Source organism: Salvelinus fontinalis, chromosome 18 (genome assembly GCF_029448725.1).
Source record: "Salvelinus fontinalis isolate EN_2023a chromosome 18, ASM2944872v1, whole genome shotgun sequence".
NCBI classification, from domain to species: domain Eukaryota; kingdom Metazoa; phylum Chordata; class Actinopteri; order Salmoniformes; family Salmonidae; genus Salvelinus; species Salvelinus fontinalis.
The window spans coordinates 8,551,734-8,679,372 of NC_074682.1; the positions used below are offsets into that span (position 1 = coordinate 8,551,734).

At 42.6% G+C, this 127,639-nt stretch overlaps 6 protein-coding genes across 10 annotated transcripts; 4 read left to right on the forward strand and 2 right to left on the reverse strand.

The window, feature by feature from the left end:
• The first annotated feature begins 28,310 nt into the window (after positions 1-28,310).
• ngfb (nerve growth factor b (beta polypeptide)) lies at positions 28,311-29,182 on the forward strand. The gene has a single exon (XM_055870156.1). The coding sequence runs from the start codon at positions 28,311-28,313 to the stop codon at positions 28,923-28,925; it is 615 nt and encodes a 204-aa protein (XP_055726131.1). The 3' UTR covers positions 28,926-29,182.
• Positions 29,183-48,962: 19,780 nt separating this feature from the next.
• LOC129814906 (CD9 antigen-like) lies at positions 48,963-63,498 on the forward strand. 2 transcript variants are annotated; one of them, XM_055868054.1, is made up of 8 exons: positions 48,963-49,206; positions 55,265-55,367; positions 58,401-58,498; positions 59,447-59,521; positions 59,650-59,745; positions 59,875-59,937; positions 61,624-61,707; positions 61,851-63,498. In XM_055868054.1, exons 1-8 carry the CDS (start codon positions 49,138-49,140, stop codon positions 61,914-61,916), a joined length of 654 nt encoding a protein of 217 aa, XP_055724029.1. In that variant the 5' UTR covers positions 48,963-49,137; the 3' UTR covers positions 61,917-63,498. The 2 variants fall into 2 exon arrangements, with proteins under 2 accessions (XP_055724029.1, XP_055724030.1); XM_055868055.1 differs by lacking the exon at positions 55,265-55,367.
• Positions 63,499-64,015: 517 nt separating this feature from the next.
• Positions 64,016-76,833, reverse strand: LOC129814907 (mitochondrial glutamate carrier 1-like). Its single transcript, XM_055868056.1, has 10 exons — positions 76,711-76,833; positions 72,993-73,124; positions 72,676-72,801; positions 70,610-70,665; positions 69,405-69,495; positions 69,138-69,256; positions 68,859-69,048; positions 65,502-65,656; positions 65,309-65,384; positions 64,016-65,157 (listed from the first exon to the last, which is right to left on the reverse strand). Exons 2-10 carry the CDS (start codon positions 73,010-73,012, stop codon positions 65,010-65,012), a joined length of 981 nt encoding a protein of 326 aa, XP_055724031.1. The 5' UTR covers positions 73,013-73,124; positions 76,711-76,833; the 3' UTR covers positions 64,016-65,009.
• Positions 76,834-82,530: 5,697 nt separating this feature from the next.
• Positions 82,531-84,528, reverse strand: LOC129815947 (thyrotropin subunit beta). Of its 2 annotated transcripts, none has more exons than XM_055870159.1 (3): positions 84,504-84,528; positions 84,112-84,313; positions 82,531-83,190 (listed from the first exon to the last, which is right to left on the reverse strand). In XM_055870159.1, exons 2-3 carry the CDS (start codon positions 84,271-84,273, stop codon positions 82,909-82,911), a joined length of 444 nt encoding a protein of 147 aa, XP_055726134.1. In that variant the 5' UTR covers positions 84,274-84,313; positions 84,504-84,528; the 3' UTR covers positions 82,531-82,908. The 2 variants fall into 2 exon arrangements, with proteins under 2 accessions (XP_055726134.1, XP_055726132.1); XM_055870157.1 differs by having other exon boundaries at positions 84,470-84,527.
• A 7,975-nt stretch (positions 84,529-92,503) lies between these two features.
• Positions 92,504-102,463, forward strand: LOC129814908 (sodium-coupled monocarboxylate transporter 1-like). The gene is made up of 15 exons (XM_055868058.1): positions 92,504-93,637; positions 94,959-95,024; positions 95,258-95,309; positions 95,619-95,686; positions 95,947-96,101; positions 96,232-96,372; positions 96,485-96,614; positions 99,319-99,407; positions 99,667-99,779; positions 100,014-100,081; positions 100,175-100,261; positions 100,473-100,666; positions 100,905-101,020; positions 101,213-101,298; positions 101,429-102,463. The coding sequence occupies exons 1-15, from the start codon at positions 93,281-93,283 to the stop codon at positions 101,540-101,542; spliced, it is 1,836 nt and encodes a 611-aa protein (XP_055724033.1). The 5' UTR covers positions 92,504-93,280; the 3' UTR covers positions 101,543-102,463.
• A 540-nt stretch (positions 102,464-103,003) lies between these two features.
• Positions 103,004-110,749, forward strand: si:ch211-105j21.9 (sialomucin core protein 24-like). 3 transcript variants are annotated; one of them, XM_055868059.1, is made up of 4 exons: positions 103,004-103,103; positions 105,956-106,530; positions 106,638-106,793; positions 107,029-110,749. In XM_055868059.1, the coding sequence occupies exons 1-4, from the start codon at positions 103,084-103,086 to the stop codon at positions 107,274-107,276; spliced, it is 999 nt and encodes a 332-aa protein (XP_055724034.1). In that variant the 5' UTR covers positions 103,004-103,083; the 3' UTR covers positions 107,277-110,749. The 3 variants fall into 3 exon arrangements, with proteins under 3 accessions (XP_055724034.1, XP_055724035.1, XP_055724036.1); XM_055868060.1 differs by lacking the exon at positions 103,004-103,103 and adding an exon at positions 104,609-104,691; XM_055868061.1 differs by lacking the exon at positions 103,004-103,103 and adding an exon at positions 104,628-105,179.
• The last annotated feature ends 16,890 nt before the right edge of the window (positions 110,750-127,639 follow it).

Sequence of the window (127,639 nt, forward strand, 5' to 3'; positions counted from 1 at the left end):
GAGGTTGGACTTTAACACGTATAGCTTGTTAGCGCGTAGGGCTCACCGATTGGTGTCACCTCGTTAGTCAGTATGCGTTACACCTTGGCAAATGTAGTGGGCACTCATGGTGGGTGTCTTTTAGGTCTCAGTTGTTGTTTTGCTAAGAAACTTTCAGTGGACACCCCCATGACCAACCCCTCCTTAAACCCCACCTGTTTGGTTCAGCTTATTGTCAGTGACTCTTTGTTAGTTCCGCCTTCTCTTTGAGCGACAATTTTAGAATTCCTTGCTGGGGAACGTAACAGTAATATCATTTTCCATACAGTATTTGACTATAACTGGACATGCATTTTATTTTATTTTATCCAATGGCAGGTTGCGAGCATGTTGAGAAATATGTCAGTCCTACAGTTTCATTATCCTTATACAGTACATACTGTAAAGCAGTTGTTGTATGCCATTTCTGCCCCCCCCCCCCCCCCCCCCCCCCGCCCGCCCATGCAACATTGTACAAGATGACCTTTTTGTGTGACTTGTCCAATGATACAGTATCATCAAGGGCTGGGAATTGCCAGGGACCTCACAATACCATATTATCAGAATACTTTGGTGCCTATACGATATGTATTTGGGATTCTCACGATTCTCTGTATTGCGTTTTGATACTGTGATTTTAATTGTGATTTGATGTTCCAAAAATATTGCTCACCATATGTCTACTGCAGAAGGGCTTGGCGGGCTCCCGAGTGGCGCAGCGGTCTAAGCCACCGCATCTCATTGCATGAGGCATCACTACTGACCCCGGTTTGATTCCACGCTGTATCACAACTGGCTGTGATTGGGAGTCCCATAGGGCGGCGCACAATTGGCCCAGCGTCATCCGGGTTAGGGTTTGGCCGGGGTAGGTCGTCATGTACACATTTAGAAGGCTGCACACGGGACTGTCAAATTAATGTACACTGTGTATTTGGTTTTCAATGGAGCTTATACAATTCTGCCTTTGGTGCTGATGAATGGATAAGAGTAATCCTTGACTGATCTGGGGAGTTAGTGGTTGCTGTCGGAGAAATCAACTGTTGATGAATGAGTCTACTGCATAGACCCAAATAGAACTGAATGAGTGATGACATCCGTGCAGGAAATCCCAACCCGACAGAGAACAGAAGAAAGAATAGCATGTTAGGTTTCATGCGGACTAAATGTCAGATGCTAGAGCTTGGCGCTAGCAACGCCAGGATAGTGGGTTCGATTCCTGGGACAACCCATATGGAAATGTCGCACACATGACTGTCAGGTTTGGATGAAAGTGTTTGCTAAATGGCATATTATTACTACATATGATTGTTTTCAGTAAGTGTCGAAGAAAGCATAGACAAATTAACTTTTGAGTTGTATAAACATCTGAACTTGGCCAAGTCTAGTGCATGCTAGCAGGTCAAACATTTATCTTTTGCTGCTTTTTTTGACACTTACTGGAAACAGCCATATGTATTATATGCCATTTAGCAGACAGTTACATATGGGTGGTCCCAGGAATCGAGTCCAGTATCCAGGCATTGCAGGTTCCATGCTCTACCAACTAAGCTACAAATGACCACATACCGTCCATTTGGAAAGTATTCATACCCTTGGACTCTTCCACATTTTGTTACGTTACAGCCTTATTCTAAAATTGAATACATCGATCTACACACAATACCCCATAATGACAAAGCAAAAACAGGTTTTTAGAAATGTTTGTAAATGTATAAAAAAAATAATAATAATGAAATATCACATTTAAATAAGTGTTCAGACCCTTTACTCAGTACTTTGTTGACGCACCTTTGGCATCGATTACAGCCTTGAGTCTTCTTGGGTATGACGCTACAAGCTTGGCACACCTGTATTTGGGAAGTTTCTCAGATTCTTCTCTGCAGATCCTCTCAAGCTCTGTCAGGTTGGATGGGGAGTGTCACTGCACAGCTATTTTCAGGTCTTTCCAGAGATACTCGAGTCTGATGGGCCACTCAAGGATATTCAGACACTTGTCCAGAAGCCACTCCTGCGTTGTCTTGGCTGTGTGCTTGGGGTCATTGTCCTGATGGAAGGTGAACCTTCGCCCCCATCTGAGGTCCTGAGTACTCTGGACCAGGATATCTCTGTACCTTGCTGTACCTTGCTGTACCATGCTGCCATACTTCACCGTAGGGATGGTGACAGGTTTCCTCCAAGTGTGACGCTTGGCATTAAGGCCAAATAGATGAATCTTGGTTTAATCAGACCAGAGAATCTTGTTTCTCATGGTCTGAGAGTCCTTTAGGTGCCTTTTGGCAAACTCCAAGCGGGCTGTCATGTGCCTTTTACTGAGGAGTGGCTTCCGTCTAGCCACTCTACCATAAAGGCCTGATTGGTGGAGTGCTGCATAGATGGTTGTCTTTCTGGAAGGTTTTCCCTTCTCACTGAGGAACTTTGGAGCTCTGTCAGATTGACCATCGGATTCTTGGTCACCTCCCTGACCAAGACCCCTCTCCCCCGATTGCTCAGTTTGGCTGAATCAATGTTTTGGTACGCTTCCCCAGCTCTGTGCCTCTACACAATCCTGTCTCTGAGCTTAACGGACATTTCCTTAGACCTCATGGTTTGGTTTTTGCTCTGACATGCACTGTCAACTGTGGGAACTTATATGGACAGGTGTGCGCCTTTCCAGATCATCTCCAATCAATTCAATTCACCACAGGTGGACTCCAATCAACTTGAAGAAACATCTCAAGGCTGATCAATGGAAACAGGATGCACCTGATCTCAATTTCGAGTCTAATAGCAAAGAGCCTGAATACTTATGTAAATAAGCTATTTCTGTGTTTTATTTTCTATAAACATTTTTAAAAAATACTGTTTTTGCTTTGTTAATATGGGGTAGTGTCTCTAGATTGATGAGGGAAAAAGTTTTTTAATACATTTTAGAATAAGGCTGTATCGTAACAAAATGTGGGAAGTCAAGGGGTCTGAATACTTTCCGAATGCACTCTAAGTATACCACTACGTCTGGAAACCATCCAATGTAAATAGTTTGTCACATTTCTGGGTCGGAGTTAATTGCACTTACCGCTTCAATTAAATGACAAACATGAAAGATGATTCCTTCCTAAGAAACCTATACTTTCAATGTAAGGTGTCCTTGAGTATCCTGAAAGGTGTCCTGCAAATGAAATGTATTATCATTAACATTATCCTAGAGGGTTTGGACAGACATATGCCTAAGCCTTCTGCTGCATAGCTTTTCTGGCTGGCTAGTGGAGTCATGTGTGGAATGCCAGTAAGTGATGTTGTCCCCGTTTCTTTCCCCCATTAACTTATATCATTTTTTACACGTGCAGTGTGCATGGTTATGCTGAAGCAAACTCTGGTCGCTAAAGGGGACTGGGCATCCTGGCAATTCAACAAGTATTTATATTTAACTAGACAAGTCAGTTAAGAACAAATTCTTATTTAAAATGACGGTCTAGGAACAGTGGGTTAACTGCCTTGTTCGGGGGCAGAACGACAGATTTTTACCTTGTCAATTCAGGGGTTCGATCTAGCAACCTTTCACTTACTGGCCCAACACTCTAGCCAATAGGCTACATACATTTACATTACATTTAAGTCATTTAGCAGACGCTCTTATCCAGAGCGACTTACAAGTACATACATCCATACTTTTTTTTCGTACTGGCCCCCCGTGGGAATCGAACCCACAACCCTGGCGTTGCAAGCGCCATGCTCTACCAACTGAGCCACACGGGGCTACATACTGCCGACTTAACCCAAATACATGACTATTGTCAACTGGTCACTTTTCAATCCCAGCCTGTTTTACCTCTAGGAGTGTACTGTGAGGTAACCCAGGGAAATTAGCATTGTACACACACACACACTGATATTAACATTGTCTGCAAAGCATTGTATTGTTCTGGTCAGTGAATGCTGTGTTGTAAGAGACTTGTTACTTTTCCCCCCCAATAAGATCATGTTTTGGCATCACATAAAAGTGTGTGCTTCATAATCAGATACTATAAACTGCAGATTACAGGGGATTGTCTACAGCATTGATCATGAAAGTGATATCGTGTCAGGGCCAGGCAGCCAGGCACTAGGACCTGCAGCACTCCTCAGCTAAAAGGAGGCACTGGCACTGGGACTCTTCTGACTCTAACTTTTCAGAACGGTCAATTTCCAAACAAGTACAAGAAGCTGAGTGGATTGTCTTCCCTCAATGAGAAGGAACTGGGCATTTTGAGACCTGACTTGTGGAGATAAACCTGTGGAATAACACACGCACACTGGAATATAGCTCAGTATTGGTTGGGACATCCACTTGTGAAGAGGTAGGAGACTTTACACAAGTTCAGCCACTCTGCTGCTGTGTTGTGAAGCCACATTGGGAAACCTACTTACTCATACATTGTGTCAAAAGAAAAGGTCGAAAATGATTTGACCTGAGCTTTTCATAGAAAAAAAAACATTGCTATAGAACATACAAGTATGCTGTTCAACTAATTATAACAAGATAAAGCTCTTGCAATTAGTCAAATACCTTCATCTTCTGTGTACCAAATCAAAATTATTACGTCTTTATGATTGTACTTGCTTGCATGCCAAAACTTTCTCTGTCAGTGGTCTGGTCTCCCTGAAGTGACTGGGAGAGGGTACCATTTTTTTAAATAGCCACCTAGCTCATTCATAGACCGTCTATTCACGAGTCTGTTTGCTGGCTGAGAACAGCTGTCCAACTCTCTGACAGAGCCCTGAAGCTCTTTCTAAATGCAAATACGCCTCACATGCAATATAGTTTTGGAAGCGTATGGAACTTAACTTTTATATCAGCGAGTAATCGTAAAAAAACCCCGAAAGGTTTAATTACCACACAACTTTGTAGGGTTAGGGTTCCCACGCGGCCATATTTCCATGTTACGGCGCTTGTTTACGGAAGACAGAGACAGAGGTGATTACCTGTGCTAATTAGCTATCTGCATCCCCGAACACCTGTGTTTAACGGAAGAAAGGACGCCACAAACGTAGTGTAACTGTAAAAAACTGTCGGCTGCAACTGTGTTAAAACTGGTTAAAACAGTGTACAGTAAGTACAGTTTTGTATTTGTGAAACTGTTGATGTGATAGGAAGATAGAGGGCTTCATGCTTTTAGAACCGGAAAACAATTGAGAATCGATTCACGTTTCGATGGAGTATTTGGCTGTTTTGGCAACCAGAGCCAAATGCCTCTGAACATAACATGTAAGGACCTTGGCTCTTATAGTCAATTCTTACCTAGGTGTTTCAGCCCCGTACTGGCCTTCCCCAGGCTGCCTGGTTGAGGGCTCAGCAGAGAGGTGGTAGAGGTAGAGATCGAAGCCCATGGTTGAATGGGATGCTACCATCTCATCTTTTCCCTCAGGGAGAGTTGTCACTCAAAGCCCAGCCTCGAAACCCAGCCTCAGGCTCCTCAGGTTACAGCAGTACTCAGATACCCACTGCTCTCTCTCTCTCCTCTATGGACTGCTAGGCACTACTCCCAAAGCTAGTCATTTTCTGCTTTGTTTTCTTTCTATTAAATTAAATGAATTCAGTTAGCAATTCGAATTTTATAGACTTTAACATTTCTGTTCAGACATTCATTTCATGTGTTATCGCCACTCAAAGGAATTGTTGAGATACACTGAGGTATCCCCCCAAGGCCTATGTTCACTCCCCTTCAAAGAGCTGTCACTCAAATGGCACTTACATAGAGATCACAGAGTTAGTTGTTTTGGAGTGAGAGGAGGGAATGGAGGGTGCCAAACGACAAATGGAACTGACCCCTATTGTGGAAGTCTGAGAGGCTGCCGGAAACAAGAGAGCAGCTGTACTAAATGTTTACCTCTCTGCAGTGCTCAAATGTCCTGCACTTCAAGGAACGCTGGGTTAAAAACAACCCAATTTGGGTAAATATTGGACAGAACACACGTTGGGTTATTTTGACCCTGCCAGTTGGGTAACAAACAACCCGTTGTTTTCTTTAAGTTAGGTTGTTGATGCTGGGTTATTGAGCTTTATACAACGAGTGGATCTAATCCTGAATGCTGATTGGTTAAAACCGCATTCCAGCCGGTGTCTAGTCCACAAGTTGCCACCGGCTAAATCTATGATGTTAAAATGCGTATTTACTCTGTTCCATCAGACTGCGCATTCCACTGTCTCATCAGCCCAGCCACACACTTTATCTCCACTATAAAAAGCATCAAGACATTATCTCACATTTCTTTTATACTAACATTTAGTTTTCAACAGCAGAGATTTGTATAAACCGTGATGTCTGTCTCTCCAAAATTTGCAACATTGTTTCAATATTCAAATCTCCAGCTGTCCCATAGTAATGAACGTGCCGGGACGAGACAGACAGACGGGCAGGCAGCGTTTCTCAGTCAGTCGAAATCATTTATTTTATTTATTTTTATTTTACCGTTATTTTACCAGGTAAGTTGACTGAGAACACGTTCTCATTTGCAGCAACGACCTGGGGAATAGTTACAGGGGAGAGGAGGGGGATGAATGAGCCAATTGTAAAGTGGGGATTATTAGGTGACCATGATGGTTTGAGGGCCAGATTGGGAATTTAGCCAGGACACCGGGGTTAACACCCCTACTCTTACGATAAGTGCCATGGGATCTTTAATGACCTCAGAGAGTCAGGACACCCATTTAACATCCCATCCGAAAGACGGCACCCTACACAGGGCAGTGTCCCCAATCACTGCCCTGGGGCATTGGGATATTTTTTAGACCAGAGGAAAGAGTGCCTCCTACTGGCCCTCCAACACCACTTCCAGCAGCATCTGGTCTCCCATCCAGGGCCTGACCAGGACCAACCCTGCTTAGCTTCAGAAGCAAGCCAGTAGTGGTATGCAGGGTGGTATGCTGCTGGCAGTCGAAATCATGAATTAGCTAGCATAATTTGAACGGATATATACAAACAAGGTCAAACGAAACTCAGTGCAGCTAGTTTGCTGTCTTTCCAGCTTCAGTTTGAAGTGATTGTGTTAGCTGTGTTGGCTAGCTTCTCTGAGCAACAGCGTCCAGACAAGTGAGCACGTATGCCAGGCGAAATCACACCTCATTAGCTCATTGTTATGGATGTATCCAAATAAAAGCCACGAGAGAACAGCTTGAAGAAATACAAATGCGGCTACATTGCTGTTATTCTGGCTGCACTAGCAACCGAACCAATAGAACGAACGACCAGCCGGCTAATGCCCTCAAAGCCGGTGTTTGAAGGATATATATTGGCTTCGGCTTCGTCTCGGGCCTAACAGCACCCGTGCCAATATATCCTCCAAACACCGGCTTTTCAGACATCATCACTTTCCACCTGGTCATATCGGAAAGACTGGAGGCGTGGCTATCAGATAGGTATTGTTGGCCATCCGTGAGAGTAAATGTAATTCCTGTTCATCATGTTGTTTGTACAGCGCAAATTATTCTTGCACAATAGATATTTTAATATACAATTCCTAACGTTATTATTTAAATATCATAGCAACGTGGTAACCATCCCAGCATTGGGATACGCACAGGCACTTGTGGAAATAAACTTGTGTGCTTGCTGGATTCCAAATAAACACAGATACATTTCAGGATATTTGTAACGGGTGGGCCTCAACTATACAGCACACAACATACAGATGTTTCATTTCGCAAGAGCTAGACAGCACACAACTTACAGATGTTTCATTTCGCAAGAGCTAGACGAACTGTATGCCGTTCATCAGACCAGAGATGCTTTCCTTCTTATCACACTCATCATCACCCCTTCTCTCAGCAGAGGCTGTCAACATAGAAAATGTAACAATAGCAAATTCCATGCATCGTCTGAATGAGAGATGGGCCCTGTATTAGTGCTATTATCAGTGCTAACAAGGGAAAACACTCCCTAACCTTCCTGCATTTTCCTGCTCTTGGGGTCTGTGCAAATCGAACTTACTTCCAAATCTTACCTGTACACACAAGCAAGTTCTTTTGTGGCTTAAAATACAATACTTTTCCCGCCCAATCGCCATTCGGCCACTCCTTTTTGAGTCTCTTATCCTGAGGTATTACGTGAGGTGTTTGGTTTTAGGGAAGGTGTTTTACAGTGGTTAGTCTCACCTGATACAGTATGTCTCTCAGAGTTGACAGTGCGAAGGGCTTGAAAACAGGTCCCTAGGGACAGCTAATCCTTCCCTGCTTGCTGGAGGGGTTTCATGGTGCGAACCAAAGCCCCCAGGCTTTCCTCTGGCTGATCCCCAGGATTACTAGTAGAAGAACAAACAGGAGAGGGCACAGGGGAGAAATATTAGATTTATATTATATATTAGAGCATATTTGTACATGTGTGAAACGGGACAAATCTATTTGACTTCTGTCCTGATATCTTTACTCCTCTTTTGTCTTTCCTCATCTGGTATGAGCTGAGCTGCATTGCTGCGGTGTTGCAGTGCACTCAGGGAGTCTACAGCTATTTGACCCCAAGGTCCGGTTCATCTGCCAAACAATCTGTTCCACAGGTGGGTGGGTGGGTGGGTGGGTAGGTGGGTGGGCCTGGACTCCCAGACATGAGATCTCCCTACCTCATTAAAGTAATATGCTTCAGAGCATGAGGTGTTTTCAATCAAAAGTGAATATAAGATTGCATTTATGCTGCAAATCTATTCCGTCTATATCACAGATCGCAAATGTCACATTTGGTTCACTTTCTTTAAGTTTCAAAAAATGTCATTACTGCCGAACAAGAATGAACCGATTTTAAATCATATTATGAAAAACACATTGAAGTTAACCCTTCAAAAGACCATATTTTGAACACAAAAATCTACAGCACTAGAATGCCTGGCCACACTTTAGTCTACATAACACACATCTTCTACCTGAGTCTACCACTGTAGTAACTTACCCTGTATCAAGCCAGTAGGTGCAGTTGTGGGCAACAAAAACTGTAATTATGATTATGGCAATCGAAAGAGAAAGTCTAAGTAAAGCACAAAAGAGCAAAGAGATCTGTAGCAGACCCAGTATGTGTTGCATTGGGTTGAGGAGAACTATAGACAGACTACGTTAGTTTGCTTTCATACAGTCCACATCCCAATTTATTGGCCCTCTTGATAAAGATGAGATCAAATAAAGAAAGAATACAAATACTGAGCTATCGCATGCTCATAAAATTGTATTATGTTAAACTATACTGTTTAGAGAAAAAGATTTTGGTTAATAACGAGTGACACAAAAAAGTCTGTAAAATATAGGTCTCAAAATGATTGGCACCACTGTTTCAATACCAGCACGGCACTGAGCCTTTTTATAAAAGGTTTTATGAGATTATAGAACACATTGGGAGGAATCTTAGACCCTTCCTCCATACAGAATATTTCCAGAGCCTTGATATCCTTTGGTCTACGCTTATGGACTGCCCTGTTCAATTCAAACCACAGGTTTTCAATGGGGTTGAGGTGGCCATTGCAAAATGTTGATTTTGGGGTCAATTAACATTTTCTTTGTGGATTTTGTGCTTGGGGTTATTATCTTGCTGGACGATCCACTTGTGGCCAAGTTTCAGCCTCCTAGCAGAGGCAACCTAGTCTGGATAACACCTAATCTGAAGTCCTTCTGACTTCAGAGTCTGGAAAGGCTACTTTGATGTTGTTGGCACAATGCATCGATAATGAAGGGGGCTGTGCTTTTACTGGTTGGTTCTCCTACACGCACAGCCACACACAGCCCCCGGGCGCTGTCCGTACCCTGAACTGGAGGTGAGGAACGTCGAGGAGCATGGTTAAAAAAAATGCAGTACATATTCTGCTGTTCTATCACGCATGCAATGATGTCCAAGGGGGGAAAAAGTGTTTGCAATAACCTCTTTGTTGTTGTAATATCCCAAACGTACATGTCAGTTTCACCATTAAGTGTTCCAGCTTTAACAAGGGTCCCAGGACCAGTGGAAGAAAAATAGCCCCCATAACATCATATTTTATGGTAGGCATGAAGTTGTCTTCTGCATATGCATGCTTCTTCGACGCCAAACCCACCACTGATCTGTGGGGTCAAAGACCTCTATTTTCGTGTCATCTGACCATAGCATCGGTTCCAGTCCTAGTGCCAACGCCACTTAGCAAACTCCAGGCATTTTCTTCTGACAACCCTTCCAAACAGTCTATTCAGACGGAGGTGGTGTCTAATTGTAGATTTGGAGACCCGGAGATTTGTAATTTGCCAAGTTTGGCCCTTAGATTTGCCTTTGCCTCCCGAAACATCTTCCTCACTGTGCATGGGGACAAGACACACTTGCGTCCAATATCAGGCATGTTTACCACTGTTCCACTGGTTTAAAAAGTCTTAATTGTTGCACTAGTAGTGTTTTTTAAGCAATATTTTTGCACTCATTACCTGAGTCATGAACGTCACCATCCTTTGTCTCTTTTCATTTGTGATGGATGACAAAGGGATTTTACATGCGTGTTACCTAATTTATATCCCAGTGAAACAGGAAGCCATGGAAGGCCAAAATACAGTTCCTTAAAATGAGAATAACTTGAAAAAATATCCTGTTAATGCAGATAAAAAATATATATTCTTGTCCCCCACAATGACATCGGGGAGGGGACTGTGGATCTGTCTCTGTCCGTTAATACGTCAGTTCGTACATTAGTCACACGTGATATCTCAGACAGAACCGGCCCGATTTTGACTAAACTTGGGTGAATGATGCATCTTGCCATAGAGATCCGGCATTTACAAAATGACACTGATTGTTCAGATGGTGGCGCTATAATTAAGCAATAAGGACTGAGGGGGTGTTGTATATGGCCAATATACCACGGCTATGCATGTTCTTAAGCATGACTCAACGCGGAGTGCCTGGATACAGTTTTAGCTGTGGTATGTTGGCCATATACCACAAACCCCAGAGGTGCCTTATTGATATTATAAACTGGTTACCAATGTATTTATAAAAGTAAAAATACATGTTTTGTCATATCCGTGGTATACGGTCTGATATACCATGGTTTTCAACCAATCAACATTCAGAGCTCGAACCACCCAGTTTATAACAAATTTTGAAAGGTCATGCCCCACATAAGTCCCTCTCCTCACAAGGAACACATTTTCCTCAGGGACCTATAAGTTCCGCCATGATGGATTTTTGTATTTTTTGCCATTTTGTAAAAACGCTACTCTTCTGGGACCGAATGACCGATCTGCACAAAACTTGATATGTGCCATCTATGGACAAAGGTCTCTCATTTCAATATTTTCCAGACTGGTACCTAAAACAACATAGCCACGACTGATCAATAAACCTTCACATGGGAGTGGTCTTGCACATTAATACAAAAATCTGTCAAGGATATTCATATTGTAGAAAAATTTGGTACACATGTTGATGTAACGGCTCTCTTTCGGTGAGTGAGTTGACCAAGGCGCAGCGGGTTGTGAATACATAATGAACTTTATTTAACACGACGAAACTAAACACACGAAGAACACTTGAATAATTTTACAAAACAACAAAACGAACTAGACAGACCTAAACTATGAACTTACATGAAACGAGGAACACATAAACAGGAACGACCGAACGAGACAGTACCGTGTGGTGCAACAAACACAGACACAGTGACAATCACCCACAAACAAACAGTGAGAACACCCTACCTTAATATGACTCTCAATTAGAGGAAAACGCAAAACACCTGCCTCTAATCAAGAGCCATACCAGGCAACCCAAAACCAACATAGAAACGGAAAACATAGACTGCCCACCCAAAACTCACGCCCTGACCATCACACACATAAAAAACACCAGAAAACAGGTCAGGAACGTGACAGTTGCAAACACTGTCAAGACTCAACATATGCAAGAACATTCATATTGACCTCATGGTGGCGCTATAAAGGGCACATGTTTATTTCTCTTGATCTGTTTGACCCTATTGATTTGAGTGATTCAATTTGGCCCACATGCCCAGGGATACAGTGCATTTGGAAAGTATTCAGACCCCTTCACTTTTTCCACATTTTGTTACATTACAGCCTTATTCTTAAATGGATTTAAAAAAAATTGCCCATCATCAATCTACACACAATATCCCACAATGACAAAGCAAAAACTGTTTTTTAGACATTTTTGCAAATGTATAAAAACAAAATTAAATGTCCAAAAGCCACTTCTGCATTGTCTTGGCTGTGAGTTTAGGATTGTTGTCCTGTTGGAAGGTGAACCTTTGCCCCAGTCTAAGGTCCTGAGCGCTCTGGAGCAGGTTTTTATCAAAGATCTCTCTGTACTTTGCTCTGTTTATCTTTCCCTCAATCCTGACTAGTCTCCCAGTCCCTGCTGCTGAAAAACATCCCCACAGCATGATGCTGCCACTACCATGCTTCACCATAGGGATGGTGTCATGTTTTCTCCAGACGTAACGCTTGGCATTCAGGCCAAAGAGTTCAATCTTGGTTTCAGACCAAAGAATCTTGTTTCTCATGGTCTGAGAGTCTTTAAGTGCCTCCAAGAGGGTTGTCATGTGCCTTTTACTGAGGAGTGGCTTCCGTCTGGCCACTCTACCCAAAAAGGCCTGATTGGGGGAGTGCTGCTGTGATGGTTGTCCTTCTGGAAGGTTCGCCCATCTCCACAGAAGAACACTGGAGCTCTGTCAGAGTGACTATCGGGTTCTTGGTCACCTCCCTGACCAAGGCCCTTCTTCCTTGATTGCTCATTTAGGAAGAGTCTTGATGGTTCCAAACATCTTCCATTTAAGAATGATAGAAGGCACTGTGCTCTTGGGGACCTTCAATGCTGTCAAAATCTTTTCGTACCTTTCCCCAGATTTGTGCCGTTACACAATTCCTTCAACCTCATGGGTTGGTTTTTGCTCTGACATGCACTGTCAACTGTGGGACCTTATATAGACATGTGTGTGCCTTCCCAAATCATGTTCAATCAATTGGATTTATCACAGGTGAACTCCAACCAACTTGTAAAAAAATCTCAAGGATGATCAATGGAAACAGGTAGCACCTGAGCTCAGTTCCGAGTCTCGTGGCAAAGGGTCTGAATACTTATGTAAATAAGGTTTTCGTTTTTTTGAACATAATTTTAAATGAAATTTCATACATTTTAGAATAAGGCTGTAACGTAACAAAATGTGGAAAAAGTAAAGTTGTCTGAATACTTTCCAAATGCACTGTATGTATTTTTAGATATACAGTTGAAGTCGGAAGTTTACATACACTCAGTATGGAGTCAATAAAACTCGTTTTTCAACCACTCCACAAATTTCTTGTTAACAAACTGTAGTTTTGGCAAGTCGGTTAGGACATCTACTTTGTGCATGACACTTGTATTTTTTCCAACAATTGTTTACAGACAAATTATTTCACTTATAATTCACTGTATCACAATTCCAGTGGGTCAGACGTTTACATACACTAAGTTGATTGTGCCTTTAAACAGCTTGGAAAATTCCAGAAAATTATGTCATGGCTTTAGAAGCTTCTGATAGGCTAACTGACATCATTTGAGTCCATTGGAGGTGTACCTGTGGATGTATTTCAAGGCCTACGTACAAACTCATTGCCTCTTTGCTTGACATCATGGGAAAATCAAAAGAAATCAGCCAAGACCTCCGAAAGAAAAGTCTTGACCTCCACAAGTCTCATTAATCCTTGGGAGCAATTTCCAAACGTCTGAAGGTACCACGTTCATCTGTACAAACAAAAGTATGCAAGTATAAACACCATGGGACCACGCAGCCGTTATACCGTTGAAGAAGGAGACGCGTTCTGTCTCCTAGAGATGAACATACTTTGGTGCGAAAAGTGAAAATCGATCCCAGAATAACAGCAAAGGACCTTGTGAAGATACTGGAAGCAACAGGTACAAAAGTACCTATATCCACAGTAAAACAAGTCCTATATTGACATAACCTGAAAGGCCGCTCAGCAAGGAAGAAGCCACTGCTCCAAAACCGCCATAAAAAAGCCAGACTATGGCTTGCAACTGCACATGGGGACAAAGATCGTGGTTTTTGGAGAAATGTCCTCTGGTCTGATGAAACAAAAATATAAATGTTTGGCCATAATGACCATCGTTATGTTTGGAGGAAAAAGGGGGACGCTTGCAAACCGAAGAACACCATCCCAACAGTGAAGCACGGGGGTGGCAGCATCATGTTGTGAGGGTGCTTTGCTGCAGGAGGGACTGGTGCACTTCACAAAATATATTTCATCATGAGGGAGGAAAATTATGTGAATATATTGAAGCAACATATCAAGACATCAGTCAGGAAGTTAAAACTTGGTCGCAAATGGGTCTTCCAAATGGACAATGACCCCAAGCATACTTCCAAAGTTGTGGAGAAATTAAAGACAACAAAGTCAAGGTATTGGAGTGGCCATCACAAAGCCCTGACCTCAATCCCATAAAAAATTTGTGGGCAGAACTGAAAAAGCGTGTGTGAGCAAGGAGGCCTACAAACCTGACTCAGTTACACCAGCTCTGTCAGCAGGAATAGGCCAAAATTCAGCCAACTTATTGTGTGAAGCTTGTGGAAGGCTGCCCGAAACGTTTGACCCAAGTTAAACAATTTAAAGGCAATGCTACCAAATACGAATTGAGTGTATGTAAACTTCTGACCCACTGCAAATGTGATGAAAGAAATTAAAGCTGCAATAAATCTATATCTGCTATTATTCTGACATTTCACATTCTTAAAATAAAGTGGTGATCCTACCTGACCTAAGACAGGGAATCTTTACAAGGATTAAATGTCAGGAATTGTGAAAAACTGAGTTTAAATGTATTTGGCTAAGGTGCATGTAAACTTCCGACTTCAACTGTGCATGTAGATCTACTATGCAATTTGTTTAGACATTTGTCATTTTGGTTAATAAACCATACACTTTAAAGCTGGAATCCTTAATGGTGAAACTGTCATGTCTGTTTGGGATATTACAACATTGAGGAAGTTACTGGAAACAAGAAACATTGTTTTTTGTCCTTCAGACATCATTGCACGTGTGATAGAACAGCAGAATATGTACTGCTAATTGTTTTACCACACTGCTCAACGCCAACACCTCCGTTTCGTCCACAAAGACAATAACAAAGGTGCTGGGGCGGAGAGTTGCACGGTTTCCCCTAATGAAGAATCCATCTTTAATCCTCATGGAAAAACCAGTACAATAACATTGGACAAGACAAGAGGCAAAATGAAGGTTAGCGAGAGGATAAACAAGATCCAACTCTCCATTTGAAATGGAAGTGAAGCAATGAAGTCCTAATTGGATAATATTACTGTAAACAGTTTAGCCTCTTAAGGTAGTGCAGAACGATTTGAAGCGCAGACTCTGTACCTAACCTCTACATTCTCTGTAGGCAATAAGACACACTTGATGGAATATTTCATTTAATAATGATCAACAAGGGGTAGGTGGGAAGGCAATGAAGTGTTGAACCATGACTGGTTGCACATTAACTCCAAGCTGACTATGTCACAACGACGTGAGTCTCAATTATTACTCTAAATCGGAATTCAATGTCTCAGGTAGTCAGTTCTCTTGTTCCTTTGTCCAAAGGCAAACATTTGTCATTTGATTTTTGGATGACCCTTTCAAGATGATTGGCCATGTCCGGATACCCAGACTTGTATTCTAAATAGTAGGCTGTTTGGAAATGCGAAAATAGAACATTTTGTAGTATGTGAAACATCGAAAACTGAGCAGTGTTGGGAAAGCTACTCTGAAAATATAGTTTACCAAGCTACCAATTACTTCAAACTGGAAGAAGTTAAGCTACACTCAAGCTACCCTTAAGAAAAATATAGTTTACTTAACTAAATGTAATTTGAAAAAATAGTTCACTACTTACAAATGACTTGGTGAAAATGTGTAAATCTGAAATGTCATAGACTACAAATTGCAAGGACAGATCACTTTGGCGTCATATGTTAAAACTTCTTAGGGCTGCAATCCCGTTAACGGGATCGATATGACAACAGACAGTGAAAGTGCACGGCGCCAAATTCAAACAACAGAAATCTCATAATTAAAGTTCTCAAGCATACAAGTATTTCACACCATTTTAAAGATACACTTATTGTTAATTGTACCACAGTGTCCGATTTCAAAAAGCCTTTACAGCGAAAGCACCACAAATGATTATGTTAGGTCACCGCCAAATCACAGAAAAATACAGCCATTTTTCCAGCCAAAGACAGGAGTCACAGAAAGCAGAAATAGAGATAAAATGAATCACTAACCTTTGATGATCTTCATCAGATGACACTCATAGGATTTCTTGTTAGACAATACATATATGTTTTGCTCGATAAAGTTCATATTTATATCCAAAAACCTCAGTTTACATTGGCGCCATGTTCAGAAATGCCTCCAAAATATCCAGAGAAATTGCAGAGAGCCACATCAAATAACAAAAATAATCATCATAAACTTTGATGAAAGATAAATGTTTTACATAGAATTATAGATAAAATTGTTCTTAATGTGACCGTTGTGTCAGATTTCAAAAACGCTTTACGGCAAAAGCACAATATTCAATAATCTGAGAACAGCGTTCAGCCACAAAAGCAAGCCATACAGTTACCCGCCAAATTGTGGAGTCAACAAAAGTCAGAAATAGCATTATAAATCTTCACTTACCTTTGCTGATCTTCGTCGGAATGCACTCCCAGGACTCCCAGTTCCACAAGAAATGTTCGTTTTGTTCGGTAATGTCCATTATTTATGTCCAAATAGCTACTTTTGTTAGCGTGTTTGGTAAACAAATCCAAAGTCACGAAGCGCGTTCACTAAAAGCAGACGAAATGTCACAAAGTTCCATAACAGTCAGTAGAAACATGTCAAACGATGTATTGAATCAATCTTTAGGATGTTTTTAACATAAATCTTCAATAATGTTCCAACCGGAGAATTCCTTTGTCTTTTAGAAGTGCGATGGAACAGAGTTCGCTCTCACATGAACGCGCATGGTCAGCGCATGTTCAGCTCATGATAGATCTTACTCAATCCCCTCTCCTTCAGCCCCACTTCACAGTAGAAGCATCAGACAAGGTTCTAAAGACTGTTGACATCTAGTGGAAGCCGTAGGAAGTGAAAAATGACCCAGATCCCACTGTGTATTTGATAGGCGATGAGTTGAAAACCTCCAAACTTCAGATTTACCACTTCCTGGTTGGATTTTCTTCTCAGGTTTTTGCCTGCCAAATGAGTTCTGTTATACTCACAGACATCATTCAAACAGTTTTAGAAACTTCAGAGTGTTTTCTATCCAATACTAATAATATATATATGCATATATTAGCAACTGGGACAGAGGAGCAGGCAGTTTACTCTGGGCACCTCTGGGGCACCTTTTCATCCAAGCTACTCAATACTGCCCCTGCAGCCATAAGAAGTGAACATAATGTGTTATTTAGCCTATTAAACACACAAATTATGTTTCAAGGGAGAATTAGGCAGATCTGGTGCCTAAAAAGAAAGGAAATTATTGCCTACTTCACCCATAGTTTGTTTTCATTTTACAAAAAGAGTAGTGTGTAGTTCCGGTAGTTGGCTACACTGCTACATGGAAAAACAGTAATCAACTACTGAATACACTACCTAGATTTGAATTTAGTTCAACTACCACCAAGCTACTGCAAAAAGTATACTGAACCAAAATATGAATGCAAGAAGAAACAATGTCAATGATTTTACTGAGTTACAGTTCATATATGGAAATCAGTCAACTGAAATAAATGCATTAGGCCCAAGTCTATGGATATCACATGACTGGGAATACAGATATACATCTGTTGGTCACAGATTCCTTAAAAAAGGTTGGGGCGTAGATCAGAAAACCAGTCAGTATCTGGTGTGACCCCTATTAGCCTCATGCAGCGCCACACGTCTCCTCCGCATAGAGTTGATCAGGCTGTTGATTGAGGCCTGTGGAATGTTGTCCCGCTCCACTTCAATGACTGTCCGAAGATGCTAGATATTGGCGGGAACTGGAACACGCTGTCATACATGTCGATCCAGAGAATCCCAAACGTGCTCAATGGGTGACATGTCTGGTGAGTATGCAGACTGTGGAAGAACTGGGACATTTTCAGCTTTCAGGAATTGTTTACAGATCTTTGCAACATTATCATGCTGAAACATGATGTGAGGGTGGCAGATGAATGGCACGACAATGGGCCTCCAGGACCTCGTCACGGTATCTCTGTGCATTCAAATTCCCAATGATAAAATGCAATTGTGTTCATTGTCCGTAGCTTATGCCTTCCCATAGCATAACCCCACCGCCACAATGGGGCACTCTGTTCACAACTTTGTCATCAGCAAACCGCTCGCCCACACGACTTCATACACGTGGTCTGCGGTTGTGAGGCCGGTTTGACACACAGCCAAATTCTCTAAAATGACGTTGGAGACAGCTTATGGTAGAAAAACAGCTCTGGTGGACATTCCTGCAGTCAGTATGCCAATTGCATGCTCCCTCAAAACTTGAGACATCTGCAGCATCGTGTTGTGTGACAAACCTGAACATTTTAGAGTGGTCTTTTATTGTCCCCAGCACAAGGTGCACCTGTATAATGATCATGCTGTTTAATCAGCTTCTTGATATGCCACACCTGTCAGGTGGATGGATTATCTTGGCAAAGGAGTAATGCTCACTAACAGGGTGTAAACTAATTGGTGCAAACATTTGGAGAGAAATAAGCTTTTTGTGCATATGGAAACATTTTGGGATCTTTTATTTCAGATCATGAAACATGGGACCAACACTTTTCATGTTGCGTTCATATTTTTGTTCATTGTAGTTAAATTACTAGTTGATCTACATGTAGTTCACTACTCCCCAACACTGAAACTGAGTATGCCTTAAATGCAAGTATGTCATGCTCATTTAAATGTTTTATCTAGTATGAATTCGCTGCATGCTATTGAGAAGGAAAATCCTCTTTTCAGACCCACGTGTGTTTGGCAACAGCTGATATCCAGCTGTTGCGCCTTACCAAATGAACGATGGCGGGAAACAATTGCTCATTAGATGACGCATTCTCAGAATGGGTGAGCCTAGTATGTTGATATTTGTTACTTAGACTGTGGTATGATTAGTGCACAGTATGACTGTCACTGACAGTCACTGACAGTTGGAGGCTGGATAATAAAAAAAAAAAAGGGTAAGTCTTCTAGTCTGTTGACAGCTTTTCCTATACGAGTCAGATGGATGGATACACTACACAGCCTCTAACGCTGTTACATGGAGAGGTCCCTCTTAAGAACCCTGAGCCCAGACTGGTGAAGGAGGGTCAGTGCATGTGAAATAGCACACACCAGAGAAAATGTTGTATATCACAAGCGTTAAGTCAAGTTTATTTTACTTGCAGAGGGGCAATCATCTCTGATATTCTGCGTGACTAGATTTATGTATGCCATCTAAACTTGGGATCTAATTTCAATATTTAGAGGAACCGCAGACAGTTGTATACAGTGCCAAGGGACATAATGTAAATCTGAACATCTGCTCAGATGATCTGCCCTTTGCAAAGTTACAACAGGGCCACGATTGCTCGCTTCATTGCCCCCCACTAATGTGATCTCTACCCAAGAACCGGAAACGTGAGAGGGCCACACAGCATGAAGGTACTGAAACTCATGCGTTTTTTGGGGGGGGGGGCTCTTGGCTTACCTTTGAAATAGAGCAGTGCCATTTAACACATTCTGCAACTCTGGGGGCGAAAGACCATAACAAACATAATGCTTTCATCCTGACACGGCTAGCAGTCGTAAAGCAACATGCAATCTGAGGCAGAGGCTTTGAACCCCGTGGACTGACTGACAAGCAAAGCCACAGATACACACAAACCCATGAAACAAAGGTGTAAACAGACGGAGCCTCCATAATTTCACAGCAAAACATTGTGAGCTAGATGGACTTGAATGAGCCAAAAGTGGCCTCCTGGCTGCCATTGGTCCAAGCTAAACACTGTACAATGCATTATTGGCTGTGATACGCACTCAAATGCGTTCTCGTCAATGTTTTGTAGGGTATGCCAGATGTGAGGTCTGTATCAAAATAGTTTTTCATAGACACATTTATTCTCCAGCTACATCAAAGGATATGTTATTTCAGTGGCCAGGTGTGGATGCTTTGGGACAGACTACGATCAAGGTAAAATCATCTCCCAAGTCTTGATACATTGTTCACGCATAATGTTTAAGGCCTTGTGATAATTTGTCCTATAATAGCTGAATTGGTCCTTTGTGTCTGTGAACTGTAATGTTAACCCAGGAACACAATTTCATCCCATCCCTATTTGCCTTTTCTAGGCCTACTTCGTGGACATCACTTCATTGGAATGATATGAGATCAATGTTATTCCTGCTAAGACTCTTTCCATTAGGTTAAACTGGTTCACATCGACCAATGCAGGTCGACAAAATATTTGAGGCTCTTTGTTTAAGTGAGCAGAACAATGTGCTAGACAATTTCTACAATGTTGCTTACCAACACCTCTCCTACCCAGGGATCGGGATCGGACAGGAAGACATCATATTGAATGGAGAAATCAATTCTGATCTTTGAATCTTTACCATCTAGTTTTAATATTTAATTTACACCGGAAAAACAAAGCCTTTCATGCATTTTGCTCAGTATTATTTTGTGGTGGTTGTAGTTCACAGAAATGGCTGTCTTCTTTTTGATAGATGTGTTTAAGTGAGGCTAATGTGTATAAAGTGACAGTGTGTACAGAGACAAGGGTCCGCTGTGTTCCCTCCAGGCACAGAGACCAAACACAGCCATCAGTGACTAATGAAACTGTCCTAGTTAAACTCCAGCTCTATACAAGTTTATGGTACATTCCTGCTGGAACTTTTTTCTGTCTTGGTGAATTATGTTTTCAACACTGAAACATTTAAGGACGAATGGCGGAAGGAAAGATAAAAGTGTTTATTCTGATGTCTCTTTTTGAGGGGGGGGGGGAGTCTACCGGATTCTCAATATTTCATCAAACTTTTATTTTATTGCAGAAATCACAACAGCAGAATGCAGGCCTGTTTCACTGGCTGAGACATCTCTACATTCTCTTTCCAGACATTTCTAAACACCCTCTTTGCAGGAATTTCTAACACACGCTCTGCACATTATCTCCAGGTAGACACAACCCCTTTACAATCCCATTTGTTGATTTTGGGTTCTTGGTATTCTGAATGGAATAGTAAATGATGGCTCAATCTGTGAGATCAGGAGATGCACTGGACTACATCCCACTTCCACAAGACAACAGCCAGAGCCAGTGTGCTGGAACACAGAGCTGTCCTGCAGCTGATTACTACAGGTCCTCTTTGGCTTTCAGCAGGCCTAGACGCCAGCCTCCTTCCTCCACTCTCACACATCTGCAGTGAATCAAAACAACCTGCCAATTTCACTCTCTGGAATTGTCATATTTAAGATGATTTCCCACTAAGTTATCACGTGGTAACAGTAATACATCCTTTCCCCCCAACTAGCTCAAACAAGAACGTTGTTAAGAAAAGGGGAAACAGTATGCTTCAATTGCATGCTATTATACTTCTTAGAATATTCACGCTCAATAATTCCCAACTCCTGGACAAGCTGGAGCGGGTATAAATGCAGCCTTCCAAATCAGGGCTTCAGTTGAGCTAATGTGTTTTGCATCAACTCCTTAAAGGTGAAACCTTCTACTTTATGACAACATACCATTCTTGCTTGAAATTCATCCTTATCATCTCCCGCTAAATGCATTTTCTGAGCCGACCCAGGACCAAAACAGTCATATGATGATCGAATACCTACAGTGAGTATAATAAGTACTCATCCCTTTGGATTGTTTCACTATTTTCATTGTAGAATAATAGTGAAGACATCAAAACTAAGAAAAAAACACATAAGCAATCATGTAGTAACCAACTGGCAGCTTCAATAAATAGTACCCGCAAAACACCAGTCTCAACGTCAACTGTGAAGAGGCGACTCCGGGATGCTGGCCTTCTAAGCAGAGTTGCAAAGAAAAATCCATATCTCAGACTGGCCAATAAAAAGAAAAGATTAAGATGGGCAAAAGAACACAGACACTGGACAGAAGAACTCTGCCTAGAAGGCCAGCATCCCGGAGTCGCCTCTTCACAGTTGACGTTGAGACTGGTGTTTTGCGGGTACTATTTAATGAAGCTGCCGGTTGAGGACTTGTGAGGCATCTGTTTCTCAATCTAGACACTCTAATGTACTTGTCCTTTTGCTCAGTTGTGCACCGGGGCCTCCCACTCCTCTTTCTATTCTGGTTAGAGCCAGTTTGCGCTGTTCTGTGAAGGGAATAGTACACAGCATTGAAAGAGATCTTTAGTTTCTAGGCAATTTCTCACATGGAATAGCCTTAATTTCACAGAACAAGAATAGACTGACAAGTTTCAGAAGAAAGTTATTTGTTTCTGGCCATTTTGAGGCTGTAATTGAACCCACAAATGCTGATGCTCCAGATACTCAACTTGTCTAAAGGCCAGTTTTATTGTTTCTTTAATTAGCAAACAGTTTTCAGTTCTGCTAACATAAATGCCTAAGGGTTTTCTAATAATCAATTATCCTTTTAAAATGATAAACTTGATAAACTCAGCTAACACAACGTGCCATTGGAACACAGGAGTGATGGTTGTTGATAATTGGCCTCTGTACGCCTATGTAGATATTACATAAAAAATCTGCCGTTTCCAGCTATAATAGTCATTTACAACATTAACAATGTCTGCACTGTATTTCTGATCAATTTGATGTTATTTTAATGGACAAAAAATGTGCTTTTCTTTCAAAAACAAGGACATTTCTTAGTGACCCCAAACCTTTGAATGGTAGTGTAGATTGATTCATTGATTAGGATAACACATTTGGTCTAGCATCTGCTAAACCTTCATGAAGCATTGCAGTATCTCTCTATGAGTCTCTAGGAGTCACTTTGGCAGATAAAAAAAGTCTCACACAGCATAAAACTATCTACGATAACTACAGTTATTCTACAATATAAAGACCAAACTATTCCCAGTATCCATATCTCTCTCCTGTTCTTTGTGCTTGTCCCCCCCAGAGCCCTGCTATATCAGGCTCTAGGCCAGCACAATGCTATGCTTCATTCCTGCTGTGAGCAGTTTCGCAAGAATGCCCACGGCAACGCACTGAGCAGCATGTCATTCAAAGCCCAGAGGTGGCCCTCAGATAAAGTCACCGGGGCCACAGCTCCCTCTACGCCGGACGGCTTTGAATGGGGGCCTGGCAGACAGGCTCAGGTTACCAGAGGCACTGTGTGACTTTTACCATATAAATGAAGCCAACGTTTTCTGGGAGGGGGGAGGGGGGGGGGGTTGTTCCCGTGTGGCAGACGGTGGATTGTCTGTGTCGCCGGGGTCTGGTTGTCAGTCATGCCAGACGGAATTCATTAAATGGACTGACTCCATTAGAGCTAATGAGTTGTAGGTCAGTAGTTGTGGGTGGGCCGCGCTATTCTGAACCAACAGACCATATCGATTACTGGGTGTAATTGCACTTGACAGTGACGCTGCAATTTTTTTTTGTCATTGCATACATGTATATTCAATGTAAACTCGTTAAAAACCACAGTGCCTTCCACAGAGTCTTAAATAATATAGTGGTCATGGTACAAAGTAACTGGTCTCAAAGATTCTTGGAAGGTTATGTAACTGAAAACAAGCAGGATGTATCAGATTCTTTCATTTCGAGTTCCATATTAGTTTGGAAAGCGTGTCTTTCCCTGAGAGAAAGACAAACAGGGCTATTATATACAGTACACTACACTTGAAGAAAGAGTTCCAAAAGGGTTTTTTCGGCTGTTGGCTTCCGCGGAGAACCTTCTGTGGAAAGGGTTCTACCTGGAACCAAAAAGGGTTCTTCAAAGGGTGTCTCTTTTGTGGACAGCCTTTTAGGCTCTAGATAGCACCTTTTTTTCTAAGAGTGTTGATAGACATCTGGCAAGGTTCAAGGCAAATGAGCTGACAAACTACATCATTTCGTTCTCCCTTCTTCTTCTAGGCCTGTTGGCTGTGACTATGATGAGGAACTTACAGCTCAAAACTGTATTCTGTAGATATTCTCTGTGTGTCTACTACGAGCAGCTCTGCTAAGTTCTTTGCCTCTTCATCCATCCATACATTTGTCTAACCTCAGGAGAAATACTGTCTGGTGTGGTGTGTTCTCAATGATTATGTTGGGATGATTCTGTGGATGATACTGTGTGTTCTGTGTGGTTGATTTATAGTAGCAGTCAGACTGTGTGACAGTAACAAGGTGTTGTTGGAGAAGAGCTATTTGGTGAGGAGCGAACTCTTTCTCTTTGCCCAAATGGTTATCCACTGTCCTGACAATGCTGCCTCTGCGAGAGGGGGTAGAGGGATTACACTGGAATGTTTCGGAGATTCCTGGGAGAGCAATACCGAGAGAGGGTTTAGTGTTCTGTTCACAGATCTCTGAGAAAATTGGCTGTGGCAAAGTTATTGAGTTTAATACATTAAGACCCAAATCTAGTTTTTAGTTTTCATATGGGAAACCACACATGGGAACACTCATACAGAAAGTATATCACCTCAGCTGCATGTGAGGAATATGGGTTATTAAGTCTCCCTGTGGATTGATTAAATATATTTATTGAGCACTGTTTTGTTCAAACCTGTGGGTTCCATACTGTACAATGAATCCCACAGGTCCTGTGTATCACGTGTGTGTACTGGTATGTAACGAGTATATTAGACTGGCGCTCTTTGGCCATCCCTCTCCCATGTCAGTGTGTTTAGAGTGGCTTGATGAGCTGCTTTACAAACCCTGTGCATGACTCAACACAGCGCAGAGGGAAAATAATACTGTGGCTACCCCACTTTCCAACCAAGGCGCATGAACACTGAAAGAGTAAGCTGAAGATATTCAGCAACTTTTGGCAGGACCATTGAAGTTGGCTTTAGAAATAATTTGTTGGTAAAACTGTGCACTTTGGTTGCATGCCTTCCTCAGGTTATTTGTGTCTTTCTCTCTCGCCATAGGCAGGTGCCAGAGCCAAGCTGGGGGCCATAGAGAGCCAGACAGACAGTCCTGATGGCAGAAACCTGGAAGGCAGTCTTCTCTGAACACGTGCTCTAGGAGCCCGCCCCGCCAGGGGCCACACTTCACGCGGAAACACTGCACAGGTGAGCTGAACAAGATATTTGTTTTTATATTGAATCCAATTCAAATTTAAATAATTTTATTTTCATAAAGCTTTACGTGGGAGAAGTGACATGCAAAAATCAGTTAAGATTTCTGTGCGGGTCACAATCTCAAAAAGAGTCACCTGTTTACAGAGTTTTTCCTGGTCAGGTCACTATAAGAACTCCTGGTGTAAAGTTAGAATACAACACACTGTAATGCTGCTTTCATTTTTTTGGTGTAAAATGACGCCGGAGAAGGCTTACGTTATACGTGTTCATAGGCGATCGAATAAACCCCCACTTCCTTCCATTCTGCTAGCAAACGTGCAATCTTTGGAGTATAAAATCGATGACCTACGCAGAAGATTAAACTACCAACGGGACGTTCAAAACTGTAATATCTTATGCTTCACGGAGTCGGAGGTCGTGGCTGAACGACACTGAACGACACTGTCAACATACAGCTGGCTGGTTATACGCTGTTCTGGCAGGATAGAACAACGGCGGCTGGTAAGACAAGGGGCAGCGGACTATATATTTTTGTAAATAACAGCTGGTGCACGATATCTAAGGAAATCTCGAGCTATTGCTTGCCTGAAGTAGAGTATCTTATAATAAGCTGTAGACCACACTATCTACCTAGAGAGTTTTCATCTGTATTTTTAGTATCTGTTTACATACCACCACAGACTGAGGCTGGCACTAAGACAGCATTGAATGAGCTGTATTCCGCCATAAGCAAACATGAAAACGCTCACTCAGAGGCAACGCTCCTAGTAGCCGGGGATTTAATGCAGGGAAACTTAAATCTGTTTTACCAAATTTCTATCAGCATGTTAAATGTCCAAATAGAGGGAAAAAAACTCTAGACTACCTCTACTCCACACACAGCTCTCCCTCGCCCTCCATTTGGCAAATCTGACCATAATTCTATCCTCCTGATTCCTGCTTACAAGCAAAAATTAAAGCAGGAAGCACCAGTGACTAGATCAATAAAAAAGTGGTTAGATGAAGCAGATACTAAGCTACAGAACTGTTTTGCTAGCACAGACTAGAATATGTTCTGGGATTCCCCCGATGGTATTGAGGAGTACACCACATCAGTCATTGGCTTCATCAATAAGTGCATCGATGATGTCATCCCCACAGTGACCGTACGTACATACCCCAACCAGAAGCCATGGATTACAGGCAACATCCGCACTAAACTAAAGGTTAGAGCTGCCACTTTCAAGGAGCGGGACTCTAACCCAGAAGCTTATAAGAAATCCCGCTATGCCCTCCGACGAACCATCAAACAGGCAAAGCGTCAATACAGGACTTAGATCGAATCATACAACACGGGCTCTGACGCTCATCGGATGTGGCAGGGCTTGCAAACCATTACAGACAACAAAGGGAAGCACAGCCGAGAGCTGCCCAGTGACACAAGCCTACCAGACATGCTAAACTACTTCTATGCTCGCTTCGAGGCAAATAACACTGAAACATGCATGAGAGCACCAGCTGTTCCGGAAGACTGTGTGATCAAGCTCTCCGCAGCCAATGTGAGTAAGACCTTTAAACATGTCAACATTCACAAGGCTGCAGGGCCAGATAGATTACCTGGACGTGTACTGCGAGCATGTGCTGACCAACTGGTAAGTTTCTTCACTGGCATTTCAAACCTCTCCTTCTCCGAGTCTGTCATACCAACAGGTTTTAAGCAGACCACCATAGTGCCTGTGCCCAAGAACACTAAGGTAACATGCCTAAATGACTGCTGACCCGTAGCGCTCATGTCTGTAGCCATGAAGTGCTTTGAAAGGCTGGTCATGGCTCACATCAACACCTTTATCCCAGAAACCCTAGACCCACTCCATTTTGCATACCGCCCCAACAGATCCACAGAAGATGCAATCTCTATTGCACTCCACACTGCCCTTTCCCACCTGGACAAAAGAAACACCTATGTGAGAATGCTATTCATTGAATACAGCTCAGCGTTCAACACCATAGTGCCCTCAAAGCTCATCAATAAGCTAAGGAACCTGGGACTAAATACCACCTGATCACCGACAGCACTGTGGCCAAGCTTCTTTCCATCCGGGACCTCTATACAAGGCAGTGTCAGAGGAAGGCCCTAAAAATTGTCAAAGACTCCAGCCACCATAGTCATAGACTGTTCTCTCTGCTCCCGCACGACAAGCGGTAAGGGAGCGCCAAGTCTAGGTCCAAGAGGCTTCTAAACAGCTTCTACCCCCAAGCCATAATACTCCTGAACATCTAATCAAATGGCTACCCTGACTATTTGCATTGCTCCCCCCTCTTTTACACCGCTGCTACTCTCTGTTGTTATCATCTAAGCATAGTCACTTTAATAACTTTAAATACCTACATGTACATAATTAACTAACCGGTGCCCCCGCACATTGACTCTGTACCGGTATCCCCCTGTATATATTCTCACTATTGTTATTTTACTGCTGCTCTTTAATTACTAATTACTTTTATTTCTTATTCTTATCCATATTTTTTTAAACTGCATTGATTCTTTGGGGCTCGCATTTCACTGTTGTATTCGGCGCATGTGACTAATAAAAGGTTATTAGATTTTTTTCCAATGCCACCACAAGAGTAAACATGTTTTTCTAGCTGCACAGTATGTATTGTGTAAAGCATATTGTGCGAGCTGCCATTACCAGTAAGCTGACAACGACACAGCTGTTGTTGTATTTCTCAATCCCTGCACGGTACTGCCATCACACTGAGCCCACACTCTAACAACAGTGTCACACATTATAATCCTCAAACTACTTTCTCTATGGATGAATAGGACAAAGTTCCTCACCTATTTTGAAACCACCTGCCTGTATGCTCTATGATGGAAGAAGTGGAATCCAAAGTCAGTTTCTACAATTCTTGAACAGGATTTGATCCCTAATGTTGATGTCTGTGTGTGTATTTGATCCCTGATGTTGATGTCTGTGAGTGTATTTGATCCCTGATGTTGACGTCTATGTGTGTGTTTGATCCCTGATGTTGATGTCTGTGTGTGTATTTGATCCCTGATGTTGACGTCTATGTGTGTGTTTGATCCCGCCAGGTGTGTGTGTCCATGAGGTCGTCCATGCTGGTCCTGCTCCTCATGGTCAGTGCCCAGGCAGTGGCCACCATGGGAGGGGACTTCTGCCCCCCGGTCTCCGCTCAGCAGCAAGGCCCTGCCCCCAAAAGGACCCCTAACTCTGCCCCCACCGTGGATCCCAAACTGTTCACTAAGCGACGCTACCGCTCGCCCCGCGTTCTCTTCAGTGCCCAGCCGCCAGACACTGAGCCCACAGGACGCCAGGGGTCCGGGACCAGCAGGGCAAGGCGCAGGGTTGGTCAGCCGAAGCACCGGGGGGTGTACTCTGTGTGTGAGAGCATCAGCGTCTGGGTAGGCAACAAGACCAAGGCCACGGATATATCTGGCAACGAGGTGGAGGTGCTCCCGGACGTGAACATTAACAACGTGAAGAAGAAGCAGTACTTTTTTGAGACCACATGCCGTGGTGCGCGGGGAGGCAGCACTGGCTGCCTGGGCATCGATGGGCGACACTGGAACTCCTACTGCACCAACTCCCACACTTTTGTGCGGGCGCTGACTACCTTCAAAAACCTGGTGGCCTGGAGACTGATCCGCATCAACGTGGCCTGTGTCTGTGTGCTCAGCCGAAAGTCCTGGCGACAGTGACCGTACTCTCACTGGTCATGTGGTCACTTCAGTACTGACGACAGGACCACTTGGTACTATCATGTGGCCACTGCAGTACTGCAGTCCCAACCCCCAACCACCTACCCGCTGGAGTGCTCTGAGACTCTGCCCCACTACAGCCCTCCCCTAGCCGTCTGCACAAAGTAAATTATTGATTATGAGGACTGCAAGTATATAAACCAACCATTTCTTTATCACTTGTTGTTGTTGTTGTTGTTTTGTTGTTGATATTGTTATTTATTAAACACCTCAGTACATGCACTGCATGTTGTTTGCCGTTATTGTCTGGGTGGTGGCTGTCACAGGGACCAATGAACAACAGGCACACTCCTAATGTCAAAAGAAGTGGCTACACTTGAGAAATGTCTGCTCCATGAGAAAGTGGATGAATAGAAACATACAGCATCATTTTGAGGTCCTTTGGTCAGCATTTTGGCTCATGGCTTCTCTCAGATGTACTGTATCTCTTTTACATCAGAACAAATTCAGTTTTGTTTTTCCAATTGTCAATTTCAAGGAGGATGAACAAGCCATAGCTAAAATAAAAAAGTCCCCGTGGATAACATTTCTCTCCACGGGCTGACTTTCCTAAATGCCTCAATCCGTTTGCATCATGGAAAGAAATAACATGTAGAGAATAGCTAAGGTCCTTGTTAGCTACGAAGCCTTTAGGAAACTCACCCCAGGAAACATATTTTTGCCACTTTTTATTTATTCTTTATTTTTTTTAGAAGGTGTGTCATGTTCATCACCCTTGAAAGGTTTTGGTTTAGCTCCGTAGCTGAAGTAGCACTTTAATTTCTCCCATATTTAGCTTATTTCACCCATGACTAAACACAAATACAATACTGACACAGACCACTGCTTTCGGGGAAACTCCCCGCACACAGCGTCTCTCACACACTTTTAATGTGGTCCAGCAGTCCTGGCTAGGTGGTCTAAATCAAGGGATTGGAATCTTCTCCTGGCTGCGTAGAGCATTTCCATAGCCCAAACACTCAGCTGGATAGCCATCCATCCACCTCCTGGCTGTGACCCCAGGACCTGGGCAGGTCGGGTGTAAACACTAATAAAGGTCAGGTTAACCACAGGGCAATGAGGTCACATCTGTGAAGTGAGCTACGGCACTGGTCTTCAACCCCAAGCCTGAAAAGACCCACATGGTCTTACTTGTTGTAATGTATGCATTGTATATTATAAAAGTTTGCACAGATAATGATGTATGTATGTTGCATATGTATTTCATTTATTATGTGTGGCATATGCATTTATTCAGAACTTACTCATGGAAAATATTTTAAAAAAATCTTCAGCCCAGTGTTAACACAGCTGGTTCAATGTATTCAACTAACCATGATTACACTCTTAGAAAAAAAGGTGCTGTCTAGAACCTAAAACAGTTCTTCAGTTGTCCCCATAAAAGAACCCTTTGAAGAACTCTTGTTGGCTTCAGGTAGAACACATTTGGTTCCACGTAGAACCGTTATGGTTCTACGTGGATCCCAAAATGGTTCTACATTGAAACAAAAAAAAAATGGTTCTTTTAGAACCCTTTTGGAACCCTTTTTTCTAACAGTGTAGTTGAATCAAGTGCACTCCTTGGCTGGAACAAACACATGCATACGTGTGGGTTTCCTGGGACTAGGACTGAAGAACACGGATCTACAGTCTGAGAGTTTACAGAAGTCATAGTTAGACAGTATACTTTGATCCCAACCCCAGAAATATAAGAGCAGACCAGCATTAGTGGTTTTCAGAGCCCTTGTTCTGTTAACTCCAGAGGAAGTAGAGGTGATGTTTTTGTTTACATAACCTAAGTGACATTGCGGTGAAGAATGCAGACAAACAATCGACCAAGGACGTATAAATCTCGACAGGCTCTGTTCAAAAAAGCCAAATCACAAGGCCAGGCTGCTGTCAAGGCCAGTTTTATTTTGGCAGAAGAGATCGCTAAATCAGCCCGGCCATTTACGGAGGGGGATTTCATCAAAAACTGCATGATTAAAGTTTGTGACGAAGTTTGCCCAGAAAAAAGGCAACTCTTTTTAAATGTGAGTCTGAGCAGAAACACCATTGCCGAGAGAGTAGACCAGTTGTCCATCAATCTAAAAGAGCAGCTTGTGAAAAAGGGAAAAGATTTCATTGCATATTCCTTGGCTGTGGATGAGAGCACCGACATTTCTGACATTGCCCAGTTGTCAATTTTCATCCGCGGAGTGGACTCCAGCCTAAGCGTGACAGAGGAGTTTTTGGCTTTACGTCCTATGCATGGCACAACTACGGGGCATGATTTGTATGAAGAGGTGTCAAGATGTGTAAATGAGATGGAGCTGCCTTGGGAAAAACTCGTGGGTTTGACAACCGACGGAGCACCTGCGATGTGTGGACACAGGAGCGGACTGGTGGCGAAGATACGGGAAAAGATGCAAGAGGAAAACGCGACAGGTGAGCTGACAGCTTATCATTGTATCATACACCAGGAAGCGTTGTGCGGTAAAGCCTTGAAAATGGAGCATGTAATGAGCATCATCACGCGCACAGTTAACTTTATCAGAGCCAAAGGTTTGAATCACCGCCAGTTCAAGGCATTTCTGACGGAGTTAGAAACGGAGCATGGTGATTTGCCTTATCACACAGAGGTGCGATGGCTAAGCCAGGGAAAGGTGCTTCAAAGATGTTTCGAGCTTCGTGAGGAGATTTGTCTGTTCTTGGACAGCAAAGGGAAAGACACAACACAACTCCGAGACGAAATGTTTCTGTGTGAAATGGCTTTTCTGTGTGACATTACGAGTCATCTGAATGCAATGAACTTGCAGCTGCAGGGTCGGGATCATGTCATCTCTGATATGTACAGTACAGTGAAGGCATTTAAAACCAAACTGACTCTGTGGGAGACGCAGATGCGGAAAGAAAATTTGAGCCACTTTCCCAGCTGCCAGACCATGAAAGAGAAGCTCTCTACCAGTGCGTTCCCGAGCGCACAGTTGGCTGATAAAATAGGTATGCTTGCCGCTGACTTTCGACGCCGATTTGCTGACTTTGAAGCACAAAAAAGCAGGTTGGAACTGCTCGGTAACCCATTTGCTGTTGACGTGGAAAGCTCACCACCAAACCTCCAAATGGAGTTGATTGACCTCCAATGCAATGATGCACTGAGGGCAAAATATGCGGCAGTGGGTGCTGCGGAGTTCGCCCGTTTCCTCCCCGACACAATGCCCCAGCTGCGCATCCAGGCTGCTCAAACGTTGTCTATGTTTGGCAGCACATACCTGTGTGAACAACTGTTTTCTTTGATGAACCTGAACAAAACATCACACAGAAGTCGACTTACTGCTGAACACCTCCACTCAATTCTGAGGATTTCCTCAGCTCAGAGCCTTACCCCGAACATTGATGAACTTGTGGAAAAGATGGGACACCACCAAGTATCACCCTCAACCTCAAACAAGTGAACATTACTGTGCAATCACATATTTAGAGTTTTTACTCAGTTCAAGTTTAAAAGTTAAAGTTTAATATTTGTTTTCACTGCATGTTACTTCTCCTTATACAAAGTGTTGTTTTTGATTAATAGATTTTTGCACTTTATTTTATTGTATTTCAATCCAATTATATTTTAAAAATATTTCAGTTGAGTGGATGATAGAAAATTGCTATTATTGTTTTTTTCTTTGAAGTAAATTTAGCCCACTTTTGCTAAAATAGAAAATATAGGCTACTGATGGTGCCTTGAATACCGGTTTCTTTCATTTAATGTTCATGTTATGGGGATTTTTATATAAAGGAAATTTGTCTTTTGTGTCTGTTGAAAATTAAAGATTACTGACAGAGCCATAAGAAAATATTGCTTTATTTATCTGATCATATTGGAATATATTTGTTAGGTTTTCAGTAGGTTCAATTAGGTTCACTAGACTATATGCGTCATTTAAAAAATTTTCAATGAACATTCGAACAGTCCGGCCCTCGGCTTGTAGCTAAATTTTTTATTTGGCCCTCCGTCCATTTGACTTTGACACCCCTGATCTACAATCTCCCTACAGTTCAAAGGCTGCACTACACTGACCATCGCCCATCCCATTCATACTGTCATAGACAGCTGGTACACTTCTGGTCATGGAAAAAGGACAGGTAAAGACAACTACAAACTCCTCTCAGAGTAGTAATGTTAAACCAACAATCTCTATGCATGATTTCTTGACCGACTAGTTACATTTAATAACCACAAACTATTCCTAGTTGAAAGACAACAAACATTTTGCTTCAAAAACATTTGTCAAACAGGGATTTGACCCAGTATAAATGCTTCAGTTATTTGTCATGTCCTTCACCAGAGAGAAATACAATGTTGAAGTTGTTTGATCCACAGGCTAGTTGGAGAAAGCAGCCATTCTGACACAGATCCAGAAGGGGACACTGTTTACCTCCCTTCAGCCAATACAGAGTCAAAACAAAGTGAGCAGAGATACTGTAGCTTTGACCATCACTGCCACAACTGCGTGACCTCCTTCCTGCCCATGGACAAGAGGCCCAAAGAATACACGTTTAGAGGTCCTCTGCTAGTCTTACAATGAAAAGAAAACAAAAGATAACTTAACTGTAAAGATATTCTAATAAAACATCCTTTAATTTGGTTGAATGGAACAATGATATGGCAGTTCGGATCACGCAGACTGCGATATGCTCCAGGTTGCCTCTGAGAATAACATTGACTGAGTTCACCAGGACATGCATAGAGGACGTTTGTCCTACTGTGGAATCTTGGTGCATGTAAACATCGGTGGAACAAACTCCCCCCAATTTTTTTTAGATTGTCAACTTGATTCATGATGATTTATTTTATTTTTACATTTAACCTTTATTTAATTAGGCAAGTCAGTTAAGAACAAATTCTTATTTACAATGACGGGCCTACCCCATCCAAACCCAGACAACACTGGGCCAATTGTGCGCCGCCCTATGGGACTCACAATCACGACCGGATGTGATACAGGCTGGAATCAAACCAGGGACTGTTGTGGCGCCTCTTGCACTGAGATGCAGTACCTTAGACTGCTACGCCACTCGGGAGACTTTTTTTTTAATGATGACTCCTTGTCTAGCTTGTTAGCTAAGATTTTGAATGTACGACGTTGACATGATCAGTCCAATGCTATGGTAGATATAAAGTAATTTGACATCATTTTATATGTGGACAATGACCTTGAGCTTTCTTGGATGGGCACTTCTAATGTAAATCTATGGCAGCACCCAAGGGGCTTGAATATTCGAGCTCTCCCCGTAGATTTTGAGGTGACGTAGTGTCCCCATGAGTGACAGAACACTGAGCCAATCATTGCGCAACTAGAGAACATTACCAACCCCTACGGACCGTATTTTCCACTGGCTGCCCCACCACCACAGAAAGCACTGACCTAGGCTAAAACACCTGCATTTTGGAGCAGCCGTAGTCAAGAAAGCCAAATAAAATACATTTTTTTACATTGTATGCAAACTGATATGTGACATGTATTAATGCAAAACAGGCAACAACAAAAAAAGCATGATTTTTTTTATTGCTGAACAGGTGGGGCTCTGAATGACGGCTCGCCACTGGAAAGAAGGCAGCATTAGCACAAAACTAAAAGCACAAACCACCCCATTTAAACACGGCAAGGTGACTGTGAACATGGACGTGTACCAACAGCCCAGTTATGCCCTCTGAAAGACAATCAAACAGGCAAAATGTCAGTACAGACACAAAGTGGAATCGCAATTCAACGGCTCAGACACGAGATGTACAGTACCAGTCAAAGGTTTGGACAGTCCTACTCATTCAAGGGTTTTTCTTTATTTTTTATATTTTATAAATTGTAGAATAATAGTGAAGACATCAAAACTATGAAATAACACATATGGAATCCTGTCGTAACCAAAAAAGTGTTAAACAAATCAAAATATATATTACATTTGAGATTCTTCAAAGTAGCCACCCTTTGCCTTGATGAAGGGCATTCTCTCAACCAGCTTCATGAGGTAGTCACCTGGAAGGCATTCAATTAACAGGTGTGCCTTTTTACAAGTTAATTTGTTGAATGTATTTCCTTCTTAATGCGTTTGAGTCAATCATTTGTGTTGTGACAAGTAGGGGTGGTAAACAGAAGATAGCCCTATTTGGTAAAGGACCAAGTCCATATTATGGCAAGAACAACTCAAATAAGCAAAGAGAAATGACATGAAGACATGAAGGTCAGTCAATACGGAAAATGTCAAGACCTTTGAAAGTTTCTTCAAGTGCAGTCGCAAAAACCATTAAGCGCTATGGTGAAACTGGCTCTCATGAGGACCGCCACAGAAAGGAAGACCCCAGAGTTACCTCTCCTGCAGAGGATAAGTTCATTAGATTTACCAGCCTCAAAAATTGCAGCCTAAATAAATGCTTCACAGAGTTCAAGTAGCAGACACATCTCAACATCAACTGTTCAGAGGAGACTGCGTGAATTGCTGCAAAGAAACCACTACTAAAGGACACCAATATTAAGAAGAGACTTGATTAGGCCAAGAAACATGAGCAATGGACATTAGACCGGTGGAAATGTGTCCTTTGGTCTGATGAGTCCAAATTAGAGATTTTTGGTTCCAACCGCTGTGTCTTTGTGAGAAGCAGAGTAGGTGAACGGATGATCTCCGGGAACCACACATGCGGAGATCATCCGTTCACCTACTCTGCTTCTCACAAAGACACAGCGGTTTGGACTCATCAGACCAAAGGACACATTTCCACCGGTCATGTTTCTTGGCCTAATCAAGTCTCTTCTTAATATTGGTGTCCTTTAGTAGTGGTTTCTTTGAGTTAAAGTAAAGATAGCTTAATGGAAAATGACTCAAGTGAAATTGAAGGTCACCCAGTAAAATACTACTTGAGTGAAAGTCTAAAAGTATTTAGTTTTAAATATTCTTAAGTATTTAAAGTAAACATAATTGCTAAAATATACTTAAATATCAAAAGTAAAAATATGAATAATTTCAAATTCCTTATATTGTTAGGTTTTTTTTGTCACCAAAGCCCCATATACTACCCACCACTGCGACCTGTACGCTCTCGTTGGCTGGCCCTCGCTTCATACTCATCGCCAAACCCACTGGCTCCAGGTCATCTACAAGACCCTGCAGGCAGCGATCGGTTGAATAGCATGTATTTCGTTTTACTTGTATTTAAGAGCAGTTGGAGGCCACGGAAGGAGAGTTGTATGGCATTGAAGCTCGTCTGGAGGGTTGTTAACACAGTGTCCAAAGAAGGGCCAGAAGTATACAGAATGGTGTCGTCTGCGTAGAGGTGGATCAGAGACTCACCAGCGGCAAGAGCGACATCATTGATGTATACAGAGAAGAGAGTCGGCCCAAGAATTGAACCCTGTGGCACCCCCATAGAAACTGCCAAAGGCCCGGACAACAGGCCCTCCAATTTGACACACTGAACTCTGTCAGAGAAGTAGTTGGTGAACCAGGCGAGGCAATCATTTGAGAAACCAAGGCTATCGAGTCTGCCGATGAGGATGTGGTGATTGACAGAGTCGAAGCCTTGGCCAGGTCAATGAATACGGCTGCACAGTATTGTTTCTTATCGATGGCGGTTAAGATATCGTTTAGGACCTTGAGCGGGGCTGAGGTGCACCCATGACCAGCTCTGAAACCAGATAGCATAGCGGAGAAGGTGCGGTGGGATTCGAAATGGTCGGTAATCTGTTTGTTGACTTGGCTTTCGAAGACCTTAGATTGGCAGGGTAGGATAGATATAGGTCTGTAGCAGTTTGGGTGAAGAGTGTCTCCCGCTTTGAAAGGGGGATGACCACAGCTGGTTTCCAATCTTCGGGACTCAGACGACACGCAAGAGAGGTTGAACAGGCTAGTAATAGGGGTTGCAACAATTTCGGCAGCTAAATTTAGAAGGAAAGGGTCCAGATTGTCTAGCCCGGCTGATTTGTAGGGGTCCAGATTTTACAGCTCTTTCAGAACATCAGCTGACTGGATTTGGGAGAAGGAGAAATGGGGAAGGCTTGGGCGAGTTGCTATGGGGGGTGCAGTGCTGTTGACCGGGTTAGGGGTAGCCAGGTGGAAAGCATGGCCAGCCGTAGAAAAATGCTTACTGAAATTCTCAATTATAGTGGATTTATCAGTGGTGATAGTTTCCTATCCCCAGTGCAGTGGGCAGCTGGGAGGAGGTGTTCTTATTCTCCATGAACTTTTTTGAGTTTGTGTTGCAGGAAGCAATTTTCTGCTTGAAAAAGCTAGCCTTGGCTTTTCTAACTGAAAGTGCAAAGCTTTCATCAAGGCAAAGGGTGGCTACTTAGAAGTATCTAAAATGTTAAATATATTTAGATTTTTTTAACCCTTTCTTTGGTTTATACATAATTCCATATGTGTTATTTCATAGTGTTGATGTCTTCACTACTATTCTACAATGTAGAAAATTGTAAAATAAACAAAAACCCTTGAATGAGTAGGTGTGTCTAAACTTTTGACAGGTACTGTATGTGACAGGGACTCCAAACAATAATGGGTTATAAAGGGAAAACCACCCTCTTTGCCTGCTTCGAGGAAAACACAGTGCTGTCGAAGCAGGCCACCACTGCACATGAGGACGGTAACTGAACAAAATGACTATCGCCCCGTAGCACTCACTTCTGTCATCATGAAGGGCGTTGAGAGGTTAATTAAGGATCATATCACCTCCACCTTACCCGACACCCTAGACCAACTTGCATACCTCCCCAATAGATCCACCATGACGCAATCACCATCACACTGCCCTATCCCATCTGGACAAGAGGAATACTTATGTAAGAATGCTGTTCATTGACTACAACTCAGCCTTCAACATTATAGTACCCTCCAAGCTCATTAACAAGCTCAAGGCCCTGGGTCAGAACACCGCCCTGAGCAACAGGGTCCTGGACTTCCTGACGGGACGCCCCCAGGTGGTGAAGGTAGGCAACAACACCTCTGTTACGCTGATACTCAACACAGAGGTCCCACAAGGGTGCGTGCTCAGCCCTTTCCTGTACACCCTGTTCAACGATGACTGCGTGGCCATGCACATTTCCAACTCAATCATCAAGTTTGCAGAAGACACGACAGTGGTAGGCCTGATTACCAACAACGACTAGACAGCCTACAGGGAGGAGGTGAGAGCCCTGGAGTAGTGGTGCCAGGTAAATAACCTCTCCCTCAACATCAACAAAACAATGGAGCTGATCATGGACTTCAGGAGACAGTAGAGAGAGCACGCCCCCATCCACATCGACGGAGCCGCAGTGGAGAAGGTGAAAAAACTGTGGGGGGAAGTACCCAATTGTCATACTTGAGTTAAAGTAAAGATAGCTTAATGGAAAATGACTCAAGTGAAATTGAAGGTCACCCAGTAAAATACTACTTGAGTGAAAGTCTAAAAGTATTTAGTTTTAAATATTCTTAAGTATTGAAAGTAAACATAATTGCTAAAATATACTTAAATATCTGTCACGCCCTGGCCTTAGTATTCTTTGTTTTCTTTATTATTTTAGTTAGGTCAGGGTGTGACATGGGGAATGTTTGTGTTTTGTTGGTTTTGGGTGTTTCTATGGTAAAGGGGTTGTTGGGTGTAGTATATGGGTTTGTGTTGAGTACATGTGTCTAGCGTTGTCTATGTATGTTTAGTTGTCTAGGAGAGTCTATGGTTACCTGAATGAGTTCCCAATTAGAGACAGCTGATTTCGGTTGTCTCTGATTGGGAGCCTTATTTAGGGTAGCCATAGGCTTTCATTTGTTGTGAGTAGTTGTCTATGTGATATGTTTGTAGCCAGTGTGTGCACATCGTTGTTTAGCTTCACGATCGTTTTGTTTAGTGTTTAAGTGTTTTTGTTTCGTTTGCCTTCTTCGTTAATAAAAAGGAGATGGCTTATTTTCCTAAAACTGCGTTTTGGTCCGTCAATCCTCCACACGATCGTGACAGAACTACTCACCAATACAGGACCAAGCGGCATGGAAAGCGGCAACAGGACCCACCTACACAGGATTCGTGGACATGGGAGGAGATACTGGATGGTAAGGGGCCGTGGGCACAACCGGGAGAATATCGCCTTCCTCGTGAAGAGCTGGAGGCAGCTAAAGCCGAGAGGAGGCGATATGAGGAGGCAGCACGGAGACAAGGCTGGAAGCCCGTGAGTACAACCCAAAAATTTCTTGGGGGGGGCCTTAAAGGGAGTGTGGCGAAGTCAGGTAGGAAACCTGCGCCTACTCCCTGTACTTACCGTGGAGAGCGAGAGTACGGGCAGACACCGTGTTACGCAGTAGAGCGCACGGTGTCTCCTGTACGCGTGCATAGCCCGGTTCGGTACATTTCAGCTCCACGTATCGGCCGGGCTAGACTGAGCGTTGAGCCGTATGTCATGAAGCCGGCCCAACGCATCTGGTCACCAGTGCGTCTCCTCGGGCCGGCGTACATGGCACCAGCCTTACGCATGGTGTCCCCGGTTCGCCTACATAGGCCGGTGCGGGTTATTCCACCTCCCCGCACTGGTCAGGCGACGGGGAGCATACAACCAGGTAAGGTTGGGCAGGCTCGGCGCTCAAGGGAGCCAGTACGCCTGCACGGTCCGGTATTTCCGGCGCCACCTCCCCGCCCCAACCCAGTACCACCAGTGCCTCCTCCACGCACTAGCTATATGGTGCGTGTCTCCAGCCCTTTACCACCAGTGCCTAAACCACGCACCAAGCCTCCTGTGTGTCCCCAGAGTCCTGTGCGTCCTGTTGCTGCTCCCCGCACTAGCCCTGAGATGCGTGTCCCCAGCCCGGTGCCACCAGTCCCGGCACCACGCCCCAGGCCTACAGTGCGCCTCAGCCGGCAGGAGTCTGCCGTCTGCACAGCGATGCCTGAACTGCCCGTCTGCCAAGCGCCATCTGAGCCATCCGTCTCCCCAGCGCCATCTGAGCCATCCGTCTCCTCAGCGCCATCTGAGCCATCCGTCTCCCCAGCGCCGTCTGAGCCATCCGTCTGCCATGAGCCTGCAAAGCCGCCCGTCTGCCATGAGCCTGCAAAGCCGCCCGTCTGCCATGAGCCTACAGAGCCGTCCGCCAGACAGGAGCCGCTAGAGCCGCCCGCCAGACAGGAGCCGCTAGAGCCGCCCGCCAGACAGGATCTGCCAGAGCCGCCCGCCAGACAGGATCTGCCAGAGCCGCCCGCCAGACAGGATCTGCCAGAGCCGCCCGCCAGACAGGATCTGCCAGAGCCGCCCGCCAGACAGGATCTGCCAGAGCTGCCAACCAGACAGGATCTGCCAGAGCCGCCAACCAGACAGGATCTGCCAGAGCCGCCAACCAGACAGGATCTGCCAGAGCCGCCAACCAGACAGGATCTGCCAGAGCCGCCAACCAGACAGGATCTGCCAGAGCCGCCAACCAGACAGGATCTGCCAGAGCCGCCAACCAGACAGGATCTGCCAGAGCCGCCAGCTAGCCATGAGCAGCCAGATCCGTCAGCTAGCCATGAGCAGCCAGATCCGTCAGCTAGCCATGAGCAGCCAGATCCGTCAGCCAGCCATGAGCAGCCAGATCCGTCAGCCAGCCATGAGCAGCCAGATCCGTCAGCCAGCCATGAGCAGCCAGACCCGTCAGCCAGCCATGAGCAGCCAGATCCGTCAGCCAGCCATGAGCAGCCAGATCCGTCAGCCAGCCATGAGCAGCCAGATCCGTCAGCCAGCCATGAGCAGCCAGATCCGTCAGCCAGCCATGAGCAGCCAGATCCGTCAGCCAGCCATGAGCAGCCAGATCCGTCAGCCAGCCATGAGCAGCCAGATCCGTCAGCCAGCCATGAGCAGCCAGATCCGTCAGCCAGCCATGAGCAGCCAGATCCGTCAGCCAGCCATGAGCAGCCAGATCCGTCAGCCAGCCATGAGCAGCCAGATCCGTCAGCCAGCCATGAGCAGCCAGATCTGTCAGCCAGCCATGGGCCGTCCCTCAGTCCGGAGCTGCAGTCCCTCAGTCCGGAGCTGCCGTTCCTCAGTCCGGAGCTGCCGTTCCTCAGTCCGGAGCTGCCCCTTATCCTGGTGCTGCCCCTTATCCTGGTGCTGCCCCTTATCCTGGTGCTGTCCCTTACCCTGGTACTGCCCCTTAGTTCGGAGCTGCCCCTGACCCTGGTACTGCCCCTTACCCTGGTACTGCCCCTTAGTCCGGAGTTGCCCCTTAGTCCGGAACTGCCCCTTAATGCAGTGGGGTTAATGTGGAGGGGGGTCATTTGGAGGAAGCAAGGAGGCGGTTAGGGACTGTGGTGACGTGGGGACCACGACCAGAGCCGGAGCCGCCACCGTGGATGGAAGCCCACCCAGACCCTCCCCTAGACTGTGTAATGGTGCGCCCGGAGTTCGCACCTTAAGGGGGGGGTTATGTCACGCCCTGGCCTTAGTATTCTTTGTTTTCTTTATTATTTTAGTTAGGTCAGGGTGTGACATGGGGAATGTTTGTGTTTTGTTGGTTTTGGGTGTTTCTATGGTAAAGGGGTTGTTGGGTGTAGTATATGGGTTTGTGTTGAGTACATGTGTCTAGCGTTGTCTATGTATGTTTAGTTGTCTAGGAGAGTCTATGGTTACCTGAATGAGTTCCCAATTAGAGACAGCTGATTTCGGTTGTCTCTGATTGGGAGCCTTATTTAGGGTAGCCATAGGCTTTCATTTGTTGTGAGTAGTTGTCTATGTGATACGTTTGTAGCCAGTGTGTGCACATCGTTGTTTAGCTTCACGATCGTTTTGTTTAGTGTTTAAGTGTTTTTGTTTCGTTTGCCTTCTTCGTTAATAAAAAGGAGATGGCTTATTTTCCTAAAGCTGCGTTTTGGTCCGTCAATCCTCCACACGATCGTGACAATATCAAAAGTAAAAAATATGAATAATTTCAAATTCCTTATATTGTTAGTTTTTTTAATTTACGGATAGCCATTGGCACTCTCCAACACTCAGACATAATTTACAAAGGAAGCATGTGTTTAGTGAATCCACCAGATCAGAGACAATAGGGATGACCAGGGATTTTCTCTCGATAAGTGCATGAATTTGAGAATTTTCCTGTCTTTGTGTGTCAGGGAAAATGTATGGAGTAAAAAGTGTATTATTTTCATTATGAATGTAGTGAAGTAAAAGTAAAAGTAGTCAAAAATATAAATAGGAAAGTCAAGTACAAAAGACAACTAAGTAGTACACCACTGGTGAAAAGCTTCAAGTTCCTTGACGTACACATCACTGACAATCTGAAATGGTCCATCCACACATACAGTGTGGTGAAGAAGGCGCTACAGCGCCTCTTCAACCTCAGGAGGCTGAATACATTTGTCTTGGCCCCTAAGACCCTCACAAACTTTTACAGATGCACCATTGAGAGCATCCTGTAGGGCTGTATCACCGCCTGGTACAGTAACTGCACCTTCCGCAACCGCAGGGATCCCCAGAGGGTGTTGTGGTCTGCCCAACGTATCACCGTGGGAACACTGCCTGCCGTCCAGGACATCGACAGCACCCTGTGTCACAGAAAGGCCGAGAAGACCATCAAGTAACTCAGCCACCCGAGCTACGGCCTGTACACCCCGCTACCATCTACAAGGTGGGGTCAGTGCAGGTGCATCAAAGCTGGGACCGAGAGATTGAAAAACAGCAGCTATCTCAAGGCCATCAGACTATTAAATAGTCACCACTAGTCATCCTCTGCCCAGTACCCTTGCCTGAACTTTAGTCACTGTCACTAATTGGCTGCCACCCGGTACTCAACCCTGCAACTTAGAGACTGCTGCCCTATGTACATAGAGGCATTGAACACTGATCTTTTTAATAATGTTTACATACTGTTTTACCCATTTCATATGTACTGTATATACTGTATTCTAGTCAAGGCCTATCCTATTTAACTATTGCTGTACAAACAGTGGTGTAAAGTACTTTAAAATACATTAAAGTACTGCTTAAGAAGTGTTTTGGAGTATCTGTACTTTACTATTTATATTTTTGACAACATTTACTTTTGCTTCATTACATTCCTAAAGAAAATTCTTTCATTTTTACTCCGTACATTTTCCCTGACACCCAAAAGTACTCGTACTTAAGCAACTACATTGACTTTTGATACTTAAGTGTATTTAAAACCAAATACTTTTAGACTTTTAGTCAAGTAGTATTTAACTGGGTGACTTTCACTTTTACTTGAGTCATTTTCTATTAAGGTATCTTTACTTTTACTCAAGTACGAGAATTGAGTACTTTTTCCACCACTGTGTACATTTTCTATTCAAACTCACATATTCTACAGATATACTACATATTATATCCATATACCGTCCATAATGTCTACACATCCCATCATATACATATACATTTATATTCCGGACTCTGATATTGCCAGTTCTAATATTTCTCTATTTCTTAATTTGAAAAAATGTATTTGTAGATGTACGTGTATTGTTTTGTATTGTTAGATATTACTGCACTGTCAGAGCTAGGAGCATACGCATTTCCCTACACCCACAGTAACATCTGCTAAATATGTGTATGTGATGCGACCAATAAAATTTGATTTGATTTAGATTTTCACCCATTGTCTCTGAATCATTATGCTAGCACACTGTATTAATTTACAATAATATATTTGGTGGGAATTTAATACCACCAACATTTCTAATGTATCAAAACTTGTTTAACAAACTCTTTTGTCAATAGTGATTTTGATGCGCAAAATGTCTTGACAGTGGAATCCTGAGTGACCTACAAAGTCATGATGGTGTTTTTGGCATAACGAAGATTCCACAGGACTATTTCCATAATAAACATATTGATTCTAGATATAAGACCATTGGACACTGTGCTCATTTAATTATTTATTTCTAATTTAGGAACGAATATAATGGCCTACTTACACTCTTAGAAAAAAAGTTGCTAAGTAGAACCATGTAGGGTTCTTTGGTTTGTCCCCATATGAGATCCCTTTTTGGTGCTAGGTAGAAACCTTTGCAGAGAGTTCTACCTAGAACCATCTATGTAGGGTTCTTCATAGAACCCCCTGTAAATGGTTCCAGGACATCTACAGGGTTCTCATATGTGTTCTCATATGGTTCTACAGAGAACCACTTTATTATCTAAAGGTTCTTCCTAGAACCCTCTATGAAGGGATATACCGAGAACCCTTTTATCTTTGGAGGGTTCTTCCTAGAACCCTCCAAAGGTTCCACCAGCCTTATTATCCTTAAAAATTCAATTATTTATGACAAAACATTACATATATCATAAGGCCTTTCTTTGAAGGCCTAGTTATACCCTAACTCAGTGGTGTTGGGAAACTCCTGGTTTACAGGCCTGTAAGTCACATTGTGCTGGCTTGCAATGTGATTTTTAATTCCTATTGGAATCCAGACAGAGTTAGGTAGTGATGTTACGTTTGATACTGGAGCTCCAAGGCATGCATCGAAATTGCTAAGCAGCTAACTTCGAAACAGTGTGCCAATGCGTGTATCAATTTATCAGAAGTCCGTCATCAAGGACGTCTGAAGGTCAGTTTGATCACATGCTTTTTGAAACCGTGTGTTGCAAAATGCGACATCCCACTGATCTCGCCGTGGTTCCAGTGCTCTCTTCAATTAAGCTGCTTTCAAACACCAACCTCTACTGGATATCGTACCTATAAATATAGCTGGGATTTTGTACATGTCATATCACCTGACTGATAGCTTAGCAGGTTGAGTAGGGAACTATGGACAATTCAGGGATGTGAGGGTATTAAGTCGAATCATGTTGAAGGCACACTATTTTGAAAATAGTTTTATGTGGAACCGCACTTTCTGCACTGCTATAGATTCAATTTTTGAAAAATAGTCGATGTGAAGGCAAAACAGGGAAACATGATGTAAGATGGAATCCAACTGATTGTAGGCTATTAAAGCAAACGACTTTACGGACGCGCCATGAAGTTTTGATAAATCAGTGGAGAAAAAAGAAACTGATACTCACACTTTGTTTTTTACTGCTGATCAGCAGATGTCATTAATGTGCATTGTGAACTGATAATGAAGCTCTGAATGTACCTATTTTCTACACGATTGCCTGGAAAGCTTCATGCTTCAGGAAATGTAGTTTCCCATCAATAAAGTTATGATTTTCAAACAAGAGGAATGTTTTATTACCCACAGCCTGAATTCCAAATGACTGCCAGGGTTGAAACAGATAATTACTGAGACTGCCTCAATCATATAAACCGGGACAACCATCTCTGTAAGGGGTGCAATCAGTCCGCCTACTAACAGATTGGATTAGTTTAGAAACATTTACGCTATGTATCTTTGTGTAGCATAACATGAATCAACCAATCAATATACATGCAAAAAACACAGATATTAAAACAAACAATTATGAAAATCACCCTGAAATAGAGCATGCTGGGAAATATGATAAATGTTCAATGTAGAACCTGTTAATAATTCGTTTTACTTGAGACAGGAGACCAAGTGGAGACATAGGACGAGGTGGATAATTTTATAATAAGGCAGGTTTATTCAAGTGTAAAAATATTATGCAAAGCGTGCAGCACGGCTCCTTCTATCTGATCCGTATCGGGTCGTCAGGAAAAGAGAGCGTTTCCAGAATTGTTCAGTACTATACAGACAACAAGCAAAGTAGGTAGATCTGCGAGTCCGGCCTTCCGATTGGTCGATCTGGGTCTTGGGTAGTCCTGATCAGGCCTGGTGTCCACGTTCCATTGGTTCCTGAGAGTTCTTTGTCCTGAGGTCCAACCATGGGTTGGGTGTGTCTGTGGTTATTATGGGGGAGGGGAATTATGTGTGTCTATAGTTGGTGTCTTAAGTCCAGCATATGTCCAAGAGAAATGAGGAGTATGTGTGTTTTTGTATAATATATGGCTTATGTTGAAGTGTAGTTATTGCTAGTTTCCAGTCTCTATTTCAATTTCTTACAAACCCTTCTTGCCTTCCAAAGAATCATCAAAAAAAGACTTACTTCCAAAAACAGTCTTTATGATGTTATAGGTTCTGAGTAGAACCTTTTGCCTTACACATAATGTCACACCCTGATCTGTTTCACCTGTCTTGTGCTTGTTTCCACCCCCCACCAGGTGTCTCCTATTTTTCTACATTATCCCCTGTGTATTTATACCTACGTTTTCTGTTTATCTGTTGCCAGTTCGTCTTGTCTCGTCAAGTCGTCCCAGCGTGTTTTCCGTGTGTTAGCTTCTCTCTAGTTTTATTTTCTAGTCTTCCCGGTTCTGACCTTTCTGCCTGCCCTGAGCCTGCCTGCCGTTCTGTCCCTCGTTGACTCTGCCTTGGATTACGAACCTCTACTTGCCCACAACCTGCCCTTTTGCCTGACCCTTTGTGATAGTAAATATTCTGAGAACCGAAACATCTTTCTCCTGTGTCTGCATCTGGGTCAAATCTTGAGTTGTGATAGGACAAACTGGCCATGAGTGACCCAGAAGACTCAGACCAGCTCCACAATGCTGTCTCCCTGCAAGGAGCCACCATTGGAAGACACGAGGAGCTACTTCAGAACCTCATGGAGGGACTCCATACCTTGGAGGAATGCCATGACCATATAGTCAAGTACTGGAGCAAGCCACAACAGAAACCTCCCGGGCGCTCAGTAACCTTGCTACTAGTGATGCTTCTCCACAGCCTACCCCACTTCCCTGAGAACCCTGCTTACCTCCTCCGGAGCACTATGCAGGAGATCCTGGAACCTGCCAGGTGTTTCTCTCCTAGTGCTCCCTCATCTTTGAGCTGCAGCCCTCTTAATTTCCTTCGGATCAGTCGAAGATTGCGTATCTTATAACGCTGATGTCGGGAAGGACGCTCGCCTGGGCTATGGCGGTGTGGTATTAACAATCAGCCATTTTCCTTAGTCTGGATGATGTCGTGGCGAAGGTAAGGAAGTTGCTCAATTTCCCGGAGAGAGGCGGCTCAGAAGCCACTTCGTCAAGACTCCCGCAGTATGGCAGACTACATGCTAGACTTTTGCACGCTGGCCGCCGAGAGTGCCTGGAACCTGGAGTCCCTGTTTGACACCTTCCTTCGTGGATTATCGGAGGAAATCAAAGACGAACTCACAGCCCAGGAGTTACCCTTCAGTTACCCTTGAATATAAGGATTGATCAGTAGGTACGGGTACGCTGATGGGCCATACAGGGAGACTCCAATTACTCGTACTCCTGTCCACGCTATCCTGCTGTGGGGTGACCAGTCAGAATCTCTCAGAGTACTCTGGGTCTGACAAGAGCTTCATGGACGCTAGCCTGGTATCTGAGCTGGGTATCTCTCCTCAACTCCTCTTCATTCCCATGGACGCCAGAGCTTTGAACGGACGCTTCGTTGGCAGGGTCACTCACAGTATGGTTCCCATTAACCTGCAAGTGTCGGGTAATCACAGTGAGTCCATACAGTTTATACTAATTTAATCTCCTCATACACCTGTGCTTTTGGGATTTCCATGGCTCCAGAGGCACAACCCCCTGATCGATTGGGCTACTGGTTCTATCCTGGGTTGGAGCCAGTTCTGCCACGCACATCGCCTTAAGGCGGCGCAGCCTGCCCTGGGATGTCCTTTTGTGGGCTTGGGTAAAGCCTCGGATCTCTCCGCCGTTCTCGCAGAGTACCAGGACCTCCGGGAGGTTTTCAACAAGGCTCGCGCCACATCCCTTCCTCCGCATCGACACTACGATTGCGCTATTGACCTCCTCCTGGGCACCACACCAACTCGGGGGTGGCTTTATTCCCTGTCTGGTCAGGAGACCAAAACCATGGAGGTATACATTGAAGACTCTCTATTGGCCGGAATCATGCGTCCTTCAGTCTCCTCTGCCTAAGGGAGCTTTCTTTGTGGAAAAGAAGTACAAAACCCTGCGCCCATGTTTCAACTTCTGGGGCCACAATGATATCATTGTATAAAATTGTTACCCGCTACCACTTCTCTCCTTGGCTTTCGAGCCTATCTAGGGTGCGACCATCTTTTCGAAGTTGGACCTTCGGAACGCCTACCACCTGGTTTGGATACGGAAAGGAGACGAGTGGAAGACAGCCTTCAACACGGCTAGCGGATACTACAAGTACCTGGTTATGCAGTTTGGTCTGACCAAACGCAGTGTTCCAGGCTCTGTGACATGTTGAACCGGTTTGTGTTTGTCTATCTTGATGACATCCTTGTCTTTTCCCGGTTGACTCAAGAGCATGTTCTCCATGTCCGAGCCTGCCTGCCGTTCTGTCCCTCGTTGACTCTGTCTTGGATTACGAACCTCTGCTTGCCCTCGACCTGCCCTTTTGCCTGACCCTTTGTGATAATAAATGTTCTGAGAACCGAACCATCCGCCTCCTGTGTCTGCATCTGGGTCATATCGTGAGTCGCGATACAGAATCCATGTCTTCCAAAAAGGGTTCTTCAGATCAAAACGGTTCTTGGTATAACCCTATCCCTCCATAAAGAACCCTTTTGGAACCCTTTTTTCTAAGAGTGTATCATTACAGCCATGGCAATTTATCTTTTGTGTAAATGTCTTAGGCTTTCTTTTGGCATAATGCACTTCAACGGGTTGGGTAGAAAGTTATTGAATGTAAACATTTGCCCCCAACCAAGTTTCAGTTTTTGGAAATAAGATCTTAAAATATAATCTGTAGATAGAATATAGCCTATAGAATGCCATCTGATTGAGCATGAAATCAACTCACACATTTCTATTTAACGTAAGCATGTTTTTCTACATGCTATAATGTCTTTAGTGAAACATTACTGTTTAAATAATATAGCGTATAATAAACCTTTTATAGTTAATATTGCACGGTTGAAAGCATACATTTATAAATGCAGTCCTTCGATAAAGTGTTTCAGCCTAGGATAAAATAGGTTTGTTACAAGAAACAAATACAATCAAATTGAGTGGAAGTTTAAAATCCCAAAATATTGATATTGGCTTATTTAATGAGGGCACAGCATTTTTGCCATCTGATTAATTTGTACCACTCATAAACCAATGACGGAAATGGGCGGTCCAACAACGCGTGTAAAGCTTCTCCAATGTTGTCATTTTGAGATTGCAGCGCGGTTGTAGACTATTGTTGATGTCAAAGACGCATGTAGAACAAAGTATCGCTGTCTTTTCATTCTTTTATTGGTCGTATTAGAGACGGATTTACAGAATCTCTGGAATCATGAGTAAAGTGCAAGGTGTGATGAAATGCGTGAAATATCTCCTTTTTGTTTTCAACTTCATATTCTGGGTAAGTGTTGATCCTACTACCGATACATTTATTCGATCATAAACATGGTTGCATGTGTGCAGAATAGTTTGTGATTTATAGTGATTCCTCATAAATTGCAGATGCTTTTTGCAGCAAATCCATCTCTCACGCTGCTGTAGCTGATGCATTTATATTCTTCTGCCGGTCCGGAGGGAAAGTACATTTCCTCTGTTGTTGTCGGATTTTTATCAATGTAACTCATTTTCACGGAAGCATGTTGTTACCAAATATAATCATATTCTCTTATTTGATGGTTGAGATAGAAAGCGCGCGTGTACGCGCTCTCTCACACGCACACGTTATATGAAATGTTTACAGCAGTATTTCTTCAAAGACATGTTCTCATGGTAACTCCTTTAACCACGATTCACCTCCCTCCAGATACAGTTGAAGGATCTTAGTTTGTTCACTCTTTTGTTGTTGAGAATTTGCGCATGAGCTTCATGATTTACATACATTTACTGAAAACCCGCACTAACACTTGGTTAAAACAGTATTGCACTTCTCATGTAGCCCACTTTTGTTCAGTTTATAGTCTTACCACTGACCAAGCAACTGTACTAATGGACTAAATGTTCAAATCCCGTTGCAACAGCTCGGTATACTAGGTGGTGCCACACATCGACTAACCCCTACCCCCTTTATATAGCCTCGTTATTGGTATTTTATTGTGTTATATTTATTGTATGTTTTACTTTAAGTTTATTTGCTAAATATTTACTTAACCCAATTTCTTGAACTGCATTGATGGTTAAAGGCTTGTAAGTAGGCATTTCACCTTGTTGTATGCGGTGCATGTGACTAATACATTTGGATTTTATTTGTTTATTACATCTGGACCTGATCTTCTGAGGTCACAGTTCTTCACAGGACTGACTGAACTTCATGTTTAGTGCCAACTCAAGTGTGAATGAACCTCCACATAAAATGTTATTTAAATACTAATGAAATGGTTTATGTAATCGCACTATTACGACATCTATTACAGCAGTATGCATAGTTTGCTCTAGACTGTTGTGATTTACACTGTAAGACGTTTCTCTAATTTCAACAGTGAAACACTGTAGAATGCACAGCAAAATACTGCAAATGTGTTTTACAGCACTGTAATTTCAACACCAAGACACTGTAGAATGCACATTTTACAAAACATTTTACTGTTGAAATTGTATAAAAACTCGGTGGCACAGCGGTAAGTTTTTGGCTTTAATAGCCTACAATCAGTTGAATTGCATCTTACGTCATGCTTCCCTTTTTTGCCTTCAAGTTGACTATTTTTCAAAAACGGAATATATGGCATTATTTAGGATGCTTAACACAGAAGCTTATACTATACTAAATAAAAAGAATATTTGAACAACAGTGCAGAATGTGTGGTTTCACATAAAATTATTTTCAAACTAATGTGCTTTTAACAGGATTCAACCTCATACCCTGATGTCCCTGCATAGTTCCCTACTCAACCTTCTAATCTACCATTCAGGTGAAATGACATGTACAAAATCCTAACTATATGTTTTTAAGTACGTTATACAGTAAAGGTTGGTGTTTGAAAGCCGCTTAATCGAAGAAAGCACTGGAACCACAGAAACATGATTGTGATCTTGCGTTTTGCAACGCATGGTTTGAAAAAGCACGTGATCAAACGAAGCTGATGACTTACTTCTGATAAAGTGATACACACATCGGAACACTGCTTTGAAGTTACGCCTCGATCACACCAACAGTGATTTGAAATTGGGTACACCAGAAGTACATTCATTTCCAATGAAATGCTATGTGTGCCATGCAGCGTTGCAGAGGCAGTTGCAGTGCGTTCTGTTGTTGCACACATATCAAGATGATGCTGTGTAAGATTTTGCGGCAAGCTGTAAGTGTGTTCGAGGCGTTAGCAACTTCGATGCATATTTCAGAGCTCCAGTATTACACGTGACATCACTACTAGTGAGTGCATGGTATTGATGTTTCTGACCCGTTAACATATTTTGAGGTGTGTCTTGTAAGAGGCTATACTTGTTGCACCCGTTAGTAAGAATGCTGTATGAATTTAACTGATATATTGTAGTGGTTCCCTAACAGTTACATGTATATAGGGGACAGATCAGAGTAGCAGCAGGTCTTAAACTTTTAATGGTTGAATATTTAACCACGTCCATTTGATCTGTTTTACCCTGTAATCACAGCCAGTTTGGAAGCCTTTGTTTTGGCCTCTAAAATTGTAAGTGATTTAAAACACATAGTATTCATTAATATGCTGAACTTTACAAATGCCTAGCAGCCAACCTGCTTGCTCCAATCCCTTGTAAAATACTGTGAAAAAATTACGCTCTTACAGTTTACTAGTCACTTTTACAGTATTGTAGTGTGTTTCATTACTTTGGCATTATATTAACTTACAGCAAGCTGGCATCAAGTTCTCGTCGATATCTCAGTAATGTATTGGCACTATCCAGAGATCATAAGATATCTTGTAATTATAACTATTTTGAAGACCAGTGTATCCTCAACTACAACAACATTTTCAGTAACTGTTACAGAAACGTTTAACTTTCTATGACTATGATAGACCTGTTTTATTTTTATTTTATCAACCTTGGTTGAATGCACCAAATGTAAGTCGCTAAGGGACAAGAGTGCCCGCTAAATGACCAAAATCTACAAATTAAAACTTGTAAACAATACTGGATAATACAGTATAGCATAAGCCTACTGAACTTCTTGCAGAACTGCAGTTTGTTGGTACATTTCCAACATACTGTAGCTACGATGGCCAACCATATTTCCTATCCCCCTCCCTCATACAAGTTGGCACTGTGATGTGACTTTCTTTTTGCTGGGAAGAGTGATGTCACTTTGTCAGACGGCAACCATTTGTGCCCAGTTAAGAGACAAAAAGCAGTGGCGTTGTGAGACGAGCCAAAGAGGGCGGGTCATAGTGGACAGGAGAAAGCGTACAGCGTCAGTTTGGGGTACAGTGCCAACGGGCAGCCAATGCCAGTGTGTGTTACGTCACCCATCTATAGGCTGTAGGCCTGTGAGGCTGGGACACCATGGGCTGTCCAGCTCTGAGTTTTAGCTGTAGGCACAGGTCTAGGATCAGCTTACTCTCCGCCTATCCTTGCCATTATCATTAGGGGGTTCAAATGCAACACTGACCGTAAGGCAGTGTCTACTCTGGCTGCCCTGCTACATGGTACTCTGAAGGACAAAGTCCCCAGAGGTTAAAGACAGACTAGATATGTATTTTTTTTTATTACAACATAACACCATTAGATGTCTACTTGTAATACTTATGGGGGGTGGGGGGTTGTAGTAAGCTAACATATGGAATTGTCTGAAGATGGTTATATCAAGGATCACTTACTAATTTTTTGGGAATTTTAAGACCCCTTTAATCATAAAAAAAGTGTATACATTTTTTATTGATGAAACATTGAATTTGGCCTCACTTCTATTAGCCCATAGAAACACATTGAATACCAGATTCATACAGTTGAAGTCGGACGTTTAAGTACACCTTAGCCAAATACATTTAAACTCAGTTTTTCACAATTCCTGACATTTAATCCTAGTAAAAATTCCCTGTATTAGGTCAGTTAGGATTACCACTTTATTTTAAGAATGTGAAATGTCAGAATAATAGAAGAGAGTGATTTATTTCTACTTTTATTTCTTTCATCACATTCCCAGTGGGTCAGAAGTTTACATACACTCAATTAGTATTTGGTAGCATTGCCTTTAAATTGTTTTACTTGGGTCAAACGTTTCGGGTAGCCTTCCTTAAGCTTCCCACAATAAAAAGCACGATCAGTGTCAGTGTTTGTCGCACCATACGGGACTGTTCGGTTTATTTGTACATCGTTCTTTTGTGTAGTCTATTTTCCCTGTTCGTGCGTTCTTCGTGTTTTATGTAAGTTTGTATAATTCAGGTCTGTCTACACATTCGTTTTGTTATTTTGTTAGTTTATTCAAGTATAGTTCGTTTTCTGTCTTGGTTGTTTTGTCGTGTCTTTATTAAATTATGTATTCACAACCCGCTGCGCCTTGGTTCAATCACTACTCCTCCTTTTCGGTTGAAGAGGAGGAGGACTACCGTTACACGATCTTTGTCCCCATGTGCAGTTGCAAACCATAGTCTGGCTTTTTATGGCGGTTTTGGGGCAGTGGTTTCTTCCTTGCTGAGTGGCCTTTCAGGTTATGTCGATATAGGACTCGTTTTACTGTGGATATAGATACTTTTGTACCTGTTTCCTCCAGCATCTTCACAAGGTCCTTTGCTGTTGTTCTGGTATTGATTTGCACTTTTTGCACCAAAGTACATTCATCTCTAGGAGACAAAACATGTCTCCTTCCTGAGCAGTATGACGGCTGCGTGTTCCCATGGTGTTTATACTTGCGTACTATTGTTTGTTCAGATGAACGTGGTACCTTCAGGCGTTTGGAAATTGCTCCCAAGGATGAACCAGACTTGTGGAGGTCTACAATTTTTTGCTTCTGAGGTCTTAGCTGATTTCTTTTGATTTTCCCATGATGTCAAGCAAAGAGTCACTGAGTTTGAAGGTAGGCCTTGAAATGCATCCACAGGTACACCTCCAATTCACTCAAATGATGTCGCCTAACCTATCAGAAGCTTCTAACGCCATGACATCAATTTCTTTAATTGTATGTAAACTTCTGACCCACTGGAATTGTAATACTGTGAATTATAAATGAAATAATCTGTCTGTAAACAATTGTTGGAAAAATTACTTGCGTCATGCATAAAGTAGATGTCCTAACCGACTTGCCAAAACTATAGTTAACAAGAAATTTGTGGAGTGGTTGAAAAACGAGTTTTAATCACTCCAACTTAAGTGTGTGTAAACTTCCGACTTCAACTGTACATGGAAAACCAGATAATCAAAAGGAAGTTTGTTTTAAAGTACCTGTCTTATTTCTGAGAGATCAGGAAATTATTCATATATTTTTACCCATATTTAACTCCTTTTTTTTGGCACTAATCTATTTTCAATGATTGCTACTTCCAAGCATTATTTTAGCTGGTACCGAGCTATCTTCAGACGAGTCTTGTGAGGCTTGTGGGTGTCCTAGAGCAAAACAAAGAGAGGTCATATTAGTGTGTAGCCCAAACTGTTTGTATGCTACAGACAGAAGTTGCCAGATCGGCGGTCCCGTGCCGCTTGTGGGGGTCGTAGAGCATAACAGAGAATACCCTCGTGAGAGTCTCGTCTTTCCATATAGTGGTCATACTAGTTCGTTCGCATTGCTACAGACAGATTTTCGGGATGTATCATGGCCTGACAAACACCACTGTAGCTTAGCCACCTTCCACTGCAGATGCGGAAGGCCGCCATTGGCGGAAGCGGTGGATTGAGACGCAGCCCATGCAAAAAAAATGTTATCTCTAGCTTAAACTGACGGGTTTTGATGGGGATGTTTTTATTATGCTAATTAGGTTTCAGCATTGGCGCCGACATCGACACTAGGACACCTCGGACACAAGGGCTAGTTAGTTGTGAAGTCAATTATTTGGTACTGAATGTTCATTGAAACAGCCTTTTTGACAGTCATTGTTGTTTTCAGAGTAAAACGTTTTACTGAACAGTATCTGCCCAAGAGCATCTGCCCAGGCCTCTACAAGAGGCCAGATGGTACATGTGACGAAGTCACATGGAGTCATGGGTGACACCACCTTGTGTTACTGGGTTTCAATCAATGGGTTATTCTATTTAAGCTCAACATGGGGACCAATGCTGTGCTGTGTCCTGATCTGCTCTCAAGGTCAGGTCAAGACTAGACAACGTTCATAGACACTAGTCGGTCTGTACAGTATCTCACATCTATAGTATGCAACATGATGCTTTAAAAAAGGTCAAGGTTTATGGTGACAAAATACACATTTGTGTAAACTAAGCAATAGTGTGCAAGATGTGTTAATTGTTTACTGTGTTGCGTTGTTATTCAGTGAATACTCCCTGAATGTTGAGGATTTATTTATTTCAAGGTATGTGCATGCTTGATCTTTTCTGCTCCCCAGCTGTGTGGCTCGTTGGTGTTGGCAGTGGGGTTATGGCTGATGTTTGACCCAAAGACAGTCCAGCTCCTGAATGGAGAGGGAGCCCCCGAGACCTTCTTCATAGGTGAGTCCACAGTCAGACCAGGACCCTAGACCGGCTGAACACCTTCCCCACTGGTTCTATTGGAATGATTGTACTGTACTTAGTTACCATGGTCAGTATTTACACAACGTAGCCATAGCAAAGTGTTACATTCCTTCTGTTTCAAAAAGGTTTAGCACATATCCTAGTACTGAACATGGCCCAGCTACCTACAACGTTTACTTAGGTAGGAATATGTTTGAAGTACAGTATTTAATGGGTGGGTATCTCTGTGTTTGTTGGAGCATTTCCCATCAATCTAACCTGTTCTTGTTTCTGTCCCATAGGAACATATACGCTATGACAGGAACCTTGCATTTAAAAAAAAATGATTATTCTAAAATTAAAGTTACACTAAATCGCCTGCGGTCATACCCTTGTAGGACATAATAAAAGGTTGATTTCTGCAACAACAGACACACATTCCCCACAAAAGCTTGTTGAAGAGAAAGTGCATGGAGGGGCATTTTCCTGAGCATCCGGTTAAATGCAAACTACACTTGAAATAACATTTTATTCACACGTTGCCCCATGTCATGTCACAATCTATATTAGCCATTGTATACTGTATGTATTCAAAGACACTGTCTTGTGTTTCAAGTGGCCTCTCAACGTTCAGTTTTAAGTATCGTTGTTCCCTATAATATCCTCTCTCTCAATTGGTCTCATGAGTAGAATGCAGCCTATTCTTGTTACTTCCATTTAGAGCGTAACCTAAAATGGTGACTCACTTTATCAACTCTTCACCATGCCTTCACCCAGTTGGCTGCTGCCCTCAGGTTGCTGTAGCTCATTGGGTGGCCTCTGAGGCGACTGTCTCCTAGCGACCACCACTCCCATCAGCCAGAGAGTCATGATCTCATCAAAAATGGCATAATTCATTGCACACTGTGATACCGACATCTGATGCCAGCTTTTCTATTAAATCCTAGTTAAATGCAGTAAAAGAAGAGCTGGGTACATGCCCAAGCCTTTTGGGTTGGTGTGTCATCACTGATGGGACGATGTATGCAATGTAGCTGGCTATGATAACACTGTAAGTTCATTTTGGCTTTCAATGCAAATGCCATACCAGGTCTTGCCTGGGCATCCAAACCATGTGGTACAAAGAGAGCTACCCCCAACATAGGGATTTCTGAGTGTGGTAATGTCTAGGCAATGCATAACAATCACCTGTCCTGAACAGATGTGCTATATAAAACAAGGCTTGGGAATCGTGTTACATATAACTTGACACCTAGACTTTTCTGCAGAAAAGCGAGCAGTATGCAGATAGGAAGTGTTTCGACCAGCTCACAGTAAAAACCAAAGCACATAAAGCTTCAGATGACAGCTTTGATTAGTAATGAAATGGTAGCAATAGAACAGCAGCAACAGGAATCATAAACCAAACTCCAAATCGTATCCAATAAGGCTTTCTGTATTTGTTGTAGCCAACAATACATGCATAACCTCGTATTCGGATCCATTTGAGTTCACATTTAAATGTGGAGACGTTACAAATGTCTGGGAAAAAACATAGCACTAAGATTGATCATGTCTTGTCATAGTCCAAGGGAGCCTTGGATACAAGATAAATATTATATTGGGCAGCATGAGAACAATATGTGAGGGAAAGGTTACCTTTTTGCAGTTGTACTGAAGACGAGACTAATTAGACAGGGATATCATAGAGGGACAAGGAGGCAGCATTCCCTATGGATGATTCACTTTCCATTCTGTCACCTCTGTGCCTCTGTGTCTGTGTAAGCTGAGGCAAGCCAATGGGGAGCAGTGTACTTACAGTGCTAGTCAATTTGCACACTAAACACTCAAAGATTTGCGTTGCCTATTGATAACCTCCACCAATGTTGGGGCAGCACAGAAATGCAAATGCTTAGATATCGCAGACACTGAAAAGGAGCTGTACATGTGTTTGGACTGGAGGGCTGTCTTATCAACATCGCCGGCTTTGCTTGTGTAAAGCAAGGCGCCTGTCTCGCCTCATGATGTTTTCCATCGCTAAGCAGGAGATCAGCTATGAGCTTAGCCAGCCCTCTTCTTTCCAGTTTCCTCCCCCAGCCAGAGTGCAGCCACAGCGGACCGCTGCGCTTCACCTCCTGTCTATTGTTCTTGAACAACGAAAACAACCTCAGCGCACCACGGGCCCCCATGTGGTCCAATTAGGCAGCCGTAGCAGTTCCTGCCTGTGTCGTCGATTAAGCCAAACACTGAGCATGGGGACTTCCCAGGTGTACCATTACTCTACCGTATCATCGTCTAAGTGTCGCACTGTTTCACTGTCTCAGGGAAGGGCTGGTAGTGAGGGCTGGGCTGAGGGGGCATGGGGGAGCATCACAGGGGAGATGAGATGACACCATCCCAGCCGCAGTGCTGTGGTGACCGTGACACTAGTCTCAGAGCAGATGCTACCCCGGCAGAGTCTTTGTTAGGCCTGCCCTGCGATGATGGTCTCTCTTCCTGCTCCTTGTATGGAGAGGGTTATTGTTGCTCAGGCAGGGGTGGAGGAGCTAATGAGGACATCCACAGGCCTCTGAATATATGAGCGTTGTGTTGATGAGACAGATTACAGAGACATATACTGCTGCAAATTCAGCAAAGTGGAACATTGGATTACCTTAGCAACACATTGCTATCCAGGGTGTGCAAAATATATTCAAATCAACCGAGAGTAACTTTGAATAATGTGCAATGAGCACTTTGAAGTGGGAAAGTACTTTGTTTTAATGATGAGACTTTTCACCACTTTTCCCTCTGTGACTCACTTGAACTTACAGTTCATAAAGTCAGCATGAAGATAGTATTACATACTGGATACTCCAACACTTTACTTTGTAGTTAGATTGTGGTGCTGCATGGTAGAATCCATGTCTTACACTCTTTCCTAATGCTGCCACCCTCTGTTGATTCACTGCTCTCTCTCTCTCTCTCTCTCTCTCTCTCTCTCTCTCTCTCTCTCTCTCTCTCTCTCTCTCTCTCCTCTCTCTCTCTCTCTCTCTCTCTCTCTCTCCTCAGCCGTGTACATCCTGATTGGTGCAGGCGGGGTCATGATGCTGGTGGGATTCTTTGGTTGCTGTGGAGCTGTGAAGGAGTCACAGTGTCTCCTTGCGTCGGTGGGTAATTGGTGGGAGATTTACCTTAGGTGCCTAGCCTCAGGTTGTGTCTTTAGCCTCTTCATGGTCTTTCATGTACTGTACATGTTAGATCATAACCTGTTCCACCTGTTGTGCCATCATCATGATTTGTAATTACATAGTATGCATTTTGTAGTTCACTGTTAAGTGTTTTTTTTTATTTTTTATCCTACCGATCTACACAACCAACTCACTTTTTTTTTTAAGTGAATGGCAGCTATAGAACATTTAAAAAATGGAAATGTCTTGATATGTCTTCACACCCCAGAGGTAATACTTGGTGGAAGCACCTTTGGCAGCCATCACAGCTGTGAATTATTTTGAATAAGATTCTACCAACGTTGCACAACTCTTAGAGCAACAGTATCCATTGTTTTTGTCAAAATTGCTCAAGATCAGTACATTTGGTTGGGAATCATTGTCTCTGATTTTTAAGCAAATTTCAGTCAGAACTGAGACCAGACCACTCAAGAACAATCAACACCTATTGGAAAGCCATTCTGGTGTGTCTTTGGCCTTCACATTTTGTGTAATTGTTCTGCTGAAAAATACAACTTTATCCAGAGTTAGGTTTTTTGTTGTTGTACCTTTTACCTGGGCTTTGATCCTTTGATATTTCTTTTGACCCTGACACTCCCCAGTTCCTGCCAATAACATGATGCTGCCACCACAAGACTTTTATTTTGAATTCACTTTGAACATTTGGAGTCGGTTGTGGAGATCAGTTAAAATATATATATATTTTTTTTTATATTTAATTTTAAGGCAACAAAATGCTAGGGGTGTGTAGACTTTCACTAGCGACCTTATTAGCATACTGTAGGCCCTGAGTTTTAATTGACCATATGTCCTGACCAGGGAAATCTCCTGGCCAAATGTACAGGATACTCTGTGAATTAATATACCACTGCCCTCTCTGTTTTGCAGTTCTTTGCCTGCCTTCTTGTCATCTTTGGTGCAGAGGTTGCTGCAGGTGTGTTTGGATTCATGAGCAAAGACAAGGTATATCCACTTGAATCAATGTTCCGACATTTAATTAAACGTGAATTAAAGACAGCCACTTGTTTGTACTGCAATCTCGATCTCTTACTTATTTGATTTACTGATTTCATCCTTAATCTATGTTTTAGATCATCGAAGACATTCAACAATTCTATAGTGAATCTATTTCAGAGAATTCAGAAAATTCCAACCGCACTGCTGTAGCTGAAATGTACCACGATGTTGTGAGTTAAAGTACATTTTATTTTTTGCTCTCATATGTACATGAGCATGTCACACAATCAATGTTGTCCATTTCTATGTGTTGATATACAATATTTATTTTTGATATCCTATGTTTTTTTTTGCCGTAGTTGAATTGCTGTGGTGTCTACATGCCTTCGCCTTTGTGTCCTGATGCTGATGAAGACACAAAGGTACAACTCTGATAGAGGCCTCTAGTGGCCAAAAGGCCATATTAGTATGGGCAGCGACATTGAGGGCTGCCACCATTTTTAATTTAGTCAACTGGGTGGGATTTCCAACTTCATTGGCTAATCCCTCCTGGTGACCCTGTTGGAGTCGTGTCCAATCGGGTCATCAGGAGGGATCAGCCAATCGTGAAGAAAACTGACTACAGTACATCAAAATGGAGGTTGCCTCAATGGCGCTGCCGGGTCATTCATAATATGCAGTGGCTTTTGGACCTCATAACTTTAGGGGACTTTTTAAAATTATTCTATCAGAAAAGGGACATGTTTGACTTTCAGAAAAACATATTGGTCAAGCTCAGGCACTTCATTTTTATTTTTGTGGATTTTCCAACCTGTTAGATGCATACATTTGGATCCTAAATTAGCCAAAGCTCTGTCAGTGAGCAAGATTGAGCTAGCATAATGGAAATACCTAGTCAGTTGTACAACTGACTGCCTTCAACTGAAATGTGTCTTCCGCATTTAACCGAACCTCTGAATCGGAGAGGTGCGGGGGGCTGCCTTAATCGACATCCACGTCTTCGGCACCTGGGGAACAGTGGCTTAACTGCCTTGCTCAGGGGCAGAATGACAGATTTGTACCTTGTCAGCTCGGGGATTCAGTCCAGCAACCTTTTGGTTACTGGCCCAACGCTCTAACCACTAGGCTACCTGCTGAGCACTTGAACAGGATTTTAATTTCTCTACCAAACATACAGTGTTTTAGAAATTTGGTACATTTTCAAAAAAATGTAGCCTAATAGGGTGGAAATGTATGAGTGGGACATACAGACTAACAACATGAAACATGGAAAAATCGATGAAACAGAGTTTTATATTTAATTTAGCTTTTCACCATTGTTTTACCACCAAAGAAATTATGACACTTCCTGAATGTGGTGTCATTGTAGGTTGTTTTCTTAAACTGAGAATTTCAACAAATTAACAGGATAAAAAGTGATATCAGGAACACAAAGAAAATCTTAAATAAAATAATAATAAATACAATAATCATGAAAAAAAACGTTATCGATAAGAGAGAATTTAACTAGAACTATAAAATAATGAAGGATTTTACATTTCTTTTATTTATGGCTTATATGTCCCGTGGAAGTTGATGAATAACAACCGGGGACATGGCAAAAACGCCTACATCCATTGAATAAAAGTATACAAAGGTTATTAAATTCCCTTTCAAGATCCATATTTTTGTGTATTTAAAGTAAAGGACACTTGACCTTATATTTAAAGCCTTTTGGAATCCACATTTTACACTAAATAAGAAGTGATATTTCCTTAGGACAGTAAAGACACTGCATTTCCTGGGGACAGAAAAGGCACCCTTCCCACGCTGTCACGCTATAATGGCAGATGCAAAGATGAATCCTCTATGTTGAAAACGAAAATTGTTTTACCATAGGCCTACTGCTTGTCCCCTACTGAGCGCCATTACTGTAGATCTACAGTTGTGTTTGTCACATTACAAAATAAAAAAAATCTAGTTTTATAAGCTAGTTAAAGTACAGTGGTGCCGTTAACTGTGCTTAGAGCACAGGGTTAATTTACCCTTAATGTGCTCTTATTATTTTGTAAGAAATAGTGAATAAAGGTATTGTAAGTGACATTATCCTATATCTTTATGTTTTCCAGGACTGTCTGAATGCAATAATGGGCTTTTTCAATGAAAAGCTCTACATTATCGGATATGTTGGGATTGGTGTAGCGGGAGTAATGGTAAGGATCTTACTGACACTCGGGCACAAATTACATTATGTTACATATGATTATTTACAAAATGTTACACATCATACTGCAAAAAAAACTGTATTACAAGCTCATAGCCTACTAAAATAGATGTTTTTTTGCTCTTGCCTCAGGTCATTGGTATGATCTTCAGTATGGTCCTCTGCTGTGCAATTCGGAACAACAGGGAGGTGATATAGAAAGACCCAGTATCTCTACCCCTCCCACCCTGCAGACCCACCAGCCCTTTGTAATCGCCATGCCTGATGGAGGAGGTGACATCACATCTGGGCTGGATGACAGGGGAGCCCTTTTTTTTTTTTAAACACAAACATACAAGTCCATGGGGTCAATTTGGTGGTGTGGGTGTGATATCACACCCAAAATATCACCAGGATTTCCCCATCCCCTAGACAGAGGCCTGCACTGTGTGGAGCCAGTGGGACCAGGCCATCACTCTTTCCTCTGGCATCTCTGTTAACTAAATATCTGGTCCCTCTCGCGCTTCTCTCCAAGCACAACATGGCTCAGGATTTGGCAGTACACTGAGACATTCCCCATCTTTCGCAACCTCTTCTAACACTGATAGCATTCCATGTACGTGTAACGTCTCCCTTTTTTTGATGAAAGAATGTGATGGCGGAGGAGCATTGGCGTAAATACAAACTCCTTTTTTTGTGTGCTTTTTTAACATTATTGATTCAATGTCTTTGGTAACCTCAACTTAAAAGGGCAATCAGCAGTTGAAACAAAGTGTGTTACCAAACCGTTTTGGTAAAAATCTGAGGGATGGGGCTGTAACCACTCTCAAATGAATAGACAGAGCAATGGATGCAAGGACTGACCATCCATGATATAAAAATGAGTTTTAACCATGTCTTAAGGCCATATGTTTGTTTACATTTACTATGTTTACAAACATGGGAGTAAAACAAGCATATCTGGGGCTTCTGGTGGGGTACAACAGTTGAACTAAGCCCACAAGGCGCTAATACGTTATATTCTTCAAGAATCAATGGGTAGATATTAATTTATAAGTCCAAGAATGGATGTAGCAAATGCAGATTTCCCATTTAAGGGTTAATTGCATGTACAGGGATACTGTAGTCACCCATCATCTGCTTGTTAAAGTTGTATGTAGGTCAGTAACCTTAACTCCAGTCTTGGGAGTTTTACATAACTGTTGTTGGGACTTGCACCTTTGCAGCATACATTTCATTACTCACTACATGCCTACATTTTGCATTTTTGTACAGACAAGCCCAAGCGACCCACCCTCACGCAACTGCATATTTCACTTGAACAACCTGTATGGTTTTTGCCCTCACTTGCCTCCATTAGCAAAGTGGTGCTCTGCTAGAAGTATCCCCTGCATCTTTATGAGCTGGGAGTGTGGGCCTACAATCCAAAAAGAGCCTGTTTCAACTTGACTGATATTCTGAATAACTACTGTCATCAGTGTTCTGGGTCAGGGAAGCAGCTACATTTATGAAGTACTGTCATTCTGTAAATGTCTAACCTTCTGAAGTCTAGATGATAAATGTATTTTGCATTGTCCTGAGTGATCTCTATTAGAGCATGCAATGTGTGAACTGTTACAGTGAGTTAGTGTATTTTGTGTGAATTCTTGTTGGCGTTGTAGGCTATTCACAGTAAGCTCTTGGAGAATCCAGTTTATGCTAATAATGTCAAACAAAAAAAGGAAACCAATGAATGCTTTTATCACCATGTCCATTTAGTAGCGGTTTAATTGCCTGTAAAATAAAACAGTAATGGGAACAAGTTTCTATTCTTTTAAAATGTTTGGGATATCCTGAGAGAAAGCGCAAATAAATGAGACTATTCAACCCAGTTAAGAGCAGACAGCTGTTAGATGTTTATTTGATAAACATATATGCAAACAAAACTAGAAATACAACATACAAACCAATGTAACAGTCATTTCCTGTGTTAGATTACCTGGGTGCAGATCGTATCAGTGATGCCATTTGGCAGGCTCAGTCAGTCTGGATAAAGTATTGCTTCCTTACAGTGTGGAGAAATACCAATCCACTCATAAGGAAAATACAAAACTATTTGCATGAAATTTAGGGGCATGTTATTAATACAACCCCCCCCCCCTAAATAATGGCCATTAATGAATCTAAGTCCCGACCTATATATATATATATATATATATATATATATATATATATATATATATATATATATATATATATATATATATATATATATATATATATATATATATATATATATATATATATATATATATATATATATATATATATATATATATATATATATATATATATATATATATATATATATATATATATATATATATATATCCCTGAAGTAACATGGACAATAACAGAACACTCCACAACTCTAATGTATATACTACATTATATGAATTAATCTCACAAGTATATAGAATATAAAAACAATACAAAAAAAGATTAACAGTGCTGACAATTCATTAAACCATGATGGGGTCATCTGTCTGGCAACAAGCCATGAGTTGTTGCTGAGGAATAGCCATTAAGTGCTTGGTCCATCGATCTCAAACTAAACCTTGGTGAAATGGTGCCAGTTAAAAATGTGTTTCTTAAAACAAAAAAAATGATAAAAAGCTACTTCTAGAATATTTTGTGATTTTTGGCCTCAGTTGACCACAGTGAATTTAACAATTCAGACATGTAAATCAGATTAATTGAAGGCTTGAAGAAGTCACATGATTGCAAATACAGTACATGATTGAGGCTTTGAAATACCCACACAAAATCTCTTGACTCCACACTATTGCATTCAAGCAACAGCACAAAAGTGGAATCTTAAATTATCCCCCCAAAAAATTCAGACAAACAATGAATTACTAAAAAAAAAAAAAAGGTGTGAAATGGCCTTCAGTCATTGGTTGTGGTGAAGTGGTCCCCACGTCCTGTACCTCACAGAGAAAGAGGAATCAGAGGGGCTCCCCAGGCAGAGCCACTGCTGCAGTTCTCGGTCCCCAGTTCAGCAAACTGGCGAAAACATTGGTCACAGCCCATTAAATAAGCCAGGAAAACATTTGGAGGACGTGCAGTACAGCCATTAGACCATACAGGAGGTTTTCCTGTCTTTTCCAGGCTCCAAAGCTCTGACACCTCAACAATCTTACGTGGGTTTATTTTCTGTAATATATACTGAAGGTGTATAGCTGCCAGTCTTTTGCTGAGATACTTTTCAGCCGACGTGTGAGAGTCCCATGCACAGCCAGGCAGGGTTGCTCATCTCATGCAGACAGGTAGTTAGTTGAAAGGGGACAGGTCCAGGATGAACTCTCCGATGCCAATAAAGTACATGACCTGTGCGATGCCGAAGAGAGGAGCGATGACCAGCGCCCTGCAGCCTGCTCCCTTCAGGAAGGCAGAGGGACCCTCCTTACGCATGATCTTACTGCCATGAGACAGAGAGTAAATAAATCACTGCTTGAACTGCAGGAATGTGTGTAAATCAATTATTATAGACCTCACTGGTTGTGAAGTTGCAAAAAGATCAAAGGCAGGAAAATACAAGTATTAAAAGAGTGATAAGACTGACTCCGTACCTGACACAGTCAACCACACCGTTGTAGCTCTCCTCACTGGCGCCTTTGTTTAGAGATTGCAATCTCGTTTTCACAACTGGAATAAAGTGCGAGAACTTCTTATAGCAGGAACTACAGCAGTAAATCAAACCCACATTCCACTAGCTTAATAAAAAAGTGGGTCAACACACCGAGACAGAGATTACGAACTCACCATCACAAGGATTGACTGCCACAGCTGCGGTAGAGCCAGCCAGACAGCCAGAGAAGAAGGCCCAGTAGAAGGGTGCCGATTGATCTTGAGAGGGCTGGCCCAGCCGGTTGAGGTGGGCGAACAGTGGGAAGTAGACCATGGAGAAGGGAACATCTCTGAAACACAAAACAAGTATTTTACTGGTTGGTAAATAAACTCAGCAAAAAAAGGAAACGGTCCTCTCACTGTCAACTGCATGTGTTTTCAGCAAACTTAACGTGTAAATATTTGTATGAACATAAGATTCAACCACTGAGACAAACTGAACAAGTTCCACAGACATGTGAATAAAATACATTTGGGGGGGGGGGGGGGTCAAAATCAAAAGTCAGTCAGTATCTGGTGTGGCCACCAGCTGCATTAAGTACTGCAGTGCATTTCCTCCTCATGGACTTTGCCAGTGCTTGCTGTGAGATGTTATCCCACTCTTCCAAGACACCTGCAAGTTCCCAGACATTTCTGGGGGGGAATGGCGCTAGCCCTCACCCTCCGATCCAACAGGTCCCAGACGTGCTCAATGGGATTGAGAGCCGGGCTCTTCGCTGGCCATCCAGAACACTAACATTCCTGTCTTGCAGGAAATCATACACAGAATGAGCAGTATGACTGGTGGCATTGTCATGCTGGAGGGTCATGTCGGGATGAGCCTGCAGGAAGGGTACCACGAGGGAGGAGGATGTCTTCACTGTAACGCACAGTGTTGAGATTGCCTGCAATGACAACAAGCTCAGTCCGATGATGCTGCGACACACCGCCCCAGACCATGACGGACCCTCCACCTCCAAATCGATCCCGATCCAGAGTACAGGCCTCGGTGTAACGCTCATTCCTTCGACGATAAACGCGAATCCGACCATCACCCCTGGTGAGACACAACCACGACTCGTCAGTGAAGAGCACTTTTTACCAGTCCTGTCTGGTCCAGCGACGGTGGGATTGTGCCCATAGGCAACGTTGTTGCCGGTGATGTCTGGTGAGGCCCTGCCTTAAAACAAGCTTGCAAGCGCTCAGTCCAGCCTCTCTCAGCCTATTGCGGACAGTGTGAGCACTAATGGAGGGATTGTGCGTTCCTGGTGTAACTCGGGCAGTTGTTGCCATCCTGTACCTGTCCCGCAGGTGTGATGTTCCGATGTACCGATCCTATGCAGTTGTTGTTACACGTGATGTATCACTGCAGAATGCTGTGAAGGCTATGCTGGTTAAGTGTGCCTTGAATTCTAAATAAATCACAATGTGTCACCAGCAAAGCACCCCCACACTATAACACCACCTCCATGCTTTACGGTGGAAAATACACATGCAGAGATCATCCGTCCACCCACACCGTCTCACAAAGACACAGCGGTTGGAACCAAAAACCAAAATTGGACTCAGACGAAAGGACAAAATTTCCACTGGTCTAATGACCATTGCTCGTGTTTCTTTGCCCAAGCAAGTCTCTTCTTATTGGTGACCTTTCGTAGTCGTTTCTTTGCAGCAATTTAACCATGAAGGCTTGACTCACACAGTCTCTTCTGAAAAGTTGATGTTGAGATGTGTCTGTTACTTAAACACCCAACGCATTTATTTGGGCTGCAATTTCCGAGGCTGGTAACTAACGAACTTATCCTCTGAGGCAGAGGTAACTCTGGGTCTTCCATTCCTTTGGCGGTCCTCATGAGAGCCAGTTTTATCATAGCGCTTGAAAGGTTTTTGCTATTGCATTTGAGGAAACTTTCAAAGTTCTTGAAATCTTATTGATTGACTGACCTTCATGTCTTAAAACCGCTTTGGGCTAGGGGGCAGTATTTTGACGTCCGGATGAAAAGCGTGCCCAAAGTAAACTGCCTGTTACTCATGCCCAGAAGCTAGGATATGCATGGGTAGAAAACACAAAAGTTTCTAAAACTATTAAAATAATGTATGTGAGTATAACAGAACTGATATGGCAGGCGAAACCCCGAGGACAAACCATCCAACAAAAATAATAATTTCAGCCTACCACTGTTTCCAATGGCTGTCATGTTTATTATGACACGAAATCCTCTCAGATTGCCGTTCCCAGGGCTTCGACTAGACGTCAACAGTCTTTAGAAAGAGTTTTAGGCTTGTTTTTGGAAAAATTAGATAGAATTTGTAGTTTTTCTAAGTGGCTCCCATTTTGTCTATAGTGTTTTCATACGTGTGGATGAGAGCGCTTTTTGTTGTTTATCTCCGGTAAAGACAATAACGATTTTCAGTCTTACATTTTATTGTTTATTTACGTAGTAGGGTACCTGAGGTTTGATTATAAACATTGTTTGACTTGTTTGGATAAGTTTATCGGTAACGTTTGAGATTCATTTTGTATGCATTTTGAAGGAGGGAAACCAGTCGATTATTGAATGAAGCGCACCAGCTAAACTGAGTTTTTGGGGTTATAAAGAAGGACTTCAAACAAAAATACCATTTGTGATGTAGCTGGGACCTTTTGGAGTGCCAACAGAAGATCTTCAAAGGTAAGGGATTTATTATAATCGCTATTTCTGACTTTTGTGGCACACCTGCCTGGTTGAAAAATGTTTTTCATGCTTTTGTATGTGGGGCGCTGCCCTCAGATAATCGCATGGTGTGCCTTCGCCGTAAGGTCTTTTTGAAATCTGACACAGCGGCTGGATTAACAAGCTTTATTTTGATGTATGACACTTGTATTTTCATGAATGTTAAATATTTCTATTTCTGTAATTTGAATTTTGCGCTCTGGAATTTCACCGGATGCTGTCGAGGTGGGTCGCTAGCGGAACGCCTGTGCCAGAAAGGTTAAAGTAACGATGGACTGTTATTTCTCTTTGCTTATTTGAGTTGTTCTTGCCATAATATGGACATGGTCTTTTACCAAATAGGGCTATCTTCTGTTGACCACCCCTATCTTGTCACAACTGATTGGCTCAAACGCATTAAGGAGGAAAGAAATTCCACAAATTGACTTAAGGCACACCTGTTAATTGAAATGCATTCCAGGTGACTACCTCATGAAGCTAGTTGAGAGAATGCCAAGAGCGTGCAAAGCTATCAAGGCAAAGGGTGGCTATTTGAAGGATCTCAAATATATTTTGATTTGTTTAACACCATTTTGGTTACTACATGATTCCATGTGTTATTTCACAGTTTTGATGTCTTCACTATTATTCTACAATGTAGAAAATAGTAAAAATAAAGTAAAACCCTTGAATGAGTAGGTGTTCTTAAACTATATATATATATATATATATATATATATATATATATTGTTTTCTAGCCCAGCGCCCCATAAAACAAATTACTTCACATGAGTCACATTCATGTGTAACAATCCCTTACCTCATGAGGGTGGCCCAGAGGCCTTTGTAGAGGCCCTGGATGCCTTGTGTGCTGAGAAGTTCCCGGGCGATCTGGGTAGCAGACAACGCACTGGCTGCAGCGCTGGGCCCCGCGTTGTAGGACCTGCTCAGCACCCTGGTGGAAGCCAACTTAGTGGGTGACATCGAGGCTGTCTTTATCTGCTGAGGCGCTGGTATGAAAAACAACAAAAACACATTCATATATTTGCATAAACTTCCACCATCAATCAAATCAGGAAAATACCGTGACCTTGCTTACCTAGCCTTCCTGCATCCTGAAGTTGAATCTTGAGCATTTCCATAGGAGTAGTAATGACAACCTGGCACATGCCTGCACCACATCCTGCCAACATCTCCTTAAACACTGTCAAGCCCTTCCTGCAACAAAGAATCAGATTAGCAAGCATGCATGGGATTGGTCTCATCAATGACTAGTTGGACACGTTATTATACATCTATTACACTACATCAGTCTTCCTCTTAATCTACTGTCTTTAAAATGGCAGAAATGTAAACTGTCACGTACTCATTGTTGCTAAGATACTGCCGGAAGAAGTCATTTGCGGCTAGTTTGATGGCCTTCTCAGGAGTGACCAGGGTCAGATTCACAGCAGCACCTGAAGACAAAACAATTGACCATTAGTCAAACCTTAAAAATCACCACAAACAAGTCAAGACAATGAGTTACATTAAAACATGAGAAACATGATGAAAGCAGAACATGAATGAGAGAAGAGACCAGAAAAGGGCATGCAGAGAGGATGGGGAATGAAAATTGAGAATGTGAAAAGCTAGTCTAAAGTAAGAAAGACCAACATTTATTTAGAAAACTATGTGGGAAGAAGACTTTAGATTAAGGTGTAGGCTAGTCTACGTGCCAGTGGGGAATGGATAGACGAGAATGAAGGTAGCCTTAGCAACTACTACGATATACATTTTCCCAAGAACACTGAATGTCAATGATCACAAGTGTTGGTGAACGAACAGAGAGAGTCAAGAGAGTCGACAGGAGAGGTGAGAATAAGTTGTATAAAGACACGAAGGAGCAAATATTTCACAGATAGCACATAAAAAAACAACAATGTTTGCCTAGTTGAAATAGAGCAGTGTAGTAAGAACCATTAAATGATTTGCCTCCAGCGTGGCTGCGCCATATCGGCTAGCCTCTCAATATCCCAGGGGGATCCATGTCTGTAATATGAAAAACACAGATGCAAAAAAAACAAGCATTCCTCACACAAATGGAGCTCCAGAAAACGGGCTCCAACCTCCTCTCCACAATAGACACTGTTGCCCACCATAAATGTGCTACATACAATATTCAGTTTCAGTAAGGCTATAGTAATGCATTTCACTGAACACTGATCATGTGATCAATTGAAAATGTGGCAATTTCCTTTTATAAAGGACCGACGGAGAATATTCTACCATTTGTCATTCAATTAAAATTCTAATGAGCATGAAGTAACAAACAATTTGCACAATGAAGGATGCATGTAAACATCACTACATTGTGGTGACAATCAAAGGTCACATGTGAATATTGTTTTTTTTCTATCAGTAATGAGCAACTACTGCATTAATTATGAACAGCAACTTGACAGCTTATACTTTAAGTCAATATATCATTCAATTCTGATCAGTTTGTTGCAATTTCACTAATAACCCCCCTGTTGACTAGGTATAGAACCACTACTATAAAACATAGACTAGAAATGAAATTACTCTTACCTCTATACATGCCAAAGTATCCTTCTGATCTAACGGTTTTGACAAGGCAGTCCACCCTGAGAGAGAAAAGACATGTCAGAATGAGGGACATTTCTCATGTCAGAATGAGGGACATTTCTCATGTCAGAATGAGGGACATTTCTCACAACAACCAATTACTACTAATTATTTCATTAATAGCTGCATTCATGGCAAAGTTTTAAAGAAACATCATCCAACAAATAATATGTAAATACAAAAGTACAGCCATTTCTACCCATGTAGGTAAAACACAACTAAGGAACATCAAGGGGCTTAAGGCTTGGAGTGGAGATGACAGCTGAATGGGTGCACAGAGCAGAGGGAAATTTCATCTCCCCTCGCACATTCCTCAGGATTACTCAACGGGAAAGAATAGGACAATGGCGGGAGTCAGTCGTTACAGACACCGGATTCAAAACCTGGCATTAGTCTATGCTTTCACAATGGCAACCGGAGTCTTTGAAGTACTGACCAAGATACCCCATCCTATATATTTAGTGCAGACCTGCTAACCTTGAAGAATTTACCAGTTGAGCACCTTTTAAGCCTAATAATGATGTTGGCAAAAAGAATGCCTCAATAAGAATGGTGGGCTATAGACTTATGGGTACTTGGTAATTCCCTGCTCTTCAGTAGCCAACGAGAAATATGTTTAAATGTTCAAATCAGGGTTCTCCCTAGGATTTTCCGACAAGGTGGTGCTAATGTAGGCCTACGGTCAGGAAGGGAAAACTCCAACGGCCATTTCCTGAAACCTTGAGTCTGAAACTACATCAAACATTGTATCTAAGTCTTGTATGATCCTAAATAAAATTGTAGTCCAAATGACAATTTTTCTAGGTAAAATTTTGGGGTAGTGATTATTCTAAATAATAGGTGTCGATGTGGATAGCCTAGTGAAATTGTAAACTGGAAAATTCGGAATAATTTAATTACTGGATGCAATGTCGTACTCTAGTTTACTGTAAGCTATTTGGAATATGAAACAACTGAACTAGGCCTATATGAGCTTGTTGCAGATCTTTATCCCTGACCTCATCCATCAAGTTTGGTCGCCTAGTAATCAGACCTTTCATTCAGGATGCCTTGTTGTCATTGGTGAACTGACTATTATCACATCATTAGCAGCCTACTGTTGACATACAGCCATATCAAGAGGACAGATCAAGTACTGATTAATGAACATAGACTGTTCAGATTAGTAGGCCTAACAACTTTCTCTGAAGGACAGTATTAGCGGAACAGCTCTCTCTGCCTTGTCTTTTTCCACCCATGCAGCGACGCACACTAAACTACCGCAAACCTGCACGTTTCCTTGCTCGTCAATGCCCTCACACCCACTACCTTTGCGGAGATCAAAGCATGTGCGGGCAAGAAAGTATTCTCACTTAGTTAACTAAACTCTGTAGCTAACTACCTTCATCGTAATGGTTGTGCTTGACTAACACCAACATTTACATTTGAATAATTTAGCAGGCGCTCTTATCCAGCGCAACTTACAGGAGGCGCAATTAGGGTTAACTGTCTTGCTCAAGTGCAGATTTTTCACCTAGTTGGCTTGGGGATTCGAACCAGCAACCCGTTGGTTACTGGCTCAGCGCTCTTAACCGCTAAGCTACCTGCCGCCACCTGTACAAATGTTATATATTTGGTTAACAGTTCGTTCTCTATTTTTCCCCTCACACATAAGTGGTATCAATGGACGAAGTGGGGAGCTGCCATCCAGTTGGCGGAAGGACAATAGTACTACGACCACGGAACCGAGCGCTAGAGATTTTTCCAACTCGCCCAAGTCGTTTGACTGGCTCAGCTCCAACTTGAAGACGGTTGAGTACCAGCTACTTTGAACTGTAATTGTGTGCATGGAATGCAAAATGCATGCATGTTGGCAGGTATGTTAGTGTCATCCTTCCATGCCTTTGAGTTTAAAAAAAATGTATTATTATTATCATCATCATCATTATTATCATCCAATAAACGATCAAGATTTAGCTATGCAGTGACACGGGATGACATGAGAAGGGAGGACAGAGTAAAGGACTCACATGTTTTTGTAGGTCTGTTGGCCTTGCCTCTGGTTCTGTAGCCTGGTCTTTACCAGGTCGATGGGAAACACACAGGTAACCCCCACAATGCCAGCAATACCACCATTAATCAGTTTAGCGGGAAGGCTGGAAAAAAACAGTTTGAGTTTATGTTCAGATTGGCATATCACAGAACTTCAACGCACTTGAAATAGATAAAATATAATGGATGCATGCCCTTATGAAAACTGTACTGATGATTCATTTTCTGGGGTTAGTAACATCTAGACATCTATTGCACATACAGTATGAGATAGAGAAACCTACAGTGACAGTACCTGATCTGCTGCTTGGCCATGGTATATTTCAGATAGGTAGCAGATGTAGAACGGAGCTGTGAGATCTTAGCTAGTTGTAAGTAGATTGTAGTGGTCAGTAGATCAAGTGCTGATGAGCAGCTGAGTAGAGTTCTGGAGGGGAAGAGCCAGGGAGATTATATATAGATTTTTAGTCTAGAGGACGAGGTACACAAAAGCAACATTACCTCCTAAGAGAATTCTCTTCGGTTAGTCACAGTCGTGTATATTCCCCCTCAAGATGATACCACGACGGCCCTCAAAGAACTACACTGGAGTTGATGCAAACTGGAAACCACATATCCTGAGGCCACAATTATAGTAGCTGGGGATTTTAACAAAGCAAAACAAATTTTAGGAAAACACTACCAAAGTTCTACCAGCACATTGACTGCTGTACTCACGCTGGTAAAACATTGGATCACTGCTACTCAACTTTTCAAAATGCCTACAAGGCCCTCCCCCGCCCCCCATTTGGCAAATCTGATCACGACTCCATGTTGCTCCTCCCTTCCTATAGGCAGAAAATCAAACAGGAAGTACCCATGCTAAAGTCTATTCAATACTGGTCTGACCAATCGGAATCCATGCTTCAAGATTGTTTTGATCACGTGAACTGGGATATGTTCCAGGTAGCCTCAGAATAATATCGACAAATACAGATACGGTGACTGAGTTCATCAGGAAGTATATAGGAGATGCTGTACCCACTGTGACTATTAAAATGTACCCAAACCAGAAACCGTGGATAGATGGCAGCATTCGCGCAAAACTGAAAGCGCGAACACATGCATTTAACCATGGCAAGGTGATTGAGAATATGTCCGAATACAAATAGTGTAGTTATTCCCTCCGTAAGGTAATCAAACAGGCAAAATGTCCCAATAGCCCCAACAGATCCAGAGGATGCAATCACCCTATCCCATCTGGACAAGAGGAATACCTATGTAAGAATGCAGTTCATTGACTAAAACTCAGCATTCAACACCATAGTACCCTCTATTCTCATCATTAAGCTCAGGGCCCTGGGTCTGAACCCCGCCCTGTGCAACTGGGTCCTGGATATCCTGACGGGCCGTCCCCAGGTGGTGAAAGTAGGAAACAACACCTCCACTTCGCTGATCCTCAACACAGAAGCCAGAAGGAGGCATGGTCAACAACAACGACACAGCCTACAGGGAGGAGGTAGATGTCGTTTTCCCACAATATTTGGATTTTATTTTTTATCCTAAATCCAAGTGTCGAGTTTCTCTTTGGCATGTGATGAAACGACTGACGTAACAAATACTGCCCAATTTGCCATTTTTGTGTGTGGGATTACCACTGAGTTTGACACAAGGGAGGAATTGCTGTCTTTGGAAGCCATGCATGGCACCACCTGAGGTGAGGGCTTGTTTGAGAAACGTGTCTCGGCTATGAGCAAATTTGAGCTACAGTTAGAAAAATTAAGTGGCCTTACTATAGATGGAGGGCAAGCCATGGTTGGCTCGAAAAAGAGGTTAACCACATCAGTGAAAAAATTAGTTGTCTCAGTCTTAATCCAAGTGATTTAATTGTATGCAACAGCATCATACATCAAGGAAGTCTGTGTGCACAGTCCCTGAAGCCGAACAATGTAATGGCAACTGTAGTGTCGACCATCAATTTTTCAAAAGCAAAGGGCTGAATAACCGCCAATTTAAGGAGCTATTGAGTGATCTTGAATCGGAGTATGGTGATCTGGTTTACCGGTGTGATGGTTGAGCCGTGGAAATATGCTCGTGCGGTTTTACGGCCTGAAGGATGATGTAAATAATTCATGGAGATGAAGGAGAACCCTGTCGCGGAACTGAGTGATGACAAGTGGATGTTTGATTTGGCCTTCATGGTGGACATAACCAAGTATCTGTCTGACTTGAACGTCAAGTTCCAAAGGGCCGAACCAGCTTCTCAGCGATCTCCTGTAAAACGTGACATCGTACGAAATGAAAGCTGTGGCAAGTCCAACTAGAAAGGGGTAACACAGTGCATTTTCCTACTACGCAAGGACAAGAGCCTGAGATGATGTGGGAATATGCCGGTGAGTGTGGAAAGCTCGCAAAAGCATTTTGTGAGCAGTTTAGGGATGTGAAAAGTAAACAACTGGAGCTGAACATATTTGCAACCCCGTTTAACGTCGAACCAGCGGATGTGCCGGATGGCCTACAACACAAAAGTCATTGAGCTGCAAAGCAATGATGAGTTCAAAGCCAGGTAGAACAACCTCCCTCACCTTGAGTTATACAAAATGTACATTAGTGCTGAGCATTTTCCTGTTCTGAGGAGACATGCACCTAAATTTGCATCTGTGTTCGGGACGACCTACTGCCATGAGCAGTTCTTTTCCAAACTGACTCTTGCAAAGACTCGATTCCGCTCAAGACTGACTGACACAAACCTGGAAAACCAGCTGCGAGTAGCGTCATCTTCACTGCCAGCTGACATCAAACGCCACGTCAAAGATAAACTGTTTCAGCCATCGCATTAGAGGTGAATTTGAACAAGTAATCATAATAACATTATTTACAATACTAATATTTATTTAAATAGGACTAGCACTTTTCTAAATACTCAAGGAGAAATACTCAAAGAAACATAAGTCATATTTAAACAATGAAACCAATGTCAGTGATTAAAGTCACATTAACACATGAATAAAGTAGAAAATAGCCAATTGTAATAATATAGCCCCCAAATTATTTTATAAATATCCAAATGGCCCTTGATTGCAAAAAGGTTCCCCACCCCTGGGTTAGAGCGTTAGGCCAGTTACCGAAATTTGCTAGTTCGAATCCCTGAGTTGACAAGGAAAAAAATCTGTCGTTCTACCCCGGAACAAGGCAGTTAACCCACTGTTCCCCAGTAGGCCGTCATTGTAAATAAGAATTTGTTCTTATCTGACTTGCCCTGTTAAATAAAAATTTAATAAATAAAGAGCACAACACGTTGCTCCCAGTTCAAGTAGTACTGTCCACGTTTCCCACTTATTACGAACGCATTATTACAACCTGCTTGCTACTCTTGAGTAAAATGTGCGTGTAGCTAGTAACGTTAAAAGGTTAGTGCTAATCAGTGTCCTTTGGGTGTACCTACCTCAAAGGCATCCGTTTGCATGAATTGAAAGTGTTCTTGGCCCCGAGGCATCAGCTCAGTTGCTAAGTTAGCTAAGACACATTCCGTGTCAGCATGTGAACAAGATTCAACTCCAGTCCAACTTGCGTATTCATCTATGATATTTTTTATAAGCAACCTTATTCAATAACATTCATATGTGTTATTACCATTGCCTCATTTACTGACTTAGCTAATGTTAACATTACCAAGACCATGGTAACGTATAATGACTAACTTATAGCTTGCTAGCTACCGTTAGTTAGCTTGTATTTATCTGGAAATTGCCAATTTAATAACTTCGCTAGCTATAGCTAACGTTGCTGAAACATTAATCATCAAGTGTATCTATAGCAACAACTCGTACTCAAATCTCTGACATGTATTTTAGTTGCACTAGCGTGAGCTATTTGGTTACGGACGAGCTCGTTGGCTAACTTCTAACTAGCCGCTGCATTTCCTCTTCCAATAATGCATTGCTAGGAAAAAGATCACCGATGACATTGCAATTGTCAATACAATGGTGAGACATTAATATTGATATTTGCCAACGTTCGATAATGATACTCACCTAGAATAAATGTGAAATGAGATCTTTCGTTCCTGTACTTGAAAGTATCGTCAGTCTCGCAGTCGTGTAATTTACTGAACGCGAGATAATGGAAAATTCCATTCATTCATGTAAAGGAGGGGCCAAATCGTCAAACCTGGAGTTCCAATCCATCCAATTGTGGTTTGTTGATTTACATATTGACGGTTCATTGGTCCTTTTAGTTGTAGAAGAGCGTGTGGTGGGCGGTAGCATGCGCTCCACAGTAGAATATGGTCAAATCCAACCCAGTATCTCATTAATTAGTACGTAAAAACATTGTTCTTATTTGTACATAGTTAATGAGAGGCTGGGTTGCAACCAATAAACCGAATAAAAAGCATTTTAATTCGATATTTGATGGCGTAGCTAGTTTATTTATGGCCCGTGTGTGCCATAGAAATATGATTACATCGCTACACTGGTGGCTGCACATTTTAAACTAAACTGTAATTCTCATTTTGCTGTCTGTATACAAATTGTGTCAATGTCAATATACAAATCTAGTTAATAAAGTTGAGTTAAAGCAGATAAATAACAAAAACATGTTAACTGTGGAGGCTTGGCCTTTGGCTTTTACACAATATAAGGCAGTTCCCACGATAATGAAAATCAACCATGTATACCAATTTCCTTCTGTTGTGTGAATCTACTATGTATTTGACTGTGTCTCACAGTATATGATAACACATTTTAGTACTTGCTTTTCTATGTCAACATACAATAATGCTTATGTTCCACCAAATAGAGAAAAAAGCTTGAGCAAAGAGCGTGAGGCGGCAAAGGTGGCATTTGAGGAGGCACTACAAGAAAGCTAACACACAGCAATATCATTTCAACACGTAGCTAGCTGTAAGTGACATTTCTTCCCAATTCCACTGTATATTTTTAATGCAGTTGAATTCTGGGTACATACCGCACCGTTGAAATTTTAATCACACACAGATTCCCATTCTATGTTTGATTTTAATAAATACTTTAGGATCAGAAGGAGCGAGCTGCAAAGCGAGTCACCTGCTCCTTCCATTAGCCTTGCCCCTGTCCAATGGATAGAGTGGGACAGCCGCAGCAACATCATTCACCAAAGACCTGGACAAAAAAGGTTTAAGAAGGCCTCAAGACATGGTGAATGTTATGTACTTATTTAGTTTTGTTTCTAAATAGAGAGCATATTGTGACAGCCCTGAATTTGTCCGAAACCGTCTCAGTGCTTCTCCTTCCAATAGGGTGCTTCCCCTTTAATTCCCAATTAAATAGCCAGCATCAGCTGCACAAAAGTGAGGTTGTGATGGAGACGCGAATGAGGATGTGTTCAACCCTCAGTTACGAAGCGCTCTATTCCGTTTGTTTTGTTGCCTTTAAAAGTGTGCTTTTGTAGCCTAATAACAAGTTTTACCCAGGATCGGCTCCACTCTTTGCTTCTGTTGGACTACAACCTCACCAGTCCTGGCTGCCTCATGTTAATTGTATATTATTGTCATCAGAAGTCACAGCAGAGGACATAGACCTTACCGGAACAGGTGACCATATTGCAGCTAATGATGGGGGAGTATCTCCCTAAATAGAGCGTTACCCTGGGGCATCTGACCCTAACACAGCGTTTCTCCACCTGCCCTCCCAGAAGTTTCACATTTTGTTTTAACCCTAAACTGCCAAACCTGATTTAATTCATCAAAGGCTTGATGAATAGTTCACTAATTGAACCATGTGTGCCAGTTAAGGTTTAAAACAAAAATGTGAAACTTCTGGATGGGCCCAAGGAGAGGTTTGGGAAACCCTGCCCTAAGGGAACACCAAGGGAGATGCCAAGAGCGATATCTCCCTAGGGGGATTTCTTAACAGATTTATCAAAGCTAGGATCTTAATTAACACTACTCCCTCGGTTCAGAAAACACAACATGTGCTTCTTTATCACAAATCCCTCATGGCTTAACAGGACGTGCTTTTGATCCTCATACACTATCCTACTTCTGCCTATCAGAGCAGCAAATGGTAGAAGGGGGTATTGACCTGAGGTAGGCTTGAAGCCAGATTGCGTGACCCTAAGGAAATCACGCTACATACAACAACCACAAGAGAGTAAGGGCTTCATCAAGGCTAGCATTGTTCAACTTGTCAGGCAGCATGATTACCCTGTTAGGACATTTCTATCTAGTACTAAATACAGGTGTAATATACTGCCAAATTTTAGCTGTCTCATTGGCTTTCATTTCAATGTGGGATTAAATAAAAAGTAGGTCCTTAAAACTTTCAAACCCTCAGACCGATTGACTGTAACCTAAGCCTCTGTCTTGCAGGCATGAACTCTTAGGTTGCATGTATTGAAAATAGATCATGTTATATTACTCCCAAAATAAGAGGAACCACAGCTATTGTACATTAAAACCACATAGTTAAGCACATGTCATTTAATGACATACAGTACCAGTCAAAAGTTTGGACACACCTACTCATTCCATAGTTCTTTTTTTTACAATTTTTATCATTGCAGAATAATAGGGAAGATGTCACAAATATGAAAGAACACATATGGAATCATGTAGTAACCAAAAAAGTGTTGAACAGATCAACATTTTATATTTGAGATTCTTCAAAGTAGCCAGCCTTTACCTTGATGACAGCTTTGCACACTCTTGGCATTCTCTCAACCAGATTCATGAGGTAGTCACCTGGAATGCATTTCAATTTACAGGTGTGTTTTGTTAAAAGTACATTTGTGGAATTTCTTTCCTTCTTAAAATGCATTTGAGCCAATCAGTTGTGTTGTGACAAGGTAGGGGTGGTATACAGAATATAGCCCTATTTGATAAAAGACCAAGTCCATATTATGGCAAGAACAGCTCAAATAAGCAAAGACAAATGACAGTCCATCATTAGTTTAAGACATGAAGGTCAGTCAATCCGGAAAGTTCAAGAACTTTGAGAATTCCTTCAACTGCATTTCCAAAAGCCGTAAAGCACTATGTTGAAACTTGCTCTCACGCCACAGGAAAGGAAGACCCAGAGTTACCTCTGGTGCAGAGGATAAGTTCAATAGAGTTACTATCCTCAGAAATCGGCAATTAACTGCACCTAAGATTTTACCTCACAGAGTTCAAGTAACAGACATATTTCAACATCAACTGTTCAGACGAGACTACGTGAATCAGGCCTTCATGGTAAATTTTTTACAAAGAAACCACTACAAAAGGACACCGATAAGAAGTAGAGACTTTCTTGGGCCAAGAAACACGAGCAATGGACATTAGGCCGGTGGAAATCTGTCCTGTGGTCTGATAAGTGCAAATATGAGATTTTTGGTTCCAACCGCCACGTCTTTGTGAGGCGCAGAGTAGGTGAATGGATAATCTCCACATGTGTGGTTCCCACCGTGAAGCATGGAGGAAGATGGTGTGATGGTGTGGGGGTGTTATGCCTGTGACACTGTCTGTGATTGATTTAGAATTTGAGGCACACTTAACCAACATGGCTACCAGCTATTACAGCCAAGCTATTATTTTCATGTCACATTTGAGCAAATTAATACAAAAATAAGAAATATTACATTTACGTAAGTATTCAGACCCTTTAATCAGTACTTTGTTGAAGCACCTTTGGCAGTGATTACAGCCTTGAGTCTTTTCAGGTATGACACTATAGCCTTGGCACACGTGTATTTGGGGAGTTTCTCCCATTCTTCTCTGCAGATCCTCTGAAGCTCTGTCAGGTTGGATGGGGAGCATCGCTGTACAGCTTCTTTCAGGTCTTTTCAGAGATGTTCGATCAGGTTGAAGTCCGGGTTCTGCCTGGGCCACTCAAGAACATTCAGAGAGTTGTCCCGAAGTCACTCATGCATGGACTTGGTTGTGTGCTTAGGGTCGTTGTCTTGTTGGAAGGTGAACCTTCGCCTCAGTCTCAGGTTCTGAGCGCTCTGGAGCAGGTTTTCGTCAAGGACCTCTCTGTACTTTTCTCCGTTCATCTTTCCCTTGATTCTGACTGGTCTCCCAGTCCATGCCGCTGAAAACATGATTCATCATTCCCCACACCATGATTCTGCCACCACCATGCTTCACCGTACGGATGGTGTCAGGTTTTCTTCAGATGTAACGCTTGGCATTTAGGCCAAAGAGTTCAATATTGGTTTCATCAGACCAGAGAATCTTGTTTCTCATGGTCAGAGTCCTTTAGGTGCCTTTTGGCAAAATCCAAGCGGGCTGTCATGAGCCTTTTACGAAGGAGTGCCTTCGGTCTGGCCACTCTATCATAAAGGCCTGATTGTTGGAGTGCTGCAGAGATGTTTGTCCTTCTGTAAGATTCTCCCATCTCCACAGAGGACCTCTGGAGCTCTGTCAGAGTGACCATCAGGTTTTTGGTCACCTCCCTGACCAAGGCCCTTCTCCCCCCGATTGCTCAGTTTGGCCAGCTCTCGAAAGAGTCTTCGTGGTTCCTAACTTCTTCCATATGAAAATGAATGATGGTGGCCACTGTGTTCTTGGGGACCTTCATGAAGTCCGCGTTCCAATTCACCCTAATGGTGTTCAATGGAGTTGGCCAGTTAAGTTCTTCCCCACCAATCTCAAAAAGAAATGTGTACGGACCTCGCTTTGTAGACAGTGGCATTGTCATTCTGAAACAGGAAAGGGCCTTCCCCAAACTGTTGCCACAAAGTTGGAAGCACAGAATCGTCTAGAATGTCATTGTATGCTGTAACGTTAAGATTTCCCTTCACTGGAACTAAGGGGCCTAGCTCGAACCATGAAAAACAGCCCCAGACCATTATTCCTCCTGCACCAAACTTTACAGTTGGCACAATGCATTATGGGAAGGTAGCGTTCTCCTGGCATCCGCCAATCCCGGATTAGTCCGTCAGACTGCCAGATGGTGAAGCGTGATTCATCACTCCAGAGACCGCGTTTCCACTGCTCGTTTCCACTGCTCTGCACTAGTCCAATGGGGGCGAGCTTTACACCACTCCAGCCGACACTTGGCATTGAGCATGGTAATCATAGGCTTGTGTGTGGCTGCTCGGCCATGGAAACCCATTTCATGAAGCTCCCGACGAACAATTATTGCGATGACGTTGCTTCCAGAGGCAGTTTAGAACTCGATAGTGAGTGCTGCAATTGAGGATAGACGTGCTACTTGCTTTAGCACTCGACAGTCCAGTTCTGTGAGCTTGTGTGGCCTACCACTTCGTGGCTGAGCCATTGTTGCGCCTAAACATTTCCACTTCACAATTCAGCACTTACAGTTGACCAGGGCAGCTCTAGCAGGGTAGAAATTTGATGAACTGACTTGTTGGAAAGGTGGCATCCTGTGACAGTGCACATTGAAAGTCACTGAGCTCTTCGGGAAGGACATTCTTCTTCCAATGTTTCTCTATGGAGATTGCATGGCTGTGTGCTCGATTTTATACAACTGTCAACAACGGTGTTGCTGTAATAGCCGAATCCACTCATTTGAAGCGATGTTCACATATCTTTGTATTATACAGTGTATGTACATAGCTACCTCGATTACATAGCTACCTTGATTACCTCATACCCTTGAGTCAATACTGGTACTCCCTGTTATTTTTACTCATTATTGTTATCCACTGTGTAATTATTCTGCGTGTCACTATTTATATTTTATATTTTTTAAATCTTTATCTGTAACTCTGCATTGTTGGAAAAGGACCCATAAATAGTTATTACACTGTTAGTCTACAAGTGTTGTTTTACGAAGCATGAACAATTAGCATTTGATTTGTGATGTGTGAGGAGTGTGACAGCGTGCTGTGTTCCTACACAGGATGTGATGAATTCAGATGAGTTACAACTATTTACAGACTTCAGCTTTAATAACGTCCCGTTCATGATGTTGGTTCACCGTAAACAAAATAGCTCAGTGAGTCAGTGGACAGGAAAGACATGAGGCAGACAGAAATACCAGGATCAGCCTCCATGGCAAGCAAAGTGGCAAACAAAAAGGCATATTCACATACCAAACACAACAGCAACAATACATGTCACGATGAATAGGATACACCACCCTGTAGCTCACTGTATCCACCACAAACACATGAATACAACAATGCTGCTCTGTTATCATAATGATTATGGCTAGTGACCATAAACTTGAGTTGAACTGACCATTCTCCTTGCCTTATTGGTCATTATGGTCATTACAGCCAAACTATCCAGGGAAGGGAGAGCGTTATCAGTTGGGGGGGATGTAGTTGTTCAGGCCAGGGTATGGGTAGATTTGTCTGAGTGGCTTGGAACACCTGGCGCCGTCTCCACTGCTGGCCTTGTGGGCACACTCATCACTGTCTGTGTTGCAGGTGCCACAGTGGCAGCTGAGGGCCACGGGGTAGGTGAAGAGAGGGTTGGCATGGAGCGGGCAGCCAGGTAGCATGACTGTTCGGTACTCCACCTGGTCATAGGTACAGCCTCTCTGGATAAGGAAACGCGGTCCGGCCAACTCCTTCATGTTACTGTCCTGGTAATCACACGCACACAAACACACATGCTTAACATACACTAAGTGTACCAAACATTAGGAACACCTTCCTAATATTGAGTTGCACCTCATTTTTGCCTCAGAACAGCCATAATTCATTGGGGCATGGACTCTACAAAGTGTTGAAACTGTTCCACAGGAATGCTGGCCCATGTTAACTCCAATGCTTCCCACAGTTGTGTCCTTTGGGTGGTGGACCATTCTTTATACACACTGTTGAGCGTAGAAAACCCAGCAGCGTTGCAGTTCTTGACACACTCAAACCGGTGCGCCTGGCACCTGCTAACATACCCCGTTCTAAGGCACTTAAATCTTTTGTCTTGCCCATTCACCCTCTGAATGGCACACACACACAATCTCAATTGTCTCAAGGCTTAAAAGTCCATCTTTAACCTGTCTCCTCCCGATCATCTACACTGATTGAAGTGGATTTAACAAGTGACATCAATAAGGGATCATAACTTTCACCTGGATTCGTGGAAAGAGCAGGTGTTCTTAATGTTTTGTACACAGTGTACTGTATATACAGTACATTACATACTGTACATGCGATGTAGGTCAAATGTGCCTCACGATCGGCCTGCGATTGGAATTTGTTGTAGTTGAAGTTTCAAGTTATACTTATATTTTAGCGTCTCTTCTGCAATGCAAAACGTGTGACAGGATATATAATGTATACATTGTATTTTGTATATTGACCTTGTCTCTATCTACTAGTCTGCTGCTATCATGGCCAGGTCGGTCTTATAAAATATTATGCAAAATCTCGATGAGATTACTCTGATAAAATAAAGGTAAAACATAAAATGTTTTATGGGGGGATAAAAGTTTATAAGTGAGTGAATTTTACAGATCCATTAAAGAACTAAGAATGTCTGGTTGAGGTTATAGGCTACTTACCCTTGAGTAGCAGAAGCCCATGCAAATGGTCGTATTGATGGCCACGCAGAAGTCACATTCACGTCTCTCCTCATACAGAGTGTAGTCCGTGGGCACACACATGGGCACAGCTTGGCTGAAGAGCAGGCAAAGGAGACCACACATGGCCACGGACAATTCCATTTGGCAAACAGCGAAGATGTTCCGTCACACAATCAAGAACCTGCATAGAAGTAGAGCAAATGACAAGAATAAAATATGAACAAATCTAAAGTTTTTTAGTTGGAAATATGAAAAAATTAAGGTTGATGCATTTGAGAAGCCATTTTAATAAAACACAACTCAGTCATGCACCAATAGCATGACAAAGAAGCTGTACCAGTGTTCCTGTCAGGTCAGCTCTGCTCATTCACCTGGTAGAGCTGGGCACCTGCAGGTCTGATGATGCTGTCTGATGGAGCCTGATAGTCTTTATACAGTCATCCTAATCCACCTTGATCCTACTGGACCATTATCTCCCATCTCTGACAGTGTGGACGTAGGAATCTCCTGGCCCATTATGAGGATGACATGCATTAATAAAAGGCATCCTCTGTAACTACAAACTTCCATTACCAGTACAGCAATGTATGGTTAACCTGTAATAACCTCATAATAACCCTGCTCTTTGGCAGTATGTAATGCAGTATCTGGCAATTCCACTTGGTGGCACAATAGAAAACTAAGTGGTAAATTCAGAGATTGGTTCGGTCCAGTAACAACCCTGTGTCCAACTCCTAGATGAGCAACTCCTAGAAGTGTCTGCTAAATAACAAAAATGTAAATGTTCTTCAAATCTAGGAACAGGATCTGCTAAGCATATAGGGCCTACAACAGGTTTCGCCAACTGGCGGCCCGCGGGCCTAATTTGGCTCGTGGGTGGTTTTATTTGCCCCCCAAAGTTTACTGAGCCCCAAAAATATGTAATAATATATATATATATATAAAAAATGTGTTTAATTTTCATTGTTGAACATAAAAGCACCAGGAAATCAGTGTTTTTAATTTGGGAAATCTGTTCACAAGTATTTCCACGCATAATAGAGAGAAATGTGATCATATACAAATGAAAGCAAGGTTTGAAATGATAATTTTCGTCAAATATTATATATGTTTGGGCTTCTTGTGGTCAATTTGCAGTCTACAAATTATATATAATTATGTTCCGGGCCTTCCGACCATCGCGGAAGAAAAACCTGCCCGCGACTGAATCTACTTGCTGATCCCTGGCCTACAATATGGTTAATATCACAGGGCAAAATGGAGATGCAACCATAAGCTTACATATCCAATTCTTTCAGATCTACATGTTCCTATAGATCATTTGTCTAGGCGTCAGGGGTTAGAGGTCATTTCTGGACATAGGCCTACTTTTGTTGTTTTGTTACACTTTCAATTGGTTGGAAAAAGATGTGATAGTGTGTTTAAAAATATCAAGCTTTGCAAGCAATCATGCGTTCTGAAATATGGTCAAAGTTCATACAATGCCATAAAGATGTGTATCATCCTGAAATACCTTGTCTATTAAACTCTGATGAGCTCTATAACAAAGTCATACAGGATTCCATGTAGGCCTATAACTGCAACCTACCCCCATTTAACTATTTGCTGTTACATAAGACGTTTTTTTGTTTTTACATCACCTATAAGTTTGGGTTTTGTAAGGAATTTGATACTTCCTCTTTAGGTCGCTGTGGTGAAGTGAGCGTGAGGCTCCTCTCACCACGCATGTGCTTATCAAGGCCTTCAGCCACCAGAGCCATGGCCTTTTCACCCCACTACCATCTAGAAGGCGGAGACAGTACAGGTGCATCAAAGCTGGGACCGAGAGACTGGTAAACAGCTTCTATCTCCAGGCCATCAGACTGTTAAATAGTCACCAGTACCCGGCCTTCGCCCAGTACCCACCCCTGAACCTTAGCCACTGGTCTAGCCGGCTACCACCAGGACTCTAGTCAGCACCTTAGATACTGCTGCCCTATGTACACTGCCTTCAGAAAGCATTCACACCCCTTGATTTTGTTCCACATTTGGTTGTGTTAGAACCTGAATTTAAAATGGATTAAAATTAGATTTTTTTTGTCACTGGCCTACACACAATACCACATAATGTCAAAGTGGACTTGTGTTCTTAGAATATTTTACAAGCCAAAATAAGTTCAGGAGTAAAAATGTGCTTGACAAGTCACAGAATAACTTGTGTGAGATAATTTAACATGATTTTTTTTAATCATCGCTGTACCCCACACATACAATTGTCTCTAAGCTTACTCAGTCGAGCAGTGAATTTCAAACAGATTCAACCACAAAGACCAGGGAGATTTTCCAATGCTTTGCAAAGAAGAGCGCCTATTGGTAGATGGGTAACAAATATATCTTTGAACATGGTGAAGTTATTAATGACACTTTGGCTGGCGTATCAATACACCTAGGCACTACAAAGATATAGGAGTCCTCCCTAACTTAGTTGCCGGAGACGAAGGAAACGGCTTAGGGATTTCACCATGAGGCCAATGGTGACTTTAAAACAGTACTGAGTTTAATGGCTGCGATAGGATAAAACTGAGGATGGATCAACAACATTGTAGTTATTGCACAATACTAACATAAATTACAGAGTGAAAAGAAGGAAGCTTGTGCAGAAAATTTTAATATTCCAAAACATACATCCTGTTTGCAACAAAGCATTAAAGTAATACTGAAAAAAATGTGGCAAAGCAATTAACTTTTTGTCCTGAATACAAAGTGTTATGTTTGGGGCAAATCCAATACAATGTCACGCCCTGATCTGTTTCACCTGTCTTTGTGATTGTCTCCACCCACCTCCAGGTGTCTCCTGTTTTCCCCATTAGTCCCCGGTATATTTATCCCTCTGTTTCCTGTATTTCTGTTCCAGTTTGTCTTGTTTTGCCAAGTCAACCAGCGGTTCTACTAGCTCCTATTTTTCACCAGTCTCTGTTTTTTCTTAGCTCTCCTCGTTTTAACCCTTGACTGCCCTGATGCCGACTCCGCTTGCCTGACCACTCTGCCTGTTCTGAACCTCGAGCCTGCCTATCCCCTGGTACTGTTTGGACTCTGACCTGGTTTATGAACTCTCACCTGTCCCTGACCTGCCTTTTGCCTAGCCCTTTGGGTATAATACATATCGGAGCTCAACCATCTGCCTCCTGTGTCTGCATTTGGGTCTTGCCTTTTGCCCTTATATTCAACACATCACTGAGTACCACTCTCAATATTTTCAAGCATATTGATGGCAGCGTCATGTAATGGGTATGCTTTTAGTCAGGAATGGGGAGTTTTTCAGGATAAAAAGGATACAAAATGGAGCTAAGCACAGGCAAAATCCTAGAGGAAAACCTGTTTCAGTCTGCTTTCCACCTGACACTGGGAGATTAATTCACCTTTCAGCAGGACAATAACCTAAAACACAAGTACAAATCTACACTGGAGTTTCTTACCAAGAAGACAGTGCTCAAGTTGTTTAGATTGAAATCTACTTGGAAATCTATGGCAAGACCTGAAAATGGTTCTCTAGCAATGATCAACTACCCAATCTGACAGAGCTTGAAGACTTTTTTAAACAATAATGGGCAAATGTTGCACAATCTAGGTGTGGAAAGCTCTTAGAGACTTACCCAGAAAGACTCACAGCTTTAATCGCTTCCAAAGGTGCTTCTATAAAGTATTGACTCAGGGGTGTGAATACTTATGTAAATAGAATATTTCTGTATTTCATTTTCAAACTATTTGCAAAAATCACTCAAAACATGTTTTCACTTTGCCAATGTGGGTTATTTTGTGTAGACTATATTTTTGATCCATTTTGAATTCAGGCTGTAACACAACAAAATGTGGACTAAGTCAAGGGGTATGAATACTTTATGAAGGCACTGTACATAGAGTTCTTGAACACTGGTCAATTTAATAATGTTTACATACTGTTTTAGTCCCACTTTATATGTGTATAATGTATTGTAGTCATGGCTCAGCCAATATAACTACTGCTGTAAACATGTTTTCTATTCATATGCTGTCCATACTATCTATACAAACCATTATTTGAATATACACTATATATACAGAAGTATGTGGACACCCCTTCAAATGAGTGGATTCTGCTATTTTAGCCACACCCATTGCCGACAGAAGTATAAAATTGAGCACACGCCATGCAATCTCCATTGACAAACATTGGCAGTAGAATGGTCTTACTGAAGAGCTAAGTAACTTTCAACATGGCACCGTCATGGGATGCCACCTTTCCAACAAGTCAGTCTGTCAAATTTCTGCCCTGCTAGAGCTGCCCTGGATAACGGTAATTTCTGTTATTGTGAAGTGGAAAGTCTAGGAGCAACAACGTCTCAACCGCAAAGTGGTAGGCCATACAAGCACACAGAAAGGGACTGCCAAGTGCTGAAACACGTAACGTGTAAAAATCGTCTGACCTCGTTTGCAATATTCACTACCGAGTTCCAAACTGCCTCTGGAAGCAACGTCAGCACAAGAACTGTTAATCGGGAGCGTCGTTAAATGGGTTTCAATGCCCGAGCAGCCGCACACAAGCCTAAGATCACCATGCTCAATGCCAAGCGTTGGCTGGAGTGATGAATCACGCTTCACGATCTAACAGTCCGACGGACAAATCTGGGTTTGGCGGATGCCAGGGGAAAGCTACCTGCCTCGAATACATAGTGCCAACTGTAAAGTTTGGTAGAGGAATAATGGTCTGGGGCTGTTTTTCATGGTTTGGGCTAGGCCCCTTAGCTCCAGTGAAAGGAAATCTTAACGCTTCAGCATACAATGATATTCTAGACGATTCTGTGCTTCCAAGTTTGTGGCAACAGTTTGGGGAAGGCCCTTTCCTGTTTCAGCATGACAATGCCCATACACAAAGCAAGGTCCATACAGAAATGTTTTGTCAAGATCGGTGTGGAAGAACTTGACTGTCCTGCACAGAGCCCTGATTGCAACCCCATCAAACACCATTGGGATGAATTGGAACACCCACTGCGAGGCAGGCCTAATCGCCAAACATCAGTGCACGACCTCACTAATGCTCTTGTGGCTGAATGGAATCAAGTCCCACAGCAATGTTGCAACATCTTTTGGAAAGCCTTCCTAGGCTGTTATAGCAGCAAAGGGGGGACCAACCCCATATTAAGGCCCATGATTTTGGAATGAGATGTTTGACGAGCAGGTGTCCACATACTTTTGGCCATGTATATATATTTATATTCCGAACTCTGACGTTGCTCTTTCGGATACATCTTAATTTATTCGTTATTTGCATGGACTCTAAATACTTTTTTTTCTCTGCCCTCGATAGATTTAGTAACGCTAATTCTGTCTATAATAGAAGGGGAAAAACTCCAATAACTTTTGAATGGACTGTGAAAGAGACATGATGTCTCCTTTGAGGAGTGTCTACACAATTCAAATATATATTATTTTACCCATTGGTCAAAATAAGATGTTTTGATTGGACACCGTACATGGAGTAATGGAAACATTTTGCAGCTAATGCCCATTTCCCTCAATTTTACACATGTTCATGTCTTATGAAACCAGGATACGAATCCAAATAAAAAATGTCATAATAATACTTTAAAAAATATTAAGAGAGGTCCATCTGGGTCCGGATTCGGCCACGATCTGCCTATTGAGTGTGTCTGGTGTAGAGATAGCCTGTGGCACAGAACAATCACAGCCTGACCGGATAACCAAGGCAACCTGACATTCAACTAATTGAAACACTAGTGGCAATGAAAAAATAGCAGAACAAATTATTCAGTGTTCCTCAGCAGTAGGCTCAAAGCCAATGAATGTTCAGTTCCTGGTCACAGTACATATTCCTGTCAACAAGTACTGATAACAGGGACTTGAAATCTGAAAAATATCAGGCTATGGCAGGTTTATTTTCATCTGAAATCTCATATTATACCCCACAATCTTAAACAAACTTAACCCAATTGTAAAATCAACGTGCTTGATTGGCATATAGTAAGCCCTCGATACACCTTGTTTATGAGGTACTGCCTTCCAGGAAATGTAATAATCTACTGCATTGTTGGGAACAGATAACCAACGGAAGGCACACAATGCAGAAATTGCTCAGCCATTTCCTGGTTTCTAAAATTCTAATTTGCCTAATTTCAGTGTATGTGACAAAATAAGCAAGAGAATCATTGTACCATCTAAACTGCTGTGAAATATATTTTCCCTATCCCAAAATATTGTATTTTCAAAAAATTGCAAAAACTAAACTTAACCCTCCTGTTGTCGAATTGGACCAATTTACAAGTTTTCTCTGTGAAAAATGCAGTTAATTTAATCTGATTGTCATAAGTTTCCATGACTTAGTCCACCAAGGGCATCTGAACACACAAATGACATTTTGATGATTTTCATTCAATTTTGGGTGTTTTATTTAACTTTTGTACACCTCTGGTGTTCCTGTTAAAAAATGATCCGTCTTTAGAAATTAATGGGTGAGACTACAATTAGTCTATAAAATTGAGTTCAGGTCGGTAGCCCAAAAAGTTACATATTGCAGTTTAAGTGTTTTAATTTGATGTTCATGATTTTATAGAGAATTATCCCTGTATCTCATGGTCATGTAAGGTTGTAACTGAGTCCTTGAGTGATTCAGTATCCTTATTTTCCCCAAAACCTGGACATTGTCTTCTATTTCAAAAAGTAGACACACATCAGCTGGACACACTTCTTTTCCCAGACCCCCACACGCACGAACTCTCTCTCACACACACACACACACACACACACACACACACACACACACACACACACACACACACACACACACACACACACACACACACACACACACACACACACACTCTTGTGTCTGCCCGAAGAAAAAGAAGAATGTGCTCCTGATGACAACTCTGCACAGGGATACCGCTGTGAGTACCAAGGAGGACAAGAAGCCCAACGCTGTCCTGGATTACAACAGAGGGCGAGTTAACAACCTTGATAAGGTATGTTCTTTGTTATCTTTCAAGTTTCATGCACTTTTTTAAATATGACCGGATTGTTTTACCTGCACCATAAAAATAAGATGCTGTTATTTGTGGAAATGCTCATTGAATTTGTGAACAATATGGAGTCAACTCTATTTCAGTGTTTTTGTTATTGTTAGTAATACTGTTATTGTTACTGTTGTTCTTTAATGTGTTCAGACATTCATTTTGTAATATGGTAAAGTTTTCATGTGTAGTTTTGGGCCTATGTCCTTTCTTTAATAATAAAATCATACCGGTCTGTTTTGACCAGGAACACAACAGATGTTATTTTGGGCCTACTATTTAAAAATTTGAAATGGTTTCAAAACAAATGTCCTTGTTAAACTTTGACACAAGATAGTCTGTGATATTTGTTATAGTCAAAATAATCCATACATTATGCTTTTTTTACTCAAAAACAAGTTGTTTGCACTCAGGTTAATGAGGCCTACAGGCCATAAATAGCAAATAGAAGCTCAAAACTTGTAATGTTCACAATAACTTAAGTTGATAAAAAGATCTAACGTGACATTAGGTGATAATATATGTATTATTATGGATTTATAATCAGCTATAATGGGGGGGTAATTTTGGACCGAGAACACAGAATGAATTAACATGAAGCGAACACAACATGAGGGTTAAGAAGGGAAGCATAGAAAAAATGCACATAGAACAGATATACCGCTTCTTAGACTTGCTTTCATTGAGAATGACAGATCTATAACTCACATTTCTATGTGAATTTGGTCAGTAGCCCAAAAAGTTACATATTGCAGTTTAAGTGTTTTAATTTGATGTTCATGATTGTATAGAGGATTATTATATAGTATCTCATGGTCATGTAAGGTTGTAACTGAGTCCTTGAGTGATTCAGTATCCTTATTTTCCCCAAAAACTGGACATTGTCTTCTATTTCAAAAAGAGCTCGCATCTAAAATAACTTTTCCAATATAGTGACTCATGCAATGGGATGGAATGACTCATCAATGGCTGATCAATGACTGCGTGTGTTCTATCTCACTGCTGACTTTGCTTGTCTGGAAAGTCTAATCAGTGAAGTTTTAATGTCATGTTCACTAGTACAGGGTTGTACTGCATTGTAACTGACTTCCTTGCAAGCTCTAAACCCAACAATGCAGTAATTCATATAATTGTAGTACTAAAAATAACATAAGGTAGAACAAAAACACACGATACAAATGATACAACATTTAATAAAAAGTTTGGTCTTAGAGTCCATAAATACTGCAGGAGTTCTTGCTGCGGATCCCATGCTTCGACAGTTACAACCGTGTCAGGCTGACAATGCATGGTGTTTTACCTCAATAATAAAACCAACAGTATATTTCTATTGAATGGTAGAGCAGCCGGCAGGCCAAACACACTTTATGAAATCAGATATAAAGATCATTCCGTTTTACAATCTTAGAAGGCGGTGCGGTGAATTCTGTATCTGTTGTCCTTGGGTGATGATTAATTAAAGTTGTATTTATGGTTAACCAGCACCAATAGTGTGTTCTTCCATGCTTTTGTCAGGACAAGGGGAGCACACATGGAAGTCTTGCTAAACTGGAGGATGCTTTGCTAGTAGTTTTCAGCGTTGTTCAACCTCAACAAGTAAGGAAGACTTATCACATAGGAATATTGGACATTAGTTCTTGGGATTCTATGATGTTTGTCGAAGGACATTTCTTTCCATTGTGGATGTCTATTTTAAGTGTCAAATAACTGCAATAATTTCAAAACTTAATCTGTATTGATACTGAGGTGCATATCTAGTTGACTGAGAATTTATGTGCTATTGGTTTGTTCTCTTAGAAGACTGAAGAATGGTTGGCCTCAATTTTAGTAAAAGTGTTTTATTTTGACATTCTTGATAAAAATAAAATAAGAATTCTACTTTGTGAAAGTTAAATAATTCTGTAATTCATATAACATTCATTTGATCGAATTTTAAATAGGAAAAATTGTGTGCATTGGAAAGAAAGGAAATTAAATATTAGCAACATTGCCTAACAATCAACCTGTAAGATCTAAGTTACGAGCAGTGGGTGAAGGTGTTTAGATAGTAAAGGTGAGATAAGTGTTGATCCCTGCCTGAGAGATCTCTTCTGGGCTCATTAACCATGACGATGGGCACAGGGGGCCCCGTGGCCTCGTTCTCGGTGTGGGACTATGTGGTGTTTGTGGGCACAGTCCTGGGGGCAGCTGGCATTGGCCTGTTCCAAGCCATCCGGGGCCGCAAGAACAACAACAGCGGTGAGTTCCTGCTGGGGGGCCGTCAGATGACAGCGGTGCCCGTTGCCATGTCCCTCACTGCCAGCTTCATGTCTGGCATCACCGTGATCGGCACGCCAGTCGAAGCCTATCGGTTTGGGACGGACTACTGGATCTTTGCCATCTCCTATGCCATCATGTCCATCATCACCGCCGAGATTTTTGTCCCTCTCTTCTACCGCCTGGGCATCACCAGCACCTATGAGGTAAGGAGATATACCAGACAGTGTCAGACCCACCTGGGTCAAATACATTGTACTTTTGTGACTATTCCACTGGGTCTATTGTACCAGTCAAACAGCAAGTGCAACCAAGTGGATGGAGATACAGTGAAGAGGAATAGGGGAGCTTGGGTAAGAGGTTGGGTGTAGGAATTAAGATGAATCAGCAGTGAGAGGTGTAGATGAGAGGGTGTGCTCTAACATGTCTATCCGTTGTAATTGAACTAATGATTCATCACTGATCCATGAAAGCAATCTAATCCAGGAGGCGTGTCTTCCTGTTACATCTGTTACATTCAGCATCTATGAGGACTAAATATGTGACTAATTGCATTAAAAGTCCATACAATTATTTCCTTTGTTTTGACAAAGAAACCATTGGTGACATAATCAAAATAATGTTGAGGCTTTAGACTTGCAGATAATAATGATGATTCTAATTTGCGAAGCGCTTTTCTCAGACCCAAGGTGCAAACATTTTATAATAAATAATAATAAAAACAATCCAGAACATAGAACACAGACAACAATCAAAGCTATATACATGTGTCGCCAGATCCAGAGGACACGAGAACAGAATTAGCAGAGGTCCTTGACAGCATTTCTGAACAGCACAGTCTTGAGCTATGCCTTAAAGTAGGAACGAGACTCTGCAGCCCTAACAGTGTCTGAAAGCCCTGTCACCCATAGTTTGTAGTCTGCTGCGGGGGTGCTGAAGGTAGACGGACCTGGAGGAGCGAGAGGTGCATGTGGGGCAGGAGGGTAGAATGAGGTACAAGAGATACTTGGGTCCAGAGTTGTGGATAGCTTGGTAGGTGTGAACCAGGATATACTTATGAAAAGTCTATGCATCTTTCATTATCATCACTTCCTGATTACCCAGATAACAATTCTAGGGAGAAAGAACATTTTTGTAATGTTACCCGTAATGTTTGAGTGTCCAGTTTTCCATTAGTTAGGGGAACAATCTATGTTAACAAAGACCTTCTGAGAACCCTTTTAGCAGATTTTGATGTCAGAGTTAGGAGGAACATTCCCTTAATTTGAAACAGAACATACTCAGAACATGGTTACCATGTTCCCAGAATATACAATATTAATGTTCTAGAAACATTTCATGGGGCATTGCAATAAAATTAATGTGTTCAGTTTTCTGAGGGTTAGTGACCTAGTGAGACACTTACAGGAACGTTCTCAAACAATTTGGGAACATATTGTTGTTAGCTGGGTAGGAACAAATATTTACAAGTGTAAAAAGCCAATGAAATCAGGTCAGGTTTGACTAAAATTTTTATTTTCTCTGCAGTATCTGGAGATGCGCTTTAATAAGTTGATTCGGGTGATCGGGACATCCATGTACATCGCACAAACGGTAAATATTCAGTTAACATCATGAAGATGGGATGAAAGGATAGGCAATACTTCCCTAAGGATTTGGTGGAAACAATAATATCTGTAATATTTTAAAGACAAAAAATGGCCCTTCTTTTTTCCATTGCCTGTTTTTCTGAAGCCATCTGGCCATCTCAGGTAAACATTCCACCTTTATGAATGTGCATCAAGTATATGTTTACATCAATCAACTAATTGCTGTGTTTCTTTCAGGCCCTGTACACTGGTATGGTCATCTATGCGCCTGCTCTCGCACTCAATCAAAGTAAGTCATATGCAAAGTACCTCTGTAATGTCCCTTATCCTAACCACAATAATATTATATGTGCGTTGATCGAGGGTATGACTGATTATACATCTTTAGCTAATTAAATTGGTCTATGATCTGATGATTGTGTTGTCTAATTATTAATAAATTGATGCTATCAGCAGCTCAAAAGAGAACATGCAGATATTGTTAGGTTAAGTGATATCATACACGATTCATATGTATATAGTTTAATCTCAAGGAAACAGTTGAAGAGTATTATTTAGACAAGTCATGTAAACAGGTCTGTACCTCTGGGTGTTTCAGTCACAGGAATGAACCTCTGGGGAGTGCTGGTGGCCACTGGGGTGGTGTGCATCATCTACTGTACCCTGGTCAGTGGCTCATCTCACACACTCCCAATCAGCAATCAACACCTTCCTGCTGTGACAATACACATGACCAAGGCCAGGAGTTTTTCCTGACCCCCATGACATGACCATGCAGGGAAAACTCTGTGCCCCAGTTATGGGCAATTACTAGGGTCCAGGAAACACAACAGAACCTACACTTGAACATACCACTTTTGTGTACATGAGGTTACGGCATACTGTACATTCCTTCCCCTGACTCCATGTTGTATTATGGTTCTCAGGGAGGTCTGAAGGCGGTCATATGGACAGACGTGTTTCAGATGGTGATCATGTTAGCAGGTTTCGTGGCTGTCATCGCCAGGGGGGCTGTCATCCAGGGGGGCCTGGGGAAGATCTGGGACGACTGCTACCAGGGAGGCAGGCTCACCGCGTTTGAGTAAGTATAATGTCCACAAATGTCATGCAGGGATTGAATAGCTACAATGATAAAAATGAATTACCAGCACCATACTGTGCTACTCCTCATAGTTTCCTGAGCGTTTTCCATTTTATACCTTCTAATGCAGTTTTGATCCAGACCCTTTGAAGCGTCACACGTTCTGGACGATCGTGGTTGGTGGCAGTGTGATGTGGGTGTCCATTTACTCCATCAACCAGTCACAGGTGCAGCGTTACATCTCTTGCAAAACCCTAACCCAAGCCAAACTGTAAGGTGCACTCCTACTTTCCACAATTTAGAACAACCATACAGGAAAAGCTGTGAAAGAAGAATAGCAATATGAGTGTTTGTTCCATGTTTGCTTTCTTTAAAACCCTCAGGTCACTGTATGGGAATATAATTGGTCTCTGGTTGACTGTGAGCTTAGCAGTGTTCTGCGGCCTCACCATGTACTCCATTTACAAAGACTGTGATCCATTCACTAACGGTGATGTAGGGGCTGTTGATCAGGTAAGTAAGTGTAAGACAGCTATGGTTAATATAGGCATGGACGGTATATAAATTGCTGCACTCATATTAATTAAGGAAGTCTCAAGGTTCTGCTCGCCTGAGTTCGAATATCTCATGATAAATTGTAGACCATACTTTTTACCAATTTTTTGTGGCTGTCTATTTACCACCACAAACCGATGCTGGCACTAAGACCGCACTCAACAAGCTGTAAGGCCATAAGCCAACAAGAAAATGCTCTTCCAGAGGCGGAGCTCCGAGTGGCTGGTGATTTCAATGCAGAGAAACTGAAATCCGTTTTACATCATTTCTACCAGCATGTCAACTGTGCGACTATAGGGGGGAAAAAAACCTCTAGATGATCTTTATTCACACAGACATGCATACAAAGCGCATACAAAGCTCTCCTTCGTCTTCACTGACATTTTCAACCTCTCTCTGACCCAGTTTGTAATACCTACATGTTTCTAGCAGACCACCATTGTCCCTGTGCTTAAGAACGCCAAGGTAACACATCTAAATGACTATCGCCCCTTAGCACACACATCTGTAGCCATGAAATGCTTTGAAAGGCTGGCTTTGAAATGACTCACATCAACACCGTCACCCAGACACCTTGGACCCTCCAATTCGCATACTTACCCAACAGATCCAAAGATGACGCAATCTCTATTGCACTCCACACTGCCTTTTCCCACTTGGGCAAAATAACACCTATGTGAGAATGCTGTTCATTGACTACAGCTCAGCGTTCAACACCCTAGTACCCTCAAAGCTCATCACTAAGCTAAGGTCCCTGGGACTGAACTCTCCCTCTGCAACTGGATCCTGAACTTCCTGATGGGCTGCCCCCAGGTGGTGAGAGTAGGCAATAACATATCCACCACGCTGACCCTCAACACGGGGGCCCCTCAGGGGTGCGCGCTTAGTCCCCTTCTGTACTCCCTGTTCACCCAGGACTGCGTGGCTTTGCATGACTGTAACACCAACATTAAGTTTGCCGATGACACAACGGTGGTGGGCCTGATAGCCAACGATGAGGAGACAGCCTATAGGGATGAGGTTAGAGATGTGGCAGTGTGGTGCCAGGACAACAACCTCTCCCTCAACGTCAGCAAGACAAAAAAGCTGATTGTGGACTACAGGGAAAGGAGGGCCCAAGCACGCCCCCATTCACATCTATGGGGCTGTTGTGGAGCATGTCAGAGCTTCAAGTTCCTCAGTCTATCATGGTCCAAAAACACCAACGCAGTCTTGAAGAGGGCATGGCAATGCCTCTTCCCCGTCGGGAGGCTGAAAAGATTTGGCATGGGCCCTCAGATCCTCAAAAAGTTAAATGGCTGCACCATCGAGAGCATCTTGACTGGCTGCATTTATAAAGGCACAAGGCGAGACCCAGATGCAGCCCTTCCAAAAGGCCCTGTACCAACTCCTCATGTCTCCTAATGGTGGCTCCCTGCGGGGAGACAGCGTGGCAGAGCTGGTCCAAGTCTGCTGGGTCTGTCATGGCCAGTTTGTACTATCAAGGCACAAGGCAAGACCCAGATGCAGATGGTTGGAGTCTTACAATTTTAATAATCCAAAGGGGTAGGCAAGAGAATGGTCATGGACAGGCAAAAAGGTCAAAACCAGATCAGAGTCCAGGAGGTACCGAGTGGCAGATAGGCTCGTGGTCAAGGCAGGCAGAATGGTCAGGTAGGCGGGTACAGAGTCCAGAAACAGGCAAGGGTCAAAACCGAGAGGACTAGAAAAAGAAGAATAGCAAAAAGGAGTATGGAAAAAACACGCTGGTTGACTTGACTAAACATACAAGAAGAGCTGGCAGAGAGAGACAGGAAGCACAGGGATAAATACACTAAGGAAAATAAGCGACACCTGGAGGAGGTGGAGACAATCACAGGAACAGGTGAAACAGATCAGGGTGTGACAGCATCACCACTTCGTATGGCAACTGTTTGGCGTCCAACCGCCAGGCGCTACATAGGGTAGTGCCTATGGCCCAGTATATCACTGGGGCCGAGCTCCCTGTCATCCAGGACTTTTATACCATATGGTTTCAGAGGATGGCCCAAAAAATTGTCCAAGACTCCAGCCACCCAAGCCCCAGACTGCTCTCTCTGACACTGAATAGATCTACCCCAAGCCATAAGACTAAACAAGACTGCTAAATAGATAATCAAATGGCTACCCTTTTGACCTTCTCTTTCACTGACTCTATGCATGCACACTGGACTCTACCCACACTCACACATACTTCCACTGACACCCCAACACACACATTCACACTCACCCCATACGCAGCTGCTAGTCACTTTACCCCTACCTATATGTACAGTACACAACTACCTTAATTACCTCATACCCCTGCACATCGACTCAGTACTGGTACTCCCTGTATATATGCATGTTATTTTCTACTCCCTATATATAGAAATGTTATTTTCTACTCCATATATATAGCCATGTTATTCACTGTGTCACAATTTGTTTTTCTTCTTATCTTTAACTCTGCATTGTTGGAAAAGGACCCATAAGTAAACATTTCATTGTTAGTCTACACCTGTTGTCCACAAAGCATGTGACAAATAAAATGTGGTTTGATTTGAATTTGATTTGACTACGGCAGTGTTATCAAATGTTGAAACTGACCGGTGTGTGTGTGTGTGTGTGTGTGTGTGTGTGTGTGTGTGTGTGTGTAAACAAGCTGCTTCCTTACCTGGTGATGGACACTCTGGCAGCCTATCCTGGAGTCCCTGGATTGTTTGTGTCTGCAGCATACAGTGGTACCCTAAGGTGAGAATACTCCAAGGGGAACCCAAATAGCGAAGGTTTGGTCACACAAATGTTCTAGGTGGAAAAGGTCTAGATGGATATTTAAATTGATTGGCATAGTAGCAAAACCCCACCTCACGACCCCCTACCCCGTCCTGGGTCCAAACACAAGCGGTACTCCACTACTAACCTATGAATGAATGTGTTTAACTATGAATTCCCTGCAGACAAAGGACATTCTTTCTCTTCTCCTCATCTATTGTCATTGTGTCTGTTTCAGTACTGTGTCCTCCAGCATCAATGCGCTGGTGGCTGTCACTGTGGAGGACTTTGTCAGGCCAGTGTGCAAAAACCTGACAGAGAAACAGGTGTCCTGGATCAACATGGGCCTCAGTGAGTTTCACACAAAACAATAACCGTCTGACAAAATGTCATGACCGCCACAGCCCTATGTAAGACGAACAAAATGATATGTGGGTTCATTCAAATAATACTGTGATACAAATATAGAAGGTCAGTTAGACTTTTTCTTTGGTATGTACATTATATGTTGTTACTTTACATGTAAATATATTCTTAATCATCATATGTTCATGGGATATTTAATTATCTTTGGACATATTCCAGGTGTTTTCTTCGGGTTTTTGTGCATTGGGATGGCTGCAATAGCTTCCCTGATGGGAAGCATTTTGCAGGTAGGAAAACAATCAGATGTGGCTCTGTAGCACCACCTGCTGTCTGGTAGTCATCCCCTCCACTTTATGTTTCTAACAGTTATCTCTTTTCAGGCAGCACTGTCCATATTTGGAATGATAAGTGGACCTCTTCTTGGACTTTACGTACTAGGCATGTTCTGGCGCACAGCCAACTCAACAGTAGGCATCCCCAATCGTATTCATATCAATGTCATCATTCATACTTAAAGACTGATTAACTCATTACTCAAAGAGAAATGAACATCTGTAAACACTATAAAAGTCCTGACATACAAATCAAAATTTTGTTGTTAAATATTTTGTTGATCAATATTTTGTTGGTATCTCTATAGGTAAGACAGTACTGAGACTGCTTACTTATGCCTTGCAGGGGGGACTCACAGGACTGATTGTGGGCCTTGTTATTACCCTGTGGGTAGGGATTGGAGCGCAGATATACCCACCCTTAGCTGATAAGACCAACCCCCTGCCAATCAGTGTGGCAGGCTGTAACCGCACACAGGACCTGAACTACACCACCCTGACCCCATGGACCAGTGCAGTAACACTGACCCCTCTGCCTGAGTGAGTTACTCACAATCACTTTAGAACCACCGTCTCCAAAGTCACCGTATTCCCCATATAGTGTACAACCTTTGACCAGTCCTATGGTGCTTATAGCTATGGTTTAGCAGCCTTGTTAAACCAGCCTGATCTTGCTACAGCTTACATTCTGTTTCACTGGAAGGAATCTGATTTCACGAGGCTAGTGTGTTAGGGGGGATGAGATAAAGTTGCTCAGGTATAACTCTTTCTCTTGTAGTTACAGTGACCGGCCAGCTCTGGCAGACTCATGGTACTCCCTGTCCTACTTGTACTTCTGTCTCCTGGGCTCTCTGGTGACTGTGATCGTGGGCCTGGTGGTAAGCGCTATCACAGGTGAGGACACCTCCTTTAGCGCTAACACTAACAGCATAGTGCATGTATTGAGTTATGTTTGACATCATGACCTGACGAGGAGTTTGGTTTCGGAAAAACTCCTAGCCCTAAGTATAATGACTTAGGCTCGTTCAAATTGATATGGTATGCATTTAGTTAGGCCAGACATCTCCCTGTGTTGTGTCTTTCCAGGTGGCTGCAAGCAGGAGAATCTACGCTTGGATCTCTTTGTAAGGAGAAGTGATCTATTCTGCGCTGGCTGTGGCAAGGACTCAGAGGTAAAGCCTCTTCCTCCAACCCTCTCTCTCTCATACTGTAGACCTACATCTGTATTGAATGTTCTGTGGCTGTGTCTATCTGTGTGTGTGTTAACTGGCTCCTGGTGTGGTCTTTTTGTGTCTTCCACAGGCATTAGACTCTGAGATTAATGAAAAGGCTGGATCAGAGCTGAAGAATGGACCAAACAACACTGGATTCAAAGACTCCCAGTTTAACATTGTGGAGAAGGTCACTAAAATGTGATGCTGCCACCAAACTAAATGCACCCTGTCAACTGGAGTGCTCCAAGAGAACGATTTGTCCGCTCACATTTCCATTCTAGTTTTATTGTAAGGAAATGCATTGCTAAGAAAAGGAAGCCCAAGTGTGTAATTACGCAGATGAAGTCTCTAATCAGCAAATGTGTGTGAAGAACAAGAACAAAGGACTAGCATTACTAACCTCATATTCAACAGGGTCAATATGAACCGTGGGTCCGACAAAACATACATGTTATTTTCAATTTATTGCTGTCGAGAGTTGCAATAGTAGAGAATGCACAAGGCACCAATTCAAAATGTGTTAGTGTACGGGCAGTTTTCCTCTTGCTATGTCACTCACTGACAGACTTTAAAGAGCTATTTATAACCTGTCAAAAATGTCCAGTTGATCAACTAGGTAGCCTATGGTAGCTAGGTAGGTATGTTAGGCTAACCAGCTATCTAAATCTTGTAGTTATCATGGCCAGATTAATTGACCAGGGGCTTCAACCCCAAAGCGACCTCCTTTGTTTTTGTTGAGTCACTAAAGTATCATGTGAACACACATATGACATGGCAAAATGTCTATAATTGGAAGAAATTAGCTTTAAAACTGCAACAACCAAAATAAATCGCTCACAAGAGGGGTGTGAACAGTTTGGGGTCAATGGGTTGTCAGGTAGGGGTTTATGACTTTTCAACATTGTGTTAAGATTATAGATAAAATAGGTTTAATTAAAAATATATAAATTAAAATGTACATCTAACCTACTTGTCACTACAAACAATGGACTTGTAATATGAGCACATGCAGTTGATATGTAATCATGTTTATTTTGTGTTTTACAGCCCTTTAGGCTGATACAATACATTTGACTGTATATTCATTTTGTGGCCATAAAGATTGTGCTGACATGTATACCGAGTTAGCTTGCTGTGATTGTTCTTTCTGGGATTTCTTTCATTGTCAAGTTGTTTTCACAAACATGCTTGGTTCAGGGCAATGAGCCTAGACACAAATGCATGCTTATTTCTAAACAGGTTAGGAGCGCAACAGTTATACTGTATCTTGTATGCATCACATGCATCTTTACCGAGGTGACCATATTCAGTAACCACAAACAACTGTACGCTACTAACATACTACTTCAATGTTGTTTTCCTGGGGCAAATACCCAGGGTCACATACAGTTAACATGCAGTAGACAAAGCGATTTGTGCAGCCTACCATACACAAACATCCAAAAAAAGGTAGAGAAATCACATCCTTCCATTCTTGCCTCTCCGGAACACTGGTTTAAATAATAACTTAAAGATAACGTATCTGCAAAAAGTTCTGTTTTGTTGACTGTAAGCCTACATGTAAAGAGTTTGTCTGACTAATGACCAGGTCTCCTTGCCAACCAGCAGACAATAAAGGAAGTGAACACAGAAGAGGACCGCCCACTTCACATTTCACTGGGCCATGAAAGCAAGCCTTCTGCTCTCTGCGGTCTGTAGGGAGTGGATAACAAAGCAATAAACCAAGTTCCTGGTTTCACTCTCATGGGTGCTGGCTGTGTAAGGTGAGCTAAAACTATTTTCTGAATGTTGACTGTGAAAATAAAATGGTAGGGTTATAATGAAGGCCAGAAACACAGTCGAAAGATAGCATGTTAATTAAACACCATATGTGCTTAATATTTCAGTTGCCCTCTACTTAGTTTCAGAATGCAGGTGCATTGGTATTGTTCCGGTTCCAACCACATTTTGTCGTGTACACATACTGTATTTTGCAGATGTTCTCGCAGGTGCAGCGAAATGCTTATGTTTCTAGCTTCGACAGTGCAGTAATACATAACACTAATTTAAATGAAGAAATATCAGAACGAGCAATGTCAGAGACCGGAATATATATATATATATATATATATATATATATATATATATATATATATATATATACACTACTGTTTATAATATATATACACTACCGTTCAAAAGTTTGGGGTCACTAAGAAATGACCTTGTTTAATAAAGAAAAGCTCATTTTTTGTCCATTAAAATAACATAAAATTGATCAGAAATACAGTATAGACATTGTTAATGTTGTAAATGACTATTGTAGCAGGAAACAGCTGATTTTTAATGGAATATCTACATAGGCGTACAGAGGCCCATTATCAGCAACCATCCCTCCTGTGTTCCAATGACAGACGCCTCACAAGTCCTCAACTGGCAGCTTCATTAAATAGTACCCGCAAAACTTTGCAGAGTTGCAAAGAAAAAGCCATATCTCTGTCCAGTGTCTGTGTTATTTTGCCCATTTTATTATTTTCTTTTTATTGGCCAATCTGAGATATGTCTTTTTCTTTACATCTCTGCCTAGAAGGCCAGCATCCCGGAGTCGCCTCTTCACTGTTGATGTTGAGACTGGTATATATATATATATATATATATATATATATATATATATATATATATATATATATATATATATATATATATATATGTATATATATGTATATAATGGTGTGTATGGGCAGTATATGAATAGGAAAGGTGTGTGCATCAGTAGTTATATAGGATGAGCCTTGACTGGAATACAGTATATACATATGAAGTAGGTAAAACGGTATGTAGACATTATTAAAGTACCCAGTGTTCAATGACTATGTACATAGGGCAACAGTCTCGAAGGAGAAGGGTTGGTGATAGCCAGCTAGTAACAGTGACTAAGTTCAGGGCAGGGTACTGGGCAGAGGCCGGCTAGTGGTGATAGAAGCTGTTTTTTTAGTCTCTATGTCCCAGCTTTGATGCACCTGTACTGTCTCCGTCTTCTAGATGGTAGGGTTTTTTGATACTGTAGGCTCTCGTTTAGTTATTATGATGTTAATTCTTTAGTGGGCTGAAAGAGGTGCGATTCTGCCTACCTCGGTCAAATACACGTGCTGTAACATTTTGCTAATACAAAGGCTACTATACACAGCAGGCCTACCTGAATACAACGACAAAACATGCGCCGTGATCAACGTTTCCTCTAAACGACGTGCGTGCAGTTACCCGTGACTGCTACGCAGCTCCCCTGTGACTACTGCGCAGAAGAAACACTCTCATCAGTCCACCGAGAGAAGAACGAGATTGAACTTCGCTCAACTTTCTAGAGTCTTCCATGTTAGTTAACACTATCAGCGTTTGCGTTACTGCGGAATTGTGATCGAATCAACGCAATATTAGCCACTTTCAATGCAACATACCGAAACAAAACGAACAATGCAAGAGATTGCATTGTAGGCAGAACGCATCAGAGTAGGATTCTATTGCGTTGACAGGCATGGTCTCATCCCGTAAACTATACAGACCGGTGCGGCATAACCAATCAGAGCTGTAGTAAGCCTATATGCAAATAGACCATTGTCATAAATGGATCCATGTTATTTGTTTTGATCTGGACTTTACAGCTGTGGTCGTGAGTAGATGTGCTTCTTTTGCGATTAAAGCAAGAGCTGCATGTGGCCACCTGTGCACATTTTGTTCATATCTTTTGCTAGTTTGTTATTAGCCCAGTTATAGATCATTTGTAGTCAGCAATAGGGGAGTGATTGCTTCCTACAAGATCCCAACAAGTGTACCTTTCTAGACATTTTTGAAAAGCGAGTCAGGTAAAGAGCTTTTTTTTATGTGTTAAAGGGGCAGTGTTGTATTTTGAGACATGCTTGAATAAGCTAAGTAGCTAGTAGGCAGATGGTAGGATAATTTGTCTGATTCTCTGTAATAATGGTATGGGTATAATAATGCATTATTTTGTAAAATGGTTTCTTGCATCAAACAACCCCATTGTCAGTCACCTCCTTATCTGAAGGACAAGTGGATAAACAGGTTAATGTCGAGCCCTGCTGGTTTGTTTTTTTCAAAAGTCTCATGGAATGTAGGCCTACATTGAAAACCACACATTGGCTGCTACTGTAGGCTGAATGATAGAACAGCTATTTCCATGTTAAAATGTTATGGGATGCATTTTGTCCATTGTTTTTGATGGTAGGTCACTCTGGTAGGCTCACATTATGATCAAATAGCCACAGTAGCCTATTTGGCCACTGTTTAAACTGTAACTTAAAGCGGGTACAGCCTCAGTGGTCACAGTAATCTCACTCTGGAAGTTGCACAGAATTTTCACAACATTCAAGTTTGCGCTCAGCAGACCAGAAATTTGCTCAGTGCCAAAAACATGTTTAGGAGACCATTGGTTGTGACTCATATGTATGTTATCCTTTGGGACTGTGAAAAAATAGGACAAGTACAGGCTTGTGTTGTTTCTATATAAGAACACACAGCCTGAGGGACTTTAAGATATGGTTGGTCAACACTGTATACACAGCTGGTTTAAGAAAAATTGGGATCCATATAATACATGTTTTTATTATGTTGTTCACTATAGGACCAAAGAGAACACGATGGCCATTGATCACAGACTTTCTCTACCCCTGGCAAGTTTTATTTTGGCCATTTCCTTGACTACAACTACAACTCTGACAAGCTCTTCTGAGAGAGGAACTAATGCCACTGCCACAAATATCCGTTTGGTTACTGCAATCACAGAGACAATGGCTCCAAACCAGACCTACACCACTGCCATGCCAACTCCTTCAAATGTCACTGTTGACGGTGCTCTCTCTACTACAAGTTACCATAACTCAAGTCAGAACAGCACTGGAACAACAACTCACAGTGCTGTGCAGGACAACTCAACAACCACAACAGCACCGGCTGAGAGCTCAAACACAACCACTGAGTCAACACCATCAGCTTTGGCCCCTACAGCTAATGCTACATCTGCAGCCATTACAGTCCCGGGTATAGTCCCCTCCACTCCACCAACCACCCAAGCAGCCAAGACCACTGAAAACCAAAGCAGTACATCAAATATCCCGCCACAACAATCCACTAAGAATCTTCCTCAAACCACCAATGCCGCCACGTCGATGACAACAGCCACACATAATGTGACACAAGGTAACTGCTGCTAGTTGATATGTCTGTCTTTAAAGATGATTATTTATTATGCAACATAAATGTAAGTGAATTTCAATTATTCACATCTTTCATGGTTTATTCAACAGGTTTTGGACTAGACAATTCAGAAAAAGGCATGACGGTTTTCTTCAGTGTTGTGCTCGGGGTGTTTGTTCTGGGAATATTTATGTACACGTTGAATAGATGGAACCATATGAGGCAATACTCACATCGGCCTCTCTATAACAACTCTGAGGCCGAAGGTAAGAGAATTCATATATCATGTTCTCATAAAATCTTTTGTCAATATCTCAAATGTATTTTGTCATTCTCACTAAGATGTAGACACATTGACAGTGCATGCAGGCTCCAATTGAATATTATATTAATTTCATTCTTGTGTAATACATAAATATATAATGTATTATAGCTGACACATTTGTGCTACTGTAGTGAATGTTACATTAGTTCTCACAACTCCACTCAATGCATTTTCAGTGGGTGGATCCCTGGCAGCAGACGACACACTTGTAATTTCAGGAGGACTCTACGATGGTTCACAAATCTACAATCCAACTATGACAACTACTGATATGACGGAGGATGAGTTCAATTTGGATAACCGTCTACATGTGTCCCAGCCATCACAGTTCCGCCTGGAGTTCTTAACTGAAGAACGAGAGAGCTCCCCAGGCTATGAGGCCTCGACCTTTCATGCTTTTCAGCCAATTGATGATGATTATTAATGTCAAATCTAGCTTCTTCTTTTTTTAAAACATCACTTTAACAGTTGCATTGTTTATACAGTTGAAGTCGGAGGTTTACATACACTTAGGTTGGAGTCATTAAAACTTGTTTTTCAACCACTCCACACATTTTTTGTTAACAAACTATAGTTTTGGCAAGTCGGTTAGGACATCTACTTTGTGCATGACACAAGTCATTTTTCCAACAATTGTTTACAGACAGATTATTTCACTATTCACTGTATCACAATTCCAGTGGGTCAAAAGTTTACATACAGTAAGTTGACTGTGCCTTTAATTAAACAGCTTGGAAAATTCCAGAAAATTATGTCATGGCTTTAGAAGCTTCTGATAGGCTAATTGACATCATTTGAGTCAATTGGAGGTGTACCTCTGGATGTATTTCAAGGCCTACCATCAAAATCGATGCCTCTTTGCTTGACACAATGGGAAATTTAAAAGAAATCAGCCAAGACCTCAATTGTAGATCTCCACAAGTCTGGTTCATCTTTGGGAGCAATTTCCAAATGCCTGAAGGTACCACGTTCATCTGTTCAAACAATAGTACGCAAGTATAAACACCATGGGACCACACAGCCGTCATACCGCTCAAGAAGGAGACGTGTTCTGTCTCCTAGAGATGAACGTACTTTGGTGCAAAAAGTGGAAATCAATTCCAGAACAACAGCAAAGGACCTTGAGAAGATGCTGTAGGAAACAGGCACAAAAATATCTATATCCACAGTAAAAAGAGTCCTATATCAACATAACCTGAAAGGCCACTCAGCAAGGAAGAAGCCACTGCTCCGAAACCAAACGCAATAAACAAACAAAACAAAATAACAAAAATAGAAATGTTTGGCCATAAAGACCATCATTATGTTTGGAGGAAAAAGGGGGACGCTTGCAAGCCGACGAACACCATCCCAACCATGAAGCACGGGGGTGGCAGCATCATGTTGTAGGGGTGCTTTGCTGCAGGAGGGACTGGTACACTTCACAAAATAGATGGCATCATGAGGGAGGAAATGTATGTGGATATATTGAAGCAACATCTCAAGACATCAGTGAGGAAGTTAAAGCTTGGTCGCAAATGGGTCTTCCAAATGGACAATGACCCCAAGCATACTTCCAAAGTTGTGGAAACATGGCTTAAGGACAACAAAGTCAAGGTATTGGAGTGGCCATCACAAAGCCCTGACCTCAATCCTATAGAACATTTGTGGGCAGAACTGAAAAAGTGTGTGTGAGCAAGGAGGCCTACAGACCTGACTCGGTTACACTAGCTCTGTCAGGAGGAATGGGCCAAAATTCACCCAACTTATTGTGGGAAGCTTGTGGAAGGCTACCCGAAACGTTTGGCCGAAGTTAAACAATTTAAAGGCAATGCTACCAAATACTAATTGAGTGTATGTAAACTTCTGACCCACTGGGAATGTGATGAAAGAAATAAACGCTGAAATAAATCCTTCTCTCTACTATTATTCTGACATTTCACATTCTTAAAATAAAGTGGTGGTCCTAAGTGACCTAAGACGGGGACCTTTTACTCGGATTAAATGTCAGGAATTGTGAAAAACTGAGTTTAAATGTATTTGGCTAAGGTGTATGTAAACTTCCGACTTCAACTGTATAATTTTTTTTTTATGTATATTATTTTTATTTTTTCTTCTTAGTACTTTCTTCACCCTACCATTCCATCCCTAATTGGATTCAGCTAATGGACAACAATACTTATACCGCTACTTACAGTTATTTCGCTCTATGATACCTGTAGTTAAATAATTATACATGTATTCTTAACTTCCTCTTTCTTCAAGTGTTGGATTTTCACCCATAGCGGCCAATCCATTATTCATTCTGATCTTAACTCCAACCCTCCGATGTCCACAGATTAACCCATCTTTCCCAGTGTAATGCCATTGTTCCATTTCCTTTTACAATACATCCCTTCATTTTACTATGATGTCTTACGAGGGTCCTGAACTTCCCTAATTGTAAGATTTCTACCGATATTGCCCTAAAAATGTATACTTTACCTAGGCGTATAATGATATTTCGCATTGACTGATTGTGGTTTTTCAGATCCCCTAACAAGAACCCTTAATTAAGACTGAACAACCATTCCTGGACCTGACTCCAAAACCGAGCCACCAATGGACTGTACCATGAAATATGTTCTATTGATTCTGTTTCCTCATGACAGTCTGCACAAGGCTGACTGTTCAATGCCCAATATACTGAGCATTCATTTTGTAGCAAGTATTTTATATTATAGCTTAAATTTAAAAGAATTGATTGAAGTGTCAATTCATAGACCCGATGCCAAGGTAACGAGACATCAAAAGCCTGTTGTCAACTGACTTTAATTTGATACGTATTGCTGTCAAACACTTTGACGGATACATTTTTTGATTTAGACTACTCATTTTAAGCCATTTATGATTTTTAATGGGTGGCAGAGATGAATTCTTTAATTTCTTCAAAAAGTAATGGTCTCTTCCAATTTTGTGGCAGTGCTGCAATGAGTTGGCTATAATTTTGGATTGAGCATATACCTCCATACACTGTTGTTAGTATGCTTGTTTGACATAAGTTTACAATCTTTTTCACGATTTTTTCTGTATAAGTATATTGGAGTTTAGCCATATTATTTGCTGTAAAATTAGATCTTCCTTTTCTGGAGAATGAAATTGAAATTGTTGCCAACTCTGTAAAAAGGAGGATACTTGAAACGGATTGTACACTAAGTGTACAAAACATTAGGAACATTTGCTTTCTCCTTGACATAGACTGACCAGGTGAATCCAGGTTAAAGTTATGATCCCTTATTAGTGTCACCTGTTAAATCCACTTCAATCAGTGTAGATAAACGCGAGGGCACTGGTTAAAGAAGGATTGTTAAGACTTGACACAATTGAGACATGGATTGTGTATGTGTGCCATTTAGAGGGTGAATGGGCAAGACAAAAGATTTAAATGCCTTTGAACGGAGTATGGTAGTAGGTGCCAGGCCAACTAGTTCGAGTGTGTCAAGAACTGCAACGCTGCTGGGTTTTTCATGCTCAACAGTTTCCCGTGTGTAACAAGAATGGTCCACAACCCAAAGGACATCTATCCAAGTTGACACAACTGTTGGAAGCATTGGAGTAAACATGGGCCAGCATCCCTATGGAATGCTTTTGACCACCTTGTAGAGTCCATGCCCCGACGAATTGAGACTTTTCTTAGGACAAAAGGGGTGAAACTCAATATTATGAAGGTGTTCCTTATGTTTTCTACACTCAGTGTATATACAGTGCATTCGGAAAGTATTCAGACCCTTTCACTTTTTACACATTTTGTTACGTTACAGCCTAAAATCGATTAAATATGTTTTTTTTCCTCATCAATCTACACACCATACCCCATAATGACAAAGTGAAAAAAGGTTTTTAGAAATGTTTTCAAAATAAAAAACAGAAGTACCTTAAGTATTCAGCCTCTTTGCTACGAGACTCCAAATTGAGCTCAGGTGCATCCTGTTTCCATTCATCATCCTTGAGATGTTTCTACAACTTGACTGGAGTCCACCTGTGGTATGTGAAATTGATTGGACATGATTTGGAAAGGCACAAACCTGTCTATTTTAGGTCCCACAGTTGACAGTGCATGCAAGAGCAAAAACCAAGCCATGATGTCGAAAGGAATTGTCCGCCGAGCCCCTAGACAGGATTGTTTCCAGGCACAGATCTGCAGCATTGAAGGTGCCCAAGAACACAGTGGCCTCCATCATTTTTAAATGGAAGAAGTTTGGAACCACCAAGGCTCTTCCTAGAGCTGGCCGCCTGGCAAAACTAAGCAATCAGGGGAGAAGGGCCTAGAAGGACAACCATCTATGCAGCACTTCACCAATCAGGCCAATTATTGGCCAGACGGAAGCCACGCCTCACTAAAAGGCACATGACAGCACACTTTGAGTTTGCCAAAAAAGCACCTAAAGGAATCTCAGACTATGAGAAATAAGATTATCTGGTCAGATGAAACCAAGATTGAACTCTTAGGCCTGAATGCAAGCGTCATGTCTGGAGGAAACCAGCCACCGCTCATCACATGACCAATACTATCCCTACGGTGAAGCATGGTGGTGGCAGCATCATGTTGTGGGGATATTTTTCAGCAGCAGGGAGACTAGTCAGGTTCGAGGGAAAGATGAACAAATGAATGATGGCCTCCACAATCACCCGACCTCAACCCAATTGAGATGGTTTTTGATGAGTTGGACCACAGAATGAAAGAAAAGCAGCAAACAAGTGCTCAGCATGTGTGGTAACTCCTTCAAGACTGTTGGAAAAGCTGTCATCAAGGCAAAGGGTGGCTACTTCGAAGAATCTCAAATATAAAATATATTTTGAATTGTTTAACACTTTTTTGGTTACTACATGATTCCATATGTGGTATTTCAGTGTTGATGTCTTCAATGTTGTTCTACAACTTAGAAAATAGTAAAAACAATGATGTATGACAATTACATGATTAATTACAATTGTATGACAATTGATGTAGACAATTACATTGATGGAAGCCACAATCTATCTGCAATATTAAAGCTGATCTACCCCCTACATTTTTTAAATAAATTGGCACCTCAGGGGTTTGTGGTATATGGCCAAGGGCTGTATCCAGGCACACCTCATTGTGTTGTGCATAAGAACAGCCCTTAGCCGTGGTATATTGGCAGTGGTGTAAAGTAAAGATACTTGAAAGTGCTACTTAAGTCGTTTTTTGGGGGTATCTGTACTTTACTTTACTTTTCATATTTTTGACTACATTACATTACCAAAATAAAGTATGTACTTTTTACTTCATACATTACCCTGACACCCAAAAGGACAGGAAAATGGTCTAAATCACACACTTATCAAGAGAACATCCCTGGTCATCCCTACTGCCTCTGACACTGGTGAGTGTTAGAGTGGTGATCCAGAAAAAGTTAAATAATAAAGGTGCCATCTGGTTTGCTTAATTTATTTTATTTAACTAGGCAAGTTAGGGGCAGAACAACAGATTTTTACCTTGTTAGCTTGGGGATTTGATCTAGCAACCTTTCAGTTACTGGCCCAACACTCTAACCACTAGGCTACCTGTCACCCCAGGAATCTGAAATGATTTATACTTTTACTTTTGATACTTATGTATATTTTAGCAATTACATTTACTTTTGATACTTAAGTATATATAAAACCAAATATATATATTTTTAAAGTGGGATTTTAGTGGGTGACTCACTTTTACTTGAGTCATTTTTTATTAAGATTTCTTTGATTTTGTTTAAGCATAACAATTGGGTACTTTTTCCACCACCATATATTTACCATATACCACACCTCCTCGGGCCGTATTGCTTAATTATTCTATACATACAGCAATACGTGTTCAATTCATACAGACCTTAAGTTGTGCTACAATAATAGTTGCCTCTGAGGATTCATTCTGCATCTACTCCAGAATAGTCTTCTCATGTTGCAGCTGATTGAAACTTGCTGATACCTCCTCATACTTCACCCTGGGGAAGAATTCACATTCAGCATTATTTAAATGGAGACATGGAGGAAAACTGTCCCTCAGGTTATTGTATAAGTGATATTTGAACATCAAAGGACTCACTCATGCTGTGCAATATCTGTCGTGAGATTCTTTTTCACATTCAGCATTTTTAAAATATAATCTTTACATATGATCTTTACCAGTTCATCTTCAAGGATTTGTAGCAGGCTGTCTTCATTTTCTTTCTGTTCTTTGATCTCTCTTCGAAGAAAAAAAACGGATATGTAATCTCTGGCTGCATACAAGATAAAAACAAATGTCAATGTTTGAGAAGTAAAGCAATTGTACACAAGAGGGCGTGATTACTTTTTTTTAGCACGGCTGTGCTGCGGTCGTAGGTACGAGGCGAAGGCGAGCAATAGTCTCTTTTGTCAAGGTCCTCTGTGACTGAAGTAAGCATCAGTTCAATGTGTTTTGCCATGGTAAGCAAGTCAAAATGAAAGGTAATATATGTATGTGTGTTACCAATCTGACTATTTGGGTTCACCAAACATGAAAATAGGAACTTTCTATATGTCCCACCTATGTATCTCAACTGTTAATGTTTGAAATTCCTGGGCTGTGGCCTGAATCTCTACATGCTTGTTTGCTTGTTGATCTTCTATGTTGTTCGAGTTCTTCCAAGGCTGAGTATTTCTTGGCAATGACCTTTGCATTCTCCTATTTGTTGCGCTCTAATGCTGTCGCAATAGCTTTTCTGCTTTCCCAAAGAGATATTGAACGTAACAATGCATGTTTCCCATTGTCTCATTACGTAGCCACAGAAAGCTAAATAACATTATAGAATGTAAAATGACCAACATATGCCCCATTGGAATAGGCATGATGAATGACATAACCTGTGTTTTGAATATTCTCTTCATCAGCATATTGAAGTAATACACACCATACTAACCTTGCAGTCTTGATTGAGCTGTTCTGCACTTTGCAGACGTTCTAACAGGGATTTATGTTCTTGTTTGAAACATCGCAGGGCTTCCTGATGTTGCTCTGTCCAAAGAAATACGATGCTCTTGTCATAAATCATGCTTTTATACAGGAGTAAAGCAGTTACAGTATGATGCAGCTTCCGTGCTTAAAGTTTCACTTCCAGTAAAATGCATGAAATGGATATAAAAGTTCACTAAGACCTACGGGATTCGTTTTTACTGGGTAATGTATGTGCACGAGAACGAAACACCACATCCATCATTTTAGTCCCGTGTGAATCTGACATGTCAGTAATGTTTACGTGGCAGGAGAGCAACACTTCCAGCCTGATTAACCTACTGTTTTTCTGCATACTCCAAGGGCTGCTGACACTTCTAGTCCCAATTGACATCCCTGTGTTTTCCATGACATTACAGAGTTTGACAGTTTGACAAGAGAACATATAACTGATTTGATCAATTGATGTTTAAAACACAGTGGTGCACATATACATTATTTTATATGAATGGCCTGCATTTATCAACTTTTATATTGCATACTTTGTTTATACTGTAATGACCTGACTAGATCATAAAAGAACGACTGTCCAGACAGAGGATTGAGTTTACGAATGGACGGTTTATTAAACCAACTTTACACAGGCTACTGTTTGGCCGTAGCCCACGCCAAATAAATGAAAGATAACCCACAAGCCAATCGTGACCTTCTCTTGTGAAACCCAGACGTAAGAGAGAGAACAAAGGCAAAACCCGGTCTTAACTTCCAATGCTCCATCCCCCTGCCCAACCCCCCTCCACGCCACTCCGCCAACCGCCAGGATGCCCGGCATCAGAACATTCCAGGCATTCCCGTGATTGGCAGATAGCAGGTTGATTGACATGTCGGACCCCGCGAACACAACCACCTACTAGCCTAACACATAACACACAGCTGTCTGTGCGGGTCGCTACACAGCCCCCCCACCACAAAGTCCCTCGTCCCCGAGGGAACAAACAAAGTCTCTGAAGCGACCCGGAGGTCTCCTTTGCCTGCGTGGCCGTGATGGTCGCAGAGTGCCCCTCTGGGAACCAGGGGATGAAGGCAGGGATATGGGGGACAAGGAAGCGGGAACGGGTAATACAGTCCGTGGCTCTGGGGAACCACGCGGTGACACAGGGGGGGAGACAGGGGGAGTGGGCTGTCTGGAGCCTTGTCTGCGGCACCTGGGGGTGGGTGCCTGGAGAATGGCATTGCCAGTGGGGGGTTCCTGGGGTTTGGGGAGAAGAGGCCCCTCTGTATGGGGCTAACCTGTCCCGGTGCAGTGCCACCTTTCTCCCCCTGGGAGGAAGCTGCACCCGGTAAACAACCTCCCCTACCCTCTCCAGGACCCTGCAGGGTCCCACCCAGTGACTGTCCAACTTGGGGCATCTGCCTTTTTTCCTTAGCGGGCTGTAGACCCAGACCAGCTCCCCAGCCACAAAGTGCCTTCCCCGGGTGTGCACGTCATAGTTCCTCTTCTGCCTCACACCTGCATTCACTAGCTGCTCTCTGGCGAAGGTGTGGGCTGTCTCCAGGCGGTCCTGGAGTCTCCGGGCATACTCCGGCCCCGGGGGAACATGAGGGCTATCCAGGGGCCGACCAAACGCCATCTCCGCAGGGGTGCGGATCTCTCTCCCCAGCATGAGGAGGGCAGGTGTGCAGGAGGTGGAGTCTTGGACAGCGGAGCGGCATGCCATGAGGACCATAGGCAGGTGCTTGTCCCAGTCACGCTGGTGTTTGGAAGAGACGATGGCCAGCTGCTGTCCAAGCGTTTTATTGAAGCGCTCTACAAGGCCATCACTTTGAGGATGGAGAGGAGTAGTGCGGGTCTTGTGCATACCCAGCCTCTCACACATGGTGGCGAACACACGGGACTCAAGGTTTCTGCCCTGGTCGCTGTGGATGGACTCTGCAGCTCCAAACCTGCTGAACATCCCCGCTGTCAGGGCGTCGACGATGGTCTCTGCCTCCTGGTCAGGCAGAGCATAGGCCTCGGGCCATTTTGTGAAATAGTCCATGGCCGTGAGCACCCAGCGGTTTCCACTGTCTGTGGTGGGGAACGGCCCAACTACATCCACTCCCACCCTCTCCATGGGAGCCCCCACTGGGAACTGTTGGAGCTGAGCATGAGAGCGGCCTGGGGGGCCCTTTCTCGCTGTGCAGTTGTCACAGCGGCGACAAAAGTCCTCCACATCCCTCTTGTGCTGCCCCCAGTAGAAGCCCTGACGGAGACGGCGCAGTGTTTTTGTGACCCCAAAGTGTCCAGTCCCCACCCCCCCATGAGTACTCTGGAGCACAGCCTCCCGCAATGCTTTTGGGACCACCACCTGCCACCTCTCCTCTCCCGTAGCTGACTCCTTCCATGCCCGCTGTAGCACGCCATCAGCCAGCCGCAGTCTCTCAAACTTTGACCACAACCCTTTGGTCGCGAGTGAGAGCGCTGTCACCTCTTCCCATGGTGGCCTCACCTGCGCCTCTACCCACTGTAGCACTGGCTGTAGGTCTGTGTCCCGTCCCTGCTGCTGCCGCCATTCAGCCACGTCGACAGTCTGCAGCTCACAGCAGACAGGCCCGCTCGCCCGACACACTGTGGCACAGACCCCCTCTGCACACAGCTCTCTCTCTCGTCCCTCTCTCCGTTCACAGTGGCGGCAGCCGTCTGCAGTACAGGGCCGACGGGACATAGCGTCGGCGTTGGAGTGGCGTGCCCCTGCCCTGTGCACCACCGTGAAGTCATACGGCTGAAGCTCCTCCAACCAGCGTGCCACCTGCCCCTCTGGCTCTCTGAAAGACATGAGCCACTGGAGAGCAGAGTGGTCAGTCCTTACAGTAAAGGGCAGACCACCCAGGTAGTACTTGAAGTGTTTGACGGAAGCCACAACAGCCAAGAGCTCCCGCCGGGTGACACAGTAGCGGCGCTCATGTTTGTCAAATGTTTTGCTGAAGTACGCCACCACTCTCTCCCCCTCTGGCCCCACCTGGGCCAGCACCCCACCCATGCCCACATTGCTCGCGTCTGTGTCCAGGATAAAGGGCAAGGTGAGGTCAGGGGGGGCGAGCACGGGGGCCTCGATCAGTGCATGTTTGAGGGTGTTGAACGCTTCCTCACACTCCACTGTCCAAGTGAAAGCCTTGTCCTTCGGCAGCAGGCGGTTCAGTGGAGCAGCAACGCTTGAGAAGCCCCGTACAAACCTCCTGTAGTACGAGGCCAGGCCCAGGAAGCTCTTCAGCTGACGCTGGTCGGTGGGGGTGGGCCAGTCTCTGACAGCCGCTACCTTGTCCTCCATGGTGCTGATCCCCTCCTTCCCCACTCGGTGGCCTAAGAAGGACACTTCTCTCCTCATGAAGTGGCACTTCTCGGGGTGGAGCTTCAGACCTGCGGCAGCCACCCTCTCCAGCACACGCCGTAGCGCCCCCAGGGCTGACTGGAAGGAGCTGCCATGGGCCAGGATGTCATCGAGGTATACCAGACACTGCTGTCGGGGGATGCCATCCAGCACCCTGTCCATCAAACGCTCAAAAGTAGCTGGAGCGTTGCACAGGCCAAAGCACAGGACCTTGAACTGCCAGTGTCCTCTGTTAGTGGAGAATGCAGTTTTGGCTCTGGCCTCTGGGGAGAGGGGCACCTGCCAGTAGCCACTGCGGAGGTCTAGTGAGGAGAACCAGGAGGACCCCCTAACCAGGTCCAGCGACTCATCGATACGTGGTATGGGGTATGAGTCCTTCCTGGTTACCTCATTCAGCCGCCTGTAGTCCGCACAGAACCTCAGCTTGCCCCCCTTCTTCGGAACCATGACGACTGGCGCCGCCCAGGGGCTGTCTGAGGGCTCAATGAAGTCTGCCCGCTGCATCTCCAATACAGCCTTGTCTGCCGCCTCCTGGCGTGCCAGCGGGATACGGCGGGGACGCATCTTGATGGGTCGAGCATCACCTGTGTCGATCTCATGCTGCACCAGATGAGTCTGACCCACCTCTTCCTCACTCAGCGCAAAGCTGTCTCTGAATTCAAACAGCAACTGCCACAACTGTTCCTGCTGCTCGGGGTCAAGACCAACACAGTTCCTCCCCCATATCTCCCTCACTGCAGACAGTGTCCTCTCCTCTCCCATCTGGGGCAGCTGGGCTGGGGGGGCGCGGCCTGGGCTCACAGAGGGCTGTGTCATGGAGGTAGCTGGGGGAATGTAACACACCGCAGTAGGTGACAGGGGGGCTGGGGAAAAGTCACACACATCTGTGGGGGAGGGGGGGCAGCCATGAGTCTCTGCTGCTTTAACTGTTGGAGTAAAGGGTTTGTTGGGTTGAGTGATTGTGACATTAGGGGGGGCCATGGTGACTTCCGGCCCTCCCTGGAAGCTCAGTGTGCCCCTATTTAGGTCTAACTGGCAGCCTGTGCTCCTAAGAAGTCCAACCCCAGGATACAAGGGTCCTGCACAGCCGCCACCCACACAGGATGACGCACAGTCCTGCCCCCTACTGTCAGAGTCATTATTCCCTTCCCTTTCATGGGTGCCAGCTCACCTGTGACTGTGCGGAGCTGCACAGTTGTGGGCTCACACTGAGTCCAACCTGGCACAATATCCGGCCTCACCAGGGTTACTGTGGACCCAGTGTCCACCAGGGCGGAGCAGGGCACCCCCTCCACAGTGACAGGGACATGACAAAAGTCCCCAACACAGGTCCGGCCTACCACAACAACAGGCTCCATCCGCTTGCTCTCCTCTGCTTCTGGGGGAAGTGGAGCCTTGCTTCCCCGTCTGTGCCGGTGGGCTCCTCCTGAAGATGATGGTGGTTGGGATAGAAAGCCAGGGGTCCGCACTACCCGGTCTATGCGGACCCCGAGCCGTTTCCCTGAGCTCTGGGGGACATGGGGCAATTTCGGCGCAGATGGCCTGGCTGGCCACAACCCCAGCAGACCCTGGGACCAGGGTGTGTGTTTTGTGCCGCCTGTAGCGACACAGCACGAATGAGTTCTGTCATTTCAGCCACCCATGCAGGCTTTTCCGGCTCCGGGCTGCTCTGCCCCCCAGCTCGCACAGAGGGTGTGTCTCCCTGCACCCCCACCAAAGCCCCAGCTGAAGTCCCAGCCCACACCAGCTCCCTCTCCAAAGCCATCTCCAAGGCTATCTGCAATGACTCAGGATGAGCCAGCTGGGTCTGTATGCGCAGCTCCGTAGGAGAGAGCGCCTGTATGAACTGGTCCCGTGCTAGCTCGCTCTGCACGGAGGGGGGCATGTGAGCATATGCCCGCCGAGAGAGGCTCTCAATGTCATTAGCTAACACCCGTAGAGGCTCTCCTGGCTGCCTGCGTCTATTACTCAGTTCGGAGCGCAGTAGCCCGGGCTGTACACACTGTCCATAGCGCCTCCTCAGTGCTCCCACTAAAGCGCCATAATCATGTCTGTCCTCGGGGCTAATCAATATCAAACAGGACAGAGCTTCATCCGTGAGGCATAAAGCCAACTGCAGTGCCCTTTCTTCATCTGACCACCCCCTAAAATGAGCTAACAGTTCAAACTGAGCATGAAAAGCTTCCCAATCCGCCTTACTGGAATACTTCGGGGTCTTAACAGACACGGACCCAGCCGGGAACTGGGCGCCTCCATGTTTGTTTACATCCTGAGCCCCAGATTCCTCGTCCCGCCGCGTCGACGTCACCACTTCGGCCCGCCCACCAGAATCCGCGCGAAACACAGTCGAAGAGGCGCTCATGCCCGCTTCAGTCGCCATCACTCTAGCGTCCTCCCTCAAGCGGCCTCTGCGCTCCGACGCCCTGGCGATCTCCTCAGCCAGAACCTCCGACGTCCATTCACACGTATCTCCTTGGCCATAATCTTCCCCTACCTCCACCTTCACTTTCGGATTCCCTCGAAGCATTTTCAACCCCCGTTCTCACCTACGGTAGCTAGCCACAGAAGTCAGCTAGCTAGCTGGCTAACTTTTATCAACGTTTTTACTTCTGACACCAATGTAATGACCTGACTAGATCATAAAAGAACGACTGTCCAGACAGAGGAGTGAGTTTACGAATGGACGGTTTATTAAACCAACTTTACACAGGCTACTGTTTGGCCGTAACCCACGCCAAATAAATGAAAGATAACCCACAAGCCAATCGTGACCTTCTCTTGTGAAACCCAGACGTAAGAGAGAGAACAAAGGCAAAACCCGGTCTTAACTTCCAATGCTCCATCCCCCTGCCCAACCCCCCTCCACGCCACTCCGCCAACCGCCAGGATGCCCGGCATCAGAACATTCCAGGCATTCCCGTGATTGGCAGATAGCAGGTTGATTGACATGTCGGACCCCGCGAACACAACCACCTACTAGCCTAACACATAACACACAGCTGTCTGTGCGGGTCGCTACAATACGTTTTGTGCCAGTGAATCAAAGTTGAACATCGTCAAATGCATCAGCTTAATTAGGCCTAAATGTGCAATGAAAAAGTATTGTGGCTATAGACTTATTTAATGAAACCCTGTCTGGTGATGTAGTAGGCAAAATATTCCTAGATCGCAAAGCAGGGCATCCCTGATTCCCCACTGTGCTAAACTTTTTTGGAAATGGCCAATACAATTTCTCTTCCATTAACGCATCTCAAGTGTAAATAAGCTTGCTGTTCAGCAGCTCAAATCAGCGGGATGGGGGCATTTTTTATTAGAAGGGACGTCTACTGTGGATAGCTAAATCAATTATTATGTTCACACTTCCTCATTTGAAATATTATGGGGACACCTATGAATTTGGCTGCCAAGCACAAGTTAACAGTGTAGCCTACACTCTAAAAAAGTGCTGGTTGAGCCAACTGCTTGGTTGCAGGCGTTGGGTCACTTAGTTGGGTTGTTTTTATTTTCTATAAAAACTGCTGAGTTATTGATGTTGGGTTATTGAGATATGAATCCAGTGGGTCAGATCAGAAGACTGGTGGCGTAGTAAGGTTGTGGTATTCAGCGAGTTCTTTTTAGCCACTCATTCGAGTAAATGTTATTCCTGTTCATCTGTTCTGTTGCATAGATATCACATGTTAAGGTTGAACATTGACATGTTGTAGCTTTAATGACATTTACAGAAGTGTATAAAGGTTCCTCAAAGCCTACGGTGCCTTCGGAAAGTATTCGGACCCCTTGACTTTTCCACATTTTGATACGTTACAGCCTTATTCTTAAATGGATTAAATAAAAAACATTCCTCAGCAATCAATAAATAATACCCCATAATGACATAGCCCCAAACATTTTTTTGAAATTTGAGACCCTTTGCTATGAGACTCGAAATTGAGCTTAGGTGCATGTAGTTTCCATTGATCATTCTTGAGATGTTTTTACAACTTGATTGGAGTCCACCTGTGGTAAATTCAACTGGACATGATTTGGAAAGGCACACACCTGTCTATAAAAGGTCCCAGAGTTGAAAGTGCATTTCAGAGCAAAATCAAGCCATGAGGTCAAAGGAATTGTCCATAGAGCTCCGAGACAGGATTGTGTCGAGGCACAGATCTGGGGAAGTGTACCAAAACATTTCTGCAGCATTGAATGTCCCCAAGAACACAGTGGCCTCCATAATTCTTAAATGGAAGAAGTTTGGAAAATCCAAGACTCTTCCTAGAGCTGGCCACCTGGCCAAACTGAGCCATCGAGGGAGAAGGGCCTTGATCAGGGATGTGACCAAGAACCTGATGGTCACTCTGACAGAGCTCTAGACTTCCTCTATGGAGATGGGAGAACCTTCCAGAAGCATAACAATCTCTGCAGCACTCCACCAATCAGGCCTTTATGGTAGAGTGGCCAGACGGAAGCCACTCCTCAGCAAAAGGAACATGACAGAACGATTGGAGTTTGCCAAAAGGCACCTTAAGACTCTGAGACCATGAGAAACAAGATTCTCTGGTATGATGAAACCAAGATTAAACTATTTGGCCTGAATGCCAAGCGTCACATCTGGAGGAAACCTGGCACCATCCCTATGGTGAAGCATGGTTGTGGCAGCTTCATGCTGTGGGGAAATGTTTCAGCAGCAGGGACTGGGAGACTAGTCAAGATTGAGGCAAAGATGAACGGAGCAAAGAATAGAGATTTCCTTGATGAAAACCTGTTCCAGAGCGCGCAGGAACTCAGACTGAGGTGAAGGTTCACCTATCAACAGGACAACAACCCTAAGCACACAGCCAAGACAACGCAGGAGTGGCTTCGGGACAAGTCTCTGAATGTCTTTGAGTGGCCCAGCCAGAGCCTGGACTTGAACTCGATCAAAAATCTCTGAAGAGACCTGAAAATAGCTGTTAAGCAATGCTCTCCTTCCAGAGCTTGTGAGGATTTGCAGAGAACAATGGGAGAAACTCCCCAAATACAGGTGTGCTAATCTTGTAGTGTTATACCCAAGAAGAATCGAGGCTGTAATCGCTGCCAACCGTGTGGGTCTGAATACTTATGTAAATTTATTTTTTTCTAAAAAACAGTTTTGATTTGTCATTATGGGGTATTGTGTGTAGATTGATGAGGGGCATTTTTTAAAATCAATTTTAGAATAAGGCTATAACCTAACAAAATGTGGAAAAAGTCAAGGGGTCTGAATACTTTCCGAAGGCAGTGTATGTAATTTCCATTGTTGGCATGCAATAAGGTTAGTTAAAATAAATAAAATAATAAATAATAAATAATAATAAATAAATAAAATAAAAAGTTGGTATACCCTATTATAATATGTAATAAATAAACTAAATACTATAGAAGAATGTGTAAAAAAAAGAGTAAAATTTGTGTTTGCAGTATGAACAGAAATGACATTTACTCTCATAGGTGGCCAATAAAACTCACCAGCTTGTAGTCCTAAAACCCGGAAATTAGTTACCTCTGGTTCATTCAGCCATCCCTATGGGGAAAATGAGGGTTTTGTGATGAACACCAACAATAAGGTATGAGGTTAACACAGGCTTAGTAGAGCTTGTACATTTTGTTCTATGAGATAATACCAGTCAGTTTACATGACTTTTATGGATTATGAAGCCTTTATGTGATTTATGTACTTTTTTTAAATTACATACATGCTTCAAAATTCACCAAAAAAAATTACATTAGCTGATGAAGATTATCTCAAAGACCAAAACATATAAGATCTCCTTAACCTGTGTTTAGAACAAACCTTATTTTCGGTGTTTATCTCCCAAAAACATAATTTTCCCTATATGCTTTGTCCAAAAAGACGCCAATACTATATCTCTCTATAAGAACTAGCTGAAAGCCATGCCCCTAATAAGCAACGTCTCCTGAAAATAATCTAAGGATTACAATTGAAAAAAGACCCAGTTGCTAGGTCAACCCAGCATGAGAGTAAAAAATACACAACTGATGGTTAAATTAACCCATGTTCGGGTAATCCCATCATCCCGACATGTTGTGTTATTCACGCAACCCACCTGGCTGGGTCAAAATAATCATTCATGTGTTTTGTCCATTATATAACCAGCGCTGGGTTACCAAATAACCCAAATTGGGTTGTTTTTAGCCCATAATCTTTTCAAGTGTATTATTGTCTAGACACGACGTTGAAATATCTTCAAGCCTAGAATAAAAACCTCCAGGCTTCCGTCAATAGAGTCAATTGAATGAAAAAATAATAATTATAGAATAAACTAATCCTGTGCGAAACGTCCTCTGAAATAACGCACATGATGGGATAATAATTGCATAACCAACGTCTCTAGTACAGGGTTCATACATTACTTTCCCATGATTTCTCCATGACTTTGAACCAAATTTCCATTAACAACAATTGCCGGCGTCTCTATGCACGTATAAAAAAGTATCGACACTGGGAGGATCCTCTCTGATCCCTGTCGTTTTTATAAGGAACTCAACCCCCCAACCAATACCTGTTAGGAAACTGCATAAAACCTTCAGTCTGGATCGCTACTGGGTGTGCAGGCTTTTGATCCAGCCCTGCTCGAGCAGATCATAGTCAGTTTATCAAGGTCCGGTTGAGCAGGTTATTTGTAAAATGTGGTTTGTTAGAGGGGGACTGGAATAAAAGCCTCCACAAACAGTACACTCTTAGAAAGAAAGGTGCTATATAGAACCGTATAGGTTTCTTTGGTTTGTCCCCATAGGTGAACCCTAAAACCCTTTATGTAGGGTTCTTTATAGAACCCCCTGTATATGCGTCTACCTAGAACCCTCTATGAAGGGTTTTAACAAGAAGCATTTTATCATATAAATGTTCTTCCTGGAACCCTCTATGAATGTTTCCAAAAGCCTTATTTGCCTTTAGAATTAAATAATTTATGACAATACATTATACAGTATACTGTGTAAACTGAACCCCCTCTGGGGGTAAGACTTTTTTTTCTATAAGGGATACAGCTTTTCTCCCCTCAAAAAGAAGTTGGAACAAGGTTAAGGCTAATTAACGTAGTAGGTTAGGAGAACTAGGTTAAGGTAGGGAAAAGGGTTAGGATTAGCCAAAATGCCAAAAAATGCTATTTTTCACATCAGTTTGAAGAAAGCTGCATCCCATTTAGACATGACTGCTTAAGACCTAGGCCTAATCAATGAAGAATATCAATTAAATGTCCTTTTCTTCAAGTGCCAATCTTACTTGCTGCCTCTTGTAATGTTAACCGTTTTCAACTCTTTTTGGTTTCATAGAGGTTGAGCAGGATTTCCTGAAGTTATTTTTCTTTGCCCTTACTTTTCATCGGAAGTATCACATCCTGTAAGATATATTTTCAGTTTGCATATAACATATGCAAAGTAAAATACTGTTCATGTTGTTTGTGACAACAAGAGGTTTCCAAATATGTGTGTTTTGGGATAGAGAGGGTTCCCATTAATCTACTCATGTTGATTGAGTGCAGTTATTGAGCTAGCTCTTCTTGTTCCATGCTGAATTCTTTCTCAAACTTCTCCTTTTAAATCCTCAAATTCTTGAAACCCTCTTTGACTGTTTAAAATGGTCACATCAGATGAGGTATTGATCTCTTTTCATTTACTGTGTACAGTTCCTAGTGTTAGGTTCACAACAATAAGTGCATTGAGGATTATATATTTCAAGTGTTCATACCTGTCAGCATTTCATGGCAGTCAGTTTCTGCTTGAAGACGTAGACTCTCAAAGGCAGCATTCATCTATTATAACAATGACATAATGTAACTGACGCCAAACATTCTTTATTCATGAAGTTAACAAATAATTATTTGAATTACAAAAACAAGTGATGGGCTTCCTCTCTTAGAAAGTCAACTAAGAGAACGTATGTTAGTTTGAGGACAAAGTAGACCACAAAATGTCAGAATTTCGCATTTAGGTACTGGCATGTACACTTAGCCTGAGTAGACTGCATGTTTTACTCGCACAGATGGATTTTCTCTTCTGACCTTTTAAAACATATCCTTCAGTATATTACATGAGTTCCTTGTTGCATTGATTCTGTTCGAGAAATAAACATGACAGATGATATACTCTAGTCACTGTATCATGTTATAATCAAATACTGATCTGATGCACTAATATTAGGCTTTCATTTCCGAACTGAAGCATAAAGGAAAGGAAAAATAGGATAACAATAATAGTACCGCTTTTTAAATTTTTTTAAAGGACTATACCCAATGGACACACACTGTTGAATCAACATTGTTTCCACGTCGTCTCAATGACATTACGTTGAACCAATGTGGAATAGACGTTGAGTTAATGTCCGTGCCCAGTAGGATTTTACTCTGTCGTTTCAACATAGGCCTATGCCTGAACATTTACCAGTACATACCTGCAATTATTGAATGGCTAAGCGTTGAGAATCAATTGTTTTCTTGCAGCTTCCGATCTTTTTGCACAGCCTCTGAATCCACTTGGACTTTCTGACATTTTACGTTCTGGACTTTGAATACAGCTGACTGGGTTTGCAATTGGTCTAGGAACAAGATTCAGAAATAACATGTCAGAACTCAGCATAATCTATGCATAATCACGTTTATTTAAAATGAATGCTCCTGATAATTGAGATACATTGAATTGAGGCTCATTTGATCACACTTGACCAATAGTGGCTTGCTGGTCAGTTGAAAAATCAATTGTGGCATGCCAATGTTCATGTGACCATTGTGGTTTACAGAAGCTAATGTTTGGAACATGTTAATGGTTTTGTAAAGAACCGTTGGCCATCACACCCCTCTTTTGATTGATACTCATTGGGGTAATAAGAACAGGTGAACGTAAAGGGTAACTTAAGGAAATCGAGCGCAAGGCAAAAGAAACATCTGCCTCGGCTCTCTATAGAAGTTTTATTCCCCCATTTTCCCACCCCAATATCACCAGATCCATGTCATATCACCACACTATTATGTTTTTATCTGTGTTCACACCAAACTAAGTTTACTCATGTCTTCATTTTTCATTGCTGGCACAACTTTCATCTTGAATACATCTTTGGAGGGGTGAGAAAATATATGAAGAAAGAATTCTACCTCGAGATGCATGTGTAACTCATTTTGCACTAAACAGTAGAGGCCGGTTTGGCCTAATGTTAAACCTATTTCCTTAACTAAAAAGCACCTTCAATGGAGTATCTGGGTCTGATAAACCAGCCCTAGACGTTTAAAGGTTTTTGCCCTAGCACTACACAGCTGATTCAAATAATCAATCAAAGCTTAAAGATGAGTTGGTTATTTTAATAAAAATAATTAAAAATAAAGTAAAATGTATTTGTCACATACGGCAAATACAATAGGTGTAGACCTTACATTGAAATAATTACTTACGAGTCCTTAATAAGGATCCGCCCCTTTTTTAAATTTTTTGCCTAAAATGATATACCAAAATCTAACTGCCTGTAAACTCAGGCCCTGAATCAAGGATATGCATAGTCTTGGTACCATTTGAAAGGAAACACTTTGAAGTTTGTGGAAATGTGAAAGGAATGTAGGAGAATATAACACAATTGATCTGGTAAAAGATAATACAAAGAAAACCAATCGTTCTTTGTTATTTTCCTTGTACCATCATCTTTGAAATGAAAGAGAAAGGCCATAATATATTATTCCAGTCCAGGTGCCATTTAGATTGCACTTTTTTTGCCACTAGATGGCAGCAGTGTATGTGCAAAGTTTTAGACTGATCCAATGAACCTTTGAATATCTGTTCAAAATGTTGTATCAAGATTGCCCAAATGTGCCTAATTTATTAATTAATAACTTTTCATGTACAAAATTGTGCACTCTCCTCAAACAATAGCATGGTATTCATTCAGTGTAATAGCTACTGTAAATTGGACAGTGCAGTTACATTAACAAGAATTTAAGCTTTCTGCCAATATCAGATATGTCTATGTCCTGGGAAATGTTCTTGTTTCTTACAACCTCATGCTAATCGCATTAGCCTATGTTAACGCAATCGTCCCGTGGACGGGACACCGATCTTAACCAACAATGCAGAGTTTTCAAAAAGTAAACAAGAAAAATGTGCTAAATAAACAAAAGGAAAAATTCTAACACAATAAAATAACAAAAACGAGGGGTACCGGTACCTAGCCAATGTGCAGGGGTATGGGTTAGTCGAGGTAGTTGAAGAAATACATGTATGTACATATAGGTAGAGGTAAAGTGACGAGGCATAGACAATAAATAGAGTAGCAGCAGCGTATGTGAAGAGTGTGTGTGTGTGTGTGTGTGTGTGTGTGTGTGTGTGTGTGTGTGTGTGTGTGTGTGTGTGTGTGTGTGTGTGTGTGTGTGTGTGTGTGTGTGGAGTCAATATGCATGTGTGTGAGTGTGCGTGTGTGTTTGTGTTGGAGTGTCAGTCTAGTCTAGAGTCCAGTGAGTGTACATCGATCCTGTGCAAGAGAGT

What these genes read in the sequence shown, in the direction of transcription:
- ngfb (XM_055870156.1), top strand. Translation starts at nt 28,311, where the DNA reads ATGAGGTCGTCCATGCTGGTCCTGCTCCTCATGGTCAGTGCCCAGGCA.
- LOC129814906 (XM_055868054.1), top strand. Translation starts at nt 49,138, where the DNA reads ATGAGTAAAGTGCAAGGTGTGATGAAATGCGTGAAATATCTCCTTTTT. An exon ending in CCCCGAGACCTTCTTCATAG is followed by an intron (nt 55,368 to 58,400) that starts GTGAGTCCACAG and finishes CTCTCTCCTCAG; the next exon opens with CCGTGTACATCCTGATTGGT. An exon ending in ATGCTGATGAAGACACAAAG is followed by an intron (nt 59,938 to 61,623) that starts GTACAACTCTGA and finishes TATGTTTTCCAG; the next exon opens with GACTGTCTGAATGCAATAAT.
- LOC129814907 (XM_055868056.1), bottom strand. Translation starts at nt 73,012, where the DNA reads ATGGCCAAGCAGCAGATCAG. An exon ending in TCAGGATGCAGGAAGGCTAG is followed by an intron (nt 69,049 to 69,137) that starts GTAAGCAAGGTC and finishes TTTTCATACCAG; the next exon opens with CGCCTCAGCAGATAAAGACA. An exon ending in GGCAGTCAATCCTTGTGATG is followed by an intron (nt 65,385 to 65,501) that starts GTGAGTTCGTAA and finishes ACTTTATTCCAG; the next exon opens with TTGTGAAAACGAGATTGCAA.
- LOC129815947 (XM_055870159.1), bottom strand. Translation starts at nt 84,273, where the DNA reads ATGGAATTGTCCGTGGCCATGTGTGGTCTCCTTTGCCTGCTCTTCAGC. An exon ending in TGGGCTTCTGCTACTCAAGG is followed by an intron (nt 83,191 to 84,111) that starts GTAAGTAGCCTA and finishes TGTGATTACCAG; the next exon opens with GACAGTAACATGAAGGAGTT.
- LOC129814908 (XM_055868058.1), top strand. Translation starts at nt 93,281, where the DNA reads ATGACGATGGGCACAGGGGGCCCCGTGGCCTCGTTCTCGGTGTGGGAC. An exon ending in ATGTAGGGGCTGTTGATCAG is followed by an intron (nt 96,615 to 99,318) that starts GTAAGTAAGTGT and finishes TGTGTAAACAAG; the next exon opens with CTGCTTCCTTACCTGGTGAT. An exon ending in ACACTGACCCCTCTGCCTGA is followed by an intron (nt 100,667 to 100,904) that starts GTGAGTTACTCA and finishes TTTCTCTTGTAG; the next exon opens with TTACAGTGACCGGCCAGCTC.
- si:ch211-105j21.9 (XM_055868059.1), top strand. Translation starts at nt 103,084, where the DNA reads ATGGGTGCTGGCTGTGTAAG. An exon ending in ATGGGTGCTGGCTGTGTAAG is followed by an intron (nt 103,104 to 105,955) that starts GTGAGCTAAAAC and finishes TGTTCACTATAG; the next exon opens with GACCAAAGAGAACACGATGG. An exon ending in CACACATAATGTGACACAAG is followed by an intron (nt 106,531 to 106,637) that starts GTAACTGCTGCT and finishes TTTATTCAACAG; the next exon opens with GTTTTGGACTAGACAATTCA.